The 142538-nt window shown below is 45.9% G+C and overlaps 5 protein-coding genes and 2 long non-coding RNA genes across 11 annotated transcripts; 4 read left to right on the top strand and 3 right to left on the bottom strand.

Annotated features, from left to right (window-relative positions):
• Positions 1 to 764: 764 nt before the first annotated feature.
• On the bottom strand, positions 765 to 2161 carry LOC101683252. Of its 2 annotated transcripts, none has more exons than XR_200984.3 (3): positions 1960 to 2161; positions 1579 to 1715; positions 765 to 1119 (listed from the first exon to the last, which is right to left on the bottom strand). It is a non-coding gene; the product is annotated as an uncharacterized LOC101683252 (long non-coding RNA). The 2 variants fall into 2 exon arrangements; XR_006605267.1 differs by having other exon boundaries at positions 1579 to 1712.
• Positions 2162 to 4403: 2242 nt separating this feature from the next.
• On the bottom strand, positions 4404 to 55389 carry RBAK (RB associated KRAB zinc finger). 2 transcript variants are annotated; one of them, XM_045075141.1, is made up of 6 exons: positions 55253 to 55389; positions 54330 to 54388; positions 23785 to 23843; positions 14895 to 15021; positions 14507 to 14602; positions 4404 to 9956 (listed from the first exon to the last, which is right to left on the bottom strand). In XM_045075141.1, exons 3-6 carry the CDS (start codon positions 23821 to 23823, stop codon positions 8038 to 8040), a joined length of 2181 nt encoding a protein of 726 aa, XP_044931076.1. In that variant the 5' UTR covers positions 23824 to 23843; positions 54330 to 54388; positions 55253 to 55389; the 3' UTR covers positions 4404 to 8037. The 2 variants fall into 2 exon arrangements, with proteins under 2 accessions (XP_044931076.1, XP_044931075.1); XM_045075140.1 differs by lacking the exons at positions 54330 to 54388; positions 55253 to 55389 and adding an exon at positions 24715 to 25268.
• On the top strand, positions 32751 to 55693 carry LOC101670221 (speedy protein E4A-like). Its single transcript, XM_045074874.1, has 6 exons — positions 32751 to 33210; positions 33706 to 33903; positions 34777 to 34835; positions 35320 to 35405; positions 36916 to 37084; positions 55190 to 55693. The coding sequence occupies exons 1-6, from the start codon at positions 32931 to 32933 to the stop codon at positions 55691 to 55693; spliced, it is 1296 nt and encodes a 431-aa protein (XP_044930809.1). The 5' UTR covers positions 32751 to 32930.
• A 19-nt stretch (positions 55694 to 55712) lies between these two features.
• LOC106003954 lies at positions 55713 to 60295 on the top strand. 3 transcript variants are annotated; one of them, XR_006605270.1, is made up of 4 exons: positions 55713 to 55845; positions 56813 to 56952; positions 59019 to 59297; positions 59646 to 60295. It is a non-coding gene; the product is annotated as an uncharacterized LOC106003954 (long non-coding RNA). The 3 variants fall into 3 exon arrangements; XR_006605269.1 differs by having other exon boundaries at positions 59208 to 60295; XR_006605268.1 differs by having other exon boundaries at positions 59019 to 60295.
• A 2992-nt stretch (positions 60296 to 63287) lies between these two features.
• On the top strand, positions 63288 to 67790 carry LOC101684120 (speedy protein E4). Its single transcript, XM_004775004.3, has 6 exons — positions 63288 to 63559; positions 64055 to 64252; positions 65115 to 65173; positions 65658 to 65743; positions 67254 to 67422; positions 67606 to 67790. Exons 1-6 carry the CDS (start codon positions 63445 to 63447, stop codon positions 67666 to 67668), a joined length of 690 nt encoding a protein of 229 aa, XP_004775061.2. The 5' UTR covers positions 63288 to 63444; the 3' UTR covers positions 67669 to 67790.
• A 6004-nt stretch (positions 67791 to 73794) lies between these two features.
• On the top strand, positions 73795 to 107782 carry ZNF12 (zinc finger protein 12). Its single transcript, XM_045075142.1, is given in 6 exon segments — positions 73795 to 74252; positions 75271 to 75335; positions 99877 to 100003; positions 100255 to 100350; positions 104044 to 105846; positions 105849 to 107782. Coding segments are annotated over 5 exon segments (2112 nt in total). The 5' UTR covers positions 73795 to 74252; positions 75271 to 75320; the 3' UTR covers positions 105920 to 107782.
• A 9220-nt stretch (positions 107783 to 117002) lies between these two features.
• On the bottom strand, positions 117003 to 134313 carry LOC101682473 (zinc finger protein 665-like). Its single transcript, XM_013047083.2, is given in 6 exon segments — positions 117003 to 119007; positions 119010 to 121655; positions 123903 to 123998; positions 124295 to 124436; positions 132018 to 132074; positions 134214 to 134313. Coding segments are annotated over 5 exon segments (2997 nt in total). The 5' UTR covers positions 132033 to 132074; positions 134214 to 134313; the 3' UTR covers positions 117003 to 118909.
• Between the last annotated feature and the right edge of the window lie 8225 nt (positions 134314 to 142538).

Raw genomic sequence — 142538 nt, 5'->3', positions numbered from 1 at the left:
AACTGACTGAGCCACTCAGGGGCCCCTGAGCCCAGTTTATGACTGCAGTCTGGTCCATCCATCTGGCCTTATGCCAGGCCCACTCTATCAGCATGGTCCTAACCTCTCTGGCTTCAGCTCAGTCCTCTACCCCCTTTATTGATGCCTCCATATCCACCTGGTTTCCCCATCTGCTAAAGGCAGATGACATTGTGGGTCAGCTCCTCTGACTTGGATCAAGCAGGGATCTATACAGACAATGGCCAGGACCCTCACAGGCTGGAGTACAGCTGGCCATGCCCATGTTGCCTTATGGCCCAGACACACCCACAGTCACCAGAACACAGAACCAAAGAGGAATATGTCATCACTTTAACCCTGAAACATAACTGAAGAGTGCTTCTTTACTTCTCTGGAAGGAGGCAGAGGTCCCCCACTATGAATGACCCATTTCTTTCACCAACTCATCAAAGTGTGTTTTAACTGTCAATTTCAGCATTAGGACAGTAGGACTCCAATACTTTTAAACAGTCCAATGTGATCACCCTTCTAGGCAATACTGAAGTGGGAGCTTACGGCTGGAACTCCGGGGGTGGGGGGGTCCCTCCAGACAGCACTCAGTGGACTCAACGACATCTATTCTTGTCGACAAAATGTTTTTGAGAACTAACACAGGCCACACTCTCTGGTAAGCCTCGCGCATCATCTTGCTACAGGGGCTTGTAAATTATGTAGAAGAGATTATTTTTAATTGGCCACATATTGGGGACTGGCCCTGAAAGGAAAGAGCACAGCTGACTGTAAGAAAGGACTTTATTTCTAAATGGTGCTGGGGTCTGTTAAGGGTACATGTCTGTGCCCTGCCCGTGCTCTGGTGCCCACCCCCAGATCCAAAAGCTGCTGATGAGCCTCGAGTGGGTCTTGGGGGTGGGCTGTTGGAACTGAGGGAGGCCCCAGGTCTCCCTTTGGGGCAGACCCCCTTTAAGAAGACTGGGGCAGATGGCCTATAGCCATGGAGGTTTCTCGCAGAGCCGCAGGCCAGCCTCCGGGACTTTGGGGCTCATAACCCAGGAGGACATCTGGAGTGAGTAGCTTGATCTGTGATTGCCCACATCCCTCTGTCTCTTGCAGCTTGAGAACCTGGTGAAGGAGAACAGGTTGAGCTCCAGGAGGGGCTGTCTGGTGCTAGCTGCAAAGGGGGCTGCTCCCCACTCAGGAAGCACTGAGGTCCTTGGGGCAGAGGGGAAGCTGTCCATGTCCCACAGCAAGTCCCCTCCAGCCTGGGGCCCGTGTGTCTCCACCCCCTTCCCTGTCCACCCTTTGACCAGGAGGGTCAAACCAGTCCACCCCCACTACCACCATTTTGTTCTTTTTTATTTTATTTTATTTTATTTTAAAATCTCAGTCCCTTGTCTATTCTGTCCCACATTCTCCTTATTCTTGAACTTCGTCTGTCATGGTGTATCTGTTTCTGTCCCTAAGGCCCCTTCCCTTTATCTGCCTCTCCTTTGCTCTGTGTCCCTCTGACTTCTCTTGCCATCTGCCCCGCCCCTCCTGTCATCTTCCTCTCCCCAAACCGCAGCGAGAGAGGGTTGCAACCTTGGAGAAGGCCCTGCAGGCTGTCCTGGGCTTTGGCATCCGGGATGGGAGCGGCAGTGGCGCTGGGAATGGGGATGACAGGGAGCAGCAGCAGCATCAAGACCACAGGGCGCCACATGGCCGGGCAGGCAGGGCTGCTGGCAAGGTGGTGAGGGCTGGGTAGTCAGAGGCCCTGCCCTTTGTCCAGGCACTGCCTCCTATTCCACCAACACCCCCATTTGACCCCTTCTGTCCCCTCCCCCTTCCAGGTGCTAGGCCCACCACCCCCGAGGCACGGCCCTGAAGCCCAAGCCTCAATAACTGCTCACGGGCCCATAAGCCTGGCCATCTTCCCGCTGCTCTCATGTCCGCGCATAGCCCTGTCACTGGCCTTCTGCTCACCAAGGGCTATTAGTTCCAGACGGTTCTCTCCTGAGCTGCTCCTAGAGCTTTGGAGCCACGCCCCGTCCGAAGCCACTCCTCACTCTGACCACGCCCCCAGGGCATCGCCACGCCCCACTTATTGTTACACTCTACTCTTCACACAAAGATCACGCCTCCATGGCAGCCATGCCCCACCCACTGTTATGCACCACCCAAGTCCTACTATGGCCACGCCCCCAAGACGCAACCACGCCCACGCCCCTTAGCCACGTCCCCTAGAGTCAAGATAAGCCTCCGCCCATGGCCACGCCCCAGGCCAGAGCCACGCCTCTAGTTGAAGAGCAAGGGCCCGGAGATCCCTGGTGTTTGGGGGCTCTCCTTTGTTCCACTCTCAAAGCCCACCCAAATGACTTGGGGCACCCTTTCCTCCACTGTCGCCTGGAAAGTCTGTCCAGGAAGCATGCCAGGCACCCAGGAGAATCACTGTCCTCTCTGCCCACTGTCCCAACGCTGTGACTTTATTTTGTTCAAGTTTTCAGTTTAGTCAGAAGGGTAAATCTGGTTCCTGTTACATCACAGTGACCAAAAATGGAAGATCAGAAATTATTCTTTGGAGTGATTGCCTCTTTAAAGAGACTTGCAAAACTTTATCTTCAATATCCTTACATTTCACTTGAGGTATGGCTATTCCTTATCTTTTCTGTTTGGAGCCCTGGTTTTTTGAGGTCACTTTGTTTTTTTCCAAGTCTGTCAGATTAAGTACTCCCCCCACCAAGCAGTTTCTCCTCTGCACTGCTGGAGTCTTCCCCACTTTGGAGACTCCTGTTACCTTGCAGAAACCTCCACTTCTTTTTCCCCCGCACATTTTTTCTTGCCACACAGTATCTCCCAGCTCATCAGCCATCTGCTCATCCGAACTCCTGAACCTTTACTGTTCAAAGTCAACATTTCACCTCTTTTTCACTTATTCCCACCTCACATTAGCAATACACCTTCAGTTCTTTGAGGAGGTTTACTTAGCGGTGGTGGTTCAGGCTGTTCGTGGTCTGGTTTTCCTGAGCTTTTTTTCTCCCAGGAGTTCCTGGAATCTTGTCCGCAGGAAAAGCCACTCACACTCCTGTTTCCCAGTGAGGGTTTATGAAGAACCTGTGTACCCCCAAGCTGGGAAAGCTGGTGTGGATTTCCTTTGTCCACCCACCAGACAACCATGCTACAAAAGGATTTCCTTTCCTTGTTTTTAACCACGAAATCCTGCCAATTTTCTTCTGTTGCTGTGAAAGCGTAGCTTTGGGTGCTATGGGGTGGGGGATGGTCTGAACACCTGCCTGTGTGTTCCATCTACTCCCTAGTCCTGTCAGGCTTGTGGGTTGTCTGGTGGTCATGAGCTAAGTACTTGGTTTCCTCTTCCATGGTCATCAGGTTGGTTGACTATGCGGAGAAGAGAAAACAGTTGCAGAGCTGTGCTCTGCAGATGCCAAGATATTTGCACCTGTTTCTTTGCCATCTCCAGAGGCTACATGTTCCTCCACTGAGACCACCATCCTGCTTTCCCTGGAGGATCTTGGGGCCTTATTCTCTTATACTCTGCTCGCAAGTCAACAATTCAACTAGTTCCCCAGTCTAACAGGCACTACAGCAATCTGATTTCTTAAATATGAAAGGGAAACTTTTTTGTCATGATTACCATGGTGCTCATCTTTGTGGCTTTTGTATAATTTAATTTGGGGAATACTGTAACATTCTTATTAAAATGGGGCACACATTTTCCCTCTCTGGATGGACCAGAGAACTGGGCATTTGGGATGGAGTAAGGAGCATGGGGTGAGGTTCTGCCCTTAAATATAAGTGGTCTCATATCCATGTCTTTGGCATAGTTAAGAGACTTGAGAAAAAAAATCTGGAAAGTTAACCGACCCCAAGTTGAGCAGTAGTAGATATGGGGATGGAGGGGGCAATCCCATAATGAAAGAGGCAGGCTCTGTCTGGGATGAAAGGGAGGCCATGGCCATGCTTGACCCCATGCCTCTTGGTTAAGTCCAGTGGATTGAGGGAGTGGAACAGGCAGCTGGCGGTTGGGAGAGCACATCGCCAAGCCCCAGCTCCTGGATCACTGCTCTTTTAGCCAGTATACACTTCAAGCATTGCCTAGTATGAGGCAGGGGAAATAAAGTCAAATGCACACCGTCCACTGCATCCCATGCTGAAACATGCTCCTTGCTGGGCCGCTGAGCTCAGCCAACCCTCTTCCCTCCCCAACCAGCCAAGCGCTCTTACTTTTCATGTCAGAGTTTTCACACATATCTGTGCGGGTAACAACTAAGTGGAAAGCATCGGAGTACAATTTCCCGCCAAATCAAAGTCACCGATACATGGATTTACCTCCCAGCAAGGTCATCTCTAGGACGGTAATGCAGAAGACGCATCCCAAATTCAGAATGTGAAAAATTATTTGAGAAAAATTATGAAATGTTTACACACGTTAGTTCTTTATTGGAAGAGGTGGTTCAGACCCATTTATATATGCAAAAGGGTAGGATGACAAAATACGTAATGGCCCTGTCACCTTTTCAAATATTTTACTTAAAATATACTTTATATTAAGCTTTAAGGTCACAGTGTAGGAAATCTCTGTAGTTGCCATTAAAACTACTCTAAAGAATACTTCCTGCACAGAATGATGCAGGATTTTAAAACAATGTACATGCAGAGAAAGACACATATCTTAAGTGCAGAGAACACTCAGATATTCAGCACCCAGGTTTAGAAACAGTATTACTAGCACCAGATAAATACCATTTTTCAGTCTTGCCCAAGGCTAGCCGCTATCCTGATTCCTAACTGCATAAAGTTTTTCTGTTCTTATGCTTTACAAATGGTCATTCAGTGTGTGTGCCTGTGTGTGGTTTCTGTCATTCAGCTCTGTGAAACCAAGCTACTACTGCAAATACTTACGGTTCACTCGTTCTCAACGCTCAGAAGTCTCCTGCAGTGAAATATGCCACCAGGTTTATTCATTCTACTGCATGCCTACCTTCAGAGAATTCTGGTTTGTGCAGTTTGATGCAATGAATTATTTTAGTATGTCTTTGGTTGACATAAGCGCGCCTATCTGCCAGGTTCGGGTTAAAAGGGTATACGCATGTTCAAAGTGCCAGCTTTCCAAAATGGTCATACTAGTTGACAACACCTCAAGCAGGGTAGGCTTCCTGTTGCTTACCACCTTGCCAGAGCTTGATTCTTTTTCATGCTTTCATTTTAACCATCTCAGTGGGGGGCTGGTGTTCTAATTTTGCATTTCCCTGATTACTAATAAAAATAACATACCTTTTCATGTTTACTGGCCATCTGGATATTCTCTTTTGTTAAGTGGATGTCCCAATCTCTTGCCCATTTTTCTATTTTTTTCTTGTTGATTTGTATTCTTTTTCAATTTTAGATCCAGGGCTGGAAAGTGTGGCCTTTGGGCCAAATCCAGACTGTTGCCTGTGTTTATGAATAAAGTTTTATTGAAACAGACATGTTCACAGAGACTGTCTAGCCCACAGAGCCCCAAGTCTTTAACAAGCGGCACCTTCCAAAATCCATCACCACCTCCTCCTCTACACTCAATTCTGCTGTGATATACATAGGTTGCGAGTATTTTCTCCCCCCTTTCTTGCCTATTTGGTTTCTTAATGGTGGTCCTTTTAGTAAACCTAAGTTTCAGAAAGTTAATAACTCCAAATTAACTGGCTTTTATAGTTTAGTGTTTTGGGGGTCTTATGAAAAATTTTCTCATTATAAGGTTACAGTCTGCTAAGTTCTCTTCTTAAAGCTTTATCATTTTATATTTCATACTGAGATCGCAACCCACTTTTCTATTTTCTATTAAATTTTAAAATTTAACTGGCAAAGCATTTACTAAAAAGAATATCCTCTCCCCACTGCATTATCAACTTCAGCAAAAACCAAGTGACTATATTATATATGGGTGTTTCTGGAATCTTTCTTCTGTCCCAATGGTCAATTTGTTTATCTCTGCACCAATTATAATAATTTCTCTGGCTTTAGGACAGCTCTTCCTTGATACTTGGTAATATAAGTTCTTTCACTCTATTTCAGAAGATAGCCTTGACTATTATTGGTCTTCTGAATTTTCATTTGAATTTTTGAGTTTGTTTGATTTCAATTAAAGAACTTAGTAGGACTTTTAAGATTGCATTGAATATATGAATTAATTTGGGGAAAAACTGAGATTTTTAAAAAACTGTCCTGGAATCCATGAACTAGATATGGCCCTCTCAAGTTTTGTGATTTTTTTTTTTTTCTAGAAACAGTTCTTGAAAATATGGAGTTAGGTAATGTTCCCTCGAGGCACTTGAGGAATTTTGATGCTATTGTAAGTGGTATTGCTTTTTAAGTTTTTCATTTTTTATGTTCACTGCTGGTATATTAAAAAACTATTTTTGCATAATGAGCTTAATATGCAGGGAGCTTGCAAAACCTAGTCATTCATTTCAATTATCTGTGCATTCCTCAGAACTTTCAAAGTACAAAATCATGTCAATTGCAGATAAAAGTTTTACTTCCTTCTAATCCTTATGCTCTTTAATTATTATTCTTCCCTTATTCTCCTGGCTATGTCCTTCTGCAGAATACTGAATACAATTACTGACAGTGGATAGCCTTTTTTTTTTTTTTTTTTTCCATCCTGGAGAAAACTTTCAGTATCTCGGTATTAGGTATGCTGGTAGTTATAGTTTTAGATACTTTTCGTCCAAGTAGGGAAGTTCCCTTCAAATCTATAACTTATGGAGAACATTAACGGATGCTGACTGTACCAAATGACTTCTGCATTCTAGATTACTTGTTTCTGTGAAGCAGTCCAGTGATTAATTTTTGATTATTAAATGATCCTTGCATTCCTTGGCCCAGTGAACTGGGTCCTGCGACCACTATAAAGAGGTTACTCACAATCGGAATGGAATTATCATGATTTAGACGAATCCGGATCCACTCTGTGTCTTGTGAAGAAACGGTGAACAAACTCTTCCAGCAAGGAATTAGGGGGTAAAGGACACCGAGTTAATCAACTAAAACTCTGCTAGAAACCTGTATTTGTTCCAAAATACTGGGAATGAGGGGCAGTGCACAGAACACAATAGTATTCGTGTCAAATAAAGAAGAGAGATGATGTATCTGAATTCTATAGTATCTGCACACTGCGCACTCTAACAATTAGACAAGCAGAGTGGCACGAGAACTGTGTATATTCTACAGATAAACTGTGTGGATGCCCTCTTTTACTGACACAGACTTAACTCCAAATCATCTATGTGTAGTTTATGAAAAGAGTGTCTTAAAATCCTTTTTGCTCAAATGTAGTTGAAAATGCTACAAAAGCCACCGCTTAGCCTTTATTGATGGGGCATTTGCTAAAAATCCATTTATCAAAGCCTCCCAACAAAGAGAAAAGTATTTAACTACCTAGTACCTAGCAAATGTCTCACCAACAGCACATATCCTGTGTTAGTACATTTTGCCACCTTAATACTCAAAATACTGCGTTTTCCCAAATAATTCAAATCCCAATTTGCAGAGAATTACTATTGGACTGCATTTTAAAAACATGATAGAACTGCCATATATATGTTTAATGTTACCGTCCTCATTATAAACTCCTGGTGATTCCAAAACTTCATTTGATACAATGGTTTATTCAGAGCTGATAGCTTCTGATAGCTTTCCTATTGGAATTTATGTCAGAATTATGGCTTTTAGTATAACAATTTACAAGACAATAGTTTTCCCACATTCATCCCTCTAACAGATCTCGCCTTGGTATGATTCCCTGATATGTAAATACAATTTGAATTCCAAAATAAATATTAAATATGCACCAAGTTTCACTTCTGTATAAATTATCTCGTGCCCAACGGGTTGCAGTATTTTGCTGAAGGCTTTGCTGCTTCTTTCATTCCTAGGGATCCTTCTCTGCGAGAAATCAGGTGGAGATAAATTTAATTCCTAAATGGCTTCCCCATTCAGAAACATGAAGTCTCAGACAGTGACATCTGACTCCCTATTACATTTTGGTCTACTCAGAGGGTTTGGACTTCACAGGAGATTCTCCATATCCAGTACATTCACATTCCCTCTCCTATGAATCCTCTGATGGCTATTGAAGGCTGACCTGTGGTGGAATTTTTTCCCACACTCGTTACATTCGTAGGGCTTCTCTCCTGAATGAGTCCTATAGTGTACAGTGAGGTAGGACTTCTGAGAAAAGACTTTTCCACATTCATTACATTCGTAGGGCTTCTCTCCTGAATGGCTTCTATAGTGAACAGTGAGGTTTGACATCCGAGAGAAGACTTTCCCACATTTACTACATTCATAGGGCTTCTCTCCCGAATGGATCCGGTGGTGGATGGTGAGATAGGATTTCTGAGAGAAGAACTTCCCACACTCATAACACTCATAGGGCTTCTCTCCTGTGTGCACTCTTTGATGTCTAAAGAGGGATGAGTTATGGGAGAAGGTTTTCCCACATTCACTGCATCCATAGGGCTTCTCTTCAGAATGACTCCTGTAATGGATAGTGTAGTACGATAATTCGGAGAACAATTTTCCACAGATGTTACATTCATAGGACTTCTCCCCTTTCGGAAGTGACTGGTGCCCACTGAAGGCCGAACTGTCAAGGAAGATTTTCCCACATTCATGACATTCATAGGGTTTATCTCCTAAAGGAGCCGTAGGGTGGTCAGTGACACAGGAGAACTGAGAGAGTTTTCCGCATTCACTACATTCATGGGGTTTCTCGTCTGAGTGTACTTTCCGATGTCTAATGAAGGCTGAATTTAAATTGAAGGTTTTCCCGCACTCGTTACATTCATAGGGTTTCTCTTCTAAGTGACTTCTATAATGTATAGTGAGGTACGACACCCGAGAGAAGAACTTCCCACACTCACTGCATTGATAGGGTTTCTCTCCCGTGTGGGTCCTCTGATGTGTAATGAGGGTAGATTTTCGGTAGTAGGATTTCCCACATTCGTTACATTTGTAAAGTTTCTCTCCTGTATGTGTTCTCTGGTGGTCACTGAGGGCAGACTTGCGTGAAAAGGATTTTCCACATTCGTTACACGGATAGGGTCTCTCTCCTGAATGATTCCTCTGGTGTAGGGTGAGATGGGTCTTCTGGCAGAAGGTTTTCCCACACTCATTACATTCATAGGGCTTCTCACCTGAATGAGTTCTCAGGTGTTGGGTGAGATGTAACTTCTGACAGAAGGTTTTCCCACATTCGTTACATTTATAGGGCTTCTCCTCTAAATGTGATCTCCGATGGACGGTTAAGGTCCCCTTTTGGCTGAAGGATTTCCCACATACATTACATTCGTAAGGTTTTTCTCCTGTGTGGGCCCTCTGATGGATTATTAACTTTGACTTTTTACAGAAGGATTTCCCACATTCACTGCATTCAAAAGGCTTCAATTCCATCTGTGATCTCTGGTAAACACTAAAATTTGACATCTGGATGAAGTCTGACCCAGAGTCATTCCAATCATAGGGCTTTTCCCCCATATAAGCTCTCTTATGAGCAAGGAAAACAGCATCATTGTCTAAGGCTTCCATGCATTCATTATATTCAAAGGGTTTCTCCAAAATACTAATTTTCTGAAGAATACTCTCTTCATTTTGAGAATAGCCTTCCCCATTTTGATTACATTCATAGGGTTTCCCTCCGTGGTACATCTTCCCACATTCACTACACTCATCTGGTTTCTTTCTCGCATAGCTTCCATCACTAATAATTAATTCTGAAGTAGATTCTAAATTCTTTCCACAGGAGACACATGTATGAGATGTTACATTTGAAGGAACAAGGCTTGTTTCCACATTACATGTTTTATCAAATGCATTCTCTCTCTCTTCAACCGGGGTTTTGCTGTTGATAGAAATAGCTTGCCTTGAATGTTCATCTTCACTTCCTGGGATTCTCTCTATCGGGTCATCCGCCTTCCAGACTTCTTCTAAAAAGGAATAAAATTAAACAAACTTTGTGAATCTGAACACACCGGGTATCAAATGGGAGTGGTGCTCAGGAGCCCTACTGAGGAACTGACTCTGGCTTTACAGCCAATCTCCACAAATAAAAATAATCACAAGCATATAGTCTTCATTTCCCCTTGATGTGTCATATAAGACAGACAGACAAGACACACACACACACACACACACACACACACAACACACAGGAGTGGGGCGGGGTAGGCACAGGGAAGGGATGAGTGTGGGACAGGACCCAGTATTAGAGAAAGAAGGGAGAGTAAATTCACACTAAACACAAGTACCTTTGTTATCTCCCAAATATGTTCAAAACTTTGGTAGAAAAGGTGAAAAAAACCCAAGAAATGATGAGCAGAGGGCACTATGACTGAAAAAGCAATAGATTAAGGAGGACTCGTGAGCACAGTGGTCTGGTGGGAGAACAAGAGCAATTACTGCATGAACTTTTAAAGAAAACATCCAAGTATGGATTTAACTGGGAGTAAGAGATTGCAATTTATATTAAATTGTAAGACACTGCTGCACACAAAGATTACCATAATGACATCCTCACTAGCCCAGACACTTCCAAAATCTTTGCCCTTCTATTCTGCACGTAAACCAAATAAACATTCTATAAATTCCGATCTCCTCATCTTTAGAGACCTCTTTACCACCAGGGCTCCAACTCCCCAGCCCTAGTTCACACTCATCTGGAGGGAGAGCTCGAGGCACCTCAACAGCCAAAAGAAATGTAAGATGGGACCAGATGGCAAGAGACTGAGCCACGAACATTGGCTCTTGGAAGTGTTCTGACAGTCACTGAACCCTAGCTGCATTTGGGTGTACAACAGAGCGTGGCGGCTGAAAGCCTAGAGATGAGGCTACCTTGACTCAAATCCACTTCTAACACACTGCTGGCCAGGTCTTGAGCAAGTTACTAAACTGTGATGCAGCTTCGCATAGCTACAATGTGCCCAGATCACTGGGAAAGGACCAACTTAGTGCATGCTGATCGCTCAGAACAGTGTATGATATGAAACAACGGTTCATCGGTTTTCTTTCAATCTGCTGACTTAAATTTGACAAAACCAGTCACGTCCCTGACATAACACTGATGGAGTCCTGAAAACAAGCAAGAATTCCCATATGTGCAGGTTTCATTTAGTTTTAGTAGAAAACCTTAAATGTCAGATTTCAAAAACTGCCCCTGCAGTATTAACTTATTTATTTCTATGCTTCTTACAAATTTCGGGGGTCCGGGGATTGAGCTCCGCATGGGGCTCTATGCTCAGCAGGGAGCCTGCTTACCCTTCTCTCTGCCTACTTGTGATTTCTCTGTCAAATAAATAAATAAGATCTTTAAAAAATAAATAAATAAAGCTCTTCTTCTTTTAATTCTTAAAATAGCTTTAACATAAAGTTGTAAATAACATGTAAGTGCTCTGTGTGAAAGCGAAATCCAAACTAGTCCATGCAGCTATGTTCTCCTTTCCTAACTAAACCGTGTGCCTGCGGAGAGTGTGGAAACATTTCCTAGCTTTCCTGGAATCTCTCTGTCGTTAGAAACTAAAGTAGTTCCTAATCTGATCAAATGGGGGGCTTTCAGGTTCCACCCTGTTTTATCAAATTTATAGTTGAGGATAAATTATGTCTCAATGGATATAGATAATAAAGATCTTTCTTCCCTAGGTCCTCAAGTCCATGAAAAATCTACAGAATGCCTTCTACACATTACATACCAAAACAGAATGAAAAGATCCTTCCCCTTTGGAGAATTACAATTCACGCAGAAAAAGAGGCTGAAGGACAAAATATATAATCATATCTAACTTTCATAGTAACTGTGGAATGTGTATCAAGAGAAGGGAGAAACAAGTGTGGTGAGCCAGTAATTATGAGAGCATAAATAAGAGGTGAACTTTTCAGGATAAAGCTCTAGAAGTTCTGTTGCACAAGAATGTGAATCTAGTTAATATCAATGAACTGTGTGCCTAAAAATGTTAAAATGGTAAATTCTGTTACGTGTTTGTGTTTTCTTGAGCCTTGGTGTTTCTTTTGGGGTAGGTTTTTAAAAAAATGTTTACTTATTTCTAAGATTCAAATACAGTCAACATACCATGTTCTATTAGTTTCAGACATATATTATTATTTTTTTATAACTACAATTTTAAGAGGAAGGAAGGAAAACATGTAATTTGGGTAAGAAAAGCACACACAAAGAAGAGCTAGGATAGTCTGGAGATCCAGACCAAATGGAATTTAACAATTCTGGGTTAACGGGTTAGTCTGGGGAAACGGGACATGAATTTTGATAGGCGCCATCACACCGTATTGAACGGGACCCGAGGAAAGGAGATTGTAACATCTATTTCAGAAGAAACAGAATAGTTATGGGCTCATCTGTCAGCCTCGTGTTAAATCAGCTGGATGTCTCCACTGAACAGACTTTGCAATTTCCAAATAGGTTTCACTGTCATCCAGGTATGAGAAAGTATCTTTTAGGCTGATGTCAGAAGAAACGAAGATTATGCAGGAAAATTTTAAAGCATTTCACAGGAGATAAGAAACAGGAACCAGGGGAGAGAAGACCAGTCCGATGTATTAAACAACAGAAGTGGGGAGGATGTGCAGGGTGGTTTGGAGAAGTCTGCAGCCGACTGTCAGCCCTTCTGAGGAAAAAGGGACTGGGGACCCTCTGGTGCCGGCCTCTGTCAGGTAAGAGTTCACGGATTATAGGCATTCAACATCAACTTGGAAGAGGAGCATATATACAAAGAAAAAGGCCTGAAAGTTGAGATAAGATACACCTTTTTAAGGGACACAAAGAAAACAAAAGAATGGAAAACAGGCTCTTTTCCTCCCGGGCTGCTCGAAGCCGGGCCATCATCATGAACGACGTGGTAATTATCCTGACCAGGAGGTTCACGAGCAAGCAACTAGGTTAGCGGAAACAAATGATCACGGATGTTCTTCAGCCTGGGAAGGCCCCAGTAGTTCGGGAACAAGTAGCCGCAACCCACACGACCACACCAGATGTCACCTTCATATCTGGATTCAGAACCAATTTTGGTGGCAGCAACACAAGTGGTGTGGCATGATTTAGGACTCCTTGGATAATGCAGGGAAAAAAAAAATGAACCTAAACACATGCTCACAAGAGGTGGCCTGTATGAGAAGGAAAAGACCTCCAGGAAACAGTGCAGTGAGAGCCAGAGCAGAATGAAGAAAGTCAGGGGGATGCCAAAAGCCAGTGCTGGTGCTGGCGACAGTGAGCCGGAGACCGGACAACAGGAGCAGAGATTCCGCAGTGACTATCAGTGGTGGTTGCGCAGATTTTTCATGAGAACAAATAAGAACTTTTAAAATAAAACTTTACTTATTTTTGCGAGAGAAAGAACATGACCACATAAGCAGGGGAACGGTCAGAGGGAGAAGCAGACTCCCCGCAGAGCAGGGAGCCCTGGGATCATGACCTGAGTCGAAGGAAGATGCTTAACCAACTGAGCCACTCAGATGCCCTGCAAACCTTGATTTTAAAGTAACTTTTTCCCTCTCTTCCACAAACCTTCCTCACTGCCCCTTAGCCTGTGGTCTCAGGAATCTGGCACCACCCTGAAAACAACTAACAAGGCTGGCAGCATCCCCACAATTCCTGCTGAACTGGCCAGATCCTGGCTTTCCCTAGAAACCCCCTTCCTTGCCATTTGGGAAGGCCACAGCCCGCGGCGGCCTCCTTTGCCCAGCAAAGCAACAAAGCTCTTATTGCTCTGTACCCCGAGCTGTCGGGAGTTATATTTGGGCTCTGAAGCACAGTATCATGTGACAACCAACTTCGGGCCTGTACCCATCGCTGTCAAGCAGAGCACAGAGGAGCACAGATGCACTGACTCGAGGTGACAGCCCGGCCTCACCCGCTCAGGGAGGGGGCAGATTTTGGTGTCTGTGTGCACAAAGGAATGGGTAAAACAGGCAGGAGACCAGCCCGAAGCACTTCATGGCAAGGAAGGAAAGAAAACAGAAGACGGAAAGAATGAATGAGAAAGTCTCAAGTTCATTTTTCTCCAATACTTCTGAATGCCTGCCAAGAAAGGAATTCTGTGGGCGCCTGGGTGGCTCAGTGGGTTAAGTTCCTGCCTTTGGCTCAGGTCGAGATCCCAGGGTCCTAGGATCGGGTCCCACATTGGGCTCTCTGCTTCGGTGGGGAGCCTGCTCCCCAACCCCCGGCCTGTCTCTCTGCCTACTAATGCTTTCTGTCAAATAAATTAAAAAAAAAAAAATTATAAAAAGAAAGGAATTCTGTGCTATGGGGGCGGTGAGCTCCTGGGGACACAGGAAGAGGAAGTGACCGGAGCCTCAGCACTGGCCATTGTGGAGAACGCCTGCCAAGTGTAAACCAAATGTCAAATCCGCCAGTGTGCACGTGGCGCTGGAAGGAGCGTGCTGTCTGGGGCCTGGAGGTGTGACCGGGGCACCAGTGGCTCGGGGCTGCCCTCAGTTCTTCCTGAAGCGGGACAACCATGTCCTAACCTACCTGGCTGACTCTGACACGGCACTTCACCTTCGGCTACCCACGGCTCCTCTCCCTGTTCCAACTTGAGGATCACTTTGGGCTTGGTGCTGTCGTAGCCTGTGAAGGAGACACGGAGGCAGATTTGGACCGGCTGCTCCCCTCTCAGATCTCTGAGTCCAAGGTGCTGCCTCAGAGGCTGCAGGCTAAAACGTGGCTGGTTTTGCACCTTCGCAAAATCCGAACGTTTTGATGGAGAGGCCGACATATGAATACCCAGCCTGGTGCACGAGGGGAGTGAGATGGTCCTACCACTTGTTTCTTCAAACTTGAGGAAAAATCACGACATGGGCAGTCCCTCCACCCCAACCCCCACCCGCGGGGCAGCGACCCACAAGCAAGCTCTCCTCACCCACAGAGACGAGATGGCTGTAGTTCTCCAGCATCACATCCCGGTACGTGGTCTTCTCATCGGGCTCCAGCTGCTGCCACTCCTCCTGGGTGAAGTCCACGGCCACGTCCCTGAATGACACTGGCCCCTGCAATGGCACCGGATCAGAGCTGGTCAGGTGGAGGAGGTGTGCGGGCTCGGGAGCTTACTGAGCTCACAGAGAAAAGTGAACCGGGAACAATGAAAACCTGACCGGGTGTTACAGGCTATGGAATGAAATCAAACCTGAAGGGAAACACACAGCCTTTGGGTTCTTTCACATGCTCCCTAAAATAACCAAATCCTGAAACCAGAAAACCAACTGAGGTCCTGTGTTGCAATGGAACCGAATTCTGGGGTATGTGAGATGAGTAAGACACCACTCCTGCTCTCAGAAAGCTTCCGGCCCGGGAGGGCAATACCATGGAAATACACACGCACTCTGTCTCTTGGCCTCCCACCCCACCGCGGCTTGGGGGCGCCCATGGCACTCAGTTGCTGGTTTCTGCCTTCCCGTTCATCTCTTTCACCTTGGACTTTTACCTGCAGTGACCTGCATGACTAGGGGTTCTACCTCCTCCGAGTTTTGGGCCAAACACCACATCTACAAACACCTCACTCTCGCAGCAGTAACTTGCACTGACGGACGCGCAAGAGGTCAGAGCGCCCGAACAGAGAGCAGTTTAACAGACTCTGAATCTTATGTCGCCTGGTTAGGGTTCACAGATGCAGCCGGTAGGCCACAGGATTAAGGAGGAAAGAGGATGCAGAGGTGTGAAAAAGACACTTCCACGGAAGAAAAAGGCAACCTACAGGATGGGGAAAATATCTGCCAATCATGTTTCTGGTAAAGCCTCATTCTAGAATACAGAGAGAACTCTTCAAACCCACCCAACAACAGAAACCAACATGATTCAAAATGGGCCAAGGACTGGAACAGACATTTCTCAAAGACGACACACACGTGTCCAAGGAGCATGTGGGAAGAGCATTAGGGAAATCAAATCAAAGCCACAGTGAGTTACCACCTCCCGTCCCTTAGCATGGCTACTACCAAAATGCCTACAAATAACACGTGTTGGAGAAATCGGAACCCTCGTGCACTGTCGCTGGAATGCAAACTGTGGGAGCCACTACAGCCAGGAGAGCTCCTCAAAAATTAAAAATAAATCTGGCATTAATTTCCCATATGATCCAGCAAGTCCACTTTTGGAGACACGCTTAAAAGAACCAGAAGTAGGGTCTTAGAGAGGAATTTATGCACCCACGCTGCATCATTCCCAATAGCGAAAATGCAAAAGTGACCCAAGTGTCCATTGACAGATAAAGAGACAAGCAGAATGCAGGCCACACATACAATGCAAGCAATATTCGGACTTAAAAAGAAGATTCTGGCATCTGTTCCAACATGGATGGACTCTGAAGACACGATGCTCAGCGAAACAAACCAGTGACAGACAAACACTGGATGAGTCCACTTAGGTGCTGAGAATAGTCACAATCAGAGCGACAGAGAGGACAACACTTGCAGGGGACAGGGGGAGTTGAGGCATTACTCTGTAATGGGGGCGGAGCTTCAGTTTTACAAGATGAGAAGTGTTCTCGAGACGGATGGTTGGTGGTGGTTGCACAAGCACATGAACGTACTTCATGCTCGTGAGCTGTATGTTTTCAAGGTAAAATGGTAAATTTCATGTTACATGTAACTTATCACAATTAAAAAATAAAGGAAGAAAAAAACTGAAGTAGTGTCTACCTGCATTTCCCTAGTCCAGTAACTTCTACAGCTCTGCAGTCATCCCCTCCGTAAAGAAAAGAGTGAAATGGGATTATTAGTTAAGTATATTCACACGAGCTATCAGGAATTCCTCTCTCAAAAACTGAAATATTTAAAAAAATCTAGAATCATCAGCTAATTGCGGAAAATGGTGTCAATTAAAGATAGGTATCAAGGTGAGCAGCTAAACTATGACAGAACCAATTTCATAAAGGAAACAACTTCTACTGATTTGTATTTTTCAATAAATTTAGCAGGACACGGTTTCCAAAAAATGAGAACATTCTCCAAAAAATAGCCAGCAGAGATTACTTAGAAATTAAAGATCAAATTGTTGAATTTTTTTAAAAACGCCCAAGTAAGAGACTTACGTAACAAATGGGACACAGAATATCTAACTTAGGAATTGTCTCCAATAACAAGAAATTGATATGATGAAATAAAGCTTGAGATACAAAAGCCAGATCGGACAGATTCCACTTTCAGAAAGAGAAAACAAGAAGGATGAACACAAAGAATCAAAGGCAGAACAAAAAATGATACGTGAGCTGAAGAATCACACAAGCCTTCATGTCACAAGGGGCCATTCAATTTGCAAACAAGAATACTGGGGGAGGGAATACAGATCTAGAAATTTCCCAATAAAATGCCCCACACCAAAAAAATGGAGGAAAAAAAATGCCTAAAAAGTTACAGGTGGGGGGAAAAACACCACTGACCCTGGAACCTGCCATTCTACTTCTCACCTGAGAAAAACCCTTGGACAAGTGTCCACAGCTTGTGAAAGAAAAAGAATTTCAAACCCAGAACTGTACGCCAAACCAAGCTATCATTTCAGCCTCCAGATATCAGAATCTTGCAAGAAAGCAGGACAACTGATTATCACAGGAGACACTTTCCTCAAAATGTTCAAGATATCCTCTGGCGGAAGCAAGCGAGAGGGCCACCCCAGAGGGCCATGGGGATGCTGGAGCCTCCTGAAGGGGGTGTTTCCGATGCCACTGCTGCAAGCAGTGGTGCTCCGGACTGCCGACACACGACTCCTGTTTCAGAAGAAAAGTGCTCAGCAGACGCGTCCCATCGCCCTGTTTACAAAACATGTATCAACACAGGGTTTTCTACCCATGACGTAGGTGCCACAGTCAAGATTGCCCGAGACTGCAGGAGTTGAGCCGACGGAGAATCCAGAGCAGGACACTGTAGTCGATCCGGGCCAAGTGAACTGATGAAGTGCCATGGAGAGTCACAAGTTTTGTGTTCAGTGAGTCCACAAGGCAAGGATGGGAGGGGTCAGAAGACTGACCACATGATCAGTACGACAGCTGGATACCACTCGTATCAACACCAAATTCCAAAACGAGATGTTAGCAAACAGAATCCAACACCAGAATGAAAAAAATAATATATGATCTCTAAGTGGTGCTTATGCCAAGAATACTGACTCGTTCAATCTTCGGAAATCCATTCATGTAATAGGCTACTCTAATATGGCTAAGAAAACACTTTGATCGTCACTAAGGTGCTGAAAAAGCCTCTGACAATGTTCAAAATACATACCTGATATAAAAAACCCTCAAGAAACTAGGAGTGGATACTTCACTAGCATGAATGTGTGTATACACACACACTCTCATACCCTAATCCACAGAGTATGTGTGATACATGTACAATCTGAATCACAGGAGAGCACACACAAGTTACAGAGACACAGCTGCACAGGCACGGGCATGTTTACGCAGTCTTCTCAGTTCTCAAGTCAGGGTTTGACTTAATGGACAAACGTAAGAGACAATCCCAGTAAGGTCAGTAACGAGGCAAAATGTTCACTGCCTCCAGCTGGAGAAAACAACTAGGCATATTAATCAACAGAGAGAGTAAAACTCTTTCTATTTGCAACGCATATGCTATACCCCCAAACTCAAGAGAATCAACAACAAAACCAACTCAATGAAAGAATAGTGTTACATAAAATCAGGACATACAAAGCAATAGGCCCGGGGGAGCCTGGCTGGCTCAGCTGGAAGAATGTGCAATTCTTTATTTTATATTTTTTAAAGATTTTATTTATCCATCTGACAGAGCTCACAAGTAGGGAGAGAGGCAGGCAGCGAGAGACGAAGGGAAGGAGGCTCCCTGCTGAGCAGAGAGCCCGATGTGGGGCTCGATCCCAGGACCCTGGGATCATGACCTGAGCCGAAGGCAGAGGCTTTAACCCATTGAGCCACCTAGGCACCCCAAGCATGTGCAACTCTTGATCCCAGGGCTGTCAGTTTGAGCCCCACGTTGGGTGCAGACTTAAATAAACTTACAAAAAAGAAAGGAAGAAAGAAAGAAAAAGAAAAAGAAAATTATTTTTAAAAAACTCAAACAAACCCAACAGCCCTTGTTACATTAACAGACTAAGAAGATATAATTCAAGCATATACACAGTTCATGGAGTAACAGAAAAGATAAAAGCGTTAACAAGAAATGTACAAAATCTATACTAGGAAAGCTTTAAAACACTCCTGAAAGGCACAGAAGCACACCTGAAAAAAAGGAATGATGTTCTTTGTTCCTGGATGGGTCAACACTAAGATATAAATCACTCTGCCCTCAATTACTTAACAGATATGTGATCCCAACAAAAATACCAAAAGCTTTCTTCCTTGAACTATGTGAGCTGGCACTAAAGTTCATATGAGGGCAGAAAAAATCAAGAACTAGGAAAATCTCAAAAAAAAAAAAAAAAAAAGCTGTATAGGGGGCCTAATCCCTACCAGATTTAAAACACAACCTTTATAATTAAAAGGGTTCGGTGTCAGCATACGGATGGAGATAGGTCAGTGGAACAGAGCACAAAGTCTAGAAGTAGACTTGTATGATTACATGACACATCATGAGGACCTGTGATATTATAATACATTATAACAATCCACTGATTTTTAATGAACGGTGTTAGAGGAACTATAGTCATTTGGGCATGGATGAAACGGCATCCATACTCCACACCATGAAAGAAAAAAGTCCAACTGGATCAGTGAATAAATATAAAATATTAAAACACACAGAAAAAAAAAATGGGTGAATTTTCCTATAACCCAAATGTAGGGAAAAGTTTCTAACTATGATTCAAAATACAGGCAGGCATTAGGACTGCTTTCAACAAAGACAGACAAGAATTAGATTTACCCTGCCTCCTGAAAGGACACCAAAAAACAGAATATACAAAGCAGTGGCTTTCTTTTTTTTTTTTTTTAAAGATTTTATTTATTTGACAGACAAAGATCACAAGTACACAGAGAGGCAGGCAGAGAGAGAGGGGGAAGCAGGCTCCCTGCTGAGCAGGGAGCCTGATGTGGGGTTCAATCCCAGGACCCTGAGATCATGACCTGAGCCAAAGGCAGAGGCTTTAACCACTGAGCCACCCAGGTGCCCTCACAGCAGTGGCTTTTAAGACACGGATCTTGAAGCAATAAAGGGCAGCAATGAAGAACAGGAATCAGAGATAGGATATCAACAAGGGGGGGCCTCTAGTTACTGCCCTGAGAGTTCCCAGCCCTGGAGCAGGGAGGGAGAACCGAGAAGAGGTGAGGAGGGTTGACAAACTGGGGGAAACATGCAGGGAAGGACAAGCCACCACAGAAAATGACACATCTACTGAAATGGGCCTAGAACTGACCCAGATGTTACAAGTGGCACTGATCATTAAAATAGTTTATTACCGTATTCCTTATGTTCAAAACATCTGAGTAGGAACAGGAAAGACATTTTAAAAGACTCAAACTGAACTTCTACAGACAAATACTACAATGTCTGAGAAAGTTAACACCCGACTAGATTAACACAGCACCAAAAAAAAAGATCAGTGAACACGAAGAACAGCCACAGGAGCTTTTATACAATGAAACACACAGAGAAAAAGGAATTGGAAGAGAACAAAGAATATCAGTGAGTTGTGAGACGACTTCAAGCTGCGTAACACACACGGAAAAGGAGTCGCTGAGGACAGATGGAGGGAGGTGGGGGGAATATTTGAAGGAATATGGTCAAAAATTTCCCAAAGTTGATGAAAATCATAAACACACAGATCCAAGAAGTTCAATGACCCACAAGCACAGAGACCGGAGGAAAGCAATACCAACACACAGCATAAACAAACGCTCAAAACCAGGGATAAAGAGAAAAGTTCAAAAGCATCTAGAAGAAAAACCAAAAACCGAAGGACAAACGTAGGAATGGAGAGGATGACATCACATTTCTCTTGGGAACAATGGAAGTGGGAAGACAGTAGGGGAACACATCCGATGTACAGGAGAAAACCCAGCAAAGCTCCCCTGAAACTGTAAGATTTTGTTTTTTTTTTAAAGATTTTATCTATTTATTTGACTGACAGAGATCACAAGTAGGTAGGGAAGCAGGCAGAGAGAGAGGAAGGGAAGCAGGCTCCCCGCTGAGCAGAGAGCCTGATGTGGGGCTCGATCCCAGGACCCTGGGATCATGACCTGAGCCGAAGGCAGAGGCTTTAACCCACTGGGCTGCCCAGGTGCCCCGCTCCCCTCAAATTAAAGCCAAGGCAAAAATAAAGGACTTTTCCGACATATAAGAGCTGAAAGATTCAGCAGCAGCTTAAAGTGTCCCAAAATCCAGAAAGAACTTATCAAACTCAACATCCCAAAACCAAATAATCCAGTCAAGAAATGGGCAGAGGACACGAACAGACACTTCCCCAAAGACATACCTAGGGCCAAATGCATGTGCCTTACATGCAAAGATGCACAACGTCACTCATCATGAGGGAAACACAAATCAAAACGAGATCCCACCACACAGCTGTCTCAATGGCTAAACTCAACGACACAAGAAGCAACAGGGGTTGGCGAGGATGCGGAGAAAGGCGAACCTCGTGCACTGCTGGGGGTAATGCAAGCTGGTGCAGCCCCTCTGGAAAACAGTATGGCAGTTCCCCAGAAAGATGAAAATACAAATACCCTACAATCCAGCAATGACGCTCTAGGTTAGGAATTTACCCAAAGGATACAAAAATACAGACTCGAAGGAGAACCTTCGATGTTTATGGAACCCCGATGTTTAGAGCAGCATGATCCACAAGAGCCAAACTACAGCGAGAGCCCAAATGTCCCCCGACTGAGGAATGAAGACGATGTGGTGTATACATACAATGGATTATTACTCAGCCATCAAAAAGAATGATATCTTACCATTTGCAATGACCTCGATAGAACCAGAGGGTATTATGCTAAGCGAAGTAAATCAGTCAGAAAACGACAAATTTCACTCACATGATTCATAAATATGGGATTTAAGAAACAAGACAGATGGACATATGGGAAGGAACAAAAGAGGAGAGGGGAATCAAACCATAAGAGAACACGATGAGGGGTGATGGAGGGATGAGGGTGGGGTTGGGCTAGATGGGGGATGGGCATTAAGAAGATGTTTTGATGAGCACCAGGTGTCCTATGTAAGTGATGATTCACTGACCTCTACTCTTGAAACTAATATTGCACTGTAAGCTCACTCATTAAAATTTAAATACAAATTTGAAAAAGAAAACAAAGAACGATTAGAGGTGTTGAAGGAAGTCCTTCAGGCAGAAGGAAAGTAAGAGCAGATAAAAATCTGTATCTACATAAAGAAATGAAGAGTACCAGAAATGGTAGCTATGCTATTTTCTTATTCCTTAAAAAATAAGTATTTGCTTAAAAATCACTAGTCCTATCGCTTGATTCTACTTATAAGAGTAAAATGACACAACAGTGTGATGACCCAGCGGGGAGCAATGGAAGTCACAAACTCCCTACATTCTAAGCAATAAATGGTACCTTACCTGAAGATAAACCTGGATGAATTAAAAGTTTCATACTATAAATTGCAAAGCAATCACAAATAACAACTGTGTTAGAGCTAACAACTGCACACAAGAGGTAAAATGGGATCATAAAAAATACACAATCGAAAGGAAGACAAAAGCAGGAGAAAGAAACAAAGCCAACAGTAGATGTCCGATGGATCTGACTGTAGTTACGTCACCGCTAAACTTCACCGAAACATTCGGGAGAGGGGTGAGGACGAAACCGGGTTGCTGAGAATTGAAACGGGAATGAGATTAAGAATATATTTGCTAACGAATACTTTGCTGGGACGCCTGGGTGGCTCGGTGGGTTAAAGCCTTTGCCTTTGGCTCAGGTCATGATCCCAGGATCCTGGGATCAAGCCCCATATCTGGCTCTCTGCTCAGCGGGGAGCCTGCTTTCCACCCACCCACTTGTGATCTCTGTCAAATAAATTAGTAAAATCTTAAAAAAAAAAAAAAGAATACTTTGCTTTATTATTTACTGCACAACCCAAATGAACAGTAACAGAAGCATCTTAAGGATGGGCAGGCCATTCCCTCAGCCTTAGCTTTTATCCCTGCATCAAACAGGAACAATGACAACAGGTCTTCTTGGATCACCGAAGTTTGCTCACCCAGCAGGCCCTCGGTTTAGATAAGCTACATGCATGAGCCATATGTTGCAATATTTAATGGTTGTTATTAGAAAAGCTACCCATAACTACATCAACTCCCACAAAGACATTTTCTCAAATCCCAGGAAATCTTGAAAACCCACAAGTAACGAAACAGTCAATTCAAATCATGTAACGGGCGGCACTCTCCTTTTCTGAGACTGTCAGGAACATCAGTCATGTGTTTGCTCTACCCCCACAGCCCTGAGGTAACCTACTATCTGCACACATGAACTCAGAAAAAGACTCTGGGTGCTGATAGGACCCCCTAATAATTGTACTTTACATGATAATGTCTCTTATTTCCACATTCCCATTTTAAAATCTGAATCCAGGGGCACCTCGGTGGCTCAGTGGGTTAAGCCTCTACCTTCTGCTCGGGTCACGGTCTCTGAGTCCTAGGATTGAGCACCACATCGGGCTCTCTGCTCAGCAGGAAGCCTACTTCCTCCTCTCTCTCTGCCTGCCTCTCTGCCTACTTGTGATCTCTCTCTGTCAAAGAAATAAAATCTGAATCCATATAACCCTTCTGAAATGCATTACAAAGCTAAGCAAGAGAACATATACAAAGACAGGAAAACTCACCTGGGATTCGTTCATTCTCTGCTGCTCTTGGAAAAGCATACAGACTGTTAACGGCTGACCTAGGGAAGCAGAAGAAATAATAGAAATCACGGGTAATGCAGCTTGCCGAGGTGGGAACATCCTGTGTGAGAACCACCAAAGAAAGCTCCTATCCTGTGAACACTCACAAGGGTCTAAAAATGTGAGAAAAGGAGAAACATCAGAGTAGAGCTGTTGTCACTCCCACATATCAGGAGGTGATTAGCAGGTTTCTCTCATTGGTTAATATAAACACCCATTAATTTTTCAAAGAGGTTGCCTTCATTAAATTAATGTTGAAAAGAAAACCCTCTTACACTGTTCACGCATTCTTTGTGACTATTCAAAGTGCTTAAAGTCACGGTATCCACAGGAACAGAAAACACCAGCTCTCTGAAGTGTGGAAGTGTGATCAACGTGCATCAAGGCATACTTTTGTTTTTAAATGAGATCACTTAACTCCGTTATCGCTGCACTTAAGAATCTTTTCCAAAAAAAAAAAAAAAAAAACCTTAACAGAGAGAACAGAACCCGGGCCCAGGAGCTGAGTCCTGCGAGCATGCCTACCTCCCGACGCCATCACCCAGAACAAGCCCCCTCCCATCTCAGGCCGTCTCCTCCTGTCAACTCCTCCACGCACGCTGGTCCAGCCCTACACTGGGAGATGCCCCAGGCAAAAGCCAGCGGGGTCAGCACATGCTCCTGCGCGCTTACAGACGCGTCTGGAAACTGGACAGGGAACCAGGGGAGCAAGGGGTCGGGGGTGGGGGAAGGCGGGAACCCCCTGCGCTCCCGGGAAACGTTGAGTCCCACGAGTCTCCAGTCCCGGGGGAGTGCCCAACCCTCCAGGTCCAGCCGCTCGCGCTCTCTCGCCGCCCCGCCCCCCGCAAGACCCGCAAGCGCACGACCTACCACGTCGGGACACGCCGAGCTGCCCCGAGGCTCCCGAGGACTCCGGGGCGGGGGCTGCTCCTCCTCCACCTCCCGGGGCCGCCGTTCCCGTGGAGCCGGCTCTGGGCCCACGGGCAAACTCACTTCAGGTCGACGACCTTCCCGGGGCCCGAATCGGTCTCGAAGGGCCTCCCCGTCCCGCGGGCGCAGACCGGCCGAGCCCGGGCCGAGCCGCCCTGCTCCGTCACCGCCGCCACGGCACGACCCCTCCGGCCCAGCCCGCGGGCTCCGGGGCTCGAGCTCGAGAGTCCCCGCTCGAGCCTCCGCCCGGCCTGCGCGGAGCCGCGCCCGCACAGCCCCGTGCCCGCTGGATGCCGGCGCGACCGGACAGCGTGCAGCCCCGTAGGCCCCGGGACCCTTGCCCGCCGAGGCCAAAGCCTGGGAACCACGGCGAGCGGTGACCTGGGCACGGGCAGGAAGCGAGAGCAACGCGGCGGTACTACGCGTGCGCGAAGACGCACACAGGCCGAGCTGCACATGCGCAGGACGGCGGCGGCGGTGCGGCTGTTAGAGCTCACTTGGGAGCCCGTCAAATACCCGACCTCTGTTTCCCGTGAGTCCAAGCGCCCACATGTTAGGGGACGTCTCGAATGTCTCCACCCTATCTGGTGGTTTAGAGGCGCTATGCTGAGACTTGACTCTGGGACCAGGGTCCGGATTTCCCACTTGCCTTTGCTCCTGTTAGGGATCAAGGAAAGGGGTCACCTCGAGTAGTGGGCTGTGTTTATGTCCTGGATCTCTGGTCCTTTGCTTGCCCTGAGATCTATTGGGTTGGCAGTGAGATTCCCCACGAGCAGGAGAGGACAAGGAAAGGGTGTATAGTATGCACATCACTGAAATATTACAAGTTTCACTAAAACACTGGTCTACAATATCCAGTCATGACATTAGATATTATCATTCATGGGCACATGGTTTCTCCAAGAAAGGGGAAGAAAATAGAAAACGTAGCTTGTCCAGATTATACAACGAATGCATGAAAACTGGAGAACAATCAGAAATCACGCACAAACCAACCAAACAAACCCAGATACCTGAGATCTTGCGCATCAAAGAGAATTATGTGTATGTTAGCTGAAAATGTCATTTTTCAAAAATGGGACCATAAGGACGATGCTTTATCAGTATTTTTTGGTGAGATGATGTAATCCTTTTCTTAGCCAATTGCTTCTTAACCAGTAGCGGGTGGTGAGGATTAAAAGTAAAATCTCCTGCCATCCAAGAAATCCTCTCTGCAACTATAGAAATAAGGACAACCACGCTATTGTTTTTTTTTTTTTTTTAAGATTTATTTTAGAGAGAAAGAGACAGAGCAGGGGGAGGGGCAGAGGGAGAGTTAGAGAGTGAATCCTAGCCGATTCTGTGCAGAGTGTGGAGCCCCATGCAGGACTCGATCCCACAACCCTGAGATCTGGACCTGAGCTGAAATAAGAGTCCCCCCACTGACTGAGCCACCCAGACTCCCCTGTTCTATTGTTAAATACCATTAAACCAGACTGTGTTGCAAGTCACAGGCGAATTACTAACAAGACAGCAAGGAGAAAAATGAACCTCGCCTTTTCAATCAGCTCGGCAGATACATTCCATTACATAGAAGTTCTCCAGCAAAACAATACACCTGTTTCAGGGTCACAGGACTTGCCAGCGGCATTTGCTATAAGTTTTTCATTGTTCATCCTAAATGTACCTTGTCATCTTGGTGCCCATCCGTGCCAGTTGTCTCTGTCCAAAGGAAAAAGAACACTACTTACCCATTTCTGACAAACAGGTCGTTAAAGCTCAGAGCTAGGTGTCTAGGGCCCACCCTTAACTCTCCTGCTGACAGAGAGACACTACCTTCCTTGAGGCTTACATTTCAAAGAGATGGCTCCCAGGCCCTTAAGAACAACCATCCCCTGTTACAATGCTAGCAAGAAAATGGTTTAGCTTCTAGGAGATTTAGATACGTACAAAATCCACAGAGGAAGTTTTCTCCAGGTAACACTCTTTCCAAAGGTAATAGTACTGATTTATGCTAATGATGGGCACATAACCCATTCCTGATTTCTCTCACTGGGCTGTTGCATCAAACTAATCCTGCACAAAAGGCGTGCTTCGGAAGCTGCTCTGTTCGCCATGGCTGTGGCTGTGTAGCCCGGAAGTCCTGCCCAGCTCTTGCTGCTAGTAAGTGTGGTCTGTGCCGGAATTCCCACCAACAGACTTCTCACCAACAGAATGCTGGAATTCATGAGAGGTGACCACACTTCCCCTGGGCCTGAGACTGGAAGACCTCCAGGCACATTTCTTCTGTGTTCTTTTCCATTTTCGTCAGGTAAAGGAAGGAAGCTATGCTGAGCACCTTGGGGAAGACAGGCAGAGCCCCCCGCCTGCCCCGTCTATTGGGTCCTGGCCTCCACCCTTGCCTCCCCCATAGGCACTGACCTGCTCACCTGAAGACTGGGACACCCTCCTGCCTCTCAGTCCACTCTGGTTCTCTGCCTGTGAACTCTGGCTGTCATGCCCACCTCTCCCTCACCACCCAACTCTGTCCCTGCAACTCAGAGACATCCTGGGCAGCCCCAGGACCCGTGCCACATACCTCAGCCTAGATAACTTTCTGGGCAGTGAACTGGAAGCTCTTGGGGGCTCACTCCTCTCTCCAAATGGCTAAAACCTGTCATTTCATATATTCATATATTTCCCCCTCCTAGAAACTTCTTTAAGCAGGGAAGGCAAATCTGAACCCTGTGATTCTGTCTGGGCCAGAAGTACCAGATCTGCACCTTTTTTTATTTTTTAAAGATTTTATTTGTTTATTTGACAGACAGAGATCACAAATAGGCAGAGAGGCAGGTAGAGAGAGGGGGGGGAAGCAGGCTCCCTGGTGAGCAGAGAACCTGACATGGGGCTCAATCCCAGGACCCTGGGTTCATGACCTGAGCAGAAGACAGGGGCTTTAACCCACTGGGCCACCCAGGCGCCCCTGGACCTGTACCTTTTAATAATATATCATATTATTTATTTATTTGACAGAGAAGGGGCACAAGCAGGGGGAGCAGAGTGGGAGAGGGAGAAGCAGACTCCCCGCTAAGCAGGGAGCCTAATGCTGGTCTCTATCCTAGAACCCCAGGGTCAAAACCTGAGCCAAAGGCAGACACTTAACCGACTGAGCTACCCAGGTGCCCCAGATCTATACCTTTTAATGTGGCTTCATTAAGATCTCTTCATTTCTTAGTATTTAAAATATAAAGCTTTCTCTTTTTGTATTTGTATTAAGTACAAATATTGCCCCCAATTTGTCATTGACCTTTTTAGCTTAATGTTTTACTTTTATTTTCTGCCATATGGACATAATGTTTTTAAAGATTTTTATTTATTTATTCATGAGAGACAGAGAGAGAGAGGCAGAGGCAAAAGGAGAAGCAGCCTTCCTGCTAAACAGGGAGCCCTGATGTGGAACTCGATCCCAGGACTCTGGGACTATGATGTGAGCCAAAGGCAGACGCTTCAGCATCCAAGACCCCCAGATGACCCTCACTCTCTCTTCCTACTTTTCTTCTGTTCTGACACCATACTTGAAGAAGCCTTTCCAGCCCTTAATTTTCTAAGTAATTGCCTGTGTTGGCTCCTGTTTCTCTTTAACACATCAATTTTATGAAGATAACTGGCAGCCATCCTCAAGATTTGTGCATCATTCTTCTCTTAAAGTCTTTCAACCATTTTTTTGCCCCTAAACTAGCACATTCACGGTGACCAGGAAATGTCAGAGGCTAAGAAAGCTCAAGAATCCAATCTGTATGAAAGAACTAGTTCTTCTTTGAAGCCTTGGGACATGGCTTGTTTTAATGGAAGGGACCACAGAAGTGCGAGGAAAGTGACTGAATCTGAATTCCCTCTTATGCAAAATACTGGTTGGATGGGTTTACAGGGAAGCTGCAACAAAGTAAGACAACCCAGGGGCCTTAACAACAGAGATGAATTGTCTCCAAGCTCTGGAGGCTGGGAGTCTGAGATCCAGGTGTGGGCAGGCCTAGTTCCTTGGCGGGGTTGGGGGGGGGGTGCGGGGGCTCGGTCCCATCCTCTCTCCTTGGCTTGTAGCCGACTGTCCCCTCTTTTTGTATCATCACACTCTCTTCTCTCTACGTGGGAGTCTCTGTATCCAAATTTTCCTGTTTTTTTTTTTTTTAAGAGTTATATATTTACTTTAGAGAGAGAGAGGGCATGAGCAAGGGGCGGACAGAGGGGGAGACAGAGAGAGAGAGAGAGAAAGAAGCAGACTCCCTGCTGAGTACCGTGCCTAGCTTGGGGCTCATGACCTTGAGATCATGATGTCCACCCTAAGGCTTCATTTTACCTTGATTTTCCTCCGTAGAGACCCACCACCAAAAAAGAAAGAAAACAAAAAGAAGAAGAAAACATCACATTCTGAGGTACCAGGGGTTAGGACTTCAACACACGAAGAGGGGTAAGGGGACTTGGACGGGAGCACACAATTTTACCCCTAGCCTTTGCGTCCCTGGTCTTGTCCAGTTTTCTTCCTCACTGCCTTGGTTATGTTAACATGGGCAGAACGCTTACAGGTCATCTTATCTACGTATTTTATTTTATAGGTTGAAGAGATTGGACCCTGAAGGCAGGAGGATTTGCACAAGGGCATGTGCTGCTTTGTAACAAAACCATTACTTTCCCATTCTCACCGCCCCCATTTTATTTTATTTTATTTTATTTTATTTATTTATTTGACAGAGGGAGATCACAAGTAGACAGAGAGGCAGACAGAGAGAGAGAGAGGGAAGCATGCTCCCTGCTGAGCAGAGAGCCCGACACGGGCCTCGATCCCAGGACCCTGAGATCATGACCTGAGCCGAAAGCAGCGGCTTAACCCACTGAGCCACCCAGGCGCCCTCACCGCCCCCATCTTTTAGACAAGCATATTATAACTACTGGCTTATGTTCTCCAGATTGTCTACCAACAGGAGTCTGAGCAGATGGAGAAGGGACATCGTGAACAGGAGAGAGGACTTGAATCAGAGCAGCCGAGGTGAATCCTGGGGTCTTGCTTCAGTCTTTAGCGCATCACATCCCTTGTTCTAAAAAACAAATCCCAGAGGTGCCTAGGTGGAAGTGGGTTAAAGCCTCTGCCTTCAGCTCGGGTCATGGTCTCAGTATCCTGGGATCGAGCCCTGCATCGGGCTCTCTGCTCGGTGGGGAGCCTACCTCCCCACCCCTCTCTCTCTGCCTGCCTCTCTGCCTACTGGTGATGTCTGTCAAATAAAGAAATAAAACCTTTAAAAATAAATAACGAAATAACAAATCGCAGACTTCTGTTTTGTTATGGTGGGTGTCCACTCAGGTCTGATGATTGAAAACATCAGGAATGGAAATCTGAATGCAAATAGGCTTCCTAGAGATTGAACTTCTGCAGCCACGAGTCACGTGACCTTCATGGGGCAGTGTGGGACCCGCAGGAGGTCCAGGACCCAAGGACTCTGTGCGGGAACCCCAAGGCCACCTGCAGGCTCTCTGAGACCTCATCCAAATGTGAAGTTTAACAATTGCAAACAAAGGTAACCGTCGGTTCCTGCACCTTGGATCAACTACTTTTTAAAAATTTCAGTTTTATTGAGGTGTAACTGACATATAAATCCGTACAATTTAAAGTGTACATCATTATGATGTACACAGTGAAGGGATTCTAACCACCTAGTTAATTAACACATCCATGACCTCACCCACTGACCTTTTTGAGGGGTGAGAACATGTCAGTTCTACTGCCCTGGCAAATTTCATTTATGTGCTATGTTGTGTGCGGTTACTGTGTCTGATAGGAGATCTGTAGACTTCATCTTCTCACTGAAAAGTTTTCTTCTTTTTACCAGCCTCTCCCTAGTTCCTCCACCTTCCCCACCCCTGGCAACCTCCTTTTTTTTTTTAACCTTCTGTTTCTCTGAGTTTGACTTTTTGTTGTTTTTTAAGATTTCCCATATAAATGTTACCAACAGTATTTGTCTTTCTCTGTCAGTCTTATTTCATTCCACATAATGCCCTCAAGGTCCATCCATGTTGTCACGAATGGCAGGATTTCCTACTTTCTCACCTCTATACAAATACCAATCTACAGCTCCCTGTGTATGGACCTCACATCCTCTTTATGCACGCCTCCGTTGACGGACACCAGGGTAGTTTTCCTATCTCGGCTATTGTGAGTAATGCTGCAATGAACACAGGAGGGCAGATAGTTCTTTAATATCCTGTTTTCATTTCCTTTGGTTGTATACCCAGCCATAAGAATGCCAGATTAAGGGTACTTCTGTTTTTTGGGGGGTTTGTTCGTTTTGTTTTTTAAAATCTTTGGAGAAACCTCCATATTGTTTTCTGGGTGAACTGGTTTGACTTTATTTATGCTTGGACTGGGCTCCTTAGCTATCCGTAAGTTTGATCGAAGTGCAAAATAAAACTTGAGGCACATCCCGAATTAAAGATGTGTTTCTCATCCAATTTCAAACAATGGATCGAAAGCAAGGCTTAGCCAAAATGTGGACACAATACTGGCGTCCATCAACAGACGGATGGATAAACTGAAAATGGTATGTATGTATCACTGTTCTTATATGATTGTGACAGGAACATGTAAAAGTGCAAACATACACACACACAGAATGGATATTATTCATCTTTAAAACAGGAAGGAATTCTGTCACACACTATAACACAAAGGAGCTTGGAAGACATTTTGTTGAATGAAATAAATCAGAAACATACACATAAAATACTGCATGATTCCACGATAGGAACTATCTGAAATAGCCCAATCTCTAGAGACAGAAAGTGGAATGGTGCTTGCCAGGGGCTGGGCGAGGGGAGAACGGGCAGTTCTCCTTCAGTGGGTGCAGAGTTTCAGTTTCAGGGAAGACAAAAAAGTTCTGGAGAAGGATGGTGCTGATGGTCGCACAGAGACCCGAAGGTGCATACTGCTACCAAACAATGCCCTCAAAAATGGTTAAAATGGTAAATTTTCAGTCTTTATTTTAACACAGAAGGAGAGAGTGAGCAAGATTCAGATGCACAGGTGAGAAGCAGAGGTAGGAGGTAGGAGGTTGGGAAGAAGCTTCCTCTGATGTTAATGGACAGCCGGCCAGTACCTCCGTGACGGCGTCTGTGCTACCACATGCTTCCCACCTTCTTGGTAAACAGATTCTGCCTTAAGCGGGAGATTTTTCCATCTAGCCTTTTTGTGCATGTGGCATTTTGTTCATAAGATACACAAGTGGTCGTGAAGTTTCTGGGTCGAGAGTGATACACGGGCTTACAAATTTCAGATGCAGACTAGAGCTGATTAATTGCGATCAAGGGGCAAATGGTCCAGACACTACTTAAGTTGTAGACACCGTCTGAAGTGTGTGAGAACACAGGTACAGTTATCTACCGGTTCAGGTTCCCAAAATGTCTCTTGGGCTCAGAGTTGCCTCAGAGGAGAGCGTGGGTGCTCCCCCACCACTGAACCCCCACCCCCAACACAATGTCAGTAAAACATGGAGCGGAAGAAGTCTACCAAATCAAGCGATTTAAACTAACTAATTTTAAAAAAATTATTTATTTATTTGTCAGAGAGAGAGAGGGAGAGGGAGCGAGTGAGCACAGGCAGAGAGGCAGGCAGAGGCAGTGGGAGAAGCAGGCTTCCCGCCGAGCAAGGAGCCTGATGTGGGACTCAATTCCAGGATGCTGGATCGTGACCTGAGCCGAAGGCAGGCGCTTAACGAACTGAACCACCCAGGCGTCCCTTAAACTAACTTTTACTTCCAACAAGTCCATGTTCCTGGAACCTTCTTGACATACTTATGTCTGTCTTGTAAGTTCTTACGTTTCGGCCCATCCCAAATTCCCTTGTCTCTTTCCTCCTTCTCCCACCAGATTGTGCCCTGAATTAGGAATAGGAAGGATGGAGAGAGCCCAATATGTGCCAAGAGGGGAGAGAGCCGGGCATCTGCTGGAGAGGAGTAGAGCGATCCACACCCCTCGAGGACAGTTTTGGAGGATGGTCCAAGGCTGGGTCGGTGGCTGGAAACAGCCCTTACCTCGAGATGCAAAACTGGACATCAGTGTGGCAGTTACGTGTTTCCCTTCAAACTGGTTGCCAGGCTGGAATGACCTGTGACATCAGAGGCTTCCGACCTTCCTGATTGGAAGGACCAGATTCCATGGTGCTTGGCAGCAGAGGTGGACAACTGTATCTTCACAGACCTTTTGGCCACTCCTGGCTTTGCCCCAGCTTGGAGAAGGGATCACGGGCTTGTGTTCGGTCGGAATGTGCCCAGAACAGGGTCTCAGGTTGCTGGGAGGACAGAAAGAGCTTGGGAAAAATCATGGCTGATGATCAACCTAATCAACCGCATTCCCAGTCTGAGGACCAGAGTCCCCAGCCTAGCACCTCAGGGTACCATCTCAATGTGGTGGATGATGAAATCCCAGGACCATCAGGTGAGAAAGGAGGAAGAGGAAGGAACTTGGGAGGCTTGGCTAGTAAAGAGGAATGGGTACAAAAGTCAGGAAGGAGTGTCTGAGTAGGGTGTGTGTGACAGGAGAGATCCAGAAAGCCGGGGATTGGAGAAGGAAAGTATAGGAGTTGGGGACAAAACTATAACCATGGAAGGAAAGCCCAGGAAGCAGGGAAAGTGGGTTAGGAGATGAGGTCCAAAGAGGAGGTAAAGGAAGAGAGGAAATTATGCCATTATTCCCAGGGCAGAAGTTATCTACAATGAAATTTTGAGGATGCGGGTGGTGAAACAGTGCCAAAGATGAATGGGGACAGATGTGTATCAACAAAGGAGAAAGATGGAAACATGGTTGGGGAGATGTCAATTGTCAGTAAGGCTGGAGCGAATGAAGGGGAAGTTGGGGTTTTGGGAGGGGGAGAAGGGGTGGCTGAATTCCAAAGACCAAAGCCTTATACTGTAGCCTGGTTTCTTCACTCAGCCCCCTGGGTAGACCCCCGCCCCATGCCTGAGTCCCCCACAAGGAAGAGAGGAAGGGATGAGTCAGATGAGGAGACAGGCTCTGGCGCTGAGGACATCTGGGTCGTGGAGTCACTGTGTGGCCTCAAGATGAAGTTGAAGAGACAACGGGTGTCTTCAGTGCTCCCTGAACACCACGAGGTCTTCAAAAAGTTGCTTGGTAAGAAGATCTCCTCCAACCCTCTTCCATTTTCTCTTTAAATTCAAGAAGCTTCCAATGGAAAAGAATTTTCCAGTGGAAAAGCATTCTCTGAAGGTTGGTGAGCTCTCCATCCTTGGAGGACTCCATAATGATCCCTCACTGGGGACACATAAAAATGACAGAGGATTAGGTGAGACTTGGAGAAAGGTCTGTACTTGGGATGAGAAAGATTGGTTTCAGTTACACTCCTGAGATGTCTTAGTTCTTATTGGTCTTTTGTTTTGTTTTGTTTTGATATTTTATTTATTTATTTGACAGAGAGAGAGAGAGAGAGAGAGATCACAAGCAGGCAGAGGCAAGACAGAAAAAGAGGGGGAAAGCAGGCTCCCCGTTGAGGAGAGAGCCTGATGTGGGGCTCGATCCCAGAACCCTGGGATCATGACGTGAGCCACAGCTAAGGCTTTAACCCATGGAGCCACCCAGGTTCCCCTTATTGGCCTTTTGACTCTAAATGTCTTTGGCTGTGTGTGTGGAGTTGGGCAGGGGGTGTGGAAATGACATGCCATCTTTATACCCTTATGTCACTGTGGGATGAGAAAATGACAGGGAATGACTGTGGTCTCCGCAGTGGCATGTCCATGCATGATGAGACAGCGTCCCTGTTGACTTCCCATCCAATCTTACAGGTGTGCTCCCTCAGCCGCCCTACGCTGGAAGCCACCAACGTTGTCCGGGCGGTGACTGGTCTTTGCTCCCTTTTGCCCATCAGCCTCACCGCTGGCCACATCCTGGAACTTCCCCAGGAGAGGCATCATTCTCCTCTTTGCCCTGGAATGCTCCCACAGTAACCCCATTCTGCTTGTCAACCTGACCTATGCCCTCTTTTCACAGAGGATCCTGTCATTCAAAAATTTCTGGCCTGGGACAAAAATCTGAGCGTATCCGACAAGGTATCATTGTTCTCCACTCAGATGTGTTCTTGCTCCAACATCTGTCCTGGGGCAGGGCGATGCCTCCAAAACCCTTTCTCCAACCTCATCCTGCCAACACTTCCCGTTGGGGACCTCGTGGTTTCTTGCAGGTCCTCTGGGACCTGAGTCCCAGGCATGCCCCTCTGGCTGTTGGCACCTTAAGTCCTTTCTTTCTCAGCTCGTGGGTGGGGCTACCCGTGGCTCCAGCTTCTCAGAGACCCTCCAGAGGCCGGCTGTCCTGAAGACAAGCCCTCAGACCAGCACAGCTTGCTATCCTGGGAGCACCATCAACTCTTCCCTTGACTTCTTTGCTTTGCAACCAACCTTTTGACACCAAAGAAGCAAATTCACCCAGTCTGTCAAAGCGGGAGCACCTGCTCCAGCCTCCTGTCCCCATCCCCCACTGGTTTTCCTCGCCCAGGATGTGACCTCTGTCTGACACTGTGTCTCCTCTTGCTGGCAGTATCTCCTGTCTATGGTCATAGCTTACTTCAGCCGTGCTGGCCTCTTCTCCTGGCAGTACCAGCGAATCCATTTCTTCATAGCCCTGTGAGTATTTTTGTCTCATCCCTCAGTAGAATTCGCTACCTGGGTGGATGGAGGGGGATAGTGGGACCCTAACCTTTCATCTACTTTTTTTTTTTTAAACCATTTCTTACTGTTTATTAAACTACTTTTTAAAAAAAATGTTGACCCCCTGTTAAAAAAGATAGGATTATAGTACAGTGTTTTTTTAGACTGTTCCTTGTAAACACAAACAACCCTGACGTCAGCCAGGAGAAGCAAACAGAAGACCCTTCTAAGAGACAGAAAGAAGGAATGGAAACGCCCTGCCCTGAGCAAACAGACTAGCGAAGCAGCCAGTCCTGATCCTCTGTCTGTCCCCTTCCCACCGCGATAACAAGTGTAATTGTTTTCCTCCTAAGCATTCCCAGCACAAATGCCTCCATTCACGCCCCCAAGACATAGCACAGATCTGTTGTGAATGCTTCCGCGGGTGTGTCTTACAAGACCGTCCCCAATCCTGTGGGCACTATGTGCATTGAGTCCTTCAAAGCTCTGGTCTCCTCCTTCACTCTCCAGGGCCAGTGGTATTCTGGGTCAAGGCCAGGCTTCTGAGCTTGTATCCAACCCTTTCGTCTTCGTCCGACTTGCTCATCCCCTTGGTGTTTCAACCTTCTAAGGACACTTCCCTCTGTTCCTATATTGCGTTTTCTGTCTAGGTAATTTGGCACCTATACGCGAGGAAAACGACTTGTCCTCAAGGTCAACTTCAACTCCCATATCTTCAGATGCTCCCCCCTTCCCCGCCCTGCCCACCTCCCTGACTTCCGCACCGCAGCAGCGCTTCTGTAAAATCCGAGTGTCATGGATATTCTGGACTATGGTTATTGCCTATCCACTCACCGCCCCACCCCTCTGTCCCCTTCCCCAATCCCATTAGACTGGATGCCTGCAGGACTTGTCAAGATATTACCACACTCTCAAAGACACTGCAGAATTCCTTCTGTTTTGCAGAGGTTTAAGTTATGTTGGGACTAGGAGGTGATCAGTATTGCACTTGAACATGAGAAAAAGCATCATTTATTCATTCAACAAATACATATAGAGTACACCTTATGGACCAAGGACATGAGGCAATGGGAAGAGAAGTTCAAGAAGTGCGTGTTGAATTAATGCACCCAATGAACCCAGTCCTGTATTAGTCATTTGGTAGGAAAGTCATGGTTACAGAATAGATCAGGGTCAGCTCGTGCCCATGGGAGATGTATATGGCCTTGCTCTATGGGAAGACAGGTTTGTGCACAAACTAGCTAAAGGGAAGGGGTGGGTGTGGATGTCCCCCCACAGGACATGCCCTCAGGCTTCCCATTGAGTTCCCTCTCCATCCTCAAGCTGGGAGAAGTCTCTGCCCAGCCATGCCTTCTTGATGACTGAGTGGCACTCTGTGACACTGGGTAATAAGCAACCTGTGTCCTTGCTGGGAAGCTGAGCTCAGGTGGGGGAGGGGCATCCTTCCTGTCCTGCTCCTGACCATCCACCTGATGTCTCTCTCCAGCTACCTGGCCAATGATATGGAAGAGGATAACCAGGCCCCCAAACAGGCCATCTTTTCATTCCTCTATGGGAAGAACCGGTCTGAGCGACCCTTGTTCCACAAACTGAGATTCCAATTTATACGATCCATGAACTGGAGGACCAGGGTGTCCCGAGAAGAGTGTGAAGAGGTATGTTGGCTGGAGGGATTTGGGGTGTGGGGCCCAATGGGAGAGAGAGGAGGTGCAGCGAGGGACATGGGGATTTGGGACCAGAAAGAATTAAGGGTTGTGTTCTCATGGGGCCGCTTGTCTTCTAGATCCAGGCTTTTGATCCAGACCTGTGGGTGTGGGGGCGAGACCGCCTCACTCTGATGCCCTAGGTCTCCTAGGGCCATGGAGGCCTGAGGTCATCGGCCTAAGGGAAGGTAGGTCTCTGTCCTCATGGGTCCAGGCACAATGATTTCTTGTGTAATGAGGAGATATGAGGAATCCAGTAGCTGAACCGACGCTCCTCTCCCTAGCCCCACATGTCAGCCTTCCATGCGCTAGGAGGTGGAAGCTGTACACGCACTCAGGTCCCAGCCACGAGCTGACAACCCCACAGAGCCATGACTCAGGGAGACGTGTGGAAAACCTTAAGGACCTCAGGAAAACCAGTTTATCACAGAGGCATGGACTTGGCTGAAATAATTCCATTGAAACCAACTGGGCCCAGATGATAGCTCTGAGGAAATGTTGACTTTCTTTGAAAAGGGAGCAAGTTTCCAATTTTCCCCCTACATTTTGTTTTTACTTTCTCTTTCATGCCTCAGAGATATGAATTCTGGGGATTTATTTACAACAAAGTAAATGTCTAACAATAGGGCATTGGATGGAAGAGTCTATGTATCCAATAATAAAAGATAAAATTAGGACTAGCTGTGTGTTCATCCAGATTTGCTTGCGAACACATTGCTGAGGCCAGATGGCATCTGTCAGTCCTTTGTGTCCCCTGCCCACTTCTGGACGAGTCTCTCATCTCGTTCCATTACATCTTTCCCCTCAGGTTCACAGTCAAGGAGTTTGTCAGAATGAGTAAACCTTCAGAAATACTAGTTTCAGGGTGCCTGGGTGGATCAGTGGGTTAAGCCTCTGCCTTTGGCTCAGGTCATGATCCCAGGATCCTGGGATCGAGCACCACATCGGGCTCTCTGCTGAGGCGGGAGCCTGCTTCCCCCTCTCTCCCTGCCTGCCTCTCTGCCTACTTGTGATCTGTCTGTCAAATAAATAAATAAAATCTTTAAAAAAAATGATATACTAGTTTTAGCATAGCTTATTGTGATCAGCATGTAGAGTTATAGATTTGGGCAGAGGATAAAGTAAAGCTTTGGTTTAAATCATGTGAACTAGTTCTCAGTCCATTCGGGCTCCCACAACGAAGTACTACATGGCTTTGAGCAAGACATTTATTTCTCATGATTTGGAGGCTGGAAGTCTGAGAGCAGGGTGCCGGACCCTTTTCTGGGTTGCAGACTAAGTGGGTTCTGAGTTATGTCACTGGGGTCTCTTTTATCAGAGCACTACTGCCATTGTTGAGGCCCCCCCCCCATGGCCATATCATCCTGAAGACCTCATCTTATAGCACCATCACCTTGTGGGTTAGGATCTCAATGTACAAATTTGAGGGAGGTGAAGAGACAAACATTCAGACCATGTAGTACTGACCAAATTTAGGACTAGGTGTTATGGTTAAACATTAGGATCTAGGGTTAGAATGGAGGATTATGTGGTCTCATGGTTCATGATGTTGATGTTTGCAGTATGGTTCTTTGTTCAGACTTTAAGTAGCACAAAAGGACCAAGGTGAGTTTCAGGTCTAAAGCAACATTCTCTCAAGTTTGTTTGTTTGTTTTGTTGTTGTTTTGTTTTTGTTTTATTTTTAAAGATTTTATTTGTCAGAGACAGAGAGAGAACACAGGCAGGGGAGTAGCAGGCAGAGGGAGAAGCAGGCTCCTCATTTGAGCAAGGAGCCTGATGTGGAACTCATTCCCGGGTACCTGAGCCGAAGGCAGACGCTCAACCAACTATGCCACCCAGGCGACCCTCAAGTTTGCTTTACTCCCTGAGCAGAATCACCTAGAGTCCTGGCTATCAAGCAGATAACCGGGTGTGACCTTAGGCTCAGGAGAAAATTTGGGGAGTCAGGGTCACCAAAGTCCAAGAGTCATAACTGAAAATGAATTGGGGTTTAGAATGAAGGATTAGAGAGTAAGTTGGATTTATGAATTAGTCTAAATTCTGGTTAGAACTGACCAAGATGTCTGGAGCGTTGACTCCTTGCGATCTGACTTCCTCTCTTTCTCTCAATTTCAGATCCCTGAGCCCCGGAGAGACGCAGGTTTACAGCAGGAAATCAATCTAGACGCTAACAACAGGCATGAGGAAGGAAGAGAGGAGTCTCTTGTGCAGATAATCTAGAAGAACCCAAGAACTTCTAAAATGAGCTAAAGGGAATTTTCATATTGTTCTCTGAGGAGATGGGAGTACCTATAGGAGTCCAGAGAAGGACAATAAGAAACCAGGCTTTTGATCAGGATCCACCCTTTCCTGGGGTGGTATCAAATATTCCAGATTTTTTAAGTCAAATCTCGCTTGAGGTAGGAGTTGGAGATCCTGTTTTATATGCATTGGGACACAATCAAGAAGGAGATTACTTCAAAAATATAAAACGAGAGACAAAGGATTATCTTAACCTAATATTAGGCCATGAATTTCATTGGTATATTTTGAAAATGTTGTCCTTAGAACTATTTTATTTATTTTTATATTTTATATTTATGTATTTATTTTTAAAAGTTCTGAAATAGTCATAGTTTTCAAAACTAGTTTTCAAAAAATGTTTTGTGATGAGATTACACCTGTAGATAAAATATTGTTGACATATTCGGGATAGGTTTTTGTGTTTTTACTATAGCTATATATCAATTACACTTATAACTAGGTAGGTGATTCCCTCAAGTTGTTATTACTGTAAATGTTTATTTGACATGTAGTCTTCATTATTAAAAAGTGGGAATCAGTTGTAATTCTTTTACTTGCCTGGATGACACGTTTGTAAGTTGTTTTATGTTATTTTAGGTTATTAAAGAGGACACTGCAATGTGTCTCTTGAGGAAACATAATAAAGATAAAAGTCTTCATCTTCGAGGTGTTTGTGGTCATCTCAGTTGGTCTTACTGTTCACTGTCCAATGACACTCTTTCTTAACGGGGCTGTGATTATTCAGCCACACTTCTTACCTTTGAAAAATAAGTGTAAGTTTTTTTTTTTAATGAGGATGTGGGTTTTTTTTTTAAGCTTTTATTTATTTATTTGACAGAGAGAGATCACAAGTAGGCAGAGAGGCAGGCAGAAAGAGACAGGGGATGCAGGCTCCCCTCTGTGCAGAGAACCAGATGCGGATACGGGCGAACTCGATCCCAGGACCATCAGATCATGACCTAAGCCGAAAGCAGACATTTAACCCACTGAGCAACCCAAGTGCCCCAAGTAGAAGTTACCTTTTATGTAGAAAAAAAAAGAAGATTAAGTGAACCCTGAGCTTGTGTCTTAAAGCAAGAAACAAGGCAAAGATATTGAGGCAGGAAAAGGGAAAGAAGGAAGACAGAGCTATGGGGACCTAGATAATCTGAAATTCACAAAAAGGGAACGTGCCTCAGTGAGAGTATGCATTTTAGGCGATGAGCTATGGCCAGCAGACCCACAGGTGCAAGGGAGCACCCTTCTTTGGTAGAAGGAAAATCTACAGTATGGGATGAAATAGAACAACTGGAAAGAAATGAGGCCTTGGGAGAACTTTCTGAGAAACACAGTAAGTTAGGAGAAGCTTAAGCTGTCAAATAAGAGAGGCATGGAGAAGAAAGAGTTAATGGCAGGAATCCTGAATATTGGAGGAAACCATCTTGGGAGATGGTAGCACCAGAGAATACTGGGGCTGTCTCAAATACCAAGCTTCAGTGTCCGCGGGAAGCATCCCATGGATGTCTTGGCACATAGATGCATATCACCCGTCATGAAGCTCACCTGAGCTTGGTGACCAGAGTTTTTACTGGGGTTTCTTTATGCAAGTGTGATTAACTCCATCATTGGCCATACATCGAACACAGTCTCCAACTCTCTTCCTTCCCCTAGAGATTGGGCTGATATCAAGTGGTTCAAAGCCCCACGCCTGTTGGGTTCCTGGTATGGCTGGCCCTATCCTGACTCATCTCATTAGCACAAACTCAAGTTTGCTCCAGTGTGAGTAACAAACACTCCTATCACTCAGGATTCCAAAGATGTAGAGGTTCTCTCCCAGGGAGCAGGGAGGGAGAGGTATCTGAAAAATTATTTATACAACACACTGGCTATGGTAGGAGATTGGCAAAACTCAGTTGGTCAGGGAAGGTAACAGTTTGGGGACAGATCTATCACAGGAGATGTTGGAGAAGTTGAACAAATAAGGATTGAAATAATGGGGTCCTCATGGGGATTTGGAATAGCTTGGGAGATGTGAGATATTTAGGAGATGAACACAGCACTCTATAGAGGAACAACAAGCAATGGAGTAAAGAGAAACCGAAGGGAAAATTTAGTGTGTGTGTGTGTGTGTGTGTGTGTGTGTGTGTTGGGGTTGGGGTGCAGTTCTGATACATAAGGTGAACTCCTAAGCCTGGAGCAATTTCAGAAAGTGAAAACACCAAAGTCAGAAGAGCCACAGGGACATCAGCATCTGATTACAGCAGCTCAAGGAGAGGGATGGCATTCAGAATTGGGACACAGTTGATGGACTGGGAACAGCAGAGGCTAGATTCTGCAGACACGGAAACAAAGAGGAGAAACAGTATGGCAGCTTGGAAACAGATATAACACATGAGACACTTAGGACTTAAAATGTATATTTAAGAAGCTTTACGTCTCTGCAAGGTGGCAGGTAAAGGCAGATGAGGAAACAACTCAAATGAGGAAAGATCTGAATGAAAAGGCACAAGAAACAGGACGGTGGATGCACACAATAAAGCAGTAACAAACAGGCGAGAAAGCAAACAGTCCGCTGACTGATGACAGGTGAGAACTGGGAGTGCTTGGGAACACTGGAGCAGAACATTGTGGTTTCAGCCTGGACACCTAGAGAAACTGAGATCAGGACGGATCCAGTTGAAGAGAAGGGGGAGCCGAGGCTGCTCAGAAGCGGGTGAAGCTTAAGAGACTTGGAGGATAGAGAGAGGGACCAGCTGAGAAAGTGGGAGAGGCTAGAGGCCACCGAAGGCTGAGAAGGAATACGGATCCAGGGAGGTGGTTCGGAAGTGTGAGCTGATGGCAGAAGCACGTGTGGCTCCCAGAGCACAGAAGAGTCAGAGCAGCCAAGCTTCTGGAACCGGAAAGCATCCAGGCCTATAGGTGGCCGCTGAGGGGAGGTCAGGAGGCAGCAACAGCGAAGTTCAGCCACACAGCAGAGGAGCAGCGGGCTTGTCCTGAGAAGCAGGAGTGAGGGAAGAAGTCCAGTGCCTGGAGATGGAGAAGTAGGATAGTGGTGGGGATCAGGGGTGTGATGTGGCTCAGTCAGTGAAGCAGCTGCCTCGGATCAGGTCATGATCTCAGGGTCCTGGGATCGAGCCCCGCATGGGGCTCTCTGCTCAGCAGGGAGCCTGCTTACCCCCCACCTTCCACCTGCCTCTGTGTCTACATGGGATCTCTCTCTCTGTGTCAAATAAATAAGACTGAGTGACAAACAAGGAGGAGCTGCTTTGTGAAGGGGAAACACGGAGAAAACTAGAAAGAAATAGGAGCAGGGACTCAGGAAGAGTCCCGCGGGCAACTCCGGGGCGCCTGTCTCAGTAGCTACTCCCATTCCCTCCGCTTCTCCCTCAGCGGCAGCCACGTTCCCTCTACCGCTACTCTCATCCTAGATAAGGCGGGATTGTCTTTTTCTTTTCAGTTTTTCCCTTTATTTCTCCTTTCCTTCCGCTTCCCTCTCCCTTCCTTTTCCCTTCCGTACCTTTCCCTCCCCTCCCCTTGCCTTTTTTCTTTTTATGTGTGGGTTTTTCGAGACGTCCCCTAACTTGTGGGCCCTTGAACTCAAGGTCATGTATTTGTAGTCTCTGGAGTGGGCTCCAACAGGCGCACCGCTGCCGCTGTCCTGCGCATGTGAAGCCCGGCCTGTGTGTCCTGTTCGCGCACGCGGAGTGCTGCCGCGCTGCTCTTGCTTCCCATATGAGTTCAGGTCACCGCTCGCTGTGGTTCCCAGACTTGGAGAAAGGTCTGTATTTGGGATGAGAAAGCTCGGTTTCAGTTACACTCCTGAGATGTCTTAGTTCTTACTGGTCTTTTGCTGTTTGGTTTTTTTTTTTTTTTCGTTATATTATTTTTTTATTTGACAGAGAGAGAGATCACAAGAAGGCAGAGGCAGACAGAAAGAGAGGGGGAAAGAAGGCTCCCCGTTGAGGAGAGAGCCTGATGTGGGGCTCGATCCCAGAACCCTGGGATCATGACGTGAGCCACAGCTAAGGCTTTAAACCATGGAGCCACCCAGGTTCCCCTTATTGGCCTTTTGACTCTAAATGTCTTTGGCTGTGTGTGTGGAGTTGGGCAGGGGGTGTGGAAATGACATGCCATCTTTATACCCTTATGTCACTGTGGGATGAGAAAATGACAGGGAATGACTGTGGTCTCCGCAGTGGCATGTCCATGCATGATGAGACAGCGTCCCTGTTGACTTCCCATCCAATCTTACAGGTGTGCTCCCTCAGCCTCCCCACGCCGGAAGCCACCAACGTTGTCCGGGCGGTGACTGGTCTTTGCTCCCTTTTGCCCATCAGCCTCACCGCTGGCCACATCCTGGAACTTCCCCAGGAGAGGCATCATTCTCCTCTTTGCCCTGGAATGCTCCCACAGTAACCCCATTCTGCTTGTCAACCTGACCTATGCCCTCTTTTCACAGAGGATCCTGTCATTCAAAAATTTCTGGCCTGGGACAAAAATCTGAGCGTATCCGACAAGGTATCATTGTTCTCCACTCAGATGTGTTCTTGCTCCAACATCTGTCCTGGGGCAGGGCGATGCCTCCAAAACCCTTTCTCCAACCTCATCCTGCCAACACTTCCCGTTGGGGACCTCGTGGTTTCCTGCAGGTCCTCTGGGACCTGAGTCCCAGGCGTGCCCCTCTGGCTGTTGGCACCTTAATTCCCTTCTTTCTCAGCTCTTGGGAGGGGCTACCCGTGGCTCCAGCTTCTCAGAGACCCTCCAGAGGCCGGCTGTCCTGAAGACAAGCCCTCAGACCAGCACAGCTTGCTATCCTGGGAGCACCATCAACTCTTCCCTTGACTTCTTTGCTTTGCAACCAACCTTTTGACACCAAAGAAGCAAATTCACCCAGTCCGTCAAAGCGGGAGCACCTGCTCCAGCCTCCTGTCCCCATGCCCCACTGGTTTTCCTCCCGCAGGATGTGACCTCTCTCTGACACTGTGTCTCCTCTTGCCGCCAGTATCTCCTGTCTATGGTCATAGCTTACTTCAGCCGTGCTGGCCTCTTCTCCTGGCAGTACCAGCGAATCCATTTCTTCATAGCCCTGTGAGTATTTTTGTCTCATCCCTCAGTAGAATTCGCTACCTGGGTGGATGGAGGGGGAAAGTGGGACCCTAACCTTTCTTCTACTTTTTTTCTTTTTTTAAACCATTTGTAACTGTTTATTAAACTACTTTTTAAAAACACTGTTGACCCCGTGTATAAAAACGATAGGATTATAGTATAGTGTTTTTTTAGACTATTCCTTGTATACACAAACAACCCTGACATCAGCCAGGAGAAGCAAACAGAAGACCCTTCTAAGAGACAGAAGGAAGGAAAGGACACGGCCCTGCCCTGAGCAAACAGACTAGCGAAGCAGCCGGTCCTGATCCTCCTTCTGTCCCCTTCCCATGGCGATACCAAGTGTAACTGTTTTCCTCCTAAGCATTCGCAGCACAAATGCCTCGATTCACCCCCCCAAGACATAAAACGAATCTGTTGTGAATGCTTCCGCGGGTGTGTCTTACAAGACCGTCCCCAAGCCCTTGGACGGTATGTGCATGAAGTCCTTCAAAGCTCTGGTCTCCTCCTCCACTCAGTGGTGTTCTGGGTCAAGGCCAGTCTTCTGAGCTTGGATCCAACCCTTTCGTCTTCATCCGACATGCTCATCCCTTTGGTGTTTCAACCTTCTAAGGACACTTCCCTCTGTTCCTATATTGCGTTTTCTGTCTAGGTAATTTTGCACTTATACCTGAGGAAAACGACTTGTCCTCAAGGTCAACTTCAACTCCCAAATCTTCAGATGCTCCCCCCTTCCCCGCCCCGCCAACCTCCCTGATTTCCGCCCCACAGTAACACTTCTGTTAAAATCCGAGTGTCATGGATATTCTGGACTATCGTTATTTCCAATCCACTCCCCGCCCCACCCCTCTGTCCCCTTCCCCAATCCCATTAGACCCGATGCCTGCAGGACTTGTCAAGATATTACCACACTCTCAAAGACACTGCAGAATTCCTTTTTGTTTTGCATAGGTTTAAGTTATGTTGGGACTAGGAGGTGATCAGTATTGCACTTGAACTTAAAAAAAGGCATCATTTATTCATTCAACAAATACATATAGAGTATACGTTATGGACCAAGGACATGAGGCAATGGGAAGAGAGGTTCAAGAAGTGCGTGTTGAATTAATGCACCCATGAACCCAGTCCTGTATTAGTCATTTGGTAGGAAAGTCATGGTTACAGAATACAACAGGGTCAGCTCCTGCCCATGGGAGATGTATATGGCCTTGCTCTATGGGAAGACAGGCTTGTGCACAAACTAGCTAAAGGGAAGGGGTGGGTGTGGGTGTCCCCCCACAGGACATGCCCTCAGGCTTCCCATTGAGTTCCCTCTCCATCCTCAAGCTGGGAGAAGTCTCTGCCCAGCCATGCCGTCTTTTTTAAAAAATTTTTTATAAACATATATTTTTATCCCCAGGGGTAGAGGTCTGTGAATCACCAGGTTTACACACTTCACAGCACTCACCAAACCACATACCCTCCCCAATGTCCATAATCCCACCCCCTTCTCCCAAACCCCTCCCCCCAGCAACCCTCAGTTTGTTTTGTGAGATTAAGATTCATTTATGGTTTGTCTCCCTCCCAATTCCATCTTGTTTCATTGATTCTTCTTCTACCCACTTAAGCCCCCATGTTGCATCACCACTTCCTCATATCAGGGAGATCATATGATAGTTGTCTTTCTCTGCTTGACTTATTTCGCTAAGCATGATACGCTCTAGTTCCATCCAGAGGTGTGAAAAAGACACTTCCACGGAAGAAAAAGGCAACCTACAGGATGGGGAAAATATCTGCCAATCATGTTTCTGGTAAAGCCTCATTCTAGAATACAGAGAGAACTCTTCAAACCCACCCAACAACAGAAACCAACATGATTCAAAATGGGCCAAGGACTGGAACAGACATTTCTCAAAGACGACACACACGTGTCCAAGGAGCATGTGGGAAGATGATCAACGTCACCAGCCATTAGGGAAATCAAATCAAAGCCACAGTGAGTTACCACCTCCCGTCCCTTAGCATGGCTACTACCAAAATGCATACAAATAACACGTGTTGGAGAAATCGGAACCCTCGTGCACTGTCGCTGGAATGCAAACTGTGGGAGCCACTACAGCCAGGAGAGCTCCTCAAAAATTAAAAATAAATCTGGCATTAATTTCCCATATGATCCAGCAAGTCCACTTTGGGAGACACGCTTAAAAGAACCAGAAGTAGGGTCTTAGAGAGGAATTTATACACCCACGCTGCATCATTCCCAATAGCGAAAATGCAAAAGTGACCCAAGTGTCCATTGACAGATAAAGAGACAAGCAGAATGCAGGCCACACATACAATGCAAGCAATATTCGGACTTAAAAAGAAGATTCTGGCATCTGTTCCAACATGGATGGACTCTGAAGACACGATGCTCAGCGAAACAAACCAGTGACAAAAAGACAAACACTGGATGAGTCCACTTAGGTGCTGAGAATAGTCACAATCAGAGCGACAGAGAGGACAACACTTGCAGGGGACAGGGGGAGTTGAGGCATTACTCTGTAATGGGGGCGGAGCTTTAGTTTTACAAGATGAGAAGTGTTCTCGAGACGGATGGTTGGTGGTGGTTGCACAAGCACATGAACGTACTTCATGCTCGTGAGCTGTATGTTTTAAAGGTAAAACGGTAAATTTCATGTTACATGTAACTTATCACAATTAAAAAATAAAGGAAGAAAAAAACTGAAGTAGTGTCTACCTGCATTTCCCTAGTCCAGTAACTTCTAGAGCTCTGCAGTCATCCCCTCCGTAAAGAAAAGAGTGAAATGGGATTATTAGTTAAGTATATTCACACGAGCTATCAGGAATTCCTGTCTCAAAAACTGAAATATTTTAAAAAATCTAGAATCATCACCTAATTGCAGGAAACGGTGTGAATTAAAGATAGGTATCAAGGTGAGCAGCTAAACTATGACAGAACCAATTTCATAAAGGAAACAACTTCTATTGATTTGTATTTTTCAATAAATTTAGCAGGACACGGTTTCCAAAAAATGAGAACATTCTCCAAAAAATAGCCAGCAGAGATTACTTAGAAATTAAAGATCAAATTGTTGAATTTTTTTAAAAACCCCCAAGTAAGAGACTTACGTAACAAATGGGACACAGAATATCTAACTTAGGAATTGTCTCCGATAACAAGAAATTGAAATGATGAAATAAAGCTTGAGATACAAAAGCCAGATCGAACAGATTCCACTTTCAGAAAGAGAAAACCAGAAGGACGAACACAAAGAATCAAAGGCAGAACAAAAAATGATACGTGAGCTGAAGAATCACACAAGCCTTCATGTCACAAGGGGCATTCAATTTGCAAACAAGAATACTGGGGGGGGGGGTGATACGGATCTAGAAATTTCCCAATAAAATGCCCCACACCAAAAAAATGGAGGAAAAAAAATGCCTAAAAAGTTACAGGTGGGGAGAAAAACACCACTGACCCTGGAACCTGCCATTCTACTTCTCACCTGAGAAAAACCCTTGGACAACTGTCCACGGCTTGTGAAAGAAAAAGAATTGCAAACCCAGAACTGTACGCCAAACCAAGCTATCATTTCAGCCTCCAGATATCAGAATCTTGCAAGAAAGCAGGACAACTGATTATCACAGGAGACACTTTCCTCAAAATGTTCAAGATATCCTCTGGCGGAAGCAAGCGAGAGGGCCACCCCAGAGGGCCAAGGGGATGCTGGAGCCTCCTGAAGGGGGTGTTTCCGATGCCACTGCTGCAAGCAGTGGTGCTCCGGACTGCCGACACACGACTCCTGTTTCAGAAGAAAAGTGCTCAGCAGACATGTCCCATCACCCTGTTTACAAAACATGTATCAACACAGGGTTTTCTACCCATGACGTAGGTGCCACAGCCAAGACTGCCCGAGACTGAAGGAGTTGAGCCAACAGAGAATCCACAGCAGGACACTGTAGTTGATCCGGCCCAAGTGAGCTGATGAACTGCCACGGAGAGTCACAACTTTTTGGGTTCAGTGAGTCCACAAGGCAAGGATGGGAGGGGTCAGAAGACTGACCACGTGATCAGTACGACGGCTTGATACCACTCGTATCAACACCAACATCCAAAACGAGATGTTAGCAAACAGAATCCAACACCAGAATGAAAAAAATAATATATGATCTCCAAGTGGTGCTTATGCCAAGAATACTGACTCGTTCAATCTTCGGAAATCCATTCATGTAATAGGCTACTCTAATATGGCTAAGAAAACACTTTGATCGCCACTAAGGTGCTGAAAAAGCCTCTGACAATGTTCAAAATACATACCTGATATAAAAAACCCTCAAGAAACTAGGAGTGGATACTTCACTAGCATGAATGTGTGTATACACACACACTCTCATACCCTAATCCACAGAGTATGTGTGATACATGTACAATCTGAATCACAGGAGAGCACACACAAGTTACAGAGACACAGCTGCACAGGCACGGGCATGTTTACGCAGTCTTCTCAGTTCTCAAGTCAGGGTTTTACTTAATGGACAAACGTAAGAGACAATCCCAGTAAGGTCAGTAACGAGGCAAAATGTTCACTGCCTCCAGCTGGAGAAAACAACTAGGCATATTAATCAACAGAGAGAGTAAAACTCTTTCTATTTGCAACGGATATGTTATACCCCAAAACAAGAGAATCAACAACAAAACCAACTCAATGAAAGAATAGTGTTACATAAAATCAGGACATACAAAGCAACAGGCCCGGAGGAGCCTGGCTGGCTCAGCTGAAAGAATGTGTAATTCTTCATTTTATTTTATTTTTCTTAAAGATTTTATTTATCCATCTGACAGAGATCACAAGTAGGCAGAGAGGCAGGCAGCGAGAGGTGAAGGGAAGCAGGCTCCCTGCCGAGCAGAGAGCCCGATGTGGGACTCGATCCCAGGACCCTGGGATCATGACCTGAGCCGAAGGCAGAGGCTTTAACCCATTGAGCCACCTAGGCACCCCAAGAATGTGCAACTCTTGATCCCAGGGCTGTCAGTTTGAGCCCCACGTTGGGTGCAGACTTAAATAAACTTACAAAAAAGAAAGGAAGAAAGAAAGAAAAAGAAAATTATTTTTAAAAAACTCAAACAAACCCAACAGCCCTTGTTACATTAACAGACTAAGAAGATATAATTCAAGCATATACACAGTTCATGGAGTAACAGAAAAGGTAAAAGCGTTAACAAGAAATGTACAAAATCTATACTAGGAAAGCTTTAAAACACTCCTGAAAGGCACAGAAGCACACCTGAAAAAAAAGGAATGATGTTCTTTGTTCCTGGATGGGTCAACACTAAGATATAAATACTCTGCCCTCAATTACTTAACAGATATGTGATCCCAACAAAAATACCAAAAGCTTTCTTCCTTGAACTATGTGAGCTGGCACTAAAGTTCATATGAGGGCAGAAAAAATCAAGAACTAGGAAAATCTCAAAAATAAAAAAGCTGTAGAGGGGGCCTAATCCCTACTTGATTTAAAACACAACCTTTATGATTAAAAGGGTTCGGTGTCAGCATACGGATGGAGATAGGTCAGTGGAACAGAGCACAAAGTCTACAAGTATACTTGTATGATTACATGACATGTCACGAGGACCTGTTTTATTATAATACATTATAACAATCCACTGATTTTTAATGAACAGTGTTAGAAGAACTATAGTCATTTGGGCATGGATGAAACTGCATCCATACTCCACACCATGAAAGAAAAAAGTCCAACTGGATCAGTGATCTCAATATAAAATATTAAACCGCACAGAAAAAACAATGGGTGAATTTTCCTAAAACCCAAATGTGGGGAAAAGTTTCTAACTATGATTCAAAATACAGGCAGACATTAGGACTGCTTTCAACAAAGACAGATAAGAATCAGATTTACCCTGCCTCCTGAGAGGACACCAAAAAACAGAATATACAAAGCAGTGGCTTTCTTTTTTTTTTTTTTTAAAGATTTTATTTATTTGTTTGACAGACAAAGATCACAAGTACACAGAGAGGCAGGCAGAGAGAGAGGGGGAAGCAGGCTCCCTGCTGAGCAGGGATCCTGATGTGGGGCTCAATCCCAGGACCCTGAGATCATGACCTGAGCCAAAGGCAGAGGCTTTAACCACTGAGCCACCCAGGTGCCCTCACAGCAGTGGCTTTTAAGACACGGATCTTGAAGCAATAAAGGGCAGCAATGAAGAACAGGAATCAGAGATAGGATATCAACAAGGAGAGGCCTCTGCTTACTGCCCTGAGAGTTCCCAGCCCTGGAGCAGGGAGGGAGAACCGAGAACAGGTGAGGAGGGTTGACAAACTGGGGGAAACATGCAGGGAAGGACAAGCCACCACAGAAAATGACACATCTACTGAAATGGGCCTAGAACTGACCCAGATGTTACAAGTGGCACTGATCATTAAAATAGTTTATTACCGTATTCCTTATGTTCAAAACATCTGAGTAGGAACAGGAAAGACATTTTAAAAGACTCAAACTGAACTTCTACAGATAAATACTACAATGTCTGAGAAAGTTAACACCCGACTAGATTAACACAGCACCAAAAAAAAAGATCAGTGAACACGAAGAACAGCCACAGGAGCTTTTATACAATGAAACACACAGAGAAAAAGGAATTGGAAGAGAACAAAGAATATCAGTGAGTTGTGAGACGACTTCACGCTGCGTAACACACACGGAAAAGGAGTCGCTGAGGACAGATGGAGGGAGGTGGGGGGAATATTTGAAGGAATACGGTCAAAAATTTCCCAAAGTTGATGAAAATCATAAACACACAGATCCAAGAAGTTCAATGACCCACAAGCACAGAGACCGGAGGAAAGCAATACCAACACACAGCATAACCAAACGCTCAAAACCAGGGATAAAGAGAAAAGTTCAAAAGCATCTAGAAGAAAAACCAAAAACCACAGGACAAACGTAGGAATGGAGAGGATGACATCACATTTCTCTTGGGAACAATGGAAGTGGGAAGACAGTAGGGGAACACATCTGATGTACAGGATAAAACCCACAAAGCTCCCCTGAAACTGTAAGTTTTTTTTTTTTTTTAAAGATTCTATCTATTTATTTGACTGACAGAGATCACAAGTAGGTAGGGAAGCAGGCAGAGAGAGAGGAAGGGAAGCAGGCTCCCCGCTGAGCAGAGAGCCCGATGTGGGGCTCGATCCCAGGACCCTGGGATCATGACCTGAGCCGAAGGCAGAGGCTTTAACCCACTGGGCTGCCCAGGTGCCCCGCTCCCCTCAAATTAAAGCCAAGGCAAAAATAAAGGACTTTTCCGACATATAAGAGCTGAAAGATTCAGCAGCAGCTTAAAGTGTCCCAAAATCCAGAAAGTACTTATCAAACTCAACATCCCAAAACCAAATAATCCAGTCAAGAAATGGGCAGAGGACACGAACAGACACTTCCCCAAAGACATACCTAGGGCCAAATGCATGTGCCTTACATGCAAAGATGCACAACGTCACTCATCATGAGGGAAACACAAATCAAAACGAGATCCCACCACACAGCTGTCTCAATGGCTAAACTCAACGACACAAGAAGCAACAGGGGTTGGCGAGGATGCGGAGAAAGGCGAACCTCGTGCACTGCTGGGGGTAATGCAAGCTGGTGCAGCCCCTCTGGAAAACAGTTCCCCAGAAAGTTGAAAATACAAATACCCTACAATCCAGCAATGACACTCTAGGTTAGGAATTTACCCAAAGGATACAAAAATACAGACTCGAAGGAGAACCTTCGATGTTTATGGAACCCCGATGTTTAGAGCAGCATGATCCACAAGAGCCAAACTACAGCGAGAGCCCAAATGTCCCCCGACTGAGGAATGAAGACGTTGTGGTGTATACACACAATGGATTATTACTCAGCCATCAAAAAGAATGATATCTTACCATTTGCAATGACCTCGATAGAACCAGAGGGTATTATGCTAAATGAAGTAAATCAGTCAGACAATGACAAATTTCATACGATTTCACTCACATGATTCATAAATATGGGATTTAAGAAACAAAACAGATGAACATATGGGAAGGAACAAAAGAGGAGAGGGGAATCAAACCATAAGAGAACACGATGAGGGGTGATGGGAGGGATGAGGGTGGGGTTGGGCTAGATGGGGGATGGGCATTAAGAAGATGTTTTGATGAGCACCAGGTGTCCTATGTAAGTGATGATTCACTGACCTCTACTCTTGAAACTAATATTGCACTGTAAGCTCACTCATTAAAATTTAAATAAAAATTTGAAAAAGAAAAAAAAGAACAACTAGAGGTGTTGACGGAAGTCCTTCAGGCAGAAGGAAAGTAAGAGCAGATAAAAATCTGTATCTACATAAAGAAATGAAGAGTACCAGAAATGGTAGCTATGCTATTTTCTTATTCCTTAAAAAATAATTATTTGCTTAAAAATCACTAGTCCTATGGGCTTGATTCTACTTGTAAGAGTAAAATGACACAACAGTGTGATGACCCAGCGGGGATCAATGGAAGTCACAAACTCTAAGCAATAAATGGTACCTTACCTGAAGATAAACTGTGATGAATTAAAAGTTTCATACTATAAATTGCAAAGCAATCACAAATAACAACTGTGTTAGAGCTAACAACCGCACACAAGATGTAAAATGGGATCATAAAAAATACATAATCGAAAGGAAGACAAAAGCAGGAGAAAGAAACAAAGCCAACAGTAGATGTCCGATGGATCTGACTGTAATTACGTCACCGCTAATCTTCACCAAAACATTCGGGAGAGGGGTGAGGACGAAACCGGGATGCTGAGAATTGAAACGGGAATGAGAGTAAGAATATATTTGCTAACGAATACTTTGCTGGGACGCCTGGGTGGCTCAGTGGGTTAAAGCCTCTGCCTTTGGCTCAGGTCATGATCCCAGGATCCTGGGATCAAGCCCCACATCTGGCTCTCTGCTCGGCGGGGAGCCTGCTTTCCACTCCCCCACTTGTGATCTCTGTCAAATAAATTAGTAAAATCTTAAAAAAAAAAAAAAAAGAAGAATACTTTGCTTTATTATTTACTGCACAACCCAAATGAACAGTAACAGAAGCATCTAAGGATGGGCAGGCCATTCCCTCAGCCTTAGCTTTTATCCCTGCATCAAACAGGAACAATGAAAACAGGTCTTCTTGGATCACCGAAGTTTGCTCACCCAGCAGGCCCTCGGTTTAGATAAGCTACATGCATGAGCCATATGTTGCAATACTTAATGGTTGTTATTAGAAAAGCTACCCATAACTACATCAACTCCCACAAAGACATTTTCTCAAATCCCAGGAAATCTTGAAAACCCACAAGTAACGAAACAGTCAATTCAAATCATGTAACGGGCGGCACTCTCCTTTTCTGAGACTGTCAGGAACATCAGTCATGTGTTTGCTCTACCCACACAGCCCTGAGGTAACCTACTATCTGCACACATGAACTCAGAAAAAGACTCTGGGTGCTGATATGACCCCCTAATAATTGTACTTTACATGATAATGTCTCTTATTTCCACATTCCCATTTTAAAATCTGAATCCAGGGGCACCTCAGTGGCTCAGTGGATTAAGGCTCTACCTTCTGCTCGGGTCACGGTCTCTGAGTCCTAGGATTGAGCACCACATCGGGCTCTCTGCTCAGCAGGAAGCCTACTTCCTCCTCTCTCTCTGCCTGCCTCTCTGCCTACTTGTGATCTCTCTCTGTCAAAGAAATAAAATCTGAATCCATATAACCCTTCTGAAATGCATTACAAAGCTAAGCAAGAGAACATATACAAAGACAGGAAAACTCACCTGGGATTCGTTCATTCTCTGCTGCTCTTGGAAAAGCATACAGACTGTTAACGGCTGACCTAGGGAAGCAGAAGAAATAATAGAAATCACGGGTAATGCAGCTTGCCGAGGTGGGAACATCCTGTGTGAGAACCACCAAAGAAAGCTCCTATCCTGTGAACACTCACAAGGGTCTAAAAATGTGAGAAAAGGAGAAACATCAGAGTAGAGCTGTTGTCACTCCCACATATCAGGAGGTGATTAGCAGGTTTCTCTCATTGGTTAATATAAACACCCATTAATTTTTCAAAGAGGTTGCCTTCATTAAATTAATGTTGAAAAGAAAACCCTCTTACACTGTTCACGCATTCTTTGTGACTATTCAAAGTGCTTAAAGTCACGGTATCCACAGGAACAGAAAACACCAGCTCTCTGAAGTGTGGAAGTGTGATCAACGTGCATCAAGGCATACTTTTGTTTTTAAATGAGATCACTTAACTCCGTTATCGCTGCACTTAAGAATCTTTTCCAAAAAAAAAAAAACCTTAACAGAGAGAACAGAACCCGGGCCCAGGAGCTGAGTCCTGCGAGCATGCCTACCTCCCGACGCCATCACCCAGAACAAGCCCCCTCCCATCTCAGGCCGTCTCCTCCTGTCAACTCCTCCACGCACGCTGGTCCAGCCCTACACTGGGAGATGCCCCAGGCACAACCCAGCGGGGTCAGCACATGCTCCTGCGCGCTTACAGACGCGCCTGGAACTGGACAGGGAACCAGGGGAGCAAGGGGTCGGGGGTGGGGGAAGGCGGGAACCCCCTGCGCTCCCGGGAAACGTTGAGTCCCACGAGTCTCCAGTCCCGGGGGAGTGCCCAACCCTCCAGGTCCAGCCGCTCGCGCTCTCTCGCCGCCCCGCCCCCCGCAAGATCCGCAAGCGCACGACCTACCACGTCGGGACACGACGAGCTGCCCCGAGGCTCCCGAGGACTCCGGGGCGGGGGCTGCTCCTCCTCCACCTCCCGGGGCCGCCGTTCCCGCGGAGCCGGCTCTGGGCCCACGGGCAAACTCACTTCAGGTCGACGACCTTCCCGGGGCCCGAATCGGTCTCTAAGGGCCTCCCCGTCCCGCGGGCGCAGACCGGCCGAGCCCGGGCCGAGCCGCCCTGCTCCGTCGCCGCCGCCACGGCCCGACCCCTCCGGCCCAGCCCGCGGGCTCCGGGGCTCGAGCTCGAGAGTCCACGCTCGAGCCTCCGACCCGCCTGCGCGGAGCCGCGCCCGCACAGCGCCGTGCCCGCTGGATGCCGGCGCGACCGGACAGCGTGCAGCCCCGTAGGCCCCGGGACCGTTGCCCGCCGGAGGCCAAAGCCTGGGAACCACGGCGAGCGGTGACCTGGGCACGGGCAGGAAGCGAGAGCAACGCGGCGGTACTACGCGTGCGCGAACTCGCACACAGGCCGAGCTGCACATGCGCAGGACGGCGGCGGCGGTGCGCCTGTTGGAGCCCGCTCGTGAGCCCGTCAAATACCCGACCTCTGTTTCCCGTGAGTCCAAGCGACCACATGTTAGGGGACGTCTCGAAAGTCTCCACCCTATCTGGTGGTTTAGAGGCGCTACGCTGAGACTTGACCTCTGGGACCAGGGTCCGGATTTCCCACTTGCCTTTGCTCCTGTTAGGGATCAAGGAAAGGGGTCACCTCGAGTAGTGGGCTGTGTTTATGTCCTGGATCTCTGGTCCTTTGCTTGCCCTGAGATCTATTGGGTTGGCACTGAGATTCCCCACGAGCAGGAGAGGACAAGGAAAGGGTGTATAGTATGCACATCACTGAAATATTACAAGTTTCACTAAAACACTGGTCTACAATTAATATCCAGTCATGACATTAGATATTATCATCCATGGGCACATGGTTTCTCCAAGAAAGGGGAAGAAAATAGAAAACGTAGCTTGTCCAGATTATACAACGAATGCATGAAAACTGGAGAACAATCAGAAATCACGCACAAACCAACCAAACAAACCCAGATACCTGAGATCTTGCGCATCAAAGAGAATTATGTGTATGTTACCTGAAAATGTCATTTTTCAAAAATGGGACCATAAGGACGATGCTTTATCAGTATTTTTTGGTGAGATGATGTAATCCTTTTCTTAGCCAATTGCTTCTTAACCAGTAGCGGGTGGTGAGGATTAAAAGTAAAATCTCCTGCCATCCAAGAAATCCTCTCTGCAACTATAGAAATAAGGACAACCACGCTATTGTTTGTTTTTTTTTTTAAGATTTATTTTAGAGAGAAAGAGACAGAGCAGGGGGAGGGGCAGAGGGAGAGTTAGAGAGTGAATCCTAGCCGATTCTGTGCAGAGTGTGGAGCCCCATGCAGGACTCGATCCCACAACCCTGAGATCTGGACCTGAGCTGAAAACAAGAGTCCCCCCACTGACTGAGCCACCCAGACTCCCCTGTTCTATTGTTAAATAACCATTAAACCAGACTGTGTTGTTTATCACAGGCGAACTACTAACAAGACAGCAAGGAGAAAAATGAACCTCGCCTTTTCAATCAGCTCGTCAGATACATTCCATTACATAGAAGTTCTCCAGCAAAACAATACACCTGTTTCAGGGTCACAGGACTTGCCAGCGGCATTTGGTATAAGTTTTTCATTGTTCATCCTAAATGTACCTTGTCATCTTGGTGCCCATCCGTGCCAGTAGTCTCTGTCCAAAGGAAAAAGAAAACTACTTACCCATTTCTGACAAACAGGTCGTTAAAGCTCAGAGCTAGGTGTCTAGGGCCCACCCTCAACTCTCCTGCTGACAGAGAGACACTACCTTCCTTGAGGCTTACATTTCAAAGAGATCGCTCCCAGGCCCTTAAGAACAACCATCCCCTGTTACTATGCTAGCAAGAAAATGGTTTAGCTTCTAGGAGATTTAGATACATACAAAATCCACAGAGGAAGTTTTCTCCAGGTAACACTCTTTCCAAAGGTAATAGTACTGATTTATGCTAATGATGGGCACATAACCCATTCCTGATTTCTCTCACTGAGCTGTTGCATCAAACGAATCCTGCACAAAAGGCGTGCTTCTCCGGAAGCTGCTCTGTCCGCCATGGCTGTGGCTGTGTAGCCCGGAAGTCCTGCCCAGCACTTGCTGCTAGTAAGTGTGGTCTGTGCCCGAATTCCCACCAACAGACTTCTCACCAACAGAATGCTGGAATTCATGAGAGGTGACCACACTTCCCCTGGGCCTGAGACTGGAAGACCTCCAGGCACATTTCTTCTGTGTTCTTTTCCATTTTCGTCAGGTAAAGGAAGGAAGCTATGCTGAGCACCTTGGGGAAGACAGGCAGAGCCCCCCACCTGCCCCGTCTATTGGGTCCTGGCCTCCACCCTTGCCTCCCACATAGGCACTGACCTGCTCACCTGAAGACTGGGACACCCTCCTGCCTCTCAGTCCACTCTGGTTCTCTGCCTGTGAACTCTGGCTGTCATGCCCACCTCTCCCTCACCACCCAACTCTGTCCCTGCAACTCAGAGACATCCTGGGCAGCCCCAGGACCCCTGCCACATACCTCAGCCTAGATAACTCTCTGGGCGGTGAACTGGAAGCTCTTGGGGGCTCACTCCTCTCTCCAAATGGCTAAAACCTGTCATTTCATATATTCATATATTTCCCCCTCCTAGAAACTTCTTTAAGCAGGGAAGGCAAATCTGAACCCTGTGATTCTGTCTGGGCCAGAAGTACCAGATCTGCACCTTTTTTTTATTTTTTAAAGATTTTATTTGTTTATTTGACAGACAGAGATCACAAATAGGCAGAGAGGCAGGTAGAGGGGGGGGGGAAGCAGGCTCCCTGGTGAGCAGAGAACCTGACATGGGGCTCAATCCCAGGACCCTGGGTTCATGACCTGAGCCGAAGACAGGGGCTTTAACCCACTGGGCCACCCAGGCGCCCCTGGACCTGTACCTTTTAAAATATATACATATTATTTATTTATTTTTCAGAGAAAGGGCACAAGCAGGGGGAGCAGCAGAGGGAGAGGGAGAAGCAGACTCCCCGCTAAGCAGGGAGCCTAATGCTGGTCTCTATCCTAGAACCCCAGGGTCAAAACCTGAGCCAAAGGCAGACACTGAAATGACTGAGCTACCCAGGTGCCCCAGGTCTATACCTTTAATGTGGCTTCATTAAGATGTCTTCATTTATTAGTATTTAAAATATAAAGCTTTCTCTTTTTGTATTTGTATTAAGTACAAATATTTCCCCCAATTTGTCATTGACCTTTTGAACTCAATGTTTTACTTTTATTTTCTGCCATATGGACATAATGTTTTTAAAGATTTTTATTTATTTATTCATCAGAAAGAGAGAGAGAGGGGCAGAAGCAAAAGGAGAAGCAGCCTTCCTGCTAAACAGGGAGCCCTCATGTGGAACACGATCCCAGGACTCTGGGACTATGATATGAGCCAAAGGCAGACGCTTAACCATCCAAGCCCCCCAGATGACCCTCACTTTCTCTTCCTACTTTTCTTCTGTTTTGACATCATACCTGAAGAAGCCTTTCCAGCCCTTAATTTTCTAAGTAATTGCCTGTGTTGGCTCCTGTTTCTCTTTAGCACATCAATTTTATGAAGATAACTGGCATTCATCCTCAAGATTTGTGAATCATTCTTCTCTTAAAGTCTTTCAACCATTTTTTTGCCCCCAAACTAGCACATTCACGGTGACCAGGAAATGTCAGAGGCTAAGAAAGCTCAAGTTTCCAATCTGTATGAAAGAACTAGTTCTCCTTTGAAGCCTCGGGACATGGCTTGCTTTAATGCAAGGGGCCACAGAAGTGCGAGGAAAGTGACTGAATCTGAATTCCCTCTTATGCAAAATACTGGTTGGATGGGTTTACAGGGAAGCTGCAACAAAGTAAGACAACCCACGGACCTTAACAACAGAGATGAATTGTCTCCAAGCTCTGGAGGCTGGGAGTCTGAGATCCAGGTGTGGGCAGGCCTACTTCCTTGGCGGGGTTGTGGGGGGAGCGGGTCCTCGGTCCCATCCTCTCTCCTTGGCTTGTAGACGACTGTCCCCTCTCTATGTATCATCACACTCTCTTCTCTCTACCTGGGAGTCTCTGTATCCAAATTTTCCTTTTATCTTTTTTTAAGAGTTATATATTTACTTTAGAGAGAGAGTGCATGAGCAAGGGGCGGGCAGAGGGGGAGACAGAGAGAGAGAGAGAGAAAGAAGCAGACTCCCTGCTGAGTGCCGTGCCTAGCTTGGGTCTCATGACCTTGAGATCATGATGTCCACCCTAAGGCTTCATTTTACCTTGATTTTCCTCCGTAGAGACCCACCACCAAAAAAGAAAGAAAAGAAAAAGAAGAAGAAAACATCACATTCTGAGGTACCAGGGGTTAGGATTTCAACACACGAAGAGGGGGAAGGGGGCTTGGACGGGAGCACACAATTTTACCCCTAGCCTTTGCGTCCCTGGTCTTGTCCAGTTTGCTTCCTCACTGCCTTGGTTATGTTAACATGGGCAGAAAGCTTACAGATCATCTTATCTACGTATTTTATTTTATAGGTTGAAGAGATGGGACCCTGAAGGCAGGAGGATTTGCACAAGGGCATGTGCTGCTTTGTAACAAAACCATTCCTTTCCCATTCGCACTACCCCCCATCTTTTAGACAAGCATATTATAACTACTGGCTTATGTTCTCCAGATTGTCTACCAACGGGAGTCTGAGCAGATGGAGAAGGGATATCATGAACAGGACAGAGGACTCGAATCAGAGCAGCCGAGGTGAATCCTGGGGTCTTGCTTCAGTCTTTAGCTCATCACATCCCTTGTTCTAAAAAACAAATCCCAGAGGTGCCTAGGTGGCAGTGGGTTAAAGCCTCTGCCTTCAGCTCGGGTCATGGTCTCAGTATCCTGGGATCGAGCCCCGCATCGGGCTCTCGGCTCGGTGGGGAGCCTGCCTCCCCACCCCTCTCTCTCTGCCTGCGTCGCTGCCTACTGGTGATGTCTGTCAAATAAAGAAATAAAACCTTTAAAAATAAATAACTAAATAACAAATCGCAGACTTCTGTTTTGTTATGGTGGGGGTCCACTCAGGTCTGATGGCTGAAAACATCAGGAATGGAAATCTGAATGCAAATAGGCTTCCTAGAGATTGAACTTCTGCAGCCACGAGTCACGTGTCCTTCATGGGGCAGTGTGGGACCCGCAGGAGGTCCAGGACCCAGGGACACTGTGCGGGAACCCCAAGGCCACCTGCAGGCTCTCTGAGACCTCATCCAAATGTGAAGGTTAACAATTGCAAACAAAGGTAACCGTCGGTCCCTGCACCTTGGATCAACTACTTTTTAAAACTTTCAGTTTTATTGAGGTGTAACTGACATATAAAACCGTACGTTTTAAAGTGTACATCATTATGATGTACACAGTGAAGGGATTCTAACCACCTAGTTAATTAACACATCCATGACCTCACCCACTGACCTTTTTGAGGGGTGAGAACATGTCAGTTCTACTGCCCTGGCAAATTTCATTTATGTGCTATGTTGTGTGCTGTGTCTGATAGTTCTGTGTCTGATAGGAGATCTGTAGACTTCATCTTCTCACTGAAAAGTTTTCTTCTTTTTACCAGCCTCGCCCTAGTTCCTCCACCTTCCCCACCCCTGGCAACCTCCTTTTTTTTTTTTTAACCTTCTGTTTCTCTGAGTTGGACTTTTTTTTTTTTTTAATTTCCCATATAAATGTTACCACGCAGTATTTGTCTTTCTCTGTCAGTCTTATTTCATTCCACATAATGCCCTCAAGGTCCATCCATGTTGTCACGAATGGCAGGATTTCCTACTTTCTCACCTCTATACAAATACCAATCTACAGCTCCCTGTGTATGGACCTCACATCCTCTTTATGCACGCCTCCGTTGACGGACACCAGGGTAGTTTTCCTATCTCGGCTATTGTGAGTAATGCTGCAATGAACACAGGAGGGCAGATAGTTCTTTAATATCCTGTTTTCATTTCCTTTGGTTGTATACCCAGCCATAAGAGTGCCAGATTATAGGGTACTTCTGTTTATTGGGGGGTTTGTTCGTTTGGTTTTCTAAAATCTTTGGAGAAACCTCCATATTGTTTCCTGGGTGAACTGGTTTGACTTTATTTATGCTTCGACTGGGCTCCTTAGCTATCCGTAAGTTTGATCGAAGTGCAAAATAAAACTTGAGGCACATCCCGAATTAAAGATGTGTTTCTCATCCAATTTCAAACAATGGATCGAAAGCAAGGCTTAGCCAAAAGGTGGACACAATACTGGCGTCCATCAACAGATGGATGGATAAACTAAAAATGGTATGTATGTATCACTTTTCTTATATGATTGTGAAAGGAACATGTAAAAGTGCAAACATACACACACACAGAATGGATATTATTCATCTTTAAAACAGGAAGGAATTCTGTCACACAGTATAACACAAAGGAGCTTGGAAGACATTTTGTTGAATGAAATAAATCAGAAACATACACAGAAAATACTACATGATTCTACGGATAGGAGCTATCTGAAATAGCCCAATCTCTAAAGACAGAAAGTGGAATGGTGCTTGCCAGGGGCTGGGCGAGGGGAGAACGGGCAGTTCTCCTTCAGTGGGTGCAGAGTTTCAGTTTCAGGGAAGACGAAAAAGTTCTGGAGAAGGATGGTGCTGATGGTCACACAGAGACCCGAAGGTGCATACTGCTACCAAATCATACCCTCAAAAATGGTTAAAATGGTAAATTTTCAGTCCTGTTATTTTAACACAGAAGGAGAGAGTGAGCAAGATTCAGATGCACAGGTGAGAAGCAGAGGTAGGAGGTAGGAGGTTGGGAAGAAGCTTCCTCTGATGTTAATGGACAGCCGGCCAGTACCTCTGTGACGGCGTCTGTGCTACCACATGCTTCCCACCTTCTTGGTTAAACAGATTCTGCCTTAAACGGGAGATTTTTCCATCTAGCCTTTTTGTGCATGTGGCATTTTGTTCATAAGATACACAAGTGGGCATGAAGTTTCTGGGTCGAGAGTGATACACGGGCTTACAAATTTCAGATGCAGACTAGAGCTGATTAATTGTGATCAAGGGGCAGGTTTTGGGTGGTCCAGGGACTTCTTAAGTTGTAGACACCATCTGAAGTGTGTGAGAACACAGGTACAGTTATCTACCGGTTCAGGTTCCCAAAATGTCTCTTGGGCTCAGAGTTGCCTCAGAGGAGGGCGTGAGTGCTCCCCCACCACTGAACCCCCACCCCCAACACAATGTCAGTAAAACATGGAGCAGAAGAAGTCTACCAAATCAAGTGATTTAAACTAACTTTCTTTTAAAAAATTATTTATTTTTCAGAAAAAGAGAGGGAGGGAGAGGGAGCGAGTGAGCACAGGCAGAGAGGCAGGCAGAGGCAGAGGGAGAAGCAGGCTCCCCGCCGAGCCAAGAGCTGATGTGGGACTCAATTCCAGGATGCTGGACCGTGACCTGAGCCAAAGGCAGCTGCTTAACCAACTGAGCCAACCAGGCGTCCCTTAAACTAACTTTTACTTCCAACAAGTCCATGTACCTGGAACCTTCTTGACATACTTATGTCTGTCTTGTAAGTTCTTACGTTTCGGCCCATCCCAAATTCCCTTGTCTCTTTCCTCCTTCTCCCACCAGATTGTGCCCTGAATAGGAATAGGAAGGATGGAGAGAGCCCAATATGTGCCAAGAGGGGAGAGAGCCGGGCATCTGCTGGAGAGGAGTAGAGCGATCCACACCCCTCGAGGACAGTTTTGGAGGATGGTCCAAGGCTGGGTCGGTGGCTGGAAACAGCCCTTACCTCGAGTAGCAAAACTGGACATCAGTGTGGCAGTTACATGTTTCCCTTCAAACTGGTTGCCAGGTTGGAATGACCTGTGACATCAGAGGCTTCCGACCTTCCTGATTGGAAGGACCAGATTCCATGGTGCTTGGCAGCAGAGGTGGACAACTGTATCTTCACAGACCTTTTGGCCTCTCCTGGCTTTGCCCCAGCTTGGAGAAGGGATCACGGGCTTGTGTTCAGTCGGAATTTGCCCAGAACAGGGTCTCAGGTTTCTGGGAGGACAGAAAGAGCTTGGGAAAAATCATGGCTGATGATCAACCTAATCAACCGCATTCCCAGTCTGAGGACCAGAGTCCCCAGCCTAGCACCTCAGGGTACCAGCTCAATGTGGTGGATGATGAAATCCCAGGACCATCAGGTGAGAAAGGAGGAAGAGGAAGGAACTTGGGAGGCTTGGCTAGTAAAGAGGAATGGGTACAAAAGTCAGGAAGGAGTGTCTGAGTAGGGTGTGTGTGACAGGAGAGATCCAGAAAGCCGGGGATTGGAGAAGGAAAGTATAGGAGTTGGGGACAAAACTATAACCATGGAAGGAAAGCCCAGGAAGCAGGGAAAGAGGGTTAGGAGATGAGGTCCAAAGAGGAGGTAAAGGAAGAGAGAAAATTATGCCATTATTCCGAGGGCAGAAGTTATCTACAATGAAATTTTGAGGATGGGGGTGGTGAAACAGTGCCAAAGATGAATGGGGACAGATGTGTATCAACAAAGGAGAAAGATGGACACATGGTTGGGGAGATGTCGATTGTCAGTAAGGCCGGAGAGAATGAAGGGGAAGTTGGGGTTTTTGGAGGGGGAGAATGGGTGGCTGAATTCCAAAGACAAAAGCCTTATACTGTAGCCTGGTTTCTTCACTCAGCCCCCTGGGTAGACCCCCGCCCCATGCCTGAGTCCCCCACAAGGAAGAGAGGAAGGGATGAGTCAGATGAGGAGACAGGCTCTGGCGCTGAGGACATCTGGGTCGTGGAGTCACTGTGTGGCCTCAAGATGAAGTTGAAGAGACAACGGGTGTCTTCAGTGCTCCCTGAACACCACGAGGTCTTCAAAAAGTTGCTTGGTAAGAAGATCTCCTCCAACCCTCTTCCATTTTCTCTTTAAATTCAAGAAGCTTCCAATGGAAAAGAATTTTCCAGTGGAAAAGCATTCTCTGAAGATTGGTGAGCTCTCCATCCTTGGAGGACTCCATAATGATCCCTCACTGGGGACACATGAAAATGACAGAGGATTAGGTGAGACTTGGAGAAAGGTCTGTACTTGGGATGAGAAAGATTGGTTTCAGTTACACTCCTGAGATGTCTTAGTTCTTATTGGTCTTTTGCTATTTTTTTTTATATTTTATTTATTTATTTGACAGAGAGAGAGAGAGATCACAAGCAGGCAGAGGCAAGACAGAAAAAGAGGGGGAAAGCAGGCTCCCCGTTGAGGAGAGAGCCTGATGTGGGGCTCGATCCCAGAACCCTGGGATCTTGACGTGAGCCAAAGCTGAGGCTTTAACCCATGGAGCCACCCAGGTTCCCCTTATTGGCCTTTTGACTCTAAATGTCTTTGGCTGTGTGTGTGGAGTTGGGCAGGGGGTGTGGAAATGACATGCCATCTTTATTCCCTTATGTCACTGTGGGATGAGAAAATGACAGGGAATGACTGTGGTCTCCGCAGTGGCATGTCCATGCATGATGAGACAGCGTCCCTGTTGACTTCCCATCCAATGTTACAGGTGTGCTCCCTCAGCCTCCCCACGCCGGAAGCCACCAACGTTGTCCGGGCGGTGACTGGTCTTTGCTCCCTTTTGCCCATCAGCCTCACCGCTGGCCACATCCTGGAACTTCCCCAGGAGAGGCATCATTCTCCTCTTTGCCCTGGAATGCTCCCACAGTAACCCCGTTGTGCTTCTCAACCTGACCTATGCCCTCTTTTCACAGAGGATCCTGTCATTCAAAAATTTCTGGCCTGGGACAAAAATCTGAGCGTATCCGACAAGGTATCATTGTTCTCCACTCAGATGTGTTCTTGCTCCAACATCTGTCCTGGGGAAGGGCGATGCCTCCAAAACCCTTTCTCCAACCTCATACTGCCAACACTTCCCATTGGGGACCTCGTGGTTTCCTGCAGGTCCTCTGGGACCTGAGTCCCAGGCATGCCCCTCTGGCTGTTGCCACCTTAAGTCCCTTCTTTCTCAGCTCTTGGGTGGGGCTCCCCTTGGCTCCAGCTTCTCAGAGACCCTCCAGAGGCCGGCTGTCCTGAAGACAAGCCCTCAGACCAGCACAGCTTGCTATCCTGGGAGCACCATCAACTCTTCCCTTGACTACTTTGGTTTGCAACCAACCTTTTGACACCAAAGAAGCAAATTCACCCAGTCCGTCAAAGCGGGAGCACCTGCTCCAGCCTCCTGTCCCCATGCCCCACTGGTTTTCCTCGCCCAGGATGTGACCTCTGTCTGACACTGTGTCTCCTCTTGCCGCCAGTATCTGCTGTCTATGGTCATAGCTTACTTCAGCCGTGCTGGCCTCTTCTCTTGGCAGTACCAGCGAATCCATTTCTTCATAGCCCTGTGAGTATTTTTGTCTCATCCCTCAGTAGAATTCGCTACCTGGGTGGATGGAGGAGGAATGTGGGACCCTAAACTTTCTTCTACTTTTTTTTTTAAACCATTTCTAACTGCTTATTAAACTACTTTTAAAAAAAACTGTTGACCCCGTGTATAAAAACGATAGTATTATAGTATAGTGTTTTTTAGACTGTTCCTTGTAAACACAAACAACCCTGACGTCAGCCAGGAGAAGCAAACAGAAGACCCTTCTAAGAGGACAGAAGGAATGAACGGACACGGCCCTGCACTGAGCAAACAGACTAGCGAAGCAGCCAGTCCTGATCCTCTGTCTCTCCCCTTCCCACCGCGATAACAAGTGTAATTGTTTTCCTCCTAAGCATTCCCAGCACAAATGCCTACATTCACGCCCCCCAAGACATAGCACAGATCTGTTGTGAATGCTTCCGCGGGTGAGTCTTACAAGACCGTCCCCAATCCTGCGGGCGCTATGTGCATGAAGTCCTTCAAAGTTCTGGTCTCCTCCTTCACTCTCCAGGGCCAGTGGTGTTCTGGGTCAAGGCCAGGCTTCCGAGCTTGGATCCAACCCTTTCGTCTTCGTCCGACTTGCTCATCCCCTTGGTGTTTCAACCTTCTAAGGACACTTCCCTCTGGTCCTATATTGCATTTTCTGTCTAGGTAATTTTGCACCTATACGCGAGGAAAACGACTTGTCCTCAAGGTCAACTTCAACTCCCATATCTTCAGATGCTCCCCCCTTCCCCGCCCCGCCAACATCCCTGACTTCCGCACCGCAAAAGCACTTCAGTAAAATCCGAGTGTCATGGATATTCTGGACTATGGTTATTGCCTATCCACTCCCCGCCCCACCCCTCTGTCCCCTTCCCCAATCCCATTAGACTTGATGCCTGCAGGACTTGTCAAGATATTACCACACTCTCAAAGACACTGCAGAATTCCTTCTGTTTTGCATAGGTTTAAGTTATGTTGGGACTAGGAGGTGATCAGTATTGCACTTGAACATGAGAAAAAGCATCATTTATTCCTTCAACAAATACATATAGAGTACACCTTATGGACCAAGGACATGAGACAATGGGAAGAGAGGTTCAAGAAGTGCGTGTTGAATTCATGCACCCATGAACCCAGTCCTGTATTAGTCATTTGGTAGGAAAGTCATGGTTACAGAATAGAACAGGGTCAGCTCCTGCCCATGGGAGATGTATATGGCCTTGCTCTATGGGAAGACAGGTTTGTGCACAAACTAGCTAAAGGGAAGGGGTGGGTGTGGGTGTCCCCCCACAGGACATGCCCTCAGGCTTCCCATTGAGTTCCCTCTCCATCCTCAAGCTGGGAGAAGTCTCTGCCCAGCCATGCCCTCTTGATGACTGAGTGGCACTCTGTGACACTGGGTAATAAGCAACCTGTGTCCTTGCTGGGAAGCTGAGCTCAGATGGGGGAGGGGCATCCTTCCCGTCCTGCTCCTGACCAGCCACCTGATGTCTCTCTCCAGCTACCTGGCCAATGATATGGAAGAGGATAACCAGGCCCCCAAACAGGCCATCTTTTCATTCCTCTATGGGAAGAACCGGTCCGAGCGACCCTTGTTCCACAAACTGAGATTCCAATTTATACGATCCATGAACTGGAGGACCAGGGTGTCCCGAGAAGAGTGTGAAGAGGTAGGTTGGCTGGAGGGATTTGGGGTGTGGTGCCCATGGGAGAGAGAGGAGGTGCAGCAAGGGACATGGGGATTTGGTACCAGAAAGAATTAAGGGTCTGGACGACAGGAGGGAGCAGGTCGGGGGTCGCGGGGGCTGGGCCCATCTGGAAGTTGTGTTCTCATGGGGCTGCTTGTCTTCTAGATCCAGGCTTTTGATCCAGACCTGTGGGTGTGGGGGCGAGACCGCCTCACTCTGATGCCCTAGGTCTCCTAGGGCCATGGAGGCCTGAGGTCATCGGCCTAAGGGAAGGTAGGTCTCTGTCCTCATGGGTCCAGGCACAATGATTTCTTGTGTAATGAGGAGATCTGAGGAATCCAGGAGCTGAACCCACGCTCCTCTCCCTAGCCCCACATGTCAGCCTTCCATGCGCTAGGAGGTGGAAGCCGTACACGCACTCAGGTCCCAGCCACGAGCTGACAACCCCACAGAGCCATGACTCAGGGAGACGTGTGGAAAACCTTAAGGACCTCAGGAAAACCAGTTTGTCACAGAGGCATGGACTTGGCTGAAATGATTACATTGAAACCAACTGGGCCCAGATGATAGCTCTGAGGAAATGTTGACTTTCTGTGAAAAGGGAGCAAGTTTCCAATTTTTTCCCCTACATTGTGTTTTTACTTTCTCTTTCATGCCTCAGAGATATGAATTCTGGGGATTTATTTACAACAAAGTAAATGTCTAACAATAGGGCATTGGATGGAACAGTCTATCTATCCAATAATAAAAGATAAATTAGGACTAACTGTATGTTCATCCAGATTTGCTTGCGAACACATTGCTGATGCCAGATGACATCTGTCAGTCCTTTGTGTCCACTGCCCACTTCTGGACGAGTTTCTCATCTCGTTCCATTGCATCTTTCCCCTCAGGTTCACATCAAGGAGTGTGTCAGAATGAGTGAACCTTCAGAAATACTAGTTTCAGGGTGCCTGGGGGGCTCAGTGTTTTAAGCCTCTGCCTTGGCTCAGTTCATGATCCCAGAATCCTGGGATCGAGCACCACATTGGGCTCTCTGCTCAGCCGGGAGCCTGCTTCCCCCTCTCTCTCTGCCTGCCTCTCTGCCTACCTGTGGTCTGTCTGTCAAATAAATAAATAAGATCTTTAAAAAAGAAAAGAAATACTAGTTTTAGCATAGCTTATTGTGATCAGCACGTAGAGTTATAGATTTGGGCAAAGGATTAAGTAAAGATTTGGTTTAAATCATGTGAACTAGTTCTCAGTCCATTCGGGCTCCCCAAACGAAGTACAACATGGCTTTGAGCAACAGACACTTATTTCTCATGGTTTGGAGGCTGGAAGTCTGAGAGCAGGGTGCCGGACCCTTTTATGGGTTGCAGACTGAGTGGGTTCTGAGTTATGTCACTGGGGTCTCTTTTATCAGAGCACTACTGCCATTGTTGAGGGCCCCCCCACCATGGCCAAATCATCCCAAAGAGCTCATCTTAAAGCACCATCACCTTGTGGGTTAGGATATCAATGTACAAATTTGAGGGAGGTGAAGAGACAAACCTTCAATCATGTAGCACTGACCAAATTTAGGACTAGGTGTTATGGTTAAACATTAGGATCTAGGGTTAGAATGGAGGATTATGTGGTCTCATGGTTCATGATGTTGATGTTTGCAGTATGGTTCTTTGTTCAGACTTTAAGTAGCACGAAAGGACCAAGGTGAGTTTCAGGTCTAAAGCAACAATTCTCTCAAGTTTGTTCGTTTGTTTTGTTGTTGTTGTTTTGTTTTTGTTTTATTTTTAAAGATTTTATTTGTCAGAGACAGAGAGAGAACACAGGCAGGGGAGTAGCAGGCAGAGGGAGAAGCAGGCTCCTCATTTGAGCAAGGAGCCTGATGTGGAACTCATTCCCGGGTACCTGAGCTGAAAGCAGACGCTCAACTGCCTGAGCCACCCAGGCGACCCTCAAGTTTGCTTTACTCCCTGAGCAGAATCACCTAGAGTCCTGGCTATCAAGCAGATAACCGGGTGTGACCTTAGGCTCATGAAAAAATTTGGGGGGTCAGGGTCACCAAAGTCCAAGAGTCATAACTGAAAATGAATTGGGGTTTAGAATGAAGGATTAGAGAGAAAGTTGGATTCATGAATTAGTCTAAATTCTGGTTAGAACTGACCAAGATGTCTGGAGCGTTGACTCCTTGCGATCTGACTTCCTCTCTTTCTCTCAATTTCAGATCCCTGAGCTCCGGGAGACGCAGGTTTACAGCAGGAAATCAATCTAGACACTAACAACAGGCATGAGGAAGGAAGAGAGGAGTCTCTTGTGCAGATAATCTAGAAGAATCCAAGACCTTATAAAATTAGCTAAAGTGAATTTTCATATTGTACTCCGAGGAGCTGGGAGTACTTATAGGAGTCCAGAGAAGGACAATAAGAAACCAGGCTTTTTTTCAAGATCCACCCTCTCTTGGGGTGCTACCAAATATTTCAGATTTTTTAAATTCAAATCTCCCTTGAGGTAGGAGTTGGAGATCCTCTTTTTTATGCATTGGGACACAAACAAGGAGGAGATTACTTCAAAAATATGAAACGAGAGACAAAGGATTATAATAGCCTAATATTATGCCATGAATTTCATTGGTATATTTTGAAAATGTTGTCCTTAGAACTATTTTATTTATTTTTATATTTTATATTTATGTATTTATTTTTAAAAGTTCTGAAATAGTCATAGTTTTCAAAATATGTTCCTACAAAGTTTTGTGATGAGATTACACCTGTAGATAAAATATTGTTGACATATTCGGGATAGGTTTTTGTGTTTTTACTATAGCTGTATATCAATTACACTTATAACTAGGTAGGTGATTCCCTCAAGTTGTTATTACTGTAAATGTTTATTTGACATGTAGTCTTCATTATTAAATTGTGGGAATCAGTTGTAATTCTTTTACTTGCCTGGATGACACGTTTGTAAGTTGTTTTATGTTACTTTAGGTTTAAAGAGGACACTGCAATGTGTCTCTTGAGGAAACTACAAAGTTTTGGGATGAGATTACACCTGTAGATAAAATATTGCTGACATATTCGGGATAGGTTTTTATGCTTTTACTATAGTTATATATCAATTACACTTATAACTAGGTAGGTGATTCCCTCAAGTTTTTATTACTGTAAATGTTTATTTGACATGTAGTCTTCATTATTAAATTGTGGGAATCAGTTGTAATTCTTTTACTTGCCTGGATGACACGTTTGTAAGTTTTTTTATGTTATTTTAGGTTATTAAAGAGGACACTGCAATGTGTCTCTTGAGGAAACATAATAAAGATAAAAGTCTTCATCTTCGTGGTGTTTGTGGTCATCTCAATTGGTCTTACTGTTCACTGTCCAATGATACTCTTTCTCAATGGGGTTGTGATTATTCAGCCACACTTCTTACCTTTGAAAAATAAGTGTAAGCTTGTTTTTAATGAGGATGTGGGTTTTTTTAAAAAGATTTTATTTATTTATTGGACAGAGAGAGATCAGAAGTAGGCAGAGAGGCAGGCCGAAAGAGACAGGGGAAGCAGGCTCCCCTCTGTGCAGAGAACGGGATGCGGATGCGGGCGGTCTCGATCCCAGGACCCAGAGATCATGACCTAAGCCGAAGGCAGACATTTAACCCACTGAGCCACTCAAGCGCTCCAAGTGTAAGTAACTTTTTATGTAGAAAAAAAAAAAGAAGATAAATTGAACACTGAGCTTGTGTCTTAAAGCAAGAAACAAGGCAAAGATATTGAGGCAGGAAAAGGGGAAGAAGTAAGATAGAGCTATGGGGACCTAGATAATCTGAAATTCACAACAAAGGCAACGTGCCTCAGTGAGAGTATGCATTTCAGGCGATGATCCATGGCAAGCAGACCCACAGGTGCAAGGGAGCACCCTTCTTTGGTAGAAGGAAAATCTACAGTATGGGATGAAATAGAACAACTGGAAAGAAATGAGGCTTTGGGAGAACTTTCTGAGAAACACAGTAAGTTAGGAGAAGCTTAAGCTGTCAAATAAGAGAGGCATGGAGAAGAAAGAGTTAATGGCAGGAATCCTGAATATTGGAGGAAACCGATCTTGGGAGATGGTAGCACCAGAGAATACTGGGGCTGTCTCAAATACCAAGCTTCAGTGTACACGGGAAGCATCCCATGGATGTCTTGGCACATAGATGCATATCACCTGTCATGAAGCTCACCTGAGCTTGGTGACCAGAGTTTTTACTGGGGTTTCATTATGCAAGTGTGATTAACTCCATCATTGGCCATACATCGAACACAGTCTCCAACTCTCTTCCTTCCCCTAGAGATTGGGCTGATATCAAGTGGTTCAAAGCCCCAGACCTGTTGGGGTTCCTGGTATGGCTGGCCCTATGCTGACTCATCTCATTAGCACAAACTCAAGTTTGGTCCACGGGGCCCAGTGTGAGTAACAAACACTCCTATCACTCAGGATTCCAAAGATGTAGAGGTTCTCTCCCAGGGAGCAGGGAGGGAGAGGTATCTGAAAAATTATTTATACAACACACTGGCTATGGTAGGAGATTGGCAAAACTCAGGTAGTCAGAGAGGTAACATTTTGGGGACAGATCTATCACAGCAGATGTTGGAGAAGTTGACAAATAAGGATTGAAATAATGGGGTCCTCATGGGGATTTGGAATAGCTTGGGAGATGTGAGATATTTAGGAGATGAACACAGCACTCTATAGAGGAACAACAAGCAATGGAGTAAAGACAAACCAAAGGGAAAATTGTGTGTGTGTGTGTGTGTGTGTGTGTGTTGTGGTTGGGGTTGGGGTGCAGTTCTGATAAATGAGATGAACTCCGAAGCCTGGAGCAATTTCAGAAAGTGAAAACACCAAAGTCAGAAGAGCCACAGGGACATCAGCATCTGATTACAGCAGCTCAAGGAGAGGGATGGCATTCAGAACTGGGACACAGTTGATGGACTGGGAACAGCAGAGGCTAGATTCTGCAGACACGGAAACAAAGAGGAGAAACAGTATGGCAGCTTGGAAACATATATAACACATGAGACACCTAGGACTTAAAATGTATATTTAAGAAGCTTTAGGTCTCTGCAAGGTGGCAGGTAAAGGCAGATGAGGAAACAACTCAAATGAGGAAAGACCTGAATGAAAAGGCACAAGAAACAGGACGGTGGATGCACACAATACAGCAGTAACAAACAGGCGAGAAAGCAAACAGTCCGCTGACTGATGACAGGTGAGAACTGGGAGTGCTTGGGAACACTGGAGCAGAACATGGAGGTTTCAGCATGAACACCTAGAGAAACTGAGATCAGGATGGATCCAGTTGAAGAGAAGGGGGAGCCGAGGCTGCTGAGAAGCGGGTGAAGCTTAAGAGACTTGGAGGATAAAGAGAGGGACCAGCTAGGAAAGTGGGAGAGGCTAGAGGCCACCGAAGGCTGAGAAGGAATACGGATCCAGGGAGGTGGTTCGGAAGTGTGAGCTGATGGCAGAAGCACGTGTGGCTCCCAGAGCACAGAAGAGTCAGAGCAGCCAAGCTTCTGGAACCGGAAAGCATCCAGGGCAATAGGTGGCCTCTGAGGGGAGGTCAGGAGGCAGCAACAGCGAAGTTCAGCCACACATCAGAGGAACAGCGGGCTTGTCCTGTGAAGCAGGAGTGATGGAAGAAGTCCAGTGCCTGGAGATGGAGAAGTAGGAGAGTGGTGGGGATCAGGGGTGTGATGTGGCTCAGTCAGTGAAGCAGCTGCCTCGGCTCAGGTCATGATCTCAGGGTCCTGGGATCGAGCCCCGCATGGGGCTCTCTGCTCAGCAGGGAGCCTGCTTACCCCCCACCCTCCACCTGCCTCTCTGCCTACTTGGGATCTCTCTCTCTCTGTCAAATAAATAAGACTGAGTGACAAACAAGGAGGAGCTGCTTTGTGAAGGGGAAACACGGAGAAAACTAGAAAGAAATAGGAGCAGGGACTCAGGAAGAGTCCAGCGGACAACTCCAGGGCGCCTGTCTCAGTAGCTACTCCCATTCTCTCCGCTTCTCCTTCAGCGGCAGCCACGTTCCCTCTACCGCTACTCTCATCCTAGATAAGGCGGGATTGTCTTTTTCTTTTCAGTTTTTCCCTTTATTTCTCCATTCCTTCCTTTCCCTTTTGCTTCCCTCGCCCTTCCTTTTCCCTTCCCTACCTTTCCCTCCCCTCCCCTTGCCTTTGTTCTTTTTAAGTGTGGCTTTTTCGAGACGTCCCCTAACATGTGGGCGCTTGAACTCACGGGAAACAGAGGTCCGGTATTTGACCCGCTCCCGAGTGGGCTCCAACAGGCGCACCGCCGCCGCCGTCCTGCGCATGTGCAGCTCGGCCTGCGTGCGTGTTCGCGCATGCGAAGTGCCGCTGCGCTGCTCTCGCTTCCTGTCCGAGTTCAGGTCACCGCTCGCCGTGGTTCCCAGGCTTCGGCCTCCGGCAGGCGAGCGTCCCAGTATCTGAGGGGCTGCCCCCCTTCCAGCCGGGCCGGCACCCAGCGAGCGTGGGGCTGTGCGGGCGCGGGTCCTCGCGGAGGCTCGAGCGGGACCCCCGAGCGCCAGCCCCGGAGCCCGCGGGCTGGGCCGGAGGGGCCGGACGGTGGCGGCGGCAAGGGCGCAGGGCAGCGAGGCCCCGGCCCGGCCCGTCTGCTTCCGAATCGGGGCCCGAGAGGGTCGTCGGCCCGAAGTGAGTTTGTCCTGTAGGCCCAGAGCCGGCTCACCGGGAACGGCAGCCCAGGCGGGCGGAGGAGCAGCCACCCCCGTCCCGGAGTCCTCCGGAGCCTCGGGGCAGCTCGGCGTGTCCCGACGGGGTAGGTCGTGCGTTTGTGGGTCTTGCGGGCGGCTGGACCTGGAGGGATGGGCGCTCCTCCGGGACTCGGGACTCGTGGGACTCACGCTCCTGGGGGCGCAGGGAGTTCCTCTCTCCCCTCCACCCCGACACCCTTGCTCCCCCGGTTCTCTGTCCAGTTGTAGACGGGTCTGTAAGCGCGCAGGAGCGTGTTCTGACCCCGCTGGGTTGTGCCCTGGGGCATCCCCCAGTGTAGGGCAGGACCAGTGTGCGAGAAGGAGTTGACAGGGGAAGACTGGGCCTGAGAAGGGAAGGGGCTTGCCCACGTTGACGGCGTCTGGGGGGTGGGCTTGCTCGCAGGACTCGCCTCCTGGACCTGGGTTCTGTCCTGTTACATTTAAGTCAAAATGAGTTTCTTAATAAAAGACCCTTTTGCGGGCGCCTGGGTGGCTCAGTGGTTAAGCCGCTGCCTTCGGCTCAGGTCAGGAACTCAGGGTCCTGGGATCGAGTCCCGCATCGGGCTCTCTGCTCAGCAGGGAGCCTGCTTCCTCCTCTCTATCTCTCTCTGCCTGCCTCTCTGCCTACTTGTGATTTCTCTCTGTCAAATAAATAAAATCTTTAAAAAATAAATAAATAAATAAAAATAAAAAAAGAAAAATAAAAGACCCTTTTGCAGTTTGTACAAAGGATTTGAAGACAGCCATGCCTGAATACATCTCTTTCCTCAGAGCATCCCCGTTCTGTTCTTAAGTAGTTAAAAGGGGTAGTGAGAAGATGAGTGTAACAGATTCTGTTTTATGTTACTTTTAATGATGGAGGATGATTTCAATAGGATTCAGGTTGGTTAGTTAAGAAACAACATACCAGTCAGGTGGGAGTTACAGACAGGTGGGTGTGCCCTCATTCTTTTGGTCATTTCTGAGATTTAAAGGGACAGTGTTGCAGTTTCTTTCATGGAACTTGCCAGGAGAGTACTCTCCCCCCCTTCCTCGGCAGTCCAGATCTCACTTAGTTTCGTTGATTGTCCTTTCTTTCCCCAGGTCTGCCTCCACTTTCACTGTCCTTCCTGTTTTTCCAAGATCAGCAGAAAATGAGTAAATCTTTGGTGAGTATTTCTGTGTCTGTGTTTATTCCCCACTTGCACTTACAGTAGGCCTTAGGAGGTGAGTAGTTCAGACTTTAAAGTGGGAATGGGGACATAAAAACAAAAAAGGTGTGGGCGGACAAAGCGTGGAGTAGTAGCGGGGCGCCAAGCACGTCTGTCACGTTCATCTGTGTGGACAGCGCAATCCTTCAGAGCCCTTGAAGCCAGAGTTCAGTTGACATTCGTTGCAAAAAGTGACAAATACCGTTCGGTACTTGACTTACACTGACCTGCCAAAAAACAGTTTTGTTTTCTCGCGTGTCTTGTGATTTCTTTGGCCGGGTTGTTGTAATGCTGAACAGGCTTCCTGAGTGGCCCTCCCCAAACCGTGGACATTGGTATCTCACTTGTGTCTCCTGGAGGCAAGGCATACTGTCCAGGGAGCACCCAGTGCATGTAATTTCTCTGGTAACTAAAACATTGCCCTATAAATGCATCGTTTTTATTGCTCAAGTCAAGGGGTGGATGAGGGAGCTCTGGAGGTATGGCCTTTCCACCCTCCAGTGAGTCTTGCCAACTAGTTCTCTCTGATCATCTGTCTGGTTTGCATCTCAGACTGGGCGGTGGCACCTCTGGGACAGATTGCTGATTTCCCACTCACGTTGTATCCCAAACAGCACTTCCGGGTCTGCCCCTGTCCCTCTGGAACCTGACCCGGTAAAGGTTAAGCTGGGAGTCAGTCCTTGTGTTGGACCACTTGCCACCTTTCCTATCTGCAGAGGCGGTCTGTTGGCATCTCTGACGAGTTTCTCCTCTTTGTGACTGCTTCCTCTGCCCTCTTCTTGTGTTGTCATGTCCCCGCTGACTTTTGCACCTTCACATCCTCTGAGCCACCTGCTCTGTCTGTTCTCCCACGTGGACCAGATGCCGGGGCTTCCGGGGAGGGTGTCTCAAGTCGCCTAAATAGACCCAGTAGATTCAAAAGGAATTATTTGCAGCCCCCCCACCTATGCTTTCCGCTGTCCTTCCCTGTCCTCTCTCTGTTCCATTGTCTAGCCTGTCACTCTGTCCCGAACAATGGGGTTCATTCTCCTCTCTGTCTGCATCCTGTGTTACATTTGCATGTTCCTGTTGTTGTGTTCTAAGTGGCTTCTGTCCCTTCCCCTTCGGCTCCTCCATGCTGCCGTTAAAATAGCTCATTCTTTTCATCTGTGGACCATTATAGAAACTTATTTTCTGTGTTCCTTTCCTCCACGGGCTCAAGTATATTTTCCACGCTGAGCATTTCTCCAAAACTGTGAATCACATAATTTTGTCCCCATGTGGAAAAAGCACTTCAGAGGCTCCCTGAGTGGCAGGAAATGCAAGGCTGGGGTGGGCGGGGCAGTCAAGGGGCCCCGGCTTGTTAGTGAGACAACAGGCAGAGAAGGAACGCGGCCTGGGGTGTTCTAGCTGATTGAGGCCCATACTGGGTTGGTGGGGTTGGGTTTGTTCTTTTCAACACCCCCCCCCCACTCAAGAGAATATTAAGTCATTTATTGATTACACATGAAAATGGGTGTTATACAAGGGTTAATCCATCTATGATTTTATCTGATACCATTATTCATTTTAGATATATTGCCTAGGATGTGCCAACAATCATATTAATAACCAAACAAACTCCAGGACTTTGTTTGGGTGACCCTTTTAATGTGAACTCCAGGTCACAACACATTGTCAGTTCAACTGCACCAAGGTTTGGGGAGACAGTGGCTTCTGGGCCCAAGCAGGTTGCAAATAAATTTCGAATGGAACCTGGCATTACCCTGAAGGAATTTGAACTTCACACTGTTGGGATAGTGTACCAGGACAGCTTCAGTGTAGACTGACTTTACACAGCACATTTAAGAAAAAATACATTTATTCAGGGTCATGATCAAACTATTATATTTAGCAGCATGGATGCAAAAAAAAGAATTATATTAAAATCCTTTATTGGAATGCTTTACACTTTCCAAAGAACAGAAACTAAAGTAACCCGTTATACAGTTAGTCACAAATACAGTCCTGGAGTTGTTTGCCCCGTATACGTGAGTATCCTCTAACATGTCTTCTTTGTAGCAGCTCGGCCCTGCCACCACTGTGCTTGGCTGAGTTCAGGAATCAGTTGTAACCTGTAGCTTCCTTGTTTCTCTGGCTCTCCTCTTCTGCTAAGCTTCGTTTACTGGCAGTAATTAAAACCTTCTGCTGGGGCACCTGGGTGGCTTAGTGTGTTAAACCTCTGCCTTCGGCTCAGGTCATGATCTCAGGGTCCTGGGATCGAGCCCCACATCAGGCTCTCTGGTCAGCAGGGAGCCTGCTTCCCCCTCTCTTTCTGCCTACTTGTGATCTCTCTCAGATAAGTAAATAAAATCTTAAAAGAAAAACAAACAAAAATCTGCCACTGCTGTAGCTACTGCTGCTACTGGAACCACCATAGCCACCTTGTTTTCATGATTTGGCAAAGTATGGCGTCCATCTTGGTGCCAGAGCTTCTGCCTCCCAAATTTCTTCCTTTCATGGGTCCAGAATTTGAGGATTGATTGTTGTAATTGCCGCAATCATTATAGCTTCCACCACCTCCAAGGTCGCTTCCATCATTACCAAATCCGTTCTAGCCATCCGCACTGCCACCCTGTTTACCACCACCTCGACTGCCACCAGAGCCACCTCGATCACTGAAGTTCCCTCCACAACTGAAGCTGTCATTCCCAACAAAACCACTTCCATATCCAGCAGCAGAGTTTCCAGAACCACTTGGACCTCTTTGGCTGGATGAAGCAGTAGCCATCTCTTGCTTACATAGGCCTTTCCTTACTCCCCAGTTGTGGCTGTTCACAGTGTGGTATTTTTGAATGACAGTCTTTTTTTTTTTTTAAAGATTTTTTATTTATTTATTTGTCAGAGAGAGAGCGAGCGAAAGCAAGCACAGGCAGACAGAGTGGAAGGCAGAGTCAGAGGGAGAAGCAGGCTCCCCGTGGAGCAAGGAGCCCGATGTGGGACTCGATCCCAGGACGCTGGGATCATGATCTGAGCCGAAGGCAGCTGCTTAACCAACTGAGCCACCCAGGCGTCCCAGTCTTGTCTACAGAGTCCTGGTCATCAACTGTTACAAAAGCAAAACCCCTCTTTTTTGCCACTGGCTCGGTCAGTCATGATCTCCATCACTTCACTTTTCCCATACTGTTCAAAATAATGTCTTAGGTGATGATCTTCAGTGTCATCTTTAACGCCACCGACAAAATTCATTTTCCCAGTTAAGTGGGCACCAGGTCTTGGAGAATCTTCTCTTAAGCCAGCCCTCTTCGGTTCCACAACTCTCCCGTCCAGCTTGGGCGGCCTTGCGTTCATGGCTGCCTCCACCTTCTCCACAGGGGAGTATGCGACAAACCCAGAGCCTCTCGAGTGCTTAGTGTTGGGGTCTGTCATCACCACACAGTCCCCAGTGCTCAGAATGGCTCTTCAGACTCTCATCGGTTGTTTCAAGGCTCAGACCTCCGATGAAGATCTTCTGCAGCCGTTCAGGCTCTTTGAGAGACTGTGACTTAGACATGACCACAGTGGGAGGGGCCACTTCAACGATGCTTACTTGGCGGTGGCCATGGGCGGAAAGGACTTGGGTTTGTTCTGAACCACAAGTGAGTTTAAGTGTATATTCACATGTTTGGAAGCTTTTGTTTTGTGTGTGGCTTTTATCTTAATCACATTTTTTATTCACATTGACTTTCCTGACAGATTTTTTTGGCCAGTGCAAAAGGGATTATATAATCTCTCATAGGAGATATGAGTGGATGTGTATATAGAATACACATGGTATGTGTGTATATGTACCCACACACATCCAGAGTCTCTGTGAAAGTTGTATTCTTACCCAGTAACCCAGTGACTGATGGTTCCTTTTTAAAAAATTTTTTTTAATTTAATATACAATGGGGTGCCTGGGTGGCTCAGTGGGTTAAAGCCTCTGTCTTCAGCTCAGGTCATGTTCCCAGGGTCCTGGGATCAAGCCCCACATCGGGCTCTCTACTCCGCAGGGAGCCTGCATCTCCTCTCTCTCTCTGTCTGCCTCTCTGCCTACTTGTGATCTCTGTCTGTCAAATAAATAAATAAAATCTTTTTAAAAAGTTAATATACAGTGTATTATTTCAGGGGTACAGGTCTGTGATTCATCAGTCTTAGACAATTCACAGCGCTCACCAGAACACATACCCTCCCCAGTGTCCATCCCCAGCCACCCCATCCCTCCCACCTCCCTCCACTCCAGCAACTGTGAGTTTGTTTCCTGAGATTAAGAGTCTCTTACGGCTTATCTCCCTCTCTAGTTTCGTCTTGTTTCATCTTTCCCTCCATTTCCCTATGATCTTATGTCTTGTTTCTCAAATTCCTTGTATCAATGAGATCATGTGATAATTGTCTTTCTCTAATTGATGTATTTTGCTCAGCATAATACCCTCTAGTTCCATCCCTATCATTGCAGATGGCGAGATTTCTCTTTTTGATGGCTGCATAATACTCCATTGTAGATCTATACCACATTTGCTTTATCCATTCATCTGTTGATGGGCTTCTAGGTTCTTTCCACAGATTGGCTATTGTGGACATTGCTGCTATAAACATCAGGTGCACATGCCCCTTCGGATCACTACATTTGTATCTTTGGGGTAAATACACAGTAGTGCGATTGCTGGATCGTAGAGTAGCTTTATTTTCAACTTTCTGAGAAACCTCCATACTGTTTTCTAAAGTGACTGCACCAGCTTGCATTCCCACCAACAATGTAAGAGGGTTCCCCTTTCTCCGTGTCCTCGCCAACACCTGTCGTTTCCTGACGTGTTCATTTTAGCCATTCTGACTGGTGTGAGGTGGTATCTCATTGTGGTTTTGATTTGTGTTTCCCTGATGGCGAGTGATGTTGAGCACTTTTTCATGTGTCTGTTGGCCATTTGGATGTTTTCTTTGCTGGAATGTCTGTTCATGTCTTCTGCCCATCTTGATTGGATTATTTGTTGTTTGGGTGTTGATTTGGATAAGTTCTTTAGGGATTTTTGGATACTAGCCCTTTATCTGATATGTCATTTGTGAATATTTTCTACCATTTTGTCAGTTGTCTTTTGGTTCTGTTGACTGTTTCCTTTGCTGTGCAAAAGCTTTTGATTTTAATGAAGTCCCAATAGTTCATTTTTGCCTATGCTTTCCTTGCCTTTGGCAATGTTTCTAGGAAGAAGTTGCTGCAGTTGAGATCGAAGAGGTTGCTGCCTGTGTTTTCCTCAAGGATTCTGATGGATTCCTGTCTCACATTGAGATCTTTCATCCATTTTGAGTCTATTTTTATGTGTGGTGTAAGGAAATGGTCCAGTTTCATTCTTCCACATATGGCTGTCCAATTTTCCCAACACCATTTGTTGAAGAGACTATCTTTTTTCCATTGAACATTCTTTCCTGCTTTGTCAAAGATTAATTGACCATAGAGTTGAGGGTCCATTTCTGGGCTCTCTATTTTGTTCCATTGATCTATGTATCTGTTTTTATGCAAGGACCATACTGTCTTGATGATTACAACTTTGTAATAGAGCTTAAAGCCCAGAATTGTGATGCTACCAGCTTTGGTTTTCTTTTTCAACATTCCTCTGGCTATTCAGGGCCTTTCCTTCTTCCATACGAATTTTAGGATTATTTGTTCCATTTCTTTGAAGAAAATGGATGGTATTTTGATGGGGATTGCGTTAAATGTGTGGATTGCTTTACGTAGCATAAGCATTTTCACAATATTTTTTATTCCAATCCATGAGCATGGAACGTTTTTCCATTTCTTTATGTCTTCCTCAGTTTCTTTCATGTGTATTCTATAGTTTTCTGAGTACCGATTCTTTGCCTCTTTGGTTAGGTTTCTTCCTAGGGATCTTATGGTTTTGGGTGCAATTGTGAATGGGATCGACTCCTTCATTTCTCTTTCTTCTGTCTTGGTGTTGGTGTATAGAATTGTAGCTGATTTCTGTGCATCGATTTTATAGCCTGACACTTTACTGAATTCTTGTATGAGTTCTCGGAGTTTGGGGTGGAGTCTTTTGGGTTTTCCACATAAAGTAGTATCACATGATCTGCAGAGAGTGAGAGTTTGACTTCTTTGCCAATTCGGATGGCTTTAATTTCTTTTTATTGTCTGATTGCTGAGGCTAGAACTTCTAGTACTATGTTGAATAGCAGCGGTGATAGTGGACAGCTCTGCCGTGTTCCTGACCTTAGGGGAAAAGCCATTGAGAATGATATTTGCTGTGGGTTTTTCATAGATGGCTTTGATGATACTGAGGTATGTACCCTCTATCCCTACACTTTGAAGAGTTTTGGTCAAGAAAGGATGCTGTACTTTGACAAATGCTTTTTCTGGATCTGTTGAGAGTTTCATGTAGTTCTTGTTCTTTCTTTTATTAAAGTATTGTATCACACTGATTGATTTGCAGATGTTGAACCAACCTTGCAGCCCAGGAATAAATCCCACTTGGTTGTGGTGAATAATCCTTTTAATGTACTGTTGGATCCTATTGGCTAGTATTTTGGTGAGAATTTTTGCATCCATGTTTATCAGGGATGTTGGTCTGTAATTCTCTTTTTTGATGGGGTCTTTGTTTTGTTTTGGGATCAAGGTAATGCTGGCCTCATAAAATTGGTTTGGAAGTTTTCCTTCCATTTCTGTTTTTCAGAACAGTTTCAGGAGAATAGGTGTTATTTCTTCTTTAAATGCTTGGTAAACTTCCTCTGGGAAGCCATCTGGCCCTGGGCTCTCATTTGTTGGGAGATTTTTGATGAATGCTTTAATTTTCTTGCAGTCATGGGTCTGTTCAGATTTTCTACTTTTTCCTAGTTCAGTTTTGGTAGTTTCTCCGTCTCTAGGAAAGCATCCATTTCTTTCAGATTGTTTCATTTGCTGGTATATAGTTGCTCATAATATTTCCTTATAATTGTTTGTATTTTTTTCAGTGTTGGTTGTGATCTCTCCTGTTTCACTCATGATTTTAATAATTTGGGTGCTTTCTCTTTTCTTTTTGATAAGTCTGGCCAGGGGTTTATCAATCTTACTAATTCTTTGAAAGAACCAGCTTCTCGTTTTGTTGATCTGTTCTACTATTCTTTTGGTTTCTATTTCATTGATTTCTGCTCTTGTCTATACTATAATTTCCCTTCTGCTGGGTTTAGGCTTTCTTTGCTGTTCTTTTTTCAGCTCCTTTAAGTGTAGTAACTTAGGTTGTGTACTTGAGACCTTTCGTGTTTCTTGAGAAAGACTTGTATTACTATGTACTTTCCTCTCAGGACCACCTTTTCTGCATTCCAAAGATTTTGAGCAGTTGTGTTTTCATTTTCATTTGTTTCCTTGAATTTTTTAAATTCTTTGATTTCCTGGTTGACCCATTCATTCTTTATTGTGATGCTCTTTTTAGCCTCCATATATTTGAGTTCTTTCAAACTTTCCTCTTGTGGTTGAGTTCTAGTTTCAAAGCATTGTGGTCTGAAAATATGCAGGGAATGATCCCAAGCTTTTGGTACCAGTTGAGACCTGATTTGTGACCCAGGATGTGATCCATTCTGGAGAATGTTCCATGTGCACTAGAGAAGAATGTGTATTCTGTTGCTTTGGGATGGAATGTTCTGCATATATGTGTGATGTCCCTTGGGTCCAGTGTGTCATTTAAAGCCTTTATTTCCTTGTTGATCTTTCCTTAGATAATATGTCCGTTTCAGTGAGGGGGGTGTTAAAGTCCCTTACTCTTGTTTTATTATTGTCAATGTGTTTCTTTGATTTTGTTATTAATTAATTGGCTTATATATGTTAGGGGCATAGATATTTTAAATTGTTAGATCTTCTTGTTGGACAGGCCCTTAATTTAAGTATGATATAATGTCCTTCCTCCTCTCTTATTATAGTCTTTAGTTTAAAATCAAATTTGTCTGATATAAGGATTGCCACCCTAGCTTTCTTTTGATGTCCATTAGCATGGTATATTGTTTTCCTCCCCCTCACTCTGAATCTGGAGGTGTCTTTGGGTCTAAAATGAGTCTCTTGCAGACAGCATATCAGTAGGTATCATTTTTTTTTTTATCCATTCTGATAACCTATGTCTTTTGGTTGGGACATTTAGCCCATTTACATTCAAGGTAACTATTGAAAGATAGGGATTTAGTACCATTGTATTGCCCGTAAGGTGACTGTTACTGTATATTTTCTCTATTCCTTTCTGGTCTATTAATTTTAGGTTCTCTCTTTGCTTAGAGGACTCTTTTCAATATTTCCTGTAGGGCTGGTTTAGTGTTTGCAAATTCTTTTAGTTTTGGTTGTCCTGGAAACTTTTTATCTCTTCTATTTTCAATGACAGCCTATCTGGATATAATATTCTTGGCTGCACATTTTTTTCGTTTAGTGCTGTCATGCCAGTCCTTTCTGGCCTGCCAGGTCTCTGTGGCTAGGTCTGCTGCCAATGTAATATTTCTGCTGTAGTATTGTATGTTACAGACCTATTGTCCCGAGCTGCCTTAAGGATATTTTCTTGTCTCTGAGACTTTTAAGTTTTAGTATTAGATGACAGGGTGTTGACCTATTTTTATTGATTTTGAGAGGGATTCTCTGTGCCTCCTGGATTTTGATGCCTGTTTCCTTCTGCCAGTTAGGGAAGTTCTCTGCTATAATTGACTCCAGTATACCTTCTGTCCCTCTCTTTCTTCTTCTGGGATCCTAATTGTTCTAATATTATTTTGTTTTATGGTATCACTTATCTCTCGAATTCTCCCCTCCTGATCCAGTAGTAGTTTATCTCTCTTTTTCTCAGCTTCCTTATTCTCCATCATTTGGTCTTCTATATCACTAATTCTCTCTTCTGCCTTTTTTATCCTAGCAGCTGAAGCCTCCATTTTTTATTGCATCTCATTAATAGCTTTTTGATTTTGACTTGGTTATATTTTATTTTTCCAGAAAGGGATTCTCTCGTGTCTTCTGTGCTTTTTTCAAGCCCAGCTAGTATCTTTGTAATCGTCATTCTGCACTCTAGTTCCAACATCTTACTAATGTCCGTGTTGATTGACTCATTGGCAGTCAGTATTGGCTCTTGGTTTGTTTTTGTTTTTTTGTTTTGTTTTGTTTTGAGGTGAGTTTTTCCATTTTGTCATTTTGTCCAGGGAAGTATAGATGAACAAGAGAACAAAATGCTACAAGGGTAACAAATACACTAAACAAATCAGAAATGATCCAAAACTGGGGTCAGGGTGGAGAGGGGGAGAAAAATAAAAACAATATGATCAGGCTGGTGAATAGAATACAGCCAAACACTAGAGTTTGGGTATATTTTGGTCTGCTAGAAGAAACTGCCTCCCAAAATTTTAAAGAAAGGAAAACTTAACATATATACAAAAATAAGGATAAATATCATGAAGGGATGGAATATGACTGTAAAAATGAAAATTTAAAAAGATTTTTGAAAATGAATTGATAAGTTGGTTAAGAAGAAAAAACATTTTAAAAAAGACAGGATTGTGAACTGGCAGGAGACTAGAATAAAGCCATTCATTAAATTTATTGTATATTTTGGTCTGTTAGAAGAAACTGTATCCGGGCACCCGGGTGGCTCAGTGGGTTAAGCCTCTGCCTTCGGCTTAGGTCATGGTCTCAGGGTCCTGGTATCGAGCCCCACGTCAGGCTATCTGCTCAGCAGGAAGCCTCTAAAAAAAGAAAACCTTATGTATATATCAAAAAACAAAAGTCTAAGTACAGTTAAGGGGTAGAATATCACTGTAAAAAAGAAAATTGAGAAAGATTTTTAATAAGGAATTGATAAGATACTGGTTAAAATAAGAAACAAGAAAAAATTTTAAAAATAGAAACAGAGAGGGTGCCTGGATGGCTTAGTGGATTAAGCTGCTGCCTTCAGCTCAGGTCATGATCTCAGGGTCCTGGGATCAAGTCCCGCATCGGGCTCTCTGTTCAGCAGGGAGCCTGTTTCCCTCTCTCTCTCCCTCTGTGCCTACCTCTCTGCCTACTTGTGATCTCTCTCTGTGTCAAATAAATAAAATCTTTAAAAAAAAAAAAGGAAACAGAGAAATAAAGAAAATTTTAAAAATTAACTTTGAAGGACTGAGGAACCATGAGGAAAGAAGGCATGGATTCTGTGTGGTGTGTTCCCCGAGCGCTGGAGTTTTGCAGTTCTCATTGATTGGGAACTTGGTTTTGGCTGGATGTTCTTGCTGATCTTCTGCAGGAGAGGCCTATTGCAGTGATTCTCAAATGTCTTTGCCTGAGATGGAACTGCACTGCCATTGCCAGGGGCCAAATTAAGTCATCTGCTTGGGTTGCTCTTCATAACTTTTGTTCCCTGAGTGCTTTCCAAACAGCTTTGGAGGACAAGAATGAAAATGGCAGCCTCCCAGTCTCCCTCCCTGGAGGAGTGGAGAGCTTGAGCCTGGGGGGGACCCCCATCCTTATTGCACCTGCAGAGGAAGGCAGTCCATTACTCCTGTCCTCCTGGTTTCCGGCCGCACTCCATGCTTACCCAGCCAGTGACCGAGCATTTCTGTCTCTGGCACATGACCCCATTTGGAGTCTCCAATCCCAGCAGATTCCTGCAGCATGCCCCTGCACTGCTCCTCCTGGCAGAGGAAGGAGTAGGGTCACCCTGCATCTGCCACTTGTTGGGTCCCTGCTTGAAGAGTAGCGGCTAGAATGTGCTGTGGATCATGGTTTAGGGTAACCCTTAGCTCGCTGAGAGCCCACTCCTCAGCTCTGACTTTTCAGATGGTTTCCCTGCTCTGATACCTGGGAGTTCACCACACTTAGTACTCCCCAGTCTCTCTGTGACCCTGAAGGTCCTGAGACCACACTGTCCCAGCCACGGTTCCACCCCCAACTTAGCCACTGGAGTGATGTCCCTCAGCAGAGCAGATGCCTAAAAGTTCCGATTTTGTGCTCCACTGTTCTGCCAGGAGCCGGCCCCTCCCCACTGCGGTCTGTCTTCCCGTATACTGCCTCAGATTCACGTCTCTGCACATCCTACCTTCTAGAAAGTGGGTCACTTTTCTGTTTATAGAATTGCTACTATTCTTTTCTTCAATCTCCTGTTAAGTTTGTAAGTATTCAGTATGGTTTGACAACTATCCAGCTGAATTCCTGGGACCAGACAAAATTTAGATCTGCTCCTTTGCCATCTTGTTCTCCGTAGCTCTGTCTTCCTTCTTCCCCTTTTTCTCCCTCAATATCTTTGACTTGTTCTTGCTTTAAGACACAAGCTCAGGGTTCACTTTGTCTTCTTTTTTTTCTACATGAAAAATAACTTAAACTTGGGGCACTTGGGTGGCTCAGTGGGTTAAGCATCTGCCTTCGGCTCAGGTCATGATCTTAGGGTCCTGGGATCGAGCCCCACATCTTCAGTTGTCATGGTCACTGCGTAACGCTCTTTCCGCACCCTCTTCTAGGTAACTGCTGCTGTTGCTGCTGAACAGCGTGAGCTCTGGATTCTTTATGGTTGATCCCTGATCTGGATGGCTTGTGTAGGCTTCATCGGTTACCTTAGAGCCGTCGTGGTCTGGTTCCACCTCTTCTATGGGGTGAAAGGTTGTTGGGTTTAATGTCCTTACTATTTCAAGGGTGACCCGTGGTTTTTTGCAGAGGAGCCCTTGGTATTGTGGTAGCCGAGATTTGTAAAGGAAGCGGTGCCCCTGTGTCTTCATGAGGGTGCAACTTCATGAGGGACCTTGACGTTAAATTCTTGCCCTAGGGTATGCTTGCCTTCCTCCTTAATAAGTAGGACTGTGGCTGTTAGTGCCCTGAGGCACAGTGGCCATCCTGCCATGGAGTCCTTTCTTTGACAGATATGCGACTGGCCATTGCCAGGGCCCAGCAGTCTGGGGAGTACCCAGAGCACTATCTTTTCTTTTTTTATGTAGGGGCCTGATTTGGAGCTAGTCCAGGTGAGTTGTCTTCAGCCCATCTTGAAGAGAAGGCGAGCCTCAGCTCCGGCAGGCTGCTCGGTTGGGCCTGGCCAGGGGAGAGTCTCTATTCTTCTTCTCTCGTGTGGTAATTGCTAGTACCAGAGAGGTGGTCGTTGGTGGAGAAAGGTTGATAATATATCATGGAACAGGCCGGGTTGGACTGTTCTGTCTTTACTGTGCCTCTCGGGTTCCCACATCTCTCGTACCAGCATTTGGAGGGTGCTTGTGCCTGGCCTGGGGTGCACCTGACTGCTGGTCCTAGAAAAGTGGATCCTCTGGGCCTAGGACACTGGGGAGACTGATGGTGGTGGAGTGCCTGGAACTGTATGGGATCAGGTGTAGATGGCCTTGGGGGTGCATACAGAGGGGGCAGGATCGGTTTATCCATGAGATCTCCAGCTAGGATCTTTGGAGGCTGGGGCTTCTTCTGTTGGTCCTTTTGGGGCTTTTGGGTGACATGATTTAAAACTCTGGCCTATCCCTGCCTGTTGCAAGCAGATCGCACACAGGGGGTAGGGTCTGGGCAGTTCCTAGCTGGGAGTCCATGTACGGAAACTGGTCAGGGTGTCCTGGCTCTCCTCTTACAACTTGCCACACCCAGTGAACCATTAGGACATCCAGTGCCCCTTCTGAAGGCCATCTGACATTAAAGCTGTGCCTTTCTAACTCACATTATATTTTTACTTTGCCGGGATGAAAACCCCTTCATGAAATGTTGATCATACAGTCTAGAACCATAGGTTTACTCTGCCCTGATGCCATAGTGATGTCCCCGTGTGCGGTGGCACAGAGCCAGTCAAAGGGTGGGTGTCCCTCCAGAGGAGAGACCAGTCAGATGCCCACATGTGTGCCCTCCTGGAGGAGACTTGGGTGCCTCTTAGCCATACTAAGTCCTTATAAACCCCGGACTAGTGCCCCGAAGGGCTCATCATAGATCCTATGAGGTCACCACGAAACAGGTTGGGGCCTATTCGGACTCTGTAGTCTCAAGACCGTGGAGCCACAGAATCAGTCCGCCTGACAAACCAGGTCAAACCACACATTTACTCACCCATTCGCACCAGTTATTACAGTTCCTCCCCTCTTGGGAGGCCCTGACCTGTGGAATTCCTTTCGGAAGTTCCTTTCTGATCCCCCTTCTGAGAGGTATCTGACCTGAGGGACCTGCCCCTCTGAGAGGTCTCTGGGAGGTGATCAGTCTCCCCTTCACCCTGACGGATGGGCCTGACTGGGTGCTGGGACCCCAGGCCTTAGGGGAATCTGACGTCGGGACCAGGGCGTCACCTGCCAAGTCTCCTTGAGTCTGGTGGAAACAGAGCAGGGCCTGTCCGAGGCAACCAGGTGGGAGACTGCCAAGTTTTCGAAGGGCACACCTTCTCCGTTGTGTCCCCTCGTTTTTGTCACTGCCCCACCGTTGCTCTCACACCAGTGGCAGCAATGGGCCAGTGTGGTTGGGTTTCCCAGTCAGGGAACCAAATGTTGTGGAGCCTGGACTGGATATTGGCCAAAGAACCAGGTAGCACTCGGAGACCTTGGAGATCAGAGATTTACGTAATACTGGTGGGCTCAGAGGAGAGTAATCTGCCAAGGTCTGAGCCCCAAACACAAAAAAGGGGGTAATTTATACACTTTTACTTCCATATCTGTGGCACTGTTATGGCTGTGACCGGTGGGGCAGGGGGTGGGGACCCGGAATGGCCCTGGGGCTGGGACTAGGGTCTGCTGCTGGATTGGTTGGCCACCTCAGAACACAGATTTCCCTTATCACTTTTAATGTGTAGACTTTTTTTTTTTAAAATAAAGATCTTATTTATTTATTTGAGAGAGTATGAGAAGGGGGGAGGTCAGAGAGGGAAGCAGAATCCCTGCTGTGCAGGGACCCCCCCCCTCCCCCACTTCCGATGTGGAACTCGATCCTGGAACTCCAGGTTCATGGCCTGAGCTGAAGGCAGTTGTTTAACCAGCCAGGCCACCACGTTTGCTGGGTAGACGATTTTTGAGAGCAGTGTAAGTTTATAGGAAAATTAAGTAGAGAGTGGTCAGTAGAGAGGTGCCGTCAACCCCTCCTTGTCTCTGTTCCTCCCGTTGTGAACGTCTTAGGTCCGTGTGATTCACTGTAGTAGTGACAGGTGATTATCTGCAGCCTGTAGTTGATGTTAGAGGTCACGCCTTGTGTTGTGTGGTTCAGGCCTTGATGTCTGGATAGTGCATGTGTCCATCATGACAGTATCTTATGGACCACATTTGCTGCCCTGAAAGTTCCCTGCCCACCTGTTCATCCCTCCCTCCCCCGGTCCCTGACCACCACTTGTCTTTGCGCTGTGTGTATAGTATAGTTTGTGTATGTATAGTTTTGTGTGTATAGTTTTGGCCTTCCCCGAATGCCCATGAACAACATGGGCCTGATCTCTGGGTTCACTTATATGTGGATTTTTTTCAGTAAGTACAGACTGGCACCAAAAAGGTATTTTCCTGACATTTTCCCCCCAGCTTACTGTATGGTAACAATACTATTTATCATACACATAACACACAGAACATGTGTTAATCAACGGCATGTTTGTGGGTAAGGCTTCTGGTCGGCAGGATACTGTAAGTTTGGGGGCGGTTCAGAAGTTGTATGCGCATTTTCAGCTGTGAGCGTCAGTGTCCCTAACCCCCGCATTGTTCAAGGGAGTCACACAGCTTGTAGCTTTTTCAGTTCCAGTTTTTGTGTGAAGTGCCCACTTATGCCAGGCTTTCTGTCACAATACTGTTTTGTTTTGCTTTTCTTAATTGACTTACAAAATAGTCTTTTTTTTTTTTTAAGACTTTATTTATTTATTTGACAGAGATCACAAGTAGGCAGAGAGGCAGGCAGAGAGAGGGAGAGAAAGGGAAGCAGGCTCCCTGCTCAGCAGAGAGCCCGATGCAGGGCTCGATCCCAGGACCCTGGGATCATGACCTGAGCCGAAGGCAGAGGCTTTAACCCACTGAGCCACCCAGGCACCCCAACCTAGAAAATAGTCTTAAATCTTTATACATGTTTCCTGTTTGGATCACGTCAGCAAACATTTTCTTCCAGGGTTCTTAATATTTTTACTTTATTTTCCTGCATTACCATTTCATTTTTTTTTTCTTTTTGAAGATTTCATTTATTTATTTGACAGGGACAATAAGAGAGGGAACCTAAGCAGGGGGGAAGCTAGAGAGGGAGAAGCAGACTCTCAGCTGAGCAGGAACCTGTTGCAGGGCTCAGTCCCAGGAGCCTGGGATCATGACCTGAGCTGAAGGCAGACGCTTAACCGACTGAGCCATCCAGGCACCCCTACCACTTCGTTCTTTAATGTTTTCATTTTGACGAGTTGAATACTGTACATTTTTAAGATTTCTCAAAATGAGCACGATTCTGTGGGTCAGAGTCCTCAGCCAGCGCTGGAGCCACATTCTTGCTCGTGCGCCGCGGGTTGGGGGGCGAGTGGGTGGAGTTCACGGTCTCGGGCTTCCCTCTCCGTTTCTGCGGTTCTGTTTTCCTCTCCTGGCTCTGGAGGATGGCCATGGTCTCTCTCCTTGGGGGGACCCCATTGTGGCGTTCTGACTTCGCAGCTCTGGAGGCCTCAGGTGTCTGAGAATGTGCTTTCTCCTGCATGTTCCGGAGGACTCTGGATCCGTGGGGCCCGTGGACTGTGGGCTTCCGGCCCCAGTGGGGTTTGTTCGGGACCCCGGAGGTGGCTGTGGCACACACAGCCCTTTGTTAGAGTCCCTTTGCACATGGCTTTTTGTCTACACCCCTCCGAGGGCCTTGCCGCCTCTCAGCATTTACTGCCTCGATGCAACAGCCAGGGAGAGAATGGCCTGGTCTGCATCCTAAGCCCTCAGACAGTGGCGCAGACGGAGGCGCTCACAGAGTGTTTTCACTCACGCATCCAGTGGTCTGGCTTGTGTGAAAATGCGTAGCCGGCTCAGAGTTCTTGACTATGAAGCGGTCTCTGAAACATTGTACTGAGTGTTCTTTTAACACATCAAGGGTTGTTCCCTCTTGAAACTCACCTAAAATCCTTAAATATCTGCAGTTCTGTCTAGTTTCTTAATTTGTTAGCCAGGTTTTGTGAAACCCATTTTCTTTGAGTTTCAGAAGCTTCTGAAGCTGCTTTTTTAAAGTCAGAGAAAGAACAATATGGTTTTCTCCTCTCTTTGCATGTAATCATGAACTTGGGCAAGCTACTCAGATCCATCAGGAAAGAGAGAATCAGTTTGGAGCATTCACAGTAATGCTGGTTGTAAACATGTACTTGATGTGCATTACAAACAACAAAAACTATCATTTTTCCCTTAATATGTATTTTTCTTAATAAGGCAAAAATGCAAGTGTTAAAAAAAAGATTGCTGCAAATTGTACATTCTGTGAAATTACAGACGGCAAAACCAGAAGTTAAAATAAGATGTACATTGTTGTACTTATGCTTTAGAACTTAACTACTTCCTGTTTTCATCCCTGCTCTCTTGGTTTTGGTAATGACTTTTAACACGTGAACTGGTGGGCACTGGTCTTTATCAGGGTGGCTGCAGTCTTGGCTGGAGATGTCTGACTGAAGGATGGGCACAGCTTCTGGAAGACCTGCTCGCTGTTGCTCCCCTAGCCCATCTGCTCACAGGCCGGGCCGGGGCAGTTCTGCACACCCTGGTCTGGATTGGGCAGGAACCACTTTTAGCCATACTCTGTGCCCCAGAGCACAGTGCTCTGTGCTCTGAGCCCAGGACCTTTACCCTTCCCAGGCCAGCAAAACCTGGTCCCCAGACGTCCCCACACCTGGAGCTTAGAAGAATAACAGGGTCAGGTGACTAGGCATCTCGGAGAATCTTGCCAGTGGGATGCATCCTGCACTCTTTGATCGTTCCACATGAAGAAACATAGCTTTTTGGTCAACGTCTAGAGTTTGTGTTCTTCTCACATGGCCCCTGAGTATGACACAGCCTTTCCCTTCATTGCTGTCCACGCCCCTCTTTACTCTGTGTTTTGTCGGAATCCCTGGGGTCTTACTCTTTTTCTTTTTTTCTTTTTTCTTTTAATTAACATGTAATGTAGTATTTGCCCCAGGGGTACAGGTCTGTAGATCATCAGGCTTACACATTTCATAGCACTCACCATAGCACATACCCTCCCCAGTGTCCATAACCCAGTCACACTATCCCTACCCCCACACCCCCCAGCAACCCTCAGTTTGTTTCATGAGATTAAGAATCTCTTTTATGGTTTGTCTCCAGCCCAATCCCATCTTGTTTCACTTTTTCCTTCCCTACCCTCACAGCTCCCCACCCTGTCTCTCACATTCCTTATATCAGAGAGATCGTATGATAATTGTCTTTCTCTGATTGACTTACTTTGCTCAGCGTAATACCTAGTTCCATCCACATTGTTGCAAAATGCAAGATTTGGTTTCTTTTGATGGCTGCATAGTATTCCTCTGTGGGGTGTGTGTGTGTGTGTGTGTGCGTATACACACTCCACATCTTCATTATCCATTCATCTGTTGATGGACATCTAGGCTCTTTCCATAGTTTGGCTATTGTGGACATTGCTGTTATAAACATTCGGGTGCATGTGCCCCTTCGGATCACTACGTTTGTATCCTTAGGGTAAATACCCAGTAGTGCGATTGCTGGGTCGTAGGGTACCTATATTTTCAACTTTCTGAGGAACATCCATATTGTTCTCCAGAGTGGTTGCACCAGCTTGCATTCCTACCAACAGTGTAAGAGGGTTCCCCTTTCTCCGAATCCTCACCAACACTTGTCATTTCCTGACTTTTTCATTTTGGCCATTCTGACCAATGTGAGGTGGTAGCTCACTGTGGTTTTGATTTGTATTTCCCTGATGCCGAGTGATGTTGAACACTTTTTCATGTGTCTGTTGGCCATTTGGCTGTCTTCTTTGCTGAAATGTCTGTTCATGTCTTCTACCCATTTCTTGATTGGGTTTTTTGGTCTTTGGGTGTTGAGATGGATATGTTCGTTACAGATTTTGGATACTAGCCCTTTATTTGGTATGTCATTTGCAAATATCTTCTCCCATTCTGCGGATTGTCTTTGGTTTTGTTGACTGTTTCCTTTGCTGTGCAGAAGCTTTTTATCTTGATGAAGTCCCAATAGTTCATTTTTGCCCATGCTTCCCTTGCCTTTGGTGATGTTTCTAGGAAGAAGTTGCTGCAGCTAAGGTTGAAGAGGTTGCTGCCTGTGTTTTTCTTAAGGATTTTGATGGATTCCTTTCTCACATTGAGGTCTTTCATCCATTTTCAGTCTATTTTTGTGTGTGGTGTAAGGAAATAGTCCAGTTTCATTCTTCTGCATGTGGCTGTCCAATTTTCCCAACACTATTTCTTGAAGAGCCTGTCTTTTTTCCACTGGACATTCTTTCCTGCTTTGTCAAAGATCAGTTGACCATAGAGTTGAGGGTCCATTTCTGGGCTCTCTATTCTCTTCCATTGATCTTTGTGTCTGTTTTTGTGCCAGTACCATACTGTCTTGATGATTACAGCTTTGTAATAGAGCTTGAAGTCTGGAATTGGTGATGCCACCAACTGTGGTTTCCTTCAATCCTTGCTTCAATTTCCTTAATGGTTATGGGTCTGTTCAGGTTCTCTATTTCTTCCTGGTTCAGTTTTGGTAGTTTATATGCCTCTAGGAATGCATCCAATTCTTCCAGATTGTCAAATTTGCTGGCATATAGTTGTTCATAATATGTTCTTATACTTGTTTGCATTTCTGTGGTGTTGGTTGTGATCTCTGCTCTTTCATTCATGATTTTATTAATTTGAGTCCTTTCTCTTCTTTTTGATAAGTCTGGCCAGGGGGTTTTCAATCTTATTAATTCTTTCAAAGAACCAGCTCCTACTTTCGTTGATTTCTTACACTGTTCTTTTGGTTTCTATTTTATTGATTTCTCCTCTGATCTTTGTTGTAATTTCTCTTCTCCTGCTGGGTTTAGGCTTTCTTTACTCTTCTTTCTCTAGCTCCGTTAGGTGTAGGGTTAGGTTGTATACTTGAGACTTTTCTTGTTTCTTGAGAAAGGCTTGTATTGGTATATACTTTCCTCTAGTACCGCCTTTGCTGTGTCCCAAAGATTTTGAACAGTTGCGTTTTCATTTTCATTTGTTTCCTTGAATTTTTAAAATTCTTCTTTGATTTCCTAGTTGACCCATTCACTCTTTAGTAGGATGCTCCTTAGCCTCCATTTATTTGAGTTCCCCTTTCCAACTTGCTGCTCGTGATTTCTAGTTTCAGAGCATTGTGGTCTGAAAATACGCAGGGAATGATCCCAAGATTTTGGTACCAGTTGAGACCTGATTTGTGACCCAGGATGTGATCTGTTCTGGAAAATGTTCCATGTGCAGTAGAGAAGAATGTATATTCTGTTGCTCTGGGATGGAATGTTCAGAATATATGTGTGATGTCCCTCTGGTCCAGTGTGTCATTTAAAGCCTTTATTTCCTTGTTGATCTTTTGCTTAGACAATCTGTCTGTTTCAGTGAGAGGGGTGTTAAAGTCTCTTACTATTATTTTATTATTGTCGATCTGTTTCTTTGATTTGGTTATTAATTGGTTTATATGATTGGCTGCTCCCATGTTCAGGGCATAGATATTTAAAATTTTTAGATCTTCCTGTTGGACAGACCCTTTAAGTATGAGGAAGGAAGTGTCCTTCCTCATTTCTTAATATAGTCTTTGGCTTAAAACCCAATTTATCTGATATGAGGATTGCCACTCCAGCTTTCTTTTTAGCATGGTAAATTGTTCTCCACCCCCTCACTTTAAATATGGAAGTGTTTTTGGATTTAAAATGAGTTTCTTGTAGACAGCATATCAGTGGGTCTTAATTTTTTTTTTAACCATTCTGAGACCCTGTGTCTTTTGATTGGGACCTTTAGCTCATTTACATTAATTTACATTCTTTATTATTGAAAGATACGAATTTAGTGCCATTGCACGGCCTGTAAGGTGACTGTTACTGTATATTGTCTCTGTTCCGTTCTGTTCTATGTTACTTTTAGGCTCTCTTTGCTTAGAGGACCCCTTTCAATATTTCCTGAAGGGCTTGCTTGGTGTTTGCAAACTCATTTAATTTTTGTTTGTCTTAGGAGCTTTTTATCTCTCCTTCTATTTTCAGTGACAGCCTAGCTGGTTATAGTATTCTTGGCTGCATGTTTTTCTCATTTAGTGGTCTGACTATATCATGCTAGCCCTTTCTGGCCTGCCAGGTCTCTGTGGATAGGTCTGCTGCCAATCTAATACTTCTACCATTATATGTTACAAACCTCTTGTCCTGAGCTGCTTTCAGGATTTTCTCTTTGTAACTGAGACTTTAAGTTTTACTCATAGATGATGGGACGTGGACCTGTTTTTATTGATTTTAAGGAGTATTCTCTGTGCCTCCTGGATTTGGATGCTTGTTCCCTTTGCTGTGTTAAGGGGAATTTTCTACTATAATTTGTTCCAGTATACCTTCTTCTCCTCTCTTTTTTCTTGTGGGATCCCAATTACTCTAATACAGTTTCGTCTTACAGTATCAGTTATTTCTTGAATTCTTCCCTTGTGGTTGAGTAGTTGTTTGTCTCTCTTTTTCTCAGCTTCTTTATTCTCCATCATTTGGTCTTCTATATCACTAATTCTGTCTTCTGCCTCATTTATCCCAGAAGTAAGAGCCTCTTTTTTTTTTTTTTTTTAAAGACAGTTTTGTTTATTTATTTGACAGACAGTGAGAGAGGGAATGCAAGTAGGGGATAAGGCAAAGGAAGAAGCAGGCCTCCCTCTGAGCAGGGAGTCTGATGTGGGAGTCCTCGAGCCCAGGACCCCAGGATTATGACCCAAGCTAAAAGCAGACACCTAACGACTGAGCCACCCAGCCATCCCAAAGGCCTCTGTTTTTTATTGCACCTCATTAATAGCTTTTTTAAATTTCAACTTGGTTAGATTTTAGTTCTTTTATTACTCCAGAAAGGGATTCTCTAATATCTTCCACGCTTTTTTCGAGCCTGGCTAGCACCTTGATAATCATCATTCTGAACTCTAGTTCTGACATATTAATAATGTCTGTATTGATTAGGTCCCTAGCAGTCGGTAGTGCCTCTTGTTCTTTTTATTGTGGAGAGTTTTTCCCACCTTGTCATTTTATCCAAATAAGAATAGATGAATGAGACAACAAAATACTAAAAGGGTGGCAACAACCCCAGAAAAATATATGCCAACCAAATCAGAAAAGACCTGGAGGGAGAAGAAAGGGGTACAAAATAAATTAAAAATGAAGAATGAATATATATATATATATAAAATACTATATATATATATATATATATATATGACTTGTGAATTGAACAGAGCCACACACTTGATTTTGGGTGTATTCTCATCTCTTAGAAAAAAGTACCTCCCAAAATTTTAAGGAAAGTCACAGTGAAGGGATGGAATATGCCGGTAAGGATGAAAATTTAAAAAGATTCTTAAAAAGGAATTGCAAAAAGTTTAGTTGAAAAAAGAAAAAAAAAAAAAAGGAAAGAGTGTGATCAGGCTGGAGACTAAAACAAAGCCATAGGCTAGATTTAGGGTATATTTTGATCTGTTAGAAGAAATTGTATCCCAAAATTTTAAAGAAAAAACAAACCCATATGTATATTAAAAAATAAGGTTAAATACAATGAAGAGATAAAATATGACCCTCACAATGAAAATTTGAAAAGATTTCTTCAAAAGGTATTGGTAAGATAAAATAGTTAAAAACCATTAAATAGGAAAGAGGAAAAACTTTAAAAATAGAATAAGAAAAAAATAAAATTAAGAAAATTTAACTTTGAAAGACTAATGGATCATGGGGAAAAAGCCATGAATTCTATGTGTTGCTTTCTTCTAGATTTGGAGTTCCACAGTTCGTTCGTTCTTTTTTTTTTTTTTTTTCTTTAAGATCTTTATTTATTTATTTGACAGAGATCACAGTAGGCAGAGAGGCAGGCAGGGTATAGGGAAGCAGTCTCCCTGCTGAGCAGAGAGCCTGATGTGGGTCTTGATTCCAGGACCCTGAGATCATGACCTGAGCTGAAGCCAGAGGCTTTAATCCACTGAGACACCCAGGCACCCACTTCTGCAATTCTTTTTTTTTTTTTTTTAAAGATTTTATTTATTTATTTGACAGAGAGAGATCACAAGCAGGCAGAGTCAGGTAGAGAGAGGGGGGGAAGCAGGCTCTCTGCTGAGCAGAGAGCCCAATAGGGGGCTCAATCCCAGTACCCTGGGATCATTACCTGAGCTGAAGGCAGAAACTTTAACCCTCTGAGCCACCCAGGTGCCCCCAGTTCCTCAATTCTTGATTGGTGAGCTTGGTCTTGGCTGGATATCCTTGCTGATCTTCTGGGGGCAGTGCCTGTTGCTGTCATTCTCAAATGTCTTTGCCCGAGGCAGAATGGCACCTCCCTTGCCAGGGGCTGGGCTACATAATCTGCTCGGATTCACTCTTGGTAGCCTTTGTTCCCTGAACACTTTCCATACCACTTTGGAGGACGGGAGCGAAGATGGTGGCCTCCCAATCTCCAGCCCCCGTAGTTGCTGGGAGCTCGGAGCCCCACTCCTCAGTGCATCCTCAGAGAAAAGCAGTCAATCCCTCCCATCGCCCTGGTCTCTGGCCACACTCTGAGCTCACCTGGCCCATGACTGAGCATTTCTATCTTGAGCATTTCTATCTCCAAACGGGGTCCTTGGAGTCTCCAAACCCAGCAGATTCCTGCTATGCACTTCTGCGCCACTCCTCCTGGAGGAAGAAGGAGGGTGTCTTCCTGATCTACCACTTGTGGGGTCCCTTCTCGAAGAGTAGTGGTCCGACTGTGTGTTGAATCACAGTTTACAGTAAGCCCGACTGAGAGCTCACTGCTCAGCTCCGTCTCTGCAGCCAGCTTCCCCGCTCTGATACCTGGTAGCTCTGCCATCCTCAGACACCCCTGGTCTTTCTGCAACCCTGTGGGTCCTGAGACCACACTGTCCCCGCAAGAGCTCCAGCCCCGCTTAGCCTCTGGAGTAATGTCCCTCGGTGGTGCAGACTTCTCAAAGTTCCGATATTGTGCTCCGCTGTGCTCTCGCTTGCTGGGAGCTGCCCCCTCCCCCCGCGGTCTGTTTCCCCATCGCTTTGGATTCACTTTTCTGCACGTCCTGCCTCCCAGAAAGTGGTCGATTTTCTGTTCCTAGAATTGTGGCTCTTTTCTATTTACTGTTGAGTTTGTAGGTGTTCAGAACTGTTTGATAACTATCGAGCTGAACTGGGACCTGATGATATTTCAGTCTCCTGCTTCTCCACCATCTTGCTTCCTCTCCCTCCAGGGCCTTTTTCTTAACACGGGGACACTTTTATAATCCTTCCTGATAATTGCATAAACTTGACAGCTGCATTACCTTTAGTTGCTTAAACTTCTGCCTTACTACTTTCTGTCCTTATTTGGAAAGAGTGGGTAAGGGACAGGTATCAGTAATATGTAGGTGTCATTGAGAAGTATGTATTATGTTCCAAGGACTTGGCTAAGTGCTTTTCCATGGATTAGCCCATTTGATGCTGGTATTATGTGATGTGATAGACACCACTCTTACCTTTATTTTAGAGGTTGCGATACAGCGGGACTGTTGTAATGACTGGTGTATTTGAGTGGACAGTTGATTCAGAAGATCAATGTTTTAAAGTCTGGTTTGGGCAGTCTCTGGGTCTGTTCTGAGCTGTGTGCCCCTCTGCAGGACCTTGCTCCCGCTTCCTGGAATGTGGGTGGGAGGAAGGGGGTTCTGAAATCTCCAGTGGGAATTAGAGACGGTCAAAGCCCATCGTTACTGACAATTCATGTGGCAGCTCTGTCAGACCTGGGTAGGCTTACCCTGCAGTAAAGCACATGATTGGGCTGTCCATTGCTAGACTTGCTTGTGGCGTTGGCAGTTGTGGCCAGTATCACTTCTGTAAGCTGTAGTAGGAGCAGGTATGAATAGAGATAGCGGTGGAATTTCAGGCTGTTGAGTTTGGGTCTGGGACGTGTCTGGAGTTAGGAGAGAAGTCGGGGTGGCTGGTTTGGACATGCTGACGTGTAGGTGGGAATTAAAGCCAGGCGGTCCGGTGGGATCACAGCAGGGTGTAGACAGCAGAGTAAGGGACCAAAAACAGAGCCCCGGGCCCTCTAACTTGAGGATGGCTTGGAGAACAGGGGAGCCAGCAAAGGAGATAGAAGGAGCAGTGGGAGAGGTGAGAGGAGAACCGACATTGGTAATGTTCTGGAAGCAAAAAGGAGCAAAGTTCATCCTGCATCAGTGGGAGTGCTCCTCAGTGCTGTTTTCCTCAGGGCGGCAGCTGTGTCTGCTGGTCTGTGTCCCCAGCAGCCAGGATTGTTCCTAGCTCATAGTGCAAGACACTATTTTCTTTTTTTATGTATGCTAAATGAACTCATCCTGGCATATTTTTGCTATGTTTATTTTCTTTCCACAATAAGGAAGGTATACAGTGTTCATAGATAACTTGACCAGTGAGCTTGGTAAGCTCTTGTCCTCGTCTGCCTTCACCTCATCCAGTTCCGATCCGGTGCCATTGCAGGGGCCAGTGTCATTCAGGGACGTGGCCGTGAACTTCACCCAGGAGGAGTGGCAGCAGCTGGAGCCCGAGCAGAAGACCACGTACCGGGATGTGATGCTGGAGAACTACAGCCATCTCGTTTCCGTGGGTGAGGAGAGCCCGCTTTCTCGATTGCTAAGATACATGGGATTTCCCTCAAATGTTACCGACTCTAACTTGGAGTTTGACGGGACAAACGTGAGTGGTCTGTTTTGGGCAGCAGGCAGGGCATTTTGGTCTTCACCTCCCCAGTGAAAGGTCCTCATTGTGGTGCTGGTCGTGAGGCAGCACTGTCTTCGGACGACAGAGACCCAGCAGCCCAGCAGTCAGGCTCAAGTTCTCTTTCGTTTCTGTTAACAGGCTGTCACATTATCAAACCGGAAGTTATCATCAAGTTGGAGCAAGGAGAAGAGCCATGGATAGTAGAAGGAGAATTCCTACCACAGAGTTACCCAGGTGTGTTAGTGCAGGCAGTGCGGAGCCTGGTAACTTGGAAGTGTTTTTCCCGGGAATTGTTAACGGTCCCGAACGTGTAGATGTGACTACAGACAGTCACCTGTGTGCTCTAGCTCCCCGAGTCCCTCTCCCAGCGCCTTCTTCCTTCCCCCCCGAGAACCTGTGTTTGCAGAACGTTGCCATGCTTGCCTCTTCCCAGAGCCCCTGCCCAGTCACTTCCTTCTTCCCCCAGCCTTGGCGTCTTGCTCGCTCCCAGGGCATTTCCATCCCTGGGTTCTTTCGTTCTTAGGCCTTCATAAGCCTGTTGTCGAGAAGGGACTGATGTGACTCTTCGGTTCTTGCCACCTTTTTTCTTCCTCTTTTCTGTGAAATGGTTCAGACTGGTTTCTGACCCCGGTTTCACGTCCCCCTTCTCTGAGGTCAGATTCCAAACCCTCACCTGTGCCTGAGCCGGTGTGTTTGGTTCACCTGTGGCCGGTGCTGCTCGTCCTTCCCGCAGTCTGGCGCTTCTTACGTCTGGCGACAGCGGTGTCTGGTCTCCTGCCTGCCCCGGACACCCGTGTCCATCTTGTCTCTCACTCCCTGTTCTGTCCCAGTGCTTGACCAGCATCCTGTCCCGTCAGGCGCTCAGTGCGTGTGGTGCACGGGAGTGAGTTCCATTCCCTCCACCTTCCAGAAGATGCCCCCGACGGGTCTGCTTCCATCTGTGGTGTGTTCTGGCTCCCGAGTTCCTCCCAGGTCTCCTCCTGCCTCTGTCCTTAGGGCTGTTGTTGGCCTGTTTGTTTCTGCTTTACCGTCCCTGTCCTCCTGTCCAGCCTCTCCTGTGGTGGCCGTCCCGCACCCCCTTGCACCTACACGACGAGTTCCTCGATGTTTCCAGTCGATCTTATCACTGGTCGCCCAGGAGGAGCCTTTGGTGAGCCCCTGCTGCTTCCCAAAGGGGTGCGAATTCCTCCTCTTCCCTGTGCTGCTTGGGAAATGAATGTTCTATGCTTCCCCACAGCCCTTGGTACACTCCACGGGGTCCTCGCACCTAAGTGTCTTCTGTTAGTGTGGTTATTGTCCCTGTCGCTTCACTTCAGAGGGGCCTGCTCTGTCCGAAGACACGTTCTTCCCGTCCGGGCTCAGTTTTCCCAACCCCTCCTTGAAGTTTTTCCTTCTGGCTCTTACCATTATCTCCGTCTGCTCCTTCTCTCAGAGGGACTCTGCCTCATGGCCACACCTTGAAAAAAGTTAGGTTTGATCAAGTAATCTGTTATTTGGTAGGATATATATTTTGTTTGTGCTTTTTTCTTTCTTTTAAGATTTTATTTATTTATTTGTGTGAGAGAGCACATGAGCAGTGGGGAGGGGCAGAGGGAGGAGAAGCAGGCTCCCCGCTGAGCAGAGAGCCCAGTGTGGGGCTCAGTCCCAGGACCCTGAGATGGTGACCTGAGCCGAAGGCGGAGAGGCTTAACCCACTGAGCCACCCAGGCGCCCTTGAGCTTCTTTTCTTCCCCAAATCAGTGTGTAGTGTGTTCTCTCTTGCCTTGGTATGTACCATGTAGTGTGCACCCGAGTATCTGAGGAGCCAGGTCGGTGACAGAACTTTCTTGTCCATCTGTTGAGAAATAATCCTTAAGCGGTTCTGACTACGCATGGCCTGGGTCACATCCCCATTTATACCGCGGGTGCCTGAAGCATACCCACAGGATTCAGATGAAGAGCAAACCTCGGATTTTGTTCAGGGGCTCAAAGGAAACAGGGAATAGAGTCGTACTTTCTAAGAGACAGGATTTGGTTAAGAAAGGAGTATTGCATGGTGTAATTTAGAACTCCATGTTCACGTGGACCGCTGATGGTCCAGTGCATGGCTGAACCAGTGTGCTAAAGTCATTGTTGGTGGTGGGGGTGGTAATTATTTTCAGCTTTCAGGGGAGATGGAGCTGATTGAAGTGAGAAAGGATTTAAGCAGCTTTTGGGTTTGGTTTTGTTCTGAGAACACAGAGACTCCCTGAGAGGTTTTGAGTAGGTCGGGGTTGGAGGTCAGGTGAACTATATGAAGCAGTAAGAGCGGAGACTTGGGTTTGAACGTTTGCTGGGCGTTGCTGGCACCCCAGCGATCTCAGAAGCAGCCCCTGGCGCCCGACATGGGACTCCCTGTCTCCCAGCTTGCTGCAAAGCAGAGTAGCGCCGAGTGCTGGTCTCTTCCTCCACACCCAGCCCCCCTCGTGTGTATCAGGTGACACACTTTGCCCAACAAAGAGCTTGGTTTTCCTGGAGCAGAAAGTATTTGTAGATCAGTATAATCCCAGTTTGGAATCATACCGTGAATCTAGGTGAGCAGTATTTTTGGTCAGATGTTTCCCGCATTTTATCTGTCCTGTCTTGGCAGCGGACTCAGGGGAGCTGTAGTTTTGGGAGGACAAGGTCAGCATAGTTTCATTTGATGTGGATGACAGCAACCACAGTCATCTGGTTCATCTAAAAACTTGTAAGATAAGTAAAAATAATGAGCAGCTTGGGAAATCTGATTTTTAAGGTTTATAAATGAAAGTGAAACCAGATGAAACTCAGGAGTGGTGAAGTATGTTCTCAGAATGCAGTGACCGCGCTATGTCAGAGGCAAGACTCCTTTAAGGAAATCGCCAGGAGACTGAAAATGGGAAAACTAGTTGCTGTGTTACATGTGTCTTGTGCCAGATGCTGGTCCGAGCACTTCATGAGTTTATGTCACCTATAAAGACCCTAGAATGTAGGTACCGTTGTCTACGCGTCACCTGGGGGTCATCGTGAGCTAAGGGCGACGTAAGGACTCCCCCAGGTCACCCAGCCAGAGCGCCTGCTGTATTGTCCAAATGGAAACAGAGTTCCGTGGTTCGACTGAGTTCAGGTTAAATCCTAACATCACATAGGGTTTATGAAATCCTACACTTCAGAAGGGCTGGCACGCTCTGGTCTGTTTTATCCTTCATGTTGGACATGAGCTCCTGGGGCTCTCCTAACACATGACACAGAACCACCGGGAATGGGAACCCTGGCCTCACAGGTGCTCCTCCAAACAGAAGAAGGTTTGGGTGCAAGTGGATTTGACCCTGTTGTGCAGAATCTGGGCAGAATGGTTTGGAAGGATCTGGGCTGGTTAGAGTGCTGCCACAAGAATCTCAGTGAAAGGAGATGGTGCCCGAGACCGACCGTCTCTCCCGCTTGCTGTGCAGTGGCGTGGTGCAAAGTGCCGGTCCCTCCCCTACGCCTGATGCCTCTGGGGGGCCTGTCCACCCTTCCTCACCTGGCTCTGCTCCTTGGGGCCCTTCATTCACCCCATCTGGTGTGAATCCGTCCATGTCTGCCTATCAGCTGCCCTTCTGTTCATCCAGTGTCCCTTGTCTTCCCATCGTTGCTCTGTGTTTTTACATCTTACCATCTATGCCCAGTTGGAACAAAATCTTATAAAGTAGCAAAGATCAAAGGTGCTTGTGTTTTTCCCCTTTCCTCACCTCAGAGGTGTGTCAGTGTGTGTGTGTGCGTGCGCGTGCATGCTTGTATGTGTTTATTTCAAACCATAACTGTACAGGAAAGAAGCACACTGGGAATTATTTTCATCTATCCATGCAGCTAGCATCTATGCTAAAATGAAACGCTTGCATGTAAGCCGTCTTCCGTAACTTACATGGGAAGAGATACAAAACTTTGTTTATTTTGCCTTTTTTTTAGGAGATGTCTGGAAAGCTGACGTTCTGGGAGAGAGAGTCCAGGAAAATGAAAGCAAATATTCAAGACAAGCCGTATCCAACAACAAAACCCTGATTGAAGAGAGAGGTAATGTTCTTGGTAAGACTTCTAATGCGGAAACGAATCCCATTCCTTCAAGAAAAATGTCCTATAAATGTGACTCGTGTGAAAAGAGTTTGAAATCTATTTCAGAATATATTAGTAGTGATGGCAGCTATGCAAGAATGAAGCCTGATGAATGTAGTGCATGTGGGAAACCACTTCCCCAGATTAAACTTGAGAAAACTCATCCGGGAGATGAGTCTTACGAATTTAATCAAAATGGGGACGCTTATAGTCTAAATGAAGAAAGTATTTATCACAACATTAATATTTTGGAGAAACCCTTTGAATATATTGAATGCCAGAAAGCCTTTCAGAAGGATACAGTTTTTGTTAATCACATGGAGGAGAAGCCCTATAAGTGGAATGAATCTGAAATAGCCTTTCTGCAAATGTCCAACCTCCGCGTACACGAGAGGTCTCACATGGAGCTGAAGCCCTATGAATGCAACGCGTGCGGGAAATCCTTCTGTAAGAAGTCAAAGTTCATCATCCATCAGAGGACTCACACAGGAGAGAAACCTTATGAATGTAATCAGTGTGGGAAATCCTTCTGCCAGAAGGGAACCCTCACTGTCCATCAGCGCACACACACCGGGGAGAAGCCCTACGAATGTAACGAATGTGGGAAAACCTTCTACCAGAAGTTACACCTCATTCAGCATCAGAGAACTCACTCAGGAGAGAAGCCCTATGAATGTAGTTACTGTGGGAAATCCTTCTGCCAGAAGACACACCTCACACAACACCAGAGAACGCATTCAGGAGAGAGACCCTACGTTTGTCACGACTGTGGAAAAACCTTCTCCCAGAAGTCCGCACTTAACGACCATCAGAAAATCCACACGGGCGTGAAACTCTACAAGTGTAACGAGTGTGGGAAGTGCTTCTGCCGCAAGTCTACACTCACCACACATCAGAGGACCCACACTGGAGAGAAGCCCTACGAATGTAACGAGTGCGGGAAATTCTTCTCGCGGTTGTCCTATCTCACTGTACACTACAGGACGCATTCGGGAGAGAAGCCCTATGAGTGTAACGAGTGTGGGAAAACCTTCTACCTGAACTCGGCTCTCATGAGACATCAGCGAGTGCACACCGGAGAGAAACCATACGAATGTACCGAGTGTGGAAAACTCTTCTCTCAGCTGTCGTACCTCACTATACACCACAGAACCCATTCAGGAGTGAAACCCTACGAATGTAACGAGTGTGGAAAGACCTTTTACCAGAACTCAGCCCTTTGCCGACATCGGAGGATACATAAAGGAGAGAAGCCCTACGAATGTTACATATGTGGAAAGTTCTTCTCTCAGATGTCATACCTCACCATACACCATCGAATTCATTCAGGAGAGAAGCCCTATGAATGTAACGAGTGTGGGAAAACCTTCTGCCAGAATTCAGCCCTTAATAGACATCAGAGGACACATACAGGAGAGAAAGCCTACGAGTGTTACGAGTGTGGGAAGTTCTTCTCTCAGATGTCCTATCTCACCATCCACCACCGGATCCATTCGGGAGAGAAGCCCTTTGAATGTAACGAATGTGGAAAAGCCTTCTCTCGGATGTCCTACCTCACTGTTCACTACAGGACTCACTCCGGAGAGAAGCCCTACGAATGTAACGAGTGTGGGAAGAAATTCTACCACAAATCAGCCTTCAATAGCCATCAGAGGATTCACAGGAGAGGGAATGTGAGTGTTCTGGATGTGGGGAGGCTTCTCTGAAGTCAGAGAACCTTTCCGTGTGGTAAGTGGGAGATGCCTGCTGACGTGCGTCAGCGCTCACACGGGTGTTGTGCTCAAGGCTTTGTGTTAGTCAGACTCGAGGCCTGAAAGTTCACAGGGTAGGAACCACAACTGTAACAAGACCACAGCACTTGTTGGATTCCAGACTCTACAGGGATCAACGTTCGTAAGCATTCAGAACGAGTATGCATTTCACCGTGGACTCAGACTGTTTTACACATCAGGGAATTCATACCAAGGGAAAAAATCTCTCTGTTTTAAAGAAGGCGGGAAACCTACTCCTTTGGAAATTATCCGTATTAAATGTTACGTTTCTGACGTAGTATCAAGCTTCTTGAAAACAAAAATACAGACGATAAAGATACTTGTGTAAATAGAAGCTGTGAAAGCGGCGACAGCGATCCGGACCACAGCGTAGCAACCTCACACTCACACGGGAGCGGCTCCTGGGCATGTAGGGCTTAGGTTTCTGAGGGGTTTTCAGTCTCTGTGCTTGCTTTTTAGGGTGCTGCATTACAGGAAGTGTATGTTCAGTTTGAATCCTGTTTGGAAAGCCACTGTATCCTTATTAGAATAATTCGGAAGATGCAGTAAGATTATCCATTTTAAGCTCCACCGTGTTCGTATCCCAATACCCTGAAACGGTCACCATGCTGACATCTGATAGTCTCAAGTACACTGCTTCTCGTACACTTGCCTGGCATTTTTAAATGTTTTTGATCGCTGTTAACGAACAGAGTCTTCTGTAAAGAAGCCAGTGTTTTTTATAACGTGTTCAGCTGTATCTGAGTCAGCAAGAGTTAGAAATTCACACATACAATAGAGAAGTGCATAGATAACTTTAAGTTGTTAATGCCAGACATTTCCAGTAGTATGAAGCACCTGTAGTATTCATTGTACTCTATAATTATATTTACTTTAAATATTTAAGTACTTAAGGTATTTCCATTTGTATCAGTTTTTTCCATCTGTTTTATTTGGATGCTGACATAAGTGTGGAGAACATACATACTATGTAACTTAGGAATTTTCTGTATTTTTATTTGATAGGATAGTATTTTTAAATATCGTGCTCTATTCCTTCTGAACGACCTCTTCCTATGGGTTTGTGGCAGACGATGCTGAGTGACCCTGGTCACTCCTTACTGTTCGCTAGCAGAATTTGGGGCTCCATTTCTCCTCGTGGAATGGGGGGGAGTTCCTGACTAGTTTCAACTAATAATGATAATCCCTTTCTCACTGCCAGCAATTGGTTTAGAATGGTCGAAGGACCCAGCTCTGTGCAGATAAACAGGAGATATCTGACAGGTTATTTCTGGAAAAGGTTCCCTTGAAGATTCCAGGAAAGAACCGTGCAGGGTGAAGCATCTGTTGTGGACCGTTGCCGTTGCTGCGTGTGATGCCCGGCTGTGCCCTTCAGCACAGAATTAGAGTCTAAGTGTGGCAGAGCAGAAGGACGGGGAGATCTGGGGACCCGGTCATGGCAGAACCCTGACCTGCCCAGCCGCGCGGCTCCTCGGCCCCTGGACTGCTGCTTCGGTTGTAGACGAAATTTACTTTGGAGCCAGTTGGTTTAGGCTGCTGTGTTACGGGCAGCTGAAGACACAGAGCTGTACCTTTGTAGGAATTATGCAGTTGAGAAGGACTTGAGGTAAATCGCCAGTTTAGAAGTACGGATAGAGATTGGTCTTATTTTCTGTAAATTTTGATGTAAATAGTTTGAGCACTACAAACCAACTTCAAACAATTAAATGTGTATGTTTCCTCAAATGGTTACATCATTGACAGAAGAACCCTTAGAGCCCAATAATGATGTCAGATACGCCTTCCTTTTTACAATGCATGACATTAAATCTTGTTTAGGTTGATTTATGTTATTCACGGATCATCGCTCCGCTGCTGGTTCACAGTATATGGTGTGGCGGTAAGGACCTTTGCTTTCCAGTGGTCAGCCTGATAGCCTGTATGTGAATGCCAGCCCTGCACATGGAGGTGAAATGCCATATTTTTCATGTGTTGGGATCATTTGTGACACCGGTTTTTGTTGCTCAGCACATATTCTTTAGCACACTGTGCGTTTGCTACATAACTGGGATGGAAAAGCTGGTAGATCGTGTATATTGGTGTAGGAAAATATATTCATGGTATATTTGTTGAAATATCTACAAAGATTTCCCAGTTTGTCCTCATAGCTTAAATACACAGTATGCATTTTAAGTAAAATATTTAAAAAGTGGACGTGGTGTAACACATTCTTCCTCACGGAGCCATGCACTCAAGGGCCTGGTGCACAGAGCTTCCTCATAGCTTAAATACACAGTATGCATTTTAAGTAAAATATTTAAAAAGTGAACGTGGTATAACACATTCTTCCTCACGGAGCCATGCACGCAAGGGCCTGGTGCACAGAGCTGGTCCCGAGCTGCATCCCTGATGACGTAGTAACGAGGTTTATTCATCACGGCGAATGTGTCAGTGTTTTCGTGTCACATCTCTGTGCGGGCTCAGTGGCTGCTGCTGCTTTAATGACCCTGTTTTTCTTCTTCCCTAGAGGCACTTAAAATAATGGTTTGTCTTAAATTTGATGGAATACAGTGTTCAAAAAATTTCTAACTGTTCCTGGCAAGCGTGTAAGATACCCAGGCCTGAGTCTCTGAGGCAGAGCACTAGAGGGACATCTGCATCCGTCCCATAGCGAGGACCACACGTGGACTGGGGCAGAGCAGGAGTCCGTGTGCCTCACACACAGGGACCTCATGAACTCTGAGAGGCGTTTTCCAGGGCTGAGGGGAAGGAAGACCCTTCCTGGCCAGTGGACACGTGAGATTCCCACAGATTTTTCTGTCTTGTCAGTGAAGCAGCTTCAGATAGGTCAAATCAAAGACTGCCAGCACCAGGACCCCATCTTCTCAGAGACCCCAGAGCTACTCTTCTGTGGCCATGTGCCTGGCCACGCTGTGCCACCAGCTCCCCCTCCCCCCCCAGCCGCCACGACTACAGCCCCAAGAATGACCCACTTTAGAGTGCCTGCAAATAGAACAAGCGAAGTCCTTTTCCTTCTCATCACGGAGATAACTACATCACAGATAAATCGCTTTTCCCTTCCCTGAACTTAAAGCCTAGGATTCTTGCCAAACTGATGACCTAGCATGGGCTGCTGACTCCAGCCCAACGGACAGAGCCCAACCCTCGGGCTGCCATAAAAGAGCAGCTTGTGGGGCGGGGGGCTGCAGTGGGGGGCTGCTGGGGGCGGTGTGAGCAGCCAGAGCCACTGGAGAGGCAGCCGCTGGGGAACCTGGGGCTTGGAATCTCCTCCACTCTCCTGCCCTGCCCGGTCGTGTCCCCAGCACCTTCTGGCCCAGCACGGCGTCTTCATGCAACAGCTGGTGGAGGCTCCATCCATCTGAGGGGGCGGGGGGCTCCCTGCCCGGAGCGGCCTCTTCTCACGCCACGGCCAAGTCCCTACAGTAAGTAGACACGGGTTTCTGGATGGAGGCGGACCCTTCAGTGGTGGATTAACATGCCGAGAGGAGAGGGTCCATCAGGAAGGGGGTTCCTCCCAGCCGGGGGCGGGCTTTCTCTTGTACATGGGTCTGCGGAAGGCATCCTGAGGAGCAGGAACTAGGGATTAGACCTTCTGCTGCTCCCCGTACTGTCCTTGATTTGCAGAATTCATGTGAAAATGCTGGGAAAAACCAACACAGAAGGAGTCACTAAGAGCACACCAGACATCTCCACAACTGGCAACCTTAATGGGATGTAGAAACCCAGATTTCAGAATTGTCTTACAAGACATCCTTACAGAAAGGTATATTGGTTATATGAAGCGGGAACAGTTACTCCAAGGTAGGGGACGGGGCGGGAGCCCAGCCATAAAACCAGTCAGTGGGCAGTGTGAGGAGAGGAGTGGTTGGCCTGGGGCGCCAGACCGAGAGAAACGAGAAGATGTATGTAGAAAGTGAAACACTGAGAGCAGAACACCACAGACATCCTACCCGTATCCTGGGGTTCTTAACGTAGGATAGGAAGAAAATCATGAATGAAAAACTTCTCCATGCTGGGAAGTGTGTAAACCTGGCGATTCACAGACCTGTACCCCTGGAGATAAAAATAGATGTTTATAAAGAATAAAAAAATCTTTTCCAAATTAAGGATGAGATTAAAAGGGGCTTTTGTGATTCCAAATGCAAAGGTGCAGAAAAATCTGTCTATAAAGCAAAATTATTTAACTTAAAGACCAATAATTAGAATATATGAGGAGGGGCGCCTGGGTGGCTCAGTGGGTTAAGCCTCTGCCTTTGGCTCAGGTCATGATCTCAGGGTCCTGGGATCGAGCCCCGCATCGGGCTCTCTGCTCAGCAGGGAGCCTGCTTCCCCCTCTCTCTCTCTCTGCCTGCCTCTCTGCCTACTTGTGATCTCTGCCAAATAAATAAATAAAATATTTTTTAAAAAATACGTGAGGATGGATATCCAGCAAAGTAGCAAGAAAGGGCAGTGCTTAGACTCCTCTGTCACCAGAAATACATTTGTGAACCAGTGAAGTACCCCTTACACTAATGACAGCGGCGTGTACCATCAGTGTGGAAATGGGTAAACTGACCTGGAGATACCTTTTAAAAAATTCATGTGTGTGCCTTGTGGAGTGGTACTGCTGATGTGCTTTTGTGTCCCAGAGACATTCTGTACACACGTAGACGTGTGCACAGAGCAATGCTGTCAGCACGAAGTGCGGGACCGTCTAGGTCCGGGAAGAGGCGAGCGAAACGCAGATGAAGCCGTGGGGTGCGTGCTGTCCAGCGGCGCGGCGCGGAGCCTGTATCTGCATGTAGCTCGTCTGATAAAGCATAAGGAAGAATTTCAAAAAATGGAATGAGACTTCATGAAACTAAATCCTTGTATCCGTTTTCATGACCTGCCACCCCCACACAGGCTCCAGGGGAATGGGCTCGCGGTCGCACACGCGTGAATGGCTGTCGATGGGAAGCGCGTGGAATCGGGGTTTGGGATGAAGAGAAGAACCAGGTCAAGAACGGTTTCCAGGCCGAAACCGGTACTGAAAATGTTTTGAACTGAGTGGTATGATCCACACGGTTCCCCAGGACTCCAGAAAAATTACACAAAAATTAAACGACAGAAATAAAAATCCTTGGCGTTTTATGCTGTTCAGTTTTAGCTGGAGTTTCGGAGCCCAGGTACCTAAATGATGTCTCTGTCCTTTTTGGCAACTTCACCCCAAGCCAACTTGCTGTAAATGGTTGTAGCTGCTCCATTAGTTGGTTATTCTGTACTTTTAAGAAATTACTTAAAGATTTTATCTATTTATTTGACAGAGATCACAAGTAGGCAGAGAGAGGAAGGGAAGCAGGCTCCCTGCCTAGCAGAGAGCCCGACGTGGGGCTCGATCCCAGTTCCCTGGAATTGTGACCTGAGCCAAAGAGGCTTTAACCCACTGAGCCACCCAGGTGCCCCCCAAAAATTATTTTTTAAAGAACGCTCCGACCCCAGCATGGGACTTGAGCTCACAGCCCTGAGATCAAGAGGCACATGCTTTACTGACTGAGCCAGCCAGGCGCCCTGGTCACTGTGCTTTGAACCATCCGTCCTGGGACAGGGATTCCACTCCCACCCCGGGGAGGACACGAGTGGCCTTGCAGAACTCACCGAGTGGGCCAGCCTGCGCTGCTCCGGGCACCAGTGCCCCCTTCCCTCCAGTGCCAGCCGGCACCCCATGGCAGCTCTGACCTCCAGCTTCGACTAGCTGAGGTTAGGTCCACGGGGCGTGAGTAGGGTGATGTGTCATCTTCTGAGTCCCATTCTAGAAGGACTGTCTCCTTCACTGCCTTTCTCCCTCCTTTGGCTGTGAAAGAACCATGGTGCCAAGCCAGCTTCTACCCTGAGAACAAGAACAACACACTTGAGGGCTGGGCTTGGCCAATGGGCCCTGGGAGGGGCCAGCTGGGAGCACTTCGGGCTTCGTGGGCACAGCCTCTGCCACCGCTCAGCCCTGCCTCTAGTGGGAACTGTCCCAATAAACCTGACATGGGACACAAATTTCAGTCTCATTGAATTTCATAAGCTATAAAATACTCTTGATCTTTTTTAAAAAACTACTTGCAAATGTGAGTCCATTTGTGGCATCCACGCCGTATGAAAGAGGCAGGGGCCAAATGTGGCCCACGACGGTCTCTTGCTGACTCCTTTCTGGGGGACAGAGAAGCAACTGGATAAAGGGGACCCTTTCCCTCTGGAGAACCACCTGGAAGGGGCTACCCTACCTCCCGGGGACCAGCTGTTAGACTGGAATTGTACAGGAGATAGCAATCTTCTATCCTGGCAGCTGGTCAGACACGGATACAGAATTCGCCAACAAAAAGTGAAGTGCCATCATTTCTTCTAATAGAAACTGCAATGACTGTGTCCCTCTCAAACCTCATGCTTCTGCTACAAGCCAAGCCGACAGTATGTCGTGGGGAGAGAGAGGGCGGCCCACTCGAGACTTCTGTAACGTAACCAGAGATCTCGCAGAATCCACAGCAATCCTAACAAAAAATACTAGCACAGTTTGCAAATTTTAAGTTCTCACAAAAGCATGTCGTATTTTTATCTTTAGGAAAGTATGCGCTCAGATCTTGATTTCTAAATATTCTTCTCCACCAGATGGCACCAGGGCTGCTCAGGAGCGCTCACAGCACAGGACACTGGTCAGTGGGACGTGCTCAAGAACTGACAGTGGCAGAGGCGGGACACGGAGGGTTCGGGTTCGGCCCCCCCCCCCGCCCCCTGCCGCTGGTAGAAACAACTGATGAGATGGGTGACCTCTGCAGGTCTCGGGACTGTTGTCCAAAGCAGGGGAGGCATGGTGAGGGAGGCACGCTGTGCAGCCGCAGAGCTCCCAACTTACACCTGCCACCCCCCACCCCACCCCACACACCTCAGATCAGCTGCCACGCGGTGACGGGCGGTGCAGGCAAGTCCCTGGGCCGGGGCCGAGTGACAGACCTTGTTCTCAGCTGCAGAGTGGGTGTCCTGGCTGGACCGCTGTCTGGAGGAGGGCTGTGCGGCTTCCCCTTGTCTCCTGGACTCCCGTCAGTCACTGGTCTGTGCAGCTTCCCAGACCGCTTATGCCACAAGCACGCAAAGACCCAGGTCCTGGCTATAAGCCAGCAGGGGCCAGGAATGGCTGTCATGGTGAGCGGCAGACTGACACACCTGGGAAGGAGGAGGCTGAAAAGGAGAGCTGTGTGGGCATAAGCTTCTAGAAGCTTCCATGCGTGCCAGGAAATCACCTGTGCCTAGGGTGGACACACGCTTAGAGACATCTGGACACGTTCACCTTGGATGGGCCTCCAGGCTCCACAGAAAAGATGTGAAGGCTAGGGCAGGACAGGAACAAGCTTGGCTAAGCGCTGAAGGTCTGCAGAGATGGGGAGTTATTTTTCCTCTTTTTCTTCCCCCACCTTTAAACCTTTTTTCAGCTCCTGATGTTTAAGGAGAATCTGGCAAAACACACCTAATCCCTGAGTTAATGGAACAACGCATCCAGTGGCTGCATGTGACAAAGATGACACACCTACTGAAACAGAAAACGCCATTTAGAAAGCACATTTAAGAACCCACTAGGGTGGGGCGCCTGGGTGGCTCAGTGGATTGAGCCGCTGCCTTCGGCTCAGATCATGATCTCGGGGTCCTGGGATCGAGCCCCGCATCGGGCTCTCCGCTCGGCAGGGAGCCTGCTTCCTCCTCTCTCTCTGCCTGCTTGTGATCTCTCTCTGTCAAATAAATAAATAAATAAAAATTTAAAAATTAAAAAACCCACCAGGGTGCCTGGGTGGCTCTGTGTGGGTTGAGCCTCCGCCTTCAGCTCAGGTCATGATCTCGGGGTCCTGGGATCAAGTCCCGCATCAGGCTCTCTGCTCAGCAGGGAGCCTGCTTCCTCCTCTCTCTGCCTGCTTGTGATCTCTGTCAAATAAATAAATAAAATCTTTAAAAAAAAAAAAAAAAGCCCACCAAACCCTCCAAAAACCCTGGGGGTGGGGAGAATCTAATTTCCAGAGTTGCCACTTATATTTAAAATGTCCAGTTTTCTGGGCGCCTGGGTGGCTCAGATGGTTGAGCCTCTGCCTTCAGCTCAGTTCACGATCCCAGGGTTCTGGGATCGAGTCCTCCATTAGGCTCCCTGCTTAGCTCCCTCTCCCTCTGCGGCTCCCCCTGCTTGTGAGCTTTCTCTCAAATACATAAAATCTTAAAAAATAAATAAAAGGACCAATGAAAACGTGATCTTGTTCAGTACAAGTACAGGTCAGTAAAACAGAAAACAAACCCAGAATCAGAGTACTTACAAGCCGTGAGTCAGGACTGACTGCAAACAGGAGAAAACTCGGATAACCAAGCTGCCAGCAGCTCTGCGAGCCAAACCAGCCAACCACTGCTCTGTGACGCCCACCAGAAGCCCTGGCTGGAACCCCCTGGACTCTCACTGGCCTCTAGATTAAGTGTCCCTCCCAGGAACAACGAACGGTGCCCCAAGGGTGGTGCTGTGACTGGCCTGCCAGGGAATGTGCCAGCCCTGGAGGGATCAGCTTCCCTTTCTGGAAGGATGTGGGGAAGAGGCTGAGCGGACAAAAAGCGAAGCCACTGCAAATGGTAATTAAATCTACAATAAAGACAGTACTTTAAGTCAGGGACAGAAAGATTAATTCAGTGGCGTAAAGACAACAACTCAGGAAGAAAATAAAAATCAAATGCATCAAACCACATCTTGTCGAGAAAAAAAAGTGGGAAAGATAAATGAAAGGAATAAATAAATAAATAAGAACAAATAAATAAGTAAATTTCACATAAAGAATATTTAATATGTAACTGGGTTGCAAAATGACATTTCCTGTGCTCTATTTCTTTTTTTTTTTTTTTTAAGATTTTATTTATTTAGTCAGAGAGAGAGAGTGAGCACAGGCAGACAGAGTGGCAGGCAGAGTCAGAGGGAGAAGCAGGCTCCCCGTGGAGCAAGGAGCCCGATGTGGGACTCGATCCCAGGACGCTGGGATCATGACCTGAGCCGAAGGCAGCTGCTTAACCAACTGAGCCACCCAGGCGTCCCTCCTGTGCTCTATTTCTTTCCAACAAGAAATAGCATTATTTCATCAAGGCATGGAACTGTACAGGGGAGAAAGCAGTCACTGAATCATTTTCTTGAATGAAATCATTCTTGCTCCCAAGTTCTAGTGTCTACCACTTTGGCTTATAGAGTAAGATATATACTACATATATATACATGTATATATAGACACACACTGTGTGTGTGTGTGTGTGTATTTATATATATATTTGCAACATTAAGATGTCTTATAGCTCCCAGCAACAGAAAAATCCCAACTCCAACAGGTGTAAACTCAAAGGGAGATTGAAGACCTCAGTCTTCCCGGTACAGAGACCACTCTCCATGCTCCCTGCCCTTGGGACCGACCTTCCCTCAGATCACCATCCTGACAACCAGCCCCGAGTCACAAGATGCCATCAACAGGCATCCACACGGACAATGCCATTCTGGTCCTGATTCTGTATTGATGACAAAACCTTCCCCCAGATCACCCGGAATACTTCAGTGTCTGGTCATCCCGCCAACACCAAACAGTGTCTGGCAAGGAGGGAGCACAGGCCCCATCAAGGCCCTCTACCAAGGGAGATGTGACAGCAGCTGCCAGCCTGCTTCGAGGGGAGCAAGGACCAGGGCACAGTCCCTGGAGCCTGCTCTTCCTCCCATGGGGACTCCAGCCGCCGAGCCTCGGCAGGTGCCCTGCAAATCCCCCCAGGAGTGGGAAGAGAAGGGTATTTTCTACACACGGCGCTGTCTGCAGCGGGACAAGCACCTCTGCCTGCAAAGAGCCACACCCCTGCCCCTGCACACTCGATGAACATGTGTTCATTAAATCAGCCAAGCCCAAGACACATACTTTTTTTTTTTTTAAGATTTTATTTATTTATTTGACAGAGAGAGATCACAAGTAGGCAGAGAGGCAGGCAGAGAGAGAGGAGGAAGCAGGCTCCCTGCTGAGCAGAGAGCCCAATGCGGGACTCGATCCCAGGACCCTGAGATCATGACCTGAGCCGAAGGCAGCGGCTTAACCCACTGAGCCACCCAGGCGCCCCAAGACACATACTTTTTTATTTAAGGCAATTGTTCGGCTTTTTTATTGATGTGCAGATCAGTAACAACGGGCATCACTATATATGCCAAAAAACAGTGCTTTTCCAAAAACGGTTAGCATTGATCAGAGCTCTGTAAAGAAAAAGAGAGTGAACACCCATGTCCCAAGCACCACCCTCAGCGTTTGCTGAGATTTTTGCCCTATTTCCTGCTTCCTCTAATAATGCACATTCCTGTCCCAAACCATTTCCCAGCGGCAGAACCGACAGCCCACCTCTGTTCTGCATAGTGTCCTAGAGACTCGCACTCATAACCACCATTATCACACTGAAGAAAACTACTCGGATTCCCTAACATGATCCAATGCCATCCACATTTCAGTTCCTCCAAAGGCCTCAGAAGTACCCACGTGGATGTCTTTTCGAGCTGAGTGGGGTTTGGATCCAATCAAGGACCACACATTGCATCTGGTCAGGTCTCGTAGTCTCTCTCGATGGAAAGAGCCCCCAGCCCCGACCTTTTCCTTCTAAAATGACATGGACTTTTGGAGGCACCAGGCCAACTGTCTTGGTGGATGCCCACACATTCTGGATTTTGGTTTCCTCCACTGAAGCTGCTCTCTCATATCTGCTGTAAACCAATCACCTGACTAAACTCCTATGAAATACTTGGGCAAGAGCACACCCCCAGGTGACATGTGGACCCCACGCCGCACCCTAACAGGAGGCACACGGTGTGGTGTCACCACTGCTGATGGCGAAAGGGGGGCAGTTAATCATTCCATTGTAAAGGTGTACCTTTTCCAGGGCCAGTGAAAAAGAGGTCTGTGGGAGGTTCTCTGGCCCCGCACAGATCCCCGGTCCTTTACACCTACTGATGCTCGCGTCACAGACGCTCTTTGCCGAGACACCTTAGGGGTTGCAAATTAATGATCTTTCAAATTCTATCATTCCTTCTACATTTATTAGCTAATACTTGTCTAGAACATGCATCCTTCCCACAACTCTTACTAAAAGGGCAGGGTGAAAATGCTTTCCTTCTCATTAAAGAGAAAGGAGCTTGTGTAAGATTCACCTACAACGGTGGAAATAAGCTCGTGCCCCTCTTTTGATGTGGACACAGATTTTTGTTTAATCAAATGTTGTGCAATCCATTACAGTTGTTCTGTTGGACCGTCAAACTACCTCAAATTTGGCGAGGGAGAAACCCTGCAAGGTAGCCTCTGGGACCACTGACGCGTCCCCATTAATCTTGAGGACTTCCTTGGTTTCTTGACCCAAGAGCTCCCAGCCTCACCCTGGACACTTAAAGGCCCGGACCTAGAACCAGCTGTTTCTCCAGGGAGTCCTGGCTCCTCAAGAGGGAAATGCTGGCACCGAGGCTGCACATCCGTGGGGCTGCCCCTGCTTCCAGACCCTCAGCGGACGAGCTCATACATACACTTTTTAAAAATAATGTCTGATCAGTTCATACTTCTCATGGGGAGTTTTACATAAATTCTTTCATTTTTATGGTCATCTCTTCTTGTAAACTGGGAAGTGTGGTTCCTGGTAACATTAACAGTTTCGTTTTGCTTTATCTTACAACATACACAAACTAGATCTAAAATAACACAAATTATTACTAACAAAAAATGAGTGGTGTTTATAATTTTTTGCAAATCTTTGCCCTTAAACATACCATTAGGGATATATAGTCCTAACTCTGTATTCCGAAGTTTCCTGTAAGAATTGTTTTCTCTGTGTTGTTACCAATTTGACGTAAAGTTCATTTCTGTTTTCGATTTCAGAATGCCTTTATTTTCTGGTTTTGAATATATAAATCATTTATATTGTTCAAAAGTCAAAATGTCCTATGAAGGCGTAACCAAACCTTGCTTCCATCCCTGACTCCCCCCTCCATAGGAATTCATTTTTCTTAGCTTGTCGTTCCTCCTTCTAGCCTTTCTCTTTGCAAAAACAAGCAACTGTGTGTGTAACTTACTTCCTCTCAACTTACACGGAAGGGAGCATGCCCTACGGTGGACGGTACTCCATGATCCTCACTGAACAGTATGTTGGCGTATAGAACTTCAAAATTTGTCAAGCATGTCCCCTGTAATGCATTCTGTACTACAAACATACAGAAACACATGGGGGCCCTGTAGTGTGAGAAGTCTGTCATGGGAATTATTGAGCTGTGGGGAGACACTTCCTACCGACACCTATTTCAACACCAGCCACGTAAGCCAAACGTGCACAACGTGTCTATGCTGCACACAATATACCAAAGCCTCGATTCCTCAGGTGCACCTCTGGCATCTGGTGCTGTGAGCAGCCGCCACCAAAGGCCTCGTGATCCCACAATGAGCACCGTTAGCGTCAGAGGTATCTTATGGCACATCTTCAACATCTTGTACCACATCCGAATCCGGACTTCTAGTGTTACGATATTTCCAAAGAAAATGTATCCACATTTCCCAAATTGATAGATTTTCCCTCAAGATTAATTCCTTTCTTATACAGAGTCTGATTTTATTTTTCCTCAAAAGCTTTCATGCATGTAAAACACTGGTAACAGTTCCACTCGAATATCAATTACCTGATGATCCGTAAGCTGTGACTCTGTAAATGCTTTTATACTTCTGTGGCATTCTTTGTGGTTTGAGCCCTGTGACTGATTCCTCTGAGACATCTTCTCAGATTCATAGATGGACACTCACATACAGGACGTTCTCGGCTCTCTCCATGTGGGCTCTCTGGTATTTCATAAGATCTGACACAGAAATTTTCTGAGAGAGAGAGCCCACCTACCCCCACCCCATGTTGTGTCTTTCAATGCCAACTGAAGACTGAAGTTCCCCAAGAGTTCTTCACATTACTACGGTCCTAAGGTCTCTCCCACGGGTGCTCTTGGTGTTGACGAAATTCGACTTCACACAGGAGGGCTTTCCACATTTGCTGCACCTTAGGGTATCTCCCTTGTGTGAATTACCTGATGTTTCGTGAGAGTCGACTTCTTGCAGAATGACTTCCCACATTCGTTACATTCATAGGGCTTCTCCCCCGTGTGTGTGCGCTGATGAACCGTGAGGGTCGACTTCATACAGAAGGACTTCCCGCATCGCTTACATTCATAGGGCTTCTCCCCTGTATGAATCCTCTGATGATTGATGAGGTTTGACTTCACATAAAAAGTCTTCCCACATTCCTTACATTCAAAGGGGTTCTTCCCTGTGTGAGTTCTCTGATGGACGGTGAGGTGTGATTTCATACAGAAAGATTTCTCACATTCATTACATTTATATGGTTTCTCTTCCGTGTGAGTTCTCTGATGTATGGTTAAGGCTGACTTGTAACAAAAAGATTTCCCACACTTGTTACATTCATGGGGCTTCTCCCCAGTGTGGGTTCTCTGGTGTTCAATGAGGTGTGACTTCTGGAAGAAGGTTTTTTTACATTCCTTACATTCATAGGGTTTCTCCCCTGTGTGTGTGCGCTGATGTTTCGTGAGATGTGACTTCTGGAAGAAGGTTTTCCCACATTCTTTACATTCATAAGGCTTTTCCCCTGTGTGTATTCTCTGGTGTTGACTGAGGGCTGACTTCATATAGAAGGATTTCCCACATTCATTACATTTATAGGGTTTCTCCCCTGTGTGAGTTCTCTGGTGTACTGTTAAAGTCGATTTATGGCGAAAGGTCTTCTGACATTCGTTACATTCATAGGGTTTCTCTTCTGAATGTGTCCTCTGATGGTCGGTGAGATTGGACTTCATAGAAAAGGCTTTCCCACATTCACTACATACGTGGGGTTTCTTTCCTGTGTGATTTCTCTGATGAATGTTAAGAAGTGACTTCACGTAGAATGACTTTTCACATTCGTTACATTTAAAGGGTTTCTCTCCAGTGTGAGTTCTCTGGTGTATGACCAGGGTGGATTTCATATGGAAGGCCTTCCCACATTCGTTACATGCGTGTGGTTTCTCCCCTGTGTGTGTTTTCTGGTGTTTAGTGAGGGCTGATTTTTTATAGAAGGACTTCTCACATTCATTGCACCCATAGGGTTTCTCCCCCGTGTGGGTTCTCTGGTGTACTATTAGGATCGAATTCATAGAGAAGGCTTTGCCACACTCATTACATTCATAAGGTTTCAAACCAGTGTGAATTTTCTGATGTTTAGTGAGGTTTGACTTCACACAGAAGGTTTTCCCACATTCATTACAGTCATAGGGTTTCTTCCCTGTGTGAGACACCTGATGGATAATTAAGGCAGATTTATAGCAGAAGGATTTCCCACAGTCGGTGCATTTAAAGGGTTTCTCTTCTGTATGCTTCCCCTGATGTACGTGCAGGGCTGACTTATAGTAGAAGGATTTACCGCACTCGTTACATATATAGGGTCTCTCCCCCGTGTGTGTTCTCTGATGGTCAGCAAACTGTGACTTCTGTAAGAAAGTTTTCCCACATTCATTACATTTGAAAGGTTTCTCTCCTGTATGTGTTTTCTGATGTTTAGTTAAGTTTGATTTCACACAGAAGGATTTCCCACACTCCGTACACTCATAGGGCTTCTCCCCTGTATGAATCCTCTGATGATGGTTCAAGTTTGATTTGGCATAAAAGGATTTCCCACACTCGGTGCATTGATAGGGCTTCTCTCCCGTGTGAATTCTCTGATGGACTTTGAGGGCTGAGCTATGACGGAAAGACTTCCTGCACTCGTTACACACATAAAACTTCCCTTCTGACTGTGTTCTCTGCTGATCAGCAAGGCCTGACGGCACAGGGGCTTCGCCGTAGTCACTGAGTTTCTCTCCTGCCTGAGAATGCAGAGGGTCTGTGAGCTGTGATTTCTGAAGGGTTTTTCCAGATATATTACTTCCACGGGGTTTCTCTCTTGTGTGTGTCTTCTGGTGCTGAGTCAGGTGGGCCTCCTGGTCGAAAGATTTCTGGCAGTGACTACATTCAAAGGTTTTCTCTCCTGTGTGAGTTTCGGGAGGTTGAGTGTCATGGGACTTCTTGCTGAAATTAGTCTCGTTGTCATTACATTCCACATTAACTTTCTGATGTTTTAGGAGGGTTGACTTCCAGCACTCATCAACCTCACAGCGGTTCTTCCTTGTGTGAGTTTCCTGAAGGACTTCAAGGGCTGACTCATCTCTGGTATTTCGTCCCTGTTCCTTAGAATCACAGGATTGCTCTTCTGTTTGAGCCCTCGTAGGTGTAATGACAGCTGCCTTATTAAGAAAGATCTCTCCACATTCATTATTTTCAAAAAGTGGCCCCAAAGTTTGAATTTTCTGTTGTTCAGTACATCCCTCAATAGGACTTGGGGATTTCCCACCTAGGTTCTGTTCGCCAGACTTTTTTCCAGTATGAGTATTTCCTTGGTTATTACCAGATAGTAACTTCCCACATGCATTAATTTCATCAGAGTTCTTACCTGAATAATTGTTATTACTAAAAATTGATTCTGAAACATTTTTCAAACGTTTTCCACGAGAGACATCCTGACAGGGTGTTTCTCTGAAAACATTCTCTCTGTTCTTAGTCAGTGATTTTTTGCTGATGAGTGAAACTCGCCACAAATGTTTGTCTTGGTCTTCCTGGTTTCTGTCTGTAAGGTCATAAAGAAGAAAAATTAAGTGTACTTCAAAAATGTTAACACATTTCCTATGATTATCAAAATCAAGATAATCAAAATATCTATCATCATATTCAGTTAACCCAGGTAAATTGTGTGTGGTTAGAACAATCAACATCTACTCTCCACAACTTTCCACTGTACTTATTGTACTAGTAACCACAGTCACCCTGCTGCACATCACATCCCCAGAACCTGAAGTCAGTCATTTTTAAGAGGAGAAAAAAAAAAATCAAGCTGATTTCAGGCATCCGTAATAGAATTCAGTGCTAAAAGCAGTGAAGAAAGAATTACAAAATCCTTAAACACTAAAAGTAAATCCCAATAATTTTATATGTAGACAAAATGATCCTCAGTTGAAGTAACACCAGGAAGTCTGTATTTGTAAGAATGCAGGGAAGTACTGTTCTCATGAATTCTTAAGAACCTACTAGCAAATGAACTTTGGTCAAGAAATGGTGAAATGTAATACACCAGAAGACTGCTTTTGAGAACTGATCTGCTTACCAAGTCTAGAACTAAAGCAGGGACTGGCTATCCGAATAGAACTAAAATCTAAAGGACTTCAGGTTTTAGAATTAGTAGATGTTAAATTTTAAACTTCCCCCAAACATCTCCTGCCCAGTCTGCCACATCGGTAAACACCGCCCACCCCTAACCCTTACCCTTGCCCCTCTCTCCAAGGCCACCTTGGACTCAGTGGCAGACCCGCTTCTCCACACGGTGCAGCCCCGCCTCCTCACACGCACCAGCTCAGAACTCGAAGCCCCCATCACAGCTTACCTGAACCACGGCAAGCAGTTCTGCTCTGCTGAGAACCGAAACCATCCACACCCACACAGCCCAGTCCCTACATTAACCTGACCAGTATTCTGTCTTCAGAACAGGACTGTACTACTCTGGAACACTTGCCCGGGAAGCTAAGAGTTGCAAGCAATTTGACTGTTCAGTTCAGAATCTTGCCCCCAAACCTTTTAAACAAACTGTTCAACATTCCAATTAATAATAAACTTATTCTCCAAGACCCTTCAATCTTTGTTGTGTCCACACATCCACACATCCGAAACTATATTATGGTCCTTACTCAATGGTTATCAAGTTCCTATGTTAAAAATATACCTGAAACCATGCCCTCAAATGCTATAAATAACCTGATTTTGTTCAACTTCCTCCATGGCACTACTGAGACTATCAGCATGAACAATAAATTGAAATCTGCCAGATCAGTGGGTAACTGGCATTGCGCTGGGGGAAGCAGCCCAACATTCCGTCTCTGTTTCTACTTTCATCAACCACCCTCATGCTCATCTCTGATTTTCTCTGGGCAGTAGCCAGAGAAATTCTTTTAAAACACTCTTTTGTGGAAATCCATGAACAGTTGTCCCTCTCACCTAAAGCAGAATCAAAGCCCTTAGCTTGTCCTGTAAGGCATCCTCCTCTGGGCTCTGGCTACCTCTCCGAAGTCAGCCCCTACCAATGTCCCTCTCAGCACCCCTACAGCCATGATGGCCCCCTGCCATTCCCAGAGCTCTTCCAACCAACAGCTACCACAAGAGCATGGCCTGGCTCTTCCTTCTCCCTGGAAAACTCAGTATCCTGCTCTAATGTGGACCTCATCAAAAAGGCATTCTCTGGCCACCTTTTAAAAGAGCACACCCCACAATCTCCTTTTAGCCTGCTTTAATTCTCTTCATGGATCTTGTCACCACTTGAGAGGTAATTTTTTTTCGTTTACATCTATCTTCTCCTGCTCGCTTGTAAGCTCTAAGAGCTCAGGAACATTGTTAGTTCACCAGCATATCTCCAGCACCAAGAACACGAGTGGCACGCAGGAGGAACATCTGCAGAAGGACAGAAGGATGGATGGATGGATGGACAGACGGATGGATGGATGGATGGATGGCCAGAGGGAAAAATAAAGAGGAAACAGTCCATGAAATGGAGGAAGAAGAATACTAGAGAAAGAAACCAAAGACAAAGGTCTAAGGCGAAGAAGGCAGGGTTCCACACCGGCTATCAGGCAGAAGAGGGCAAGTATTTACAAGTGACAGACAGGGGTGACTTGGGTGACTGGAGGTCTGCCAGCTCGCTGCTCAGCTACTTCCAAAGGTCTGAGGACCCAAAATTGAATTACAGAGACACACACACCAACCTCAGAACCGACCCACCTGGGACCTGATTTCTGTCAGGTTCTTCTTTCCGCCGCAACGACTAACTCACCTTGATCACCCTGGTCTGGGATCCCTGCGTCTGAGGGCCACAGCTCCTCGCCTTGCTCCAGCCTGAAGATCACCTCTGGTTTGGCGAGGTGACACCCTGCAAGTGGAATACAGGGTAAAACTCGTCACAGCTGCTTCGACATAAGGCCCCTGGAGGACGAGGAAGGTGCAGCTTCAGGAGCCACGTGATAAAGATGCCCGGGTGCACCTTGCATTAGGGAGGCAAGAACACAGCGTCCTTTCTGTGCCCGATGGGAGCATCTCTGACCCATGAGATCATGAGATACACACACAGTATCATTCAACACTCCTTCAGGGGCCCACAAACTCTGGCAGCTACGAAGGAAGAAAGGAAATGCGTGCTGTGAGACGGGACACAGGGAACACCCTCACCCACTGAGACCAGGTGACTGTAGTTCTCCAGCATCACGTCCCGGTACAGTGTCCTCTGTGTGCCCGTCAGTTGTGACCACTCGTCCCGGGTAAAGTCCACAGTCACATCCCTGAATGACACGGATCCCTGACCAGCACATTTCTGTTCAAGCCAAAGAGAGCAGCATTGGGTGACATGAAACAGACAAGTGGGAGACAAGCCTTAACATGTTTACTTTGCAAGTTTACCATAAAAGTGTACATGTGGCCTATTGCATTTTTTTAATATTGTATTTATTTATTTGACAGACAGAGATCACAAGTAGGCAGAGAGGCAGGCAGAGAGGGTGGGGGAAGCAGGCTCCCCGCTGAGCAGAGAGCCCCATGTGGGGCTCGATCCCAGGACCCTGAGATCATGACCTGAGCTGAAGGCAGAGGCTTAACCCACTGAGCTACCCAGGCGCCTCTATGTGGCCTATTCTATAATGTCTTTTGTTTTTACTTTGTGGATAAACTGAACGTGATGGGAAAACCCAGAAAACCCAGTATTAGCTTATTAATTTAAACAAAAAAAATGAAGTTCTTACTGTGTTTCTGAAACTGTCTTACTCTGCAAGGAATATTAAACTAAACAAATCCTGTTCTTTTTTCCTGCCCTTAAGGAGCCTAAGCCTTTTTCTTTTTTTTAAGATTTATTTGAAAGAGCATGTGAGTTGGGGGGAGGGGTAGAGGGCAAGGGAGAGAAGCAGACTCCCCGCTGAGCACAGAGCCCATCAGAGGGCTCGAGCCCAGGCCCCTGAGATCATGACCTGAGCCAAAATCAAACATCAGACACTCAACTAACTGAGCCACCGAAGCTTAGCCCCAGGAGCTTCAGTCTTAATAAGGAGACCCAGGAGCTTCAGTCTTAATAAGGAGACAAATCAGATTTATGAACACTTATGCTGTAATAAGGTATTGTGCGAGCTGTGCTAAAATCATTTACAGAGAGTATTAAGTAATGGCAGAAAATGGGGTTCTGTTTTGTATTGTCAAGTTGGGCTTCACGAAGCCGGAGATCGTCATTAATGTGGCACCGTGACGTGAGCAGGGCCAAGTAGTCAGGAGACACACCCAGAAGTGTGACAGAACAGTGTGTAGGGCTATAAGATGATAGAGATTTGCCAAGGTGTCCTGGGATACTACACAGCAAGTCTGGGTTCATTCCTATACTGTAGTGTCTCCAGAATAATTCACCCTCACCCTAGGAATAAAGTTTGAGCATCTCCCAATTTATTTACTTCTTAACGGATAATATATACAGACTTCCAGTCCACACAATAATGATAAACTTAATTTGGTTTTTTTTTCCTGGCTAAAAGTTAAATAAGACAACCCACTATTTCCTTTCCGCTGAAGCATCCTGGGCCCTCAGCAGGCAGCAGGTGTGACCCTGAGGATAAGGAGGAACCACAAAGGACTTGAAAGCCATCACCCTTACAGCTCTCAAATCAATAACCTGACTTTACAACTTAAAGAACCAGAAAAACAAGAAAATTAAACCCAAACCCACCTGCTGGAAGGAAATAAGATTAGAGCAGAAATAAACAAGAGATAAAAACAACAGGTAAAATGAAAACAAAAGCCAGTTGTTTGAAGAGATGAACAGAACAAATTTTTGCCTAAATGGAGTAAGGAAAAAAAGAAGACTTCAGGAGTCAGAAATGAAAATAGGAACATTTCTACCAGTTCTGCTGAAATAAAAAGGTTTATAAGAGTAGTACGAACCACTGCATGCCAACAATTTGGGTAACCAAGAGGTAATGGAGAAAATTCTAGAAACACAAAACCCAGTCAAGGCTCAATCAGGATGAAAACAGAAGGTCTGAACAGAACTGCAACTAGTAAGGACACTGGGTCAGTACTGAGGACTATCCCAACAAATACAGTCCTGGACCTCATGGCTTCGCTGTATCATTCTACCAACATTTTATTTATTTATTTATTTATTTTTTTCTACCAACATTTTAAAGAGGAGTGAATACCAATCCTCCTCAGACTTTTCCAGAAAATTGAAGGGGAGTGAATACTTCCTAACTCATTGAGTGAGGCCAGCATCACCCTCATACCAATGCCAGAAAAAGACACTGAGAGAAACCTACAGACCATTATCCCTTATGAACACTGCTATAAAAATCCTCAACAAAATACTAGCAAACCAAATTCGGCAGCATAATAATAAAAGGACTACCAGCTTTGGCCAAGTGTAGTTTATTCCTGGAGCGTGAGGATGGCTCCAAATATGAAAATCGATCAACACAACACACCATACGTTAAGGGAATGAGGGGGAAAAACACACAATCATCACAACTGGCATGGAAGAAGCATTTGAGAAAATCCAACACTCGTTCTTCACGATAAAAAGACTCAAGAAACTAGGGGTAGCAGGAACCCCCCTCAACATAATAAAAGTCATACATGGAAAAACCCACAGCAAACATCACACTTATTGGTGGAAGCAGAAAGTTATTCCTCTAGAATCAGGAAAAAGACAAGGATGCCCACTTATGCCTCTTCTGTTCAATCTAGTACTGGAAATTTTAGCCATAAGAATTACGAGAGAGAGACAGAGGAGGAGAGAAGGAAGGAAGGAAATGAAACAAAACATTCAAATCGGAAAGAAGTAGTAAAATTATATCTATTTGCAAATGGTATGATGGTGTATGTAGAAAACCCTGGAGAGTACACACAAAAAATGTTAGAGTTGATAAATGAATTCAGCAAAGTAGGAGGAAGGATAGAAATCAACACACAGGAAGTGGCTGCATTTCTGTACACGAACAACAATTTGAAAAGGAAGTTATAAAAACAATCCCATTTACAATCACGCCAAACGAATAAAATACTTAGGAATGAACAAAGGAGGTGAAAAATCGCACAAGGAACACCACAGAACACTGCCTAAAGAAATTAAAGACCTAACTAGGTGGGGCACTGTCCACATTCATGGATTGGAGGACTTAATATTGTGAAGATGCCAACACTACGCACAGTGATCTACAGAATCAACGCAATCTCTCTCAAAATCCCAGTGATGTCTTTTACAGAAATAGAAAAACTCCTCTTAAAATTTCACATGGAATGTCAAAGGGAGATCCTTTGCCCAAGGAAATGCCCAAAACAACCTTGAAAAAGAAGAGCTGGAGGACTCATACTCCCTAGTTACAAAACTCAATACGAAGTGACAAAAATCAAAACAGTGTAGCACAGGAATATAGACAGACACCCAGACTCAGGGAATAGAGAGCCCAGAATTAGACCCCCGCATTTGTGGCCAGATAATTTTTTATAAGGGTGCCAAGACCATTCCATGGGTAAAAGACAGTCTTTTCAACAAACAGCACTGGGAATATTGGGTATCCACAGACAAAGAATGAAACTGGGCTCCTATTTAACACCACATACAAACATTAACTTAAGTGGATCAAAGACCTAAATGTACTATTTTAAACTATAAAACTCTTAGAAAAAACATAAGGCAAAATCTTCATGACACTAGATCTGGCTATAATTCATTGGATATGATGCACAGGCCACAAAAGGGAAAAAAAACAAAGTGGACTTTCTGAAAATTAAGAATTTTGTGCATCAAAAGATGCTGTCAACAGAGTAAAATGCAACGCACAGAACGGGATAAAATATTTGCAAGTCATCTATCTGATAAGGCATTAATTCCCAGAATATATAGAGGGCTCTAAACACACACACACACATACACACACACACACACCACAAACATCCAATTCAAAAATGGGCAAAATTCTTCATCAGATATTTTTCCACAGAAGACACAAAAATTGCCAATAAACACATAAGAACACGCTCAACATCACTGATCATTAGGGAAATGCAAATTAAAACTACAACGAGATACCGCCTCATACCCATTAGGACAGCTACTATAAAACACACGTGTGCACACACACAAAACACACGCTTGAGAGGACGTGAAGAAATGCTGGTGGGGACGTGGAATGGTACAACCAGTACGGAAGGGCATGGCAGTTCTTAAAAAGTGAAAAACAGATTTATCATATGACCCAGTAATTCTACTTTGGGTTCTATACCCCAAAGAACTGAAAACAGGGTCTTAAAGGCGTATCTGTACTTCCGTATTTACAGCAGCATTATTCACAATAGCTAAAATGTGGAAGCAACCCTAGTGCTCATCAACAGACAAATGGAGAAGCAAACGTGGTATGTACATAAGATCGAGGGTTATTCAGTTAGAGAAAAGGAATGACGTTCTGACACTTGCTACAATATAGATGAACCTTTAAGACATTACGCATAAGAGAATATCATAGAGACAGAGCAGAATGGTGGTTGCTCGGGACAAGAAAGGAGGAATAGAGGGTTATTACTCAATGGGCACAGAGCTTCAGTTTTATAAGATTCTAAAAGACCTACAGGAACAGATGGTGATGGTTGCACATTATGAATGTATTACCACCACCAAACTGTACCCTTAAGATAATTAAAATGGTAAATTTTCTATGCCACAAGAAAAAAAACTGGGAAAAAATTGTTCCTTAAAGAATGAACCCATCAAACTACATGGCTGGAAAGATATACCATGATAATACTGATCAAAAGAAAGCAGGGGCCTATCTTACTTTCAGACAGAGCCGACTTCAAAGAAAAGCTATCAAGGATAAAGAGAGGCTTTCATAATGAAGAAAGTGTCAACTCTCCAAGAAGATATAATAATCCTTAACAGATATGTGCTTCTCCTCTGCTCAGCAGGGCACCTGCTTCCCCTTCTCTCTCTGCCTACTTGTGATCTCTGTCTGTCAAATAAATAAATAAAATCTTAAAAAAAAAAAAAAGAAGAAGAAGAAGAAGAAATACAAAATCTATGTCTACATCTATCAAGGAACATGAGTCAATAGTTGTTAATCTTGGGGCATCTGCGTGGCTCAGTTAGTTAAGCCTTTGGCTTGGGTCATGATTCCAATGTCCTGGGATCAAGACCGATGTCAGCAGTGGAGAGTGTGCTTCTCCCTCTCCCTCTGCCTGCCGTTCTGCCTGCTTGTGCTGTCAAATAAATAAATAAATAGTATCTTTAAAAATAAATAAATAGGGGGGTGCCTGGGTGGCTCAGTGAGTTAAGCCCCTGCCTTCAGCTCAGGTCATGATCTCAGGGTCCCGGGATTGAGCCCCGCATCGGGATCTCTGCTCAGCAGGGAGCCTGCTTCCCTTCCTCTCTCTCTCTGCCTGCCTCTTTGCCTGCATGTGATCTCTGTCCAATAAATAAATAAAATCTTTAAAAATAAACAAACAAATAAAATAATTAATAATCTTCCAAAACAGAAAGCACCAGGCTTAGATTGGTTCATTGGTAAAAATCCTACCGAACACTTAAGGAAGAAATTATAATACCTCTCTACAATCTCCTCTAGAAGACAGACACAAAAGGGAACAGTTCCTGTTTCATTCTATGTGGCCATCCTTACCCTAATACCAAAATAAGAGAGACATCCCAAGAAAAGAAAACTACAGACCAGTATCTTCCATCAACAGAGAAGCAAAAATCCTCAACAAAATCTTAGCAAAATGAAACCAATAACACATAAAATTATACATCACAACCAAGCCACCCAGGTACCCCCTATATGTCTGTTACTTTACCACTACCGAGGCGCCCTATGAATTTACTTTAAACAGAGAGAAAGCACGCTTATGTGGGGGGGGGAGGGGCAGAGGAAAACAATCTTCAAGCAGACTCCCCGCCGAGCACTGAACCCGAGAGGGGGCTCGATCCCACAACCCCCAAGATCATGACCCGAGCCAAAACCAAGAGTCAGATACTCAACCCACCGAGCCACCCAAGCACCCCAGAATAGCATTTCAGGTTAATTACTCAGGAGGACAGAAGTAATCTGGGGGACGAAGAAGCGAGCAGCTCTTCCAACAGTCCAGGGAAGAGAAAATTAAGCTCTGAAAAGGGAGAAAGAATTCAGTAGGAAGAACAGGTTTAAGAACTGTTGCCATCTGAAAAGTAGTAAAACGGAGATGCACACGTGTTAATGTAAGGGAGCAAAGGCTTCAGGATGAATGCCATTCCAGGGCTTCCTTTACCTGTGCCCCGCAGATGGCCCACCACCCGACAGGGGATGGGCAGGCGAGATTAGATGGGAAATGGGGGAGGCTGCAAACCATCACTTTAACTTCGGAACGTGGAAAACAGAGGAGACTTCGGCCACCGGCGCGGAGAAGGGCACGTGAGGGGAGAGCCCAGGCTAACACTTGGTACCACCACCACAGCGGGCAGGAAACAGAAAGGACTGGCGGAGTAACAGGAGGAGGGAGCAAAGGATGGGAATTTGAGGAAAAGCCGTGAGAATGGGTCGAAGAGGAGGAGATGCCATGAGAGAGACAAAGAAACCAGAGCAGGGAAAAAGCCAGAAGAACATGCCACAAAATGCCATAGAAAGAGGCCTTTCTAGAAGGTCAAAGTGGGTTAACTGCCACATGCTGCCGAATGTTCTAGTACAGTAAGGTCTGGAAAACACCCGCTGGCATCCACGGCAGAGACATGACTGCTAAGTTTTATCAGGACATATTTAGGCAAGTAATGCAGAAGAAGTGAGGATACCCCCAGTGCACTGAAATGCGAACGGGTAGGCAGATCCTTGTACTTGGAACGCTCACAGCAACACTATTCTCAAGGGCCAAAAGATGGAAACAACCCGAAGTGTCCATTAACACACGAATGGATGAGAAGGTGATACATCCGTAAAACGAAAGATTACGCAGACACCGCAAGGAAGGAAGTTCTGATACACGCTACGACAGGGATGAACCCTGAAAATGTTACATGAAGTGAAAGAAGCAAGACACAAAAGGACAGAGACTGTGTGATTCCATGTATATAAAATACCCAGAATAGAGAAATTCCGAGAGGAAGATTTGGTTACCGGGGCTGGGAGGACCGCGAGTTACTTACTGGCCAAGGATTACAGAGATTTGTCTGGGCAGCCAAGAAAGTTACAAAAATAGGAGTAACGGTTGCACAACACTGTGAAAGTAATTCACGCCACTGAGCTGTACACTTCCGGTCAAACGGTTAAAATGATGAATTTTGTTATATATACTTTATCAAAATGAAAGAAACGTGACCTAAGAGTGCACAAGCATTTGCCAAAAACGGAGTTGGACCCATCTGCCGTCCAACTGTTTGAGGAGCTCAGAAGAAGCCATCCCTTTCGTGCCTCCAGAGAGCCTGAGGGTTTTGTCCCTAGATCAGAGCGGACGTTCAGGAAGCTCTCCGGAGTCCAGCAGCACTTTGGTCCCTAATAAAACCTGAGGTCTGACCTCTACCTCCAGTGAAGAATGATTATAGGCACACAGGGGTGACCAGAAGGCTCTTCACCACCTGAAGAACTTCAAAGACGTTTTTTCCCAGACTCCAGGGTCACTAAGTCTTTCGTCCCAGGAGTAACTGGCCGGTTCCTCTCTGTGGTCACTGAAAATCCTATGTAGATCAGGAAGCTCAAAGACAAACGTGAGGCTCACCTGTGACGATGGAACAGTCACATGACTCACAGCCACCACCACAGGTTACAAAGGGACCACTCACTCTTTATTTACCCAGAAGCAGCTTTTTATCTATTCTGACTTTTCTACTTTATGAACACACTTACAAAAACCACAAAATCTGCTGGAAAATGAAATATGCAATAAAGAAAAGAAACCACTCACCTGGGATTTGTTCATTTTCTGCTGTTCTGGGTAGAATGCCAAACGCTGGGAAGGCACCTGTAAGAGGAGGAAAGCCCGCCAGGGTAATGAGAGCCGGCCGGCCCCGTAGCTCCCCGGTTCTACACACCAGCTGGCCAACCTCTGATCCTGGAAAAGAGAGGGAAGGTAACATCCGTCCCCCTTTGACTCCTTAAACCTGCAGTTTCCTACTGCTTTAACTATGTCCCCCTCCCACTAACACAGAAACGTTTAAAATAAAACTTATTATTGGAGGATTTTTGCGAGTGTGCGTGTGCACGTGTGGGGGCGAGCAGAGGCAGAGGGCCAAGCAGACTCCATGCTGTGTGCAGAGCCTGACGAGGGGCTCTATCCCATGACCCCAAGATCATGACCTGAGCAGAAATCAAGAGTCAGATGCCCAACAAACTGAGCCACCCAGGTGCCCCTTAAAACAGAACTATTTAAGCAAATGCTGGCATGTCAAAATATGAAATACAATGTCTTCATTTAAACTGATCTTGTAGGGCGCCTGAGTGGCTCAGCTGGTTGAACTACCGACTCGAGTTTGGCTGGGATCCTGATCACGGGCTCCATGAAGAGTGTGGAGACTGCTTGGGATTCTCTTTCTCTCCCTCTGCCCCTCCCCCCACCACTTTCGCACCAATGCTCTTTCTAAATAAATGTAAAATCAGGGACACCTGGGTGGCTCATTTGGTTAAGCATCTGCCTTCAGCTCAGGTCAGGATCCCAGGGAGCCAACTTCTTCCTCTGCCTGACCCTCCCTCTCTCTCTGGCTCTCGCTCTCTCACTCTATCTCTGGCAAATAACCCAATAAAGTAAATAAATAACAAATAAGTAAATTTTAAAAACAACAACAAAAAAGTGATGTTACAGGGGAAAGCAAACCCTAAAGGCTATTTCGTGTATCTGATTTACTAACAATAACATTCACTCCAAGTCCAAGAATCCTCAAAGCTTTGGGAAAAGGGATACATACCTTAAATGTAAATCTTTGAAGAAACTGTTTCTTCTAATTCGATTGGTGTTTCTCAAAAGCATCTTTTTTTTTTTTTAAAGATTTTATTTACTTACTTGACAGAAATCACAAGCAGGCAGATAGGCAGGCAGAGAGAGAGGGGGAAGCAGGTTCCCCGCTGAGCAGAGAGCCCCATGCAGGGCTCCACCCCAAGACCCTGGGATCATGACCCCAGCCAAAGGCAGAGGCCTCAACCCACTGAGCCACCCAGAGGACACCTCAAAAGCATCTTTTAAGAGGAAACTTATCTTGATGTGATTGTGTGGACAGGACTGAGCCAGGAGTCAGGGACTCTGGCTTCTATTCACCTTTTTATGGATCCTAGACAAGTCATTTTTCCTTTCAGGTTCTTTTTCCCTCTTGCACCAAATGAGACAAAACAGAAAACCCCGGCAAACCCTCCCTGAACTACTACTCCTGACCCTGTAAGATCAAGATCTGCTGTGGAAAGACCCTGGAAGACCCAAGTACACATCTCCAGATGCCTGACCTGGTGACAGGTCACGGTTAGAAAGCGGCCCACCTTCCAGAAAGAATCAGTGGAGAGTGAAGGGAGGGAAGAGTGCTCTTGACGGTAGAGCTAAAAACAAAAGCTTCCCAGCTGTGGAGCCAACTAGGTGACATTTCTCAGAGAGTCCGTCCCCTGCCACCACTTGGCCCCAGCTCCCTTCTCCTGAAGGTGGTGAAATCACTCGGGGCCCCCTATGCTCTTTTTCTGCCTTTCTTCTGCCTCTGGTCCGAAGCTCTGCACAGGGCTCCTCCCGGTGAGATTCCTGCTCCCGGAGCCCGCCCCTTCCTGCCTCAGTAGACCTGCTCTGCTCCGGGAGAACCTAAGGAAGAAACTCCCTCCAGCAGAAGCTTCATCAGAGGCCCCAGACCCGTCTCCCCGAGAACACACGGCCCCTCTCAGGGAACGCAAAGCAGGGGACCGAGGAAAAAGGCGGGCTGGCCGCGGAGAAGCGCTCTCAGGCCCTGGACAGCGCAGATGCGGGGGCGGGGGGCCGCCCGGGGGTGGGGCACACCGCGGGGAGGCCCCGCTGCTCCCGCGCGCCCCCCAATCTGCACCGACCCAGGGAGTCCCACCGCCCAGGCGAGCCGGGCAACACATTCCGGTCACCGATGTACGGCATGCAGGGGGCGGCACCCGGTCCCAGTCCTACCTCGGCGACCCCCGGCCGGTGGCAGCCGGCGCTCAGTCCTCGCGGCCGCGCACGGGCCCCTTCGGCACCTACGAGGACGGAGACCCCGCGGGGGGCGCTGCCAGCCCCCAAAACGCGGCCCTTCCTGCGCGTTCGCCCGGAGGCCCCAGGGGCGCCCCCATTCTGGGTGGACGCGGGCCCCACCGGGGGGAGGGAGTAGGCGACCTGAGCGGGCCGGGGTCTGCCGCCCCCCGTCCCCACGCTCCGCGCTGCAGCCTCGGACGGCCGGCGCGGACCAGGGCCAGAACCTGCGCGACCCGCCGCCCGCCTCCCGCGTCCGCCACCTCGCAGGTGCCGGGTAGGCCCGAGACCCCCAGATAGCGCCGCGGCGGAAAGACGCGCGCCTGCGCACTGAGCCCTTCGCCAGCCTGGCCGCGCGCGCGCCGCGAGCCCCGCGGGAGGCTCCGCCCACGTGCGGGGCGGGACCTGCGCGGACACGCCCCTCCCCAATTTCACCGCGACTCCCACCCCACCTCGCCCCCATATACTCCACCCCGCCCCCAGGTCACCCCACCGCCACCCCTTCAGGCGCCCACATCACCCCGCGTCCCGCTCGTGTTCCCAAACCCAGATCCAAGGCCTCTCCTGCCAGGCGGTGAGGGGGGGCCTCTTCAAAGATGCCCCACGAGGCAGATTCCGGAGCACAGATGAAAAGTTTGAGCCAAATTAGGTCTTGCGATCCATTGATTGCCCAGCCAGGCAATTTTTAAAAGATGTGAATGAAAACGAAATAAAGGGGGGGAATGACAAACATTTCAGATAAAATACAGAAAAATCGAAGTTAAGTCAAAACGCATAGAAACGAGAAGAAAAAAGGGGTTCGCACCTTCTCCCAGAGGTGACCGTACGGAGCCGTTAGGTGCGCATCCTTCCGACAGTTTTACCATAAAAAGGATCATGAGAGGCCAGAGCACAGGCCGAGGACACTGTCACTCTGTTCCAAATGGTGAGGGGCCTTTGGGATTGGTAGGAGACTGGAGTTTGCCATACATTGCCAGCTCAACCCGGGACCACGCTCAAACACAAGGGTAAACACGAGCCCACGCATCAGAGTAGTTTTACCTGGGTTCACGATTTTAAAGTCTAAAAGCAAATTCTTCCTTTCTTTTTTAAAAGATTTTATTTATTTATTTGTGAGAGAGAGAGCACAAGCAAGGGGGAGCAGCAGGCAGAGGGAGAAGCAAGGAGCCCCATGCGAGACTTGATCAAGAGATTCTGGGATCACGACCTGAGCCAAAAGCAGCCAGAAGGCAGACATTTAACCGACTGAGCACCCCAGGCATCCCTAAAACCAATTTTTTTTTTAAGATTTTATTTGTTTATTTGACCGACAAAGATCACAAGTAGGGAGAGAGGCAGGTAGAGAGAGAGGAGGAAGCGGACTCCTGGCTGAGCAGAGAGCCCCATGCGAGCCTCTATCCCAGGACACTGAGACCATGACCTGAGACGGAGGCAGAGGCTTAACCCCCTGAGCCACCCAGGTGCCCCTCTAAAATCAAATTCTTAAAGCATAAGTGAATTTTAGAACATACAATCCATGGATGGGAAACACAGGACAGCAGGCTAAGAAACCATTAAGCTGAAATTGGACTGGTTATGTTAGAAAGTCACACATTTCAGTTTCAGACTAAAAATTGGAACAAAGCTTAAAGACAAACTAGGAAAAGATCTTTATAACTTTCATGAGAAACAAAATCTTTATAATCTTTTTTAAAAAAGATTTTATTTATTCACTCGACAGAGATCACAAGTAGGCAGAGAAGCAGGCACAGAGAGAGGAGGAGGAAGCAGGCTCCCTGAAGAGCAGAGAGCCCGATGTGGGTGGGGCTCGACCCCAGGACCCTGGGATCATGACCTGAGCTGAAGGCAGACACTTTAATCCAGGCGCCCCAAGGCTTTATAATCTTAATATACTAAGAGCTCTTATGAATCTTTGAAAAGATCAGCATTACTATTGTCACTCTAACACATGAAAAGGGAACTGGCAAGATGTAAGTGGATGATAAATATATGTAAAAAGTCCCTCGTGACAAATAACAGATGTGTAATGTTTAAGGTATTTTTGTCTTCCTTTCTTTTTTTAAGATTTATTTATTTATTTGAGAGAGAGAGACGGAAGAGAGAGGGGGAGGGTCCCTCTGCTTCTCCCTCGCCCTCTGCCTGCCCCTCCCCTGCTTGTGCGCGCGCTCTCTCGCTCTCTCTCTCTCTCTCTCTCTCTCTCAAATAAACCAATAAATCTTAAAACACAGAAAGAAAGGAAGATACCACCTTGCTGTATAGGCATAGAGCTGGCTCTATGACATCATGTTTGTGGAAATATGACTGTAGATAAAAACATGTTTGTGTGTATTTGCACAAGTATGTTCTTAGAATGTGTCTGAGAGGCAGCTCTGCAGAGGGGCGGAGCTGGAGGTCTGGAGTCTGAGTGTGCCTGGGCTCAAATCCCAAGTCTCCAGCTTATCAGCTGTTTGGACCTTAAGGTGGCTCTCTGTGGCTCACAAGGTGCTGTTCAAGACACTGGTGGCTTTTAGGTGTTTTTAAGGAACATGAATGGGAATTGTATCTTGTGTGTGTGCAATTACATGCCCTGGGGTGGGTGGGGGACCTCAGTTCCTTTGAGATAAGGAAGGTTATAGATAAACCAAAGAATAAGAAAGTGATAACTTGGGGCACCTGGGTGGCTCAGTGGGTTGAAGCCTCTGGCTTCTGCTCAGGTCATGATCTCAGGGTCCTAGGATCGAGCCCTACATCGGGCTCTCTGCTCAATGGGGAGTCTGCTTCCTCTTCTCTCTCTGCCTGCCTCTCCGCCTGCTTGTGATCTCTCTCCCTGTCAAATAAATAAAATTAAAAAAAAAAGAAAGTGATAACTTTTTAATGTTATGTGTACGTCCTCCCAAAATTCACAGGTTGAATGCCCAACCCCAATGATGGTATTTGGAGGTAGGGGCTTTGGGAAGTGATCAGGCTGTGAGGGCAGAGCCCTCCCGAATGGGATTCCTACCCCTCTATGAAGAGGTCAGAGAGCTAGTTCATGACGTGAGGAGAAGTCAGTATGCAACCCAAAAAGAGGGCTCTCTCCAGAATCCAGCCATGCTGGCACAGCCTCCAGAACTGGGAGAAATAAATATTTGATGTTTAGGCCATCTGGTCTCCAGTCATTTGTTACAACAGCCTGAGCTGACACAGACCACATGAGACTCCATCCTTTCCACAGCAACCTTTCAGGCCATGTGCTCCAGATGCTACAGCTTCAAAACCTCTTGATCAGTCTGCCTGGTCTGAGTGATTGAGTAGGGCACCAGCTCCCCCGCCCACCCACACACACCATAAGTATTATCAAGAACAGAAATGAAGACCTGTCGTGTGGAGCTATGCACCATCTGGGGCCAGTCACTTGTCACCACAGCAAAGCCTACAACACTGTCCCAAGCTCTTCCCACGCATAACTCACAGCAACCCTACCAGGCAGGGTTCTAAGCTGTGCAGTCCTCCATATGCGGAAAAACTGAGGCTTTTGGAGGTTAAGCCACCCACAGAGGTCATAAAGCCAGCCACGCTGGAGTTAAGATCTGAACCATGGCCATTTCCCCAGACTTCGATCCTAAGCCTAAGGCCAGATTAGCACTACTCACAAAACTATTTGTTCAGTCGTGCTGCCAGCAAACCTTCCAGGAGAGCCATCCCAGAGGCCATGGGGAAAGAAAACCATTGAGAATGGAGAGGCCAACTGAGGCCAGGAAACAGCCCATCTGTCCGGGTGTCTTCTTCCTTCCCTCCTCTTCCACCTAAAACATGGGAACAGAAACTGTTTGGGATAGTTGCATTTATACCTCACCCCCCTCTCATCTTTCAGGAGGAGAGAAAAATGTGGATAGCTCTTAAGGGCCCCCTCTCTCTCCTCCTTGGTGACCACAGCGTCCTGATAAAGCTCCTTGTCCACACACACTGAATTAGCCAGATCTCTGGCCCAAAGGTTCTGTATCCATGAGGGATGCCAACCCTGCTTCCCGGGTGAGTCTTGAGGAGCCTGGAAAGGGCAGAAATGCAAACCCAGAAGGAAAGCATCCCGCCTCCCAGGGGCTGAGTAGTGAGGGCAAAGAGGAAGGAAAACAAGATGGCGGCTGGGAGGAGGCAGGAAGAACTTCACAGACTCAGCCAATCCCAATCCATCCTGCCAAGGTCCCTTTGCAGAAACCGTCTTAACCTGCAGAAGTGTTCTGTGGGGTTGCAGAAATTGATTTAAGGAATTCGTCGTAGGAAATGTAAGTTCTCAATGATTAATGGGAAGCAGTAATATCTTCTGCACCAGAGAGACTCTTGGTTCTTTCTCTCCCACACACTTGTTTTCCTGGGGATTCCCAGGATTCTCCAAAGGATTTAAACTGTCGCAAAGTAAGAATTTTTAGGAAATCTAGAAGTTATCATGCAAGCATCAGGATTCAACAACTGAAATTAGAATTGGTTTGGCTCTCAGTTGGATTTTTTTTTTTTACTATTTGCATTTTTTAAGATAAAATTTTATTTTTAGAAAGAAAAGAAAGCAACAAATTTTGCCATTAATTTCAAGGCATTTGATTCCTGTACTATTTTCCTACCCACGTAGAAGGTAACATTTCCTGCTTACTGGGAAATGAATGGCTTTCTTCAAACTCTCTTCTGAGCCATTGTGTTTGTAACAACTGCAAGAAACAATGCTTTCTGAGAACTTACCACTAACCAGCCAGGATCTGTTTTAATGGTTTCCACTCATCTGATTCTCAGGACAAAGCTGAGAGGTAGCCCTTATGTTGAGGTAACAGAGGTACAGTTTTATTCAGAGTCATAAGTGACACCGAGTGAAAGGAACATGTATGGAGTTTATAATTTGATAAGTTTTGGTGCATGTATATACTCATAACTCCATCACCACAGTCAAGATAATGAATGTATTATACCCCCAAAAGTAATCTCTGCCTCCCACTTCTCCCTGCCCTCCCCCACTAAGTAATTCCCAGGCAATCACTGATATGCTTTCTGTCACTATAGATGAATTTGCTTTTTCTAGAATCTTAGAGTTTTACATAAAGCGGGATTATATATTCCTTTTCAAATGATTTCTGCAAGCCAACATAAATATTTTGAGGATCATCAATGTTGTTGAGTGTATCAATACTGTCTTCTTTGTCATTACCAAGAAGCCCACTGTATGAACAAACCATTGTGTTTACCTATTCACCTGTTACTGGATGGTAGGGTAGATTCCGGCTCCTTTCTCTTAGGTAGATACCTAGGCGTTGAAGATTTGAGTCGTATAGTACAGATATGTTTAACATTTTAAGAAACTGCCAAACTGGCTGATCATTTTCCACTCCCACCATCAATAAATGAGAGTTAAAGCAGCTTCCTATGTTTGCCAGGCACTTGGTATGGTTAGTCTGTCTAGTTACATAAAATGTTTTTCTTTTTTTTTTTTAAGATTTTATTTATTTTACAGACAGAGATCATAAGTAAGCAGAGAGGCAGACAGAGAGAGAGGAGAAAGCAGGCTCCCCGCAGAGCAGAGAGCCTGATGTGGGGCTCGATGTGGAGCTTGATGCCAGGACCCCGGGATTATGACCTGAGCCAAAGGCAGAGGCTTTAATGCACTGAGCCATCCAGGTACCCCTATAAAATGATTTTAAATAGGTGTGTAATAGTATCCTATTATGGGTTAAATTTGTTTTTCCCTAAGATTCATGACGCTGAGCTGCTTTTCATATGCTTATTTTCCATCCAAAGATCGTGTCCAAATCTTTTGCTCATTAAAAAATATATATATTAGTTTTCTTATTACTGGACTTTTAGAGGTGTTTTTTTTTTAAAGATTTTATTTATTTATTTGACAGACAGAGATCACAAGTAGGCAGAGAGGCAAGCAGAGAGAGAGAGAGAGGAGGAGGAAGCAGGCTCCCTGCTGAGCAGAGAGCCCGATGCAGGGCTCAATCCCAGGACCCTGGGATCATAACCTGAGCCGAAGGCAGAGGTTTAACCCACTGAGCCATCCAGGCACCCTAGAGGTTTTTTAAAAATATGTTTCTGGATACAACCCTTTTATCAAGTATGTGATTTATAAATATTTTCTTCCAGGCTTTTCGTTGTCTTTACAATGTCCTTTAAAGTTCTTGGTTTTAATAAAGTGCAATTAATGTTTTTTTTTCTTTTATGGCTTTTATTGTATCTTTAAAAATTCTTGGCCTAACCAAACATTGATAAAATTTCTCCTATGTTTTCTCAAGAGCTTAATGGTTTTACATTTGGGTCTCTGATCTCCTTTGAGCTAATTCTGGTCTATTCAGGGAGGTGTGAATCAAATTGCAGTTTTAGTCCAGTAGTCAAATAGGAATTCAGAAGAAAGTAGAGAAAATGACGGAAAGGCAATATGACAGAGTGCTGAGAGTTTTCCAGACTTAGGAAATATGTTCATACAACCAATTCACAAGATAGGTTCTGAGCAGGATAAAGTTTAAAAATCCCCACTTTCTCACTAAACTGTTACCTTAAAAAAAAAATTATAGGAGTTCCTTGAATATTTTAGATGATAGTCCCTTGTGAATTTTAGATATTGCAAATATTTTCCTCCTCTGATCTCTATTTATCTCTGGAGTCCTTCATAATACAAAAGTTGTAAGTTTTGAAGTAATCCTTTTCATCAGTATTTGCCTTGTGGTTTTGATATTGGAGTTTTGTTGAGTCCTTTCCTACTCCAAGATCATAAAGATACCACCTCCATTTTTTTTTTAAGATTTTATTTATTTATTTGACAGGCAGAGATCACAAGCAGACAGAGAGGCAGGGAGAGAGAGACGGAGAAACAGGCTCCCCACCGAGCAGAGAGCCTGACTCAGGACTCGATCCCAGGATCCTGAGATCATGACCTGAGCCAAAGGCAGAGGCTTTAACCCACTAAGCCACCCAGGTGCCCTATCACCTCCATTTTCTTCTGCTAATACTGTGGCTTTACTTTTGCAGTTAGGTCTTCAACGTATCTGGCATCCGCATTACTCAATTTCTCTGATATCATCTACTAAACAATGGGTGCTTTCTGGTCACAGAGGTAAGTGAACTCCTCTTTACTCTTCTTCTCCCACAGAAATTTACCAAGACTCTCAAAAAGCTCAACCGAAATTTTTCTTGAAGTTGCATTATTTTTGGATTAATTTGGGGGACAACTGACATCTTTATAATATTAAGTCACCCCCTCCAAAAGCATGATACAACCATTTACTCAAATTTCTGGTAGGGAAACACTGTTGATATTTGTAGGTTGAACTTGAGTGAACACTTCTATAAGTTCTAATCTGTTAGCAATGGATTCTTATGTTTTTCTGGGGAGATGGTCATGTTATCTGAGAACAATGACAGTTTAATTTATTCCGTTATAATTCTTATACCCCCTCTTTACTTGCGTGGAAACCCCAGTATGGCATTAAATGATAGGACAATGGTGGACATATCCATTTCTAATTTTAAAAGAAATCTATCTGATGTTTTTCCATTAAGCATCATATTTTCATAGATTTTTGCTATATAACCCTTACAAGGTTAAGACAGTTCCCTTCTGGTTCTAGCTGAATTTTATCTAATGTCCTTTCTATATCCATTGAAATAAATGAATTTGATGAATATTACACATAGTTGAAATAACTGTATGTGACTTCAGTACATAATTAGCATATATTACTCATAGTGTTACAAATGTATATTATGTATAGTGATAGATACAATTTAAACACAGTTCTGTATACACAGAATTTGATGGCTAATATATACAGTTTGAAAACACTCACAAATATTGTGCTCTAGACATAAATATGCAGTATAACTGTAATCAATGTAAACAATGAATAGCAAATTAATGATAATCACTTCCATCGGGGAAAGGAAGAGAATGAAATTAGACAGGGATTCATATATGAGTTTTACTGCACCAGTAACATTTATTTCTAACAATATTAAAATTCTGAAGCAATATAGAAAAGCATCAAGTCTGGGTATGGATAAAAAGTTCACGGTCGTTCGTTGTAGTATATTCTCTGTCAAGGTTTTAAAAAATTGTTTAGATAAGACAATGGTTTTCTGTTTTACCCATCAGGTTGCCAGAGATCTAGAGGTTTGATAACACATACTGCTGGCAAGCCCGTTGGGAGACACAGGGGCCGGTGTTGTTGATGAGAATGTATGATGTTATAATTACTTTAGCAAAACTCGAAATCAATGTGCCCTTTGACCGGACAGTTCCATTCCGGGAATTTATTGGACAAATCGTAT

Source organism: Mustela putorius, unplaced genomic scaffold, assembly GCF_011764305.1.
Source record: "Mustela putorius furo isolate JIRA1106 unplaced genomic scaffold, ASM1176430v1.1 tig00000139_pilon_pilon_pilon, whole genome shotgun sequence".
Taxonomy (NCBI): Eukaryota; Metazoa; Chordata; class Mammalia; order Carnivora; family Mustelidae; genus Mustela; species Mustela putorius.
The sequence above is the reverse complement of the archived record's forward strand: the minus strand, read 5'-3'. Positions and strand labels throughout refer to the sequence as shown.

What these genes read in the sequence shown, in the direction of transcription:
- RBAK (XM_045075141.1), bottom strand. Translation starts at nt 23,823, where the DNA reads ATGCTTTTCCAAGAGCAGCAGAGAATGAACGAATCCCAG. An exon ending in AGAGAATGAACGAATCCCAG is followed by an intron (nt 15,022 to 23,784) that starts GTGAGTTTTCCT and finishes GTGCCATTGCAG; the next exon opens with GGGCCAGTGTCATTCAGGGA. An exon ending in GCCGTGTCAGAGTCAGCCAG is followed by an intron (nt 9,957 to 14,506) that starts GTAGGTTAGGAC and finishes ATTCCTTTTTAG; the next exon opens with AAGAAGTCTGGAAGGCGGAT.
- LOC101670221 (XM_045074874.1), top strand. Translation starts at nt 32,931, where the DNA reads ATGGTGCTTGGCAGCAGAGGTGGACAACTGTATCTTCACAGACCTTTT. An exon ending in ATCTGAGCGTATCCGACAAG is followed by an intron (nt 34,836 to 35,319) that starts GTATCATTGTTC and finishes TCTTGCTGGCAG; the next exon opens with TATCTCCTGTCTATGGTCAT. An exon ending in ATCCATTTCTTCATAGCCCT is followed by an intron (nt 35,406 to 36,915) that starts GTGAGTATTTTT and finishes GTCTCTCTCCAG; the next exon opens with CTACCTGGCCAATGATATGG.
- LOC101684120 (XM_004775004.3), top strand. Translation starts at nt 63,445, where the DNA reads ATGGCTGATGATCAACCTAATCAACCGCATTCCCAGTCTGAGGACCAG. An exon ending in ATCTGAGCGTATCCGACAAG is followed by an intron (nt 65,174 to 65,657) that starts GTATCATTGTTC and finishes TCTTGCCGCCAG; the next exon opens with TATCTGCTGTCTATGGTCAT. An exon ending in CCCGAGAAGAGTGTGAAGAG is followed by an intron (nt 67,423 to 67,605) that starts GTAGGTTGGCTG and finishes CTTGTCTTCTAG; the next exon opens with ATCCAGGCTTTTGATCCAGA.